The sequence below is a fragment of the Carex rostrata genome, chromosome 14 (assembly GCF_964058835.1).
Source record: "Carex rostrata chromosome 14, lpCarRost1.2, whole genome shotgun sequence".
NCBI classification, from domain to species: Eukaryota; Viridiplantae; Streptophyta; class Magnoliopsida; order Poales; family Cyperaceae; genus Carex; species Carex rostrata.
The window spans coordinates 306,754-425,876 of NC_135931.1; the positions used below are offsets into that span (position 1 = coordinate 306,754).

Here is a 119,123-nt window from a genome sequence, read left to right on the forward strand (position 1 = left end):
TTCACTCGATACGGTCCTCGAAACTATTCTTTATTAATTGTACAAAATTATATTTTGTCAAACTGTTAGAAAAAGAAAAGAAAAGAAAAAAAAAGTATATATATATATATACTTATAAGACTTTGACCTTTCACTTGCAACATAGGAAACAATTGTTGTCAATATCGCCAAGGCCAATTTGTGGTCCCTAGCTAAAAGGAAATCAAAGATCTATAAGTGCCTTGATTTTGACAGATTCAAAATAACAGTTCAAGTAAATTTATAATTGAAATATCTCATGTATATTTTAAATCTTTCCTCTTTTTACATAATCCCACAAGTTTCTGATCATGATTTGCTTATTCTCAGACCGAAGAGAAACAACAAATTAACAGAGCTATTTTGACTTCACACAACACATCATGCTTATATATATATATTTTTTTCTCTCTCTCTAATGAACGTGTACTACGTGAAGCTAAAATAGCGCTGTCAATCTGTTGAATAAGAAAAAAGTTAGATGAATAGAAAGGCAATAAAGAGAGAAGGAAAGCATATATTCATGTAGAGAGAGAGGAGGCATGCTTTAAAATTGCAAGGTCAACACTTGAAAGGTGGCTTAAAGTTGACGAGTAGATGAACTATCTCCATCAATTTATATGTAATTAGTTTCTGTTCCCTTTTCTTTTCTTTTTCTTTTCTTTTTTTCCCCGTGGAATCAGATGTTTTAAGAAAAGATAAACTTGGATTCTCTATATCTTTTCTGATGGAGAGAGACCGTAGAACCTAAAAGCTAATGCTAAAAAGCATCTCCCTCCTATTTTGTCCTTATTACCTTTATTTCTTTATTTTTTTTTTATGGATAATGAATTTAATTTTCAAGAATTTAGGATAGATTAAAGTGCATAAACGATAGATCTGACAGCAAATTTTGAGAGCTGATATTCAAAATTCAAACAATATTTTTTATTATTAACAAGATACTAATTAATTTTTAAGTTTGTCAATGATTATATTCATACTTAGTTTTTTTTAGAAATACAATCACTCTCTTTGTTAATTAATGTGTTGATTTAGTTTTTAATGTGATATCTCTATAAAATCGAAAAAGATTTTTTGTTCGAAATTAGTTTTTTTTTTTTTGTCAATGATTATCAGCCACCATTTAAAAAGGGAGAATTTCATGTGTACCCCTCAAAACATCAAAATTACGTATTTCCTCCTCTAAAATTCACAATATTATATTTACCCTTCTAAATTTCAAAAACTTACAAATTTACCTATTTTATTGTCTTTCATATTAAAACTCATTTAAAAATTAATTAAGGACCTATTTTACCATTTATTAAGAAAAATAAAAAATATGAAACATGTTTCAAAATATGATGCATTTTATTGGTCGGTTTTGTTAGTTTGTAATAATCTAGAAGTCAATAATACGATAAATTATTATATAAAACTTTGTTTATGAATTGGATGATTAATAAACTATCATTTTGTTGCCTTGAGTATTATTGCATTTATGAATCATTTCGAGTCAATGACTGAAATTGTGAAACTTCATAATATAGATGATATATATTCTTAAAAGTGTCTAACCGAGATAATTAGCAGGAACACTAATTAACCGCTACAAGGTTAGTATGTGGATTAAAAGATGGTTAAGTTTTACAAACCACTGACAAGAGATGTCATTTTAGTCACATAGATACATGTTCCAGGAACATGATATTTGACAGACCCCGAATGAAACATTAAATAGAATTGTGTTCGTGTCATTAATGATTTCATTCAGTGTTAAGTTCTACAGTATGAGGTATTCATCTTTCCTACTAAGATATGTGCATGTGTGATTGTTACCTAACGCTATCCGTAAAAAGTAGCTATAACGGTAGCTCTTCGGTATACATAGCTTATGCTGAGGAAGTAATGGTTTACCAAAAGTACTATTGTCCCTCGTATTTCTGTACGAGTTATAGTATCACTGGGCCCCTTGATAGAGTAAGATTATCTGCATACGGTATGATTACAAGAGTAATCATATTTAATAATCTGCTCAAGATTAATTAAGAAAATATTAAGTTTGCAAGGATGACATACACCTACCTTGAAACCGATCTGATAACTATGAGACAAATAATTAATACGAGTAAAATAGTTTACTGGATCGTGGTATTGTACAGTACAGCATCATATGTGTAATTGGATGGTCATAGTGCATTCTGCCAGGTGCCTCCTATGATTATAGAAGTTATAACAGTTTTAATTCTATTTACCAACATAACACATATCGGATAATCTTATTGATTAATTATTAATTGATTATGATTAATAATGAGATGGTTATAATTAATTATACGTGATATAATTAAATTATAAAGTCATGTAAAAATGGCAAAGAAAAAACAAAATGTTAATTTATAAACGTACACGTTACGTTGTATAAAAGTTACCGAATCAACAATCGAAAGAAATATAATTGTACATGACAATTATATATGTTTGATTTGGATTTTAAATGTTAATTATGGATTAATATTTTGATAAAGTAAGATTATCAGCTATGAGACTATGAGAGAGAACTAGCTAGCTAGAAGTGACAAGATTATTAGGTATTAATTACGCACTTCACCAAAGAGATCTAGAACCAAAGTCCACGGATGTTGCATAATCAAAGTTGAGCATCAACTCAAATATATCAACCTAAACACCACTTTCTTTCTATTTTTAATTTTTAATTTTAATCTTACCAGCGACTCCTGAAAATGTCTAATATATATTAATTAATTAATTATTATTACCCCAGTTGCGCGGCTGTACCCTTATAATTAGGCAGTTCAGTTGTCTCCTACTCTTTAACTAACACCATGCCTTTTAATTGTAAGCTTTAATTAGTAAATTAAGATCGATCGAGATATATAACCACACTTATGTCATGTGCTTTGTCTTACCCTAATTGGAATTTATTCACTTAATTCATTCATTATTTGTCAAACATGAAACAAACAAACAAACAACTAGCTAGAGCCCTAGCTAGCTACAATTAATTCTCTCGTTTCTAATTAATTTCAAATTAACTAGCTAGAGTTGGTAGCTTAATTAATTTACGAACATTTTTAATTAAAGAGCTAGCTTCTCCTCACACTTCCCTTCCATTTTAATTAAATAGCAATTTGTGCTGAGTTCATTTTAATTTGTTGTAAGAAAATAAATTATTTCTTCTATATATATTCTCATCAATCTCTCTCGATCTCTCTCTCACACACACACATGAAACAACTAGAGAGAGAATATTTTTTTTTTTTTTTTTTTTTGAAAATAAGATAGGGGTCAAGCCCCTAATCTTATATTTTATTGATAAATTAAATATAGATACAATCAAAAGAGTCAAAAAGCAAGAAATTGCTCAATGAGTATTGAGCAAAGATAAAATAAAAATTACATTTCTTGTACCACTTGACCAACCAACTGAAAAATAGAGCAAAATTTGTCTCTAAAAATTCGATTGCATCGCTCTCTCCATAATATAAAGATGGCAATCATGAAGACTCTTCTCAACTGCATAGGGTACTTATTTTGAAGAATAGCACACAATGGTGTTGCATTTATCATTTCACCATATCTGTGTGAGAGCAATGGTAAAATCACGGTTTGTAAGGATTGGTAGAGAGATAAGGAGAAGGGGCATTCATTAAATAAGTGTGACACCGTCTCTACACTTTGTTTGCAGAGGTAGCAGATGCTTGGAAGGGACCACCCTCGTTTCATCAAGTTGTCGGTTGTTAGAATTTTATTTTGAATTGCCAGCCAAGCAAAGATTTGCATCCTAGGTGGTATTCTCACCTTCCAAATATTTTTTATCTCTGTGCATGGGCAAACTCCTTCCTTAATGAAATTGTAAAGAGAATTAGAAGTAAATAATCCGTTGGAATTGAGGTTCCAAGTGATCATGTCAGCTAATGAGTTAAGAACAAAGGCCCCATGAGAAAAAAGATGTAACAGAGAATTTTGCTCTTGCTCGGCTTCAAGGGACAGATTCGGCCTTATATTAAGATACCAATTATCTTGAGAGAGAGCTTGTTGTAGGGTCGCATCTTGGCAGAGTGAGAAAGAGTAGAGATTAGGATATGAGTGTTTCAAAATACCATGTCCCCAATTGTGATGCCAGAACAAAATTACATGGCCATTTCCAGGATGAAATGTAACATTTGAAAGGAATACTGTTAGAATGCGCCTCAATCCTCTCATGAATGGTGTTGTTTGCAAAAGATTGCCATCAGTGAGGGAAGTACCAGTAGACAAAAATGCTTGCTTCCATAGGTAGACGGTTGGTTGGAACCATTGCCACAACCACTTAGCTTGCAACGAAAGATTTACGGTCTTTAAATCTCTAATGCCCAATCCTCCAACTTTCTTTGGTCTACATATGAGCTCCCAATTAGCTAGATTAAATTTCCCGGTTCTTTGAGTTGAGCCGTGCCAAAAGAAAGTTCTGCGTATTTTGTCCATCTCAACAATTACCCATGAAGGTAGCATGAATGTCGACATGAAGAAAATAATCATCCAACAATTACCCATGAAAGTTCTGCGTAGTTTGTCCATCTCAACAATAGGATATGAGAATATTTTATTTTTGTTGAGTCTTTCCTAAGCTTTAGCCCAATCATTTCATTTCTATTTGTTCATATATATATATATTTAAGTTTACTTTAGGTTCACTTATTCCACCACAAAAGGAATGTTAGAAGAAATAATAATGAACATCTCCAGCGAATTCATAATTGAGTTCCCAGCTATAAACGGACCACGTAGCGCTAGCTAGCTAGCTATAGCTAGCTAGGTTAAATTATTAATTATAATCTTAATTTCATGTCCTATCTCCTATATATATATATATATATATATGGATTGTAATTTTACTTTCATAATCATCCATCTCCTAGCTATAATTGTAATTACTGATCTCTTTTATAAATATGTTGTTATTCCAAAGGGATCACAGGACTCTCTTATTCCCATCCCAATCGATCATTCAAAGTTTTTCATGCGCGCATTTTAAGAAAAAAAAATTGGAGCCCAAATCTCAAAAAAGATCAACAGCCGAAATCGGAATAACAGGTTATCCCTTTGAATTTGAAATAATTAATAGGTGATTTGATTATTTCCCCATCCAAAGGCAGCAGTTGTTTTGAAGATATAAATGATGAAAGTCATTATTTTGTTTACGAGAGTGTGCGTGCGGTTCCATGGAAGATATTTTCTTAATTATATATTTTGTGGAGATAGCTATAGGTACGTACGTGTCAATGGAAGAGTCCTTTTGGCAGACAAAAACATTTGGGTGCTTTTATAATTAAGGTAAAGGTCAACAATTAATACAAGTAGACCTCTCAAAGACCTGCTCAAGATATATTAATAAAGAAACATGCATTTAGATCATGATCACTTCAATTAATTACTGTCAAGAACCAATTTTCAATCTGCTGAAAATATCAAATCCAGTCACTACCCAATTAGGATTACTGACACCTCTCAACATTACATAAATAATACAGCAAATTAGGAAATTATAGCTGGTGCAAACTAGATTGTAATCTAGCTAGTAACGGCTAGTAATTAGCCTATGTAAGCCTTCTGTAATCAGTGTAAACCATATACTCAATCAATACAAAATTTTCTTATTTTTTTTATAAAAAAAAAAAAACTTGTGTCGTTTTTGAATTTATGGATTAAATTTTGCATGGAAAAAAGAACAATTCAACTGAGTCGATCTTTAAGGGTACGTTTGGATGAGGCAAAGAATAGTGTTAATTCGGATTAACGACTATTTCAAATTACTATTCTAAGTTTGAATGTGTTTTTGGATTAGTAACTAGAGACTATTCTTTGTTTATCTTTTTGTGAGTTAGCATGTTGTTTAGTATTTAACCTAGATACTATTCTTCATTTTAAAACGAATTTCTTTTAATTGCCACTCAAGAGTGCAGCATAAGGGTTGTGATGCAGCTTAATGAAAAACATAAAATTTTAACATCTAAATTCCACTCAAGATAAATTAAAAACATTTGGATTATTTTTATTATTATTATAAAACATTTATGAAAATATATTTAGAGTGTGTGTATGTAATTTAAATTTGAAATTGGGGAAATAATGTAATATGAATTATAGATATTAAAAGTTTACTGAGTAAAATCAGATAAATTAAATTAAGTTCAGTGATTTGATTTGATTTGATTTGAAAAGACAGAGAATAAGTTCAGAAAGGGCAAATTAAAGGGAAGGGAATACAGGGAGGATGGGCCAAAATGAAATTGAAAAGTGATATTGTTCTCTTTAAATCTTACAAAATTTTCAAAATAAAAATGCATCATAGTCCTCTCATTAAAATTTTATACATAAGTGACGAGAGTCAAGTTCCATTTCGATAAAGACATTAATTAACAGCGTTGTTTAACTAATTAAGAATTATATGTTTGTTTTAAGTTTATTATATGTGCTGCTTAAAGCCAAATTAAATAACGTGGTTAATATTCACCCGTTCATCCCCATAAAATTAATTCCTCATCGATCTAATTCGGACCTAGATCGATCTCTTCATATTGATTTTCTAATTAATTACTTCACTTTTAAAAATTGAATGACGTCCCATTACATTTACTGAATATTATAAAGAACTAAATAATTAATTAATAAATATACTTTCACATGATGTAGTTAAACGCATAAACATCAATATCTTTTCTTTTTTTTTTCTTTTTTTTAATTAGCAGTCCATTGACTGAATGAAGGACCAAGTGCACATGAGATTATTTTAATTTTTTTGTCGTTCTATTGCCTTCTCTGCAGTAGAGGTCAAATAAACCACCAATTCCACTATTTTCCTAATAACTAATTAATTGTAATCTACTCCCATAAAGCATGCACCCATATAAATATAACAAGAGATGACTTCACCACAACCAAAGACGATGTTAATTAAGAAAAGATAGAGACTAGAGAGAACAAAAAGAAAAAGATATACAGAAAATAATAAAATCAGACGACAGTACGTGAAGATCGAGCTAGCGATGGCAGATAACTATCGCTCAGAGATATGTAGCACAGGAGGCCGGGGAAGCTGGTGGAACCCTAAACGAAGCAGTAGTAGTAGTGGAGGTGGAGGTGGAGGTACCAGGATTGAGGACACTACTGCTGTTTCATGCTCCACCGCCATCACTGATCTTCATTCATCTGCCTCCGATATCGCTTCCTCTATATCCGATTCCACCTTACAGTTGCCTCTTTTCGGACTCTCTGCATCACCAATTGATTGGTCTCAGACTCTGTTGTCAGTTTCTTTGTTTACTTTCTTTTCTTATTGCACCAAAATTCTAAATAAAATGAATTTGTTTTCCCTTTTGTATCATGCATGCTTGTTGAGTTACTTGTATAATTTCTTTATTTGATGTTGTAGGAGGGGTAGTGAAAAAGCCGTCCCAAATTTAAACCAGATGTCTTATTTTCGTAACGACCAACAAACCCTCGATTCAAATCAAGTTCACGGAGCCACCGAAGAATCCGGCATGAACCCGTTCAACCAAAGTTTCATTCTAGATCAGTCCCGAGTCAGCTCATGCCCTGACTTGACTCGTGAAGGTGTTGAAACAAATTATGACGGTTCTCTAGGCCCAGTTTCATACAACTACTCTTCATCCATGGTTCAGGGTTTGCTAGAAACAAATACAAAGACACAACAATCAATTTACAACGAACGATCTAATACTACAAGTTATTCACAGTTGCTTCAACCTTTCCCTCATGAATTTTTGCACTCTCCATCTTCAAAGCAAAACCAAAGCAACCAATTGCAGCTCTCCAACGACACGCCCTTTTGGAATGCCTCCATCCCATCTCAGTTTGTTGCACAAATTCATGAGTCAAAATCATCTAGTTCTAACCTAATAGAAAGGGTAAGGTTTCAACTTTGAAGATATATGCATACAGACAATTAATATTAATTCTTCTTTTTTTTCCTTTTGCTTCCTAGCTAGCTTATTCCTTTTTTCATTTCTTAATTTTATGACACAGTTGAGTCGTGATCATGGTGCTCAAGAATCATGCTCTTCTGTTTGCAATAAAAGTGACTACGAGACTGGATTTAAAAAACCCCGAATCGAGACACCATCTCCATTGCCGACCTTTAAAGTATATATGCTGTGATCTGTTTGGATTCATTTAATCCCATATATAACACACTTTCAAAACATTCAGTATTCAACTTTTTAATTCTTCAAGCTTTCTTGATTGCTTTAAGTTTACAAATTTTAATTGCAGGTGAGAAAAGAGAAGCTTGGAGACAGAATCACTGCTCTACAGCAGCTAGTCTCACCTTTTGGAAAGGTAAATTCATTTTATCAGGATTTAACGCTAGCTCTGAAAAGAGAAAAAAGTAATCACTTTAACTATTTTGTATTTCATTCTTTTCTTCTTCTTTTTCTTTCTTTTTTTTGTATCTGAAGACTGATACTGCATCAGTTCTACATGAGGCGATAGAATACATCAAATTCTTGCATGATCAAGTTGCTGTAAGTATTATCAAACATTATTATTATTAGTTTTTTTTTTCTTTTAATTAACTTGGTCTTTAATAACAGAATAAGTCTATTGTGCTAAAATAAAAGGTCTGAAATTCACAAGCAGTGTACAATACCGCATTTAGGCTAGTATCTATTGTAAAACAGCTGTCCATTTTTGAATGACTCAAATACTGAATCAAGTAAGTGTAACTACTAGGTTTTGAGCACACCATATTTGAAGAACGACAACCCCATCCAACAGCAGCAACAGGTACTGATCGATCACACTATCTCTGCATATATACATATTCGCATGCGTGTATAATTAATGATCCATATGAATTTTGATAACAAGGAAAATTGTTTTATTACAATGTATCAAGCAGTGCATCGATTTCTATTATACTTTTAAGTATGTATCTAACAGGCACCATATATCTGCACACACAAGTGATTTGTCCTTACGTATCCGTAATATTTTCTTTGATTTTTTTTTTTTAAGGGGTATGATCATATTATATATATTATTGCACCTAAGGATATTCTGCTTGAGTTAACAAACTATTAGATATATATATATGTGTGTGTGTTAAATAAGATATTGCATTTTTGGATTAATTTCCTTTTGTAGGTTTCCGGCATATCAAATGAAAGCAAGGGGCCAAAAAAAGACCTAAGAAATCGAGGCTTATGTCTCGTGCCAATTGCAAACACATATCCAGTTGCCAGTGAAACAACAACCGATTTTTGGCATCCAACATTTGGCGGTACCTTTAGGTAGATATATATATAGGAAATTAAGGCTTTATTTTGTGTTAAAAGAGGACAAGACTAATTAATCAATGGATTGTATTTTAAGAAATTAAAGAGAATGATGTATAACATGCAAATGCTTAATTTTATATATATATAATGTAACGAAATTAAATTGTAATTAAAACATATATATATATATATATATATATATATATGTGTGTGTGTGTAATGTTAATTTGGGACAGCTCCATGAAGAGTTATGTTAGGCTGGCCAAATTAATTAAGTATACAAATCTTTTGTGAGGAATAATCTAAAGTACTAATTCTTTAACTAATTATTTGAAGATGTGGGGACTGGGAATGGGAACAGGTGCCAAATTTGGCATGAAGTGCGGGATTAGTTTGGAGAGGTTACGTTGGTTCTTGTAAATTAATTATATATTTTAATTAATTGAATCATAGATCAATTATATTATATAATTTAAGATATGCTAGCTGGTTTAGGTTCTCAAAACCTAAATGTAATTAACGGTTAATTTATAATTCTCTGATCCTGCTTACAACACAAATGTTAACAAAATATATCATATTATATGATGGTATCGTGTTCTAGCCAGAATCGTTGCTTTTTAAAAATCAACTTGTGCAGTACAGTCTTTCCAACACACAAATTAATGATCATGTTAAAACAATTTTCCATTCCATTCTTTTTCGACTTAGAAACAAGAAAAAAAAAATTAATTATACGGTATAATAATGAAATTCCTTTTATGAAAAGAAAGTGAGGGGATGTAAAATATTAATGTAACAATGAATTAATTTTTAAATTTCATACGTACTAGTAGTACGAGCACAGCTAGCTGCAGCTAGCATGCGTAAAATATGTAGATTAATTATATTGGCATTAATTAGTCCATATTATATATTTCATGATCGATCGATCGAGTTGTTTAGAAGTGAATTAATTAAATTGGGAAAGTTTAAAGTGGAAAAGAAAGAAAGAATGAATGGTGGGGTTGGTTCCTGCATGATAGATGTGCGGTGCAATAGGGTTGGCATTTGGCACCACCACCTTCTTCCTTTTCAATTATATTATATTATATATATTATATATATGTTATTTCCTTCCCCTCTCTATAGTCTATACATATATACATTTTTCTTTGTTTCTTCAAGAAGCGTAATGATAAGTAATTATTGAAACACCAGTGCAGGATAGGACCAAGTTGGTGATCTTTTCGCGTCTGAGAGGATCTTTCTTTTTTCTGATTTCTTTTGCCATTTATATCACAATTCGTGGGTGTTAGTGGAGTCAGACCCGGCCCCACTACCATGGCCTCTCTCTCTCTCTCTCTCTCTCTCTCTCTCTCATCAAGCATGCATGCTTGCTCAAGTCAAAAGAAGTCTTCTGCTCTCGACTGCAGTTTTTCAGGGCAATTGCAAATTGTAAGTTATTGGGAAGGAAAAATAATGTACTGGTGTGGCGCCACGTCAGTAATATATCCTGATTTGATCATCTCGTGTTGATTGCAAATCAATGGCAACCCCCCATCTCCAATGTCTGGCGACGAGGAGGATGAGGACTTATTAGATTTGTAACTCTTAGTTTTATGCCTATTATATTGTTTTTGCGTTTTCTTATGATATTGTCTGCTTTTGTTTTGAACAGTTGTACAGACTTGCCTTATTTGATTTTGGTACCAATTTTAGATACTAGGTCAGATATGCATTAATTTCTGATTTCAAATGAAATCGGTGGTACATACCACTATTTTTCAAAAAAAAAAAATTATTATTAGCCCACGAAATCCCAAACTACATTTAAGCCTTGGATATATATATATATATATATAAAGGAATTAATATTAATTACTCGAGCAAAATAAGTAATATGTGACAAGTTATTTCTTTGTCCCTCGTTTGTATGTATATTAATTATTAAATCTGAATTTCTGAAACAGTGAGATATGGGTTGAAATTACAATCACCGGGTACATTGTTAGCAAATTAGTATCCATTTTGGGCCTCAATTGGGCTCATGAACTTTATATTGAAACTTATTTTGGGCTGGTGGCCTCCTGCTATTCTCCTCTTTTCCTTCTGCACCGCCAATCTCCTCCCTCACTGCTCACACAGCCGTCCATAATTCACAAATTTCAGCAACATTTCCCATGGAAACTATCTCTGCCAGTATTTCGCACTTCCACCTGCTACAAATAAATATAGACATTGCTTCCAACTGCACGTACCATCATCAGGCAGTACCAATGGGTCAAATATTGTGTTGTCAATATGGTACTCTTTAGTTGATTTCAAACAAAGTGAAAGAATACTGACATATCCGTCATTACTGTCATTTCCTTTTCCTCTCCCTCATTCATTCGAAGATGAACTCACCGCCGTCCTTTCCTTTTCCTCTCCCTCATTCATTCGAAGATGAACTCACCGCCGTCCTTTCCTTTTCCTCTCCCTCATTCATTCGAAGATGAACTCACCGCCGTCCTTTCCTTTTCCTCTCCCTCATTCATTCGAAGATGAACTCACCGCCGTCCTTTCCTTTTCCTCTCCCTCATTCAGTAAGTTCTCCTCAACTGTACCGCTGCATAGGTCCCACTCAACGGTGGCTGCTCATTTTGGATCAGTAATTTTCAAAGTGGCTTAATACATAGTAAAAAATTTCAAAAAAATGTAAAATTTGGTCTCCAAGCACATATTAATATGGAGAATAAGATGAACGGTTTAGATCGACGTTTTGGATTTTGAAATTTCAAATTTGGACCGTATACATATCGGATCGGACCATATGCATACGGATGCACATTAGTCACTCTCTCTCTCTCTCTAGATATATATATATAGGACGTGGCTACGGTGCTATGGGTAGCTAAGAGGCCTCCGTGCTACGGCTCGGATTTCGAGTTTTCAAAATTCTAACGGTCGATCCGAACCGTTCATCTTGTTCTCTATATTAATATGTGCTTGGAGACCAAATTTTACATTTTTCTGAATTTTTTTACTATTTATTAAGCCACTTTGAAAACCCCTGATCCAACGGTGGCTTAACCCAACAGTAAAATCAGAAACTACCGTTGGATCAGCGGTTTTCAAAGTGGCTTAATAAATAGTAAAAAAATTCAGAAAAATGTAAAATTTGGTCTCCAAGCACATATTAATATGGAGAACAAGATGAACGGTTCGGATCGACCGTTAGGATTTTGAAAACTCGAAATCCGAGCCGTAGCACGGAGGCCTCTTAGCTACCCGTAGCATATTAGCCAAAACCTATATATATATATATATATATATATATATATATATATATATATATATATTATATGTTTCAAATCAATGGTGTACCAGAATAATGCAATAAGAAAGTAAGACTTTAGCTTATATGTTAAGTGTATATTATTCACCTAACTCACTCTTGGCTTCATCTTTTTCAAGAAAAAAATTGAACTTCATTTATTTCAAATAATTATTAGGCATTTCACAGTTCTAAACTATATATCGAAGTTCTAGAATGCTGTCTAAAGGGCATGAGCCTGATGTCGTGACTTACAACACTCTTATAGATGGAGTATGCAAAAATAGTGAAATTGTGCAAGCTGTGGATTTTCCACATGACTGGATGTGTAAAGGGCATGAGCCTAATGTCATGACCTATAACACTCTTATAGATGGATTATGCAAGAACTGGTATGGCTCAATGATGAAATTCTGTAACCATTATTGCTCAGCTACCTTGAGGTATTGCTCTATGTGAGAGGGAATTAGGGCTCAAGGATAATTGAGGAACCAATTCCCTGTTGGATATTGTCAAATACTTGAGGAAGTTAGAGGTAGTCTGGTCAGGGGAGGCATTTACGATGTTCTTAGAGCATATACACCTTATTATGAGCAGCAAGAAAGTTTGCATACTATCAAATCCAAAAATATATGAATCTCAAGCTTAATAAAAAAAAAAAAAAAATATCCGGTTGCCAAGAGAAACAAATTGAATTTCCATAATATTACCACATAAGATCATCTTTCCTCCTTGCCAAATTAAAAGAATATGATTTAAGATGAGGTGGAAATTATTGAATATTGTACTCACTGTATTAGGTGCAGTTTCCTAGAATGCAAACATGAGTCTAAAATGGTTTCCTAGAATATGAACTCACCGCCGTCCTTTCCTTTTCCTCTCCCTCATTCATTCGAAGATGAACTCACCGCCGTCCTTTCCTTTTCCTCTCCTCAACGGTGACCGCTGCATAATAATATAAAAGTGAATTTGCAAATATTTTGACCTGAATTATGAGTAATTGATTTCCTAAACAATTTAAACTTTTCTTAATATCTTCAATTCTATTTTCATCTTCAGTAACACATCTCTTTATTTTCTTGCAGGATGAGATTCTTTCTAGAGCTGTCCATCATTTCTAGGGGTAGAACTGGGAGAAAAATAGGTATTTCACCGAGAGTTCACTGTGCTCAATATGTATATGCAGTGGTAATTGATCTATTAATACTATGATGGCTTTCGCTACCAAGAGCAACAAATAGTAAGTTCTCCATTTACCAACCAACACCTTTGTCTTGTCTATACCGCACAACTCCTATTGTTACCACACTTACAAAAAACCTCACTGTAACTACATAGGTTATGGGAGAGTATTTTGCATCTCAGCTAAAGAAGGCCTCAATTGGAGGTTCCACTGTTGATTCCACTGATGTTGATCATTTTATGCCATACGTGAGTCGCCATTGTTTTGAGGTGACATTGGTTTTTAGATTATACTGAAAATACTAATGGACTCGAGGAACTGGTCTTGATGTTGGTGGACTTGAAGGGGAAAAAATAAGCAACTGGATGCAATTGTACATGCTCAAGCTAGATCTGGTCATTGCGGGTATGCAATCTAAGACTGAGGTGAGTTGTGAATTTTTTATTTCCTTAAAAGGAGAACGAATATTTGTGGGTAATAATTAAAAAAAATTCCCGTTTCAAACATTGCCATATCTAATTTAGGTTCTACATATTTCCTTCAGCATATCCAATTTCATGGCAAACATTATGAAATTCTCCATATATACCTCCGTCATGAATAAATTATGGTAATTTGAGGGGTATGTATAAAATATTACTCTCTATTTTTTCCACGGTAAAATTCTTCATTCATACCTCGGATATGAATAATTCACACAGTAAGTACCAACTCAACCAATTAGACCTTGATGAACATGAATGGTAATTTAAGGGGTATATGTGAAATCAACTTCCTTTTTGTGTTTAGGTGGTAGTAGAAGGAGAGCCAGACAGTTGTATTACGCGTATATTAATTCGACGTGTGTCATTAGCCACACTACAAATCTTACACCATCAAATTGAATGCAGACCATCTACTCTAAATCCTAAAACAACTACAAATATAATTCCTCCAAACAATTGCTAAGCATTTCAACATGTTTATTCTCGACTTCCTCGTTCTTAAGTTTTTCTCAAAGACTGTCAGCACACACAGATCTGAGAAGGTTAAATGTTTTTCTTTCAGATTTGCCAAGGGTCAATGTCCTCTTCATCTTTTTACATTGTTCTTCCATTTGTTATTCTCGAGTTGATTACCCTTGGTACTCCTGTTATTCCGGTAAAGATAAGGTACAATCAGAGTACTTTGTAATGTTTTGCAATGTTTTATTTGAACTCAATATACCTGCACTAGAAAGGAGAGCAAGAAGAAGAATTTTGTTCAGCCCATTGAACCGTTTGCAACTCTGGAATTTTAGGTTTTGAAAATTGGAAATGTATGACGAAATTCAGTTCAGGATACCCAATCTGTGAACCTCGAAATATTTCACCTGTTAACCTATTCAATTAGGCAGTGGTCATAAATTTAGCACGTGTTTCATATTTCTTTATTTGAGGAAAAGTATATCAGCATTTTTGTTCTCCTAATTCAGTTTAGAAAGGACTAAGAAGAGGCAAGGAAATAGAAATGCATCTCCACAGTCTACACCCAATAGTTGCCATTTCAAAATGGTACAACTTTTGCTCTTTTATCTTTTTTTAATATTTATTGGAGAACTGAGCTGTCTTAGTTGAGTCTTTCTTGAATGATGTTCACGTATTTATTTTCTAGATTTGCAAGGTTTACTTGATTTTTATGTGTTAAACTAAAATTTTCACAATTACAAACTGAATTTTTCTGCAACTTTTCATGTGATACATGTGATACATGTGTACCCCATGTTCATTATGTTTTTTCTTATGTCTGTAGCACTGGTACTGGTTCAGACCTGAACTGGTCCAAGTGTCCATACCTAAATGATTGTAGTTATTCATCCATGTTTATCATGTAGCAGTAGAAATCTAATAATTAAATTTAAGTGCAAGAGCAATTTGTCACAACATGCTCAATATCTTGCTTCCTGCTGCTTTTCCCACATGCACTTGTACAGGTGTTGTTATATACCAATTGGTACAGTTCCAATATACTCAAGAGCTTCACATTTCATAAGATTAAATTTCAGCAAAATTTCCCAAAATAACAAATCTGGTAATACTTTCACACCTCTAATAGATAGAAATATCAAAAATTGAGATGGAAATCTTGATATTTTGGTCAAATGATGAACAAGTAGTTTTTCTTTAAATTAGTAAATTAGGTAGACCATAGTGGGTCCAAATCCCCTAAAGTAACCCAATTTTTTAGTTTAGATCCGGACCGTCCAATTCGAATTCGTGCCAATTCGGTCCAAGGTGGAGCGCACGAGGCTCCTTTAATCTGACGGCCCGATTCGAATTTGTTGGCCCAGATCTAAACTTAAAAATTGGGTTAATTTAGGAGATCTGAACTCCATAGTGGGTCAGTACTGAATAATAGGGAATTGAGTAGTATCTCATGGGTTCCAGTTGTGAATATTTTATGGATAGATTCGCATGAAAATTGCAGGAGTTCAAAAAGAAAGCTTAGAAACAAAGAGGAATACCTCAGTATGGATAGAAAGAGCAACACAGAAAACAAAATTGCAGGACCAATTGCAGGACCGCTGCTTATTTGCTATTGGGAAAAAGCTAGACTATCTTGCAAAATTAGACGGTTTTATGGATGTTGATTGATTATTGAATTAATTTGTACAATGGTATAAGGTACTTGGCTTCTTCAATTTAAATATTGTGTTTACCCAGATAGTTACATATTGTATTTATTCTGCAATCCCTTATGTATGCATTTGTTGAATGTTAGTTCATGAACCAATCAATATTATTTGGCTAAATCAGTTATATTTACCATAATCTCAAATACTTGCTAGTAGTTTTATATATTTACAACATTATATTTGAATTTGTATATAGACGTCCATGTTTTCTTTCAGAACCATCAAAAGAAACAATAAGATATTTCAGCCTCTATTGTCATATTGATTCTACGAGTACATTTATAATTATCGTACTATTCCGATTCCTATCAAGGAGAATATGTGCTACGGTACACACACACACACACACAAAAACAAAAACAAAAAAGAACATATTGTCCCCCTTTACACCAACATGCATTAAAAAAAAAGATTGCGGCGTTTTCTACAATAATAAAGCAAATTTTCAAGCAGCAAAAAGAGAGGAAAGAAGTATTTGCTCACAAAATTATATTCATTTTCACAAGTCACAAAACAATACTAAACATATCAAAACCACCATAAGAAACCAACAATTGTATAGCAAACCAATGCACAGAGGGAGACATCAGCATAAACTCAACATTTGCAAACAAACATTAGGACACTTATTACTAAGAAAATGCTAATGTCTCTAGCATGAACTCGTTACCAATCAAATCAGGCTGAAGAAACCTTGAGCTTTTTGGCAATACCAGCAAAATACTGCCCTTGGTGGAAGGCCTGCTCAAGCTCAACAGTGGTGGGCCACCTGGTGCCGTCACCAGCGAATGTGCCAGACCCGTACGGGCTTCCAGCCTTCACTTTATCCATCTCAAACATCTTTGCACCAAATGTGTACCCCACAGGTACGAAGAGCATACCGTGATGGGTCAGCTGAGTGATAGCTGTCAACCTGATTGATTAACAATAAACATTACATCAATTTAGAACGAAGATACCTTTTCAGGCTATGACCCATAACTTACAGTAATTATGAATTAATGGCTAATAGTTTTATAATTGTTTGCCAATAATACCCAATTGTTAAATTAAGATGCCTAGAAAAAAAATATAGTGAGTTAAATTCTGACAATTTTTTTCACTCAAAAAATGAATCACAATTATTGTAGAATTACCTCCTTATAAACGTACAAGAATGTCAGGGGCAGTTTGGTCAATAATGTTGCTTAACAGAACCTTGGTTCTATGATCTTATCTATAAGACGTGCATGTTGAAAATAAAGGAGAGTGTTAAGTGATTCTAATATGAGAGTTTAAGGAGTCATTTGCAACTATGGCAAAGATATTTGGGGGTGATTTGCTAAATTTGTAAATATAGACTCTCAGTAAAAGAAATAGAAATGAAAAAATGAAAAAGAGGCAGCAGTACTTACGGGGTGGTCTCCTGGCCGCCGCCTTGGGTGCCAGTGCTGTAAAAAATCCCAGCAGGCTTGCCAGCAAGTGTTTGCTCACGCCAAAGGCCACCAGTAGAGTCAAAGAAGGCCTTCATCTGTGCGCACATCATCCCAAAGCGGGTCGGGAACCCAAACAGAATCCCATCTGCCTCCGCTAGGTCATTGGGAGTGATAATCGGCACTTCCGTTTTTGGCGGTGCCCCCATCTTGCCTAGAACGTCCTCTGCCAGAGTCTCTGGTACCTGTTTCACATCCAAAAAATTGCTCAAGAAAAGATGGAAGTAATATGAAAACTTTATTTTCTGTCTTTTGCAGAGAAAACCATTTTATCCTTATTTGAATAACAAGTGAACATTTGCAATTGCCGAAAAGCACGTCAACGTCAGAATGGGATGTACTAAAGATAAGCAGGTTTTGTCTGTAGATTTCTTTTTCTTGCAGATATTTGTTCATATTATTATCTCTGAGATAACCATTCAAGGTGAAACTATGTTAAATGCATGAAAGACTGTAAATGGCCCTTCATGTTTTTTTCCCTGATGGGCTTACAGAGATAATGTAACTAAAAAAAATTTGGATGTTTTTGCAAATGCAGATATAAGTTTGGTTTTTTTTTTTCGAAATACTTTTGTTGTATATGTAGGAATAATGAAATTTTTAAGTAGTGGAAATCAGTTTTTGACCACAGTATGAGGTGTAAATATATGTCAAACCATTGAACACTGTAAATTTAAGCACAAGGTCCGTCATGCTCTTTTTCCTTAATTGACTTAAGGACATAATGCAACAATGAAAAATGTGTATCTTTTCTGCAAATCCAGATAAAAAGTTGATTTCATTTTTTCCAAAACACAGTTATTCTATATGTTGGTTGCTACTGACAAGTACAAGATTTTAGAAAATATCTTACTGGTGTTCCAAATAACAACTTTACTAGTTGGCATAACATATGGGGGAAGGGGGGGGTTGAAATGCAAGTATATTGGATGAAACAAAGGTAAAGAAGAGAGACCTGCCACAGTTTAACTTCAACTCCTTCAATTGACGAAGCACCTTTCTGAATCTCCTCTGCTAGCTTTCCAACATGTCCATACATGGAGTAGTACCTGTTTATAACCATTTATTAAGTAGTGTTACTACTAGTTTATGTTTTTCTACATTTTGTCCATTCATTTAATACGAGCTATTTTGCCCTATATGCCCATGTGAATTTCAGAAAAAACCTCCCTATTATTTTTTGGAAAAAGTTCCTAAGCTACCCTCCATCTTTGTTCACAAGAAGGGAAATAGGAATCAGGGTGTTTTGGCCATAGTTTGAATAAATATATTCAATTCAATAGTTGGTCAAATAAAAGTTAAAAGAGTTTTTCAGGGGTAAAACAGGAAATTGCCTTCAAAAGAATATAAACTATATGGAGTAGATGTGAAGCAAAATGATAGGTTATACAAGCCAACATAATTATGAGCCCTTTTTCCCTCTTTGATCAAACATGGATGTTCAACAAAGCACAAAAAAGAGGTGGTGGTGCATATGATCAGAACTTTGTGCAACCATCATTATTGTAGCATGCAGGAAGTAAATATGAAATAAATTGTTTTGCTACTTCTAATGAGCATATATATTTTATTTTTAGTTTGATAAAACTAAACAATAATACTTTACAAAAAATGAAGGCTGAAACGTAAAGCAAAGGAATAATGAATAAGCGGACATATGTTTGAAACAAGAAATGTACTCCATAATTGTCCTGCTTAGCTACTTTATTATATCGATTAAGCTCGTATATTAAGCTATACTACACAGAAATCAATAGCTTCACATTAATTTCCACCCTATTTTCAGAATAAGATGATTTTTAGCATTTTAGAATCAATCCTCACAAATTAGAATTTGGTGAGTCACAATTATAAATATAAGTAGATAATAAAGCTTCTTTGGTATGGTAATTAGGCCAAAATAAATTTCTTAAGTTAAAACAAATAACAGAAAGAAACTACATTTGATGATAAATCCCACTTTATCCTAATAAAAAAGGACTACAGATCAAAGTTAGAAAAGCACAATGCAGAGGCAACAGTGTCGGGTAACGAAAGCTATGCAAGAAAGGGACTTGTATGCTTGACCCACCCAACAAGTAACTCACTAAAATCATCTAGAAACCCTACAATGCACACCTAACATTGTGATGTAGACCTTCATGTCTAAGAATATTAAGTACAGATACTACTAATTTGTTTGGATAAATAATTCAGATCATAATAATTAGCTCACACCAGTTGTCCAGTTACATTGAACTTTTATTTTTTTTGTTGTTTCCTTTCAATTGTAGAGGATTTTGTAGCTTACGATGGATATTGCAACGGAAATAATTGAATCGTTGATATACAGAAGCAAACAGTATTCCTTTGTTTCCATTGTGGTTGTTTATTCTTTGGGGCGACTACAATTAGATCGTTTTGTAGAAAATTGATCGGAAATTCCAGCCAGTGCAGTCAGCCTAGTTTTTATAACAAGCGTAAGCGTGCGTGCGTGCGTGCGTGCGTTTCTAAAGATAAGAATGAGATCGAAGCCAGATTGTTTTTGTGAAAGGTAGCAGTAAAACATGGAATCATTTATAGTTTGTACGAAATTGGTGAAAATGGGAACAAAAAAGGGTGAAGTAAATGAGGATCAGAATCAGATCGAAGGAGAGGAGAGGAGAGGAGAGATTGATATAGACGATCGATCGATGTAATGAATTAATTAAAGAAATGGAGTAATGGAGATGCTTACACTATGTAGACCTTGGTCGCCATGGTAGCCTCAGTTGGAATCTTGGATTGGATTGCTTATGAGAAAGTGAAAATGTTTCCGAAACGGTTGCGCCAGAACCAGATTCGGTGAGGTTTGGTATTTATAGTCTTATAGACAAGGACAAGGTTTGAGTTTGAGTTTGACCCGCAGAACAGAGAAAGCTTCAACCAATCTATCTATGATTCTATCTATCACTTAAATTAATAGGAGGTTGATTTTTGTTATGTTATTATCTCCTCCGCTCCGCTGTATCGGCATCAGTATGACCACCTCTTCTAGTACCAATCACCAATGTTTCTGGTCGTTTTGCAAACTTGGACAAAATCTGTATGTTTAGATGCAAGTTAAGTTAAAATATATAGTTAGGATCGTCATATTTAAGATTAGTAAATGAGAATATGAAAAAAAATCTTTTCCATGTATTTATTTCAACGATTGACCACGTGATCTGACTAATTTTGGTTATCGGAGATTTTGTTTATTTGGGACAAATTGTGAAAGTCTCGTGCAATGTGTTGGTACAATTTTCATTATGACTTATGAGAAAGATAAACTATATAAATGTCAAGAGTAAATGTTTTACGTATTTTAAAGCAAAATAATTTGATTAACCGAATAATTCGGCAATCGGTTCAGTATCATCAAAAAAAACCAGAGGCAGATTTACATAAAAGATATGGGATCAATTGACCCCTATTTTTTCTTAACTTTTTTATATTTATATATAATTTACATGGTATTGTGTAATTGACTCTAATTTTTTGAAGGAAAATTTTGTATTTCACCTCCATTTTTTGAAGAAAATTCTTATATGATTGGCCCTCATATGTATTCAACCTCTAAGGAAAATCTTGTGACTATAATCTGATCAAGATCAAAGTCAATCCGGCCTGTCTATAACGCACGGGGTCCTTCAATATTAGTGCAGATCTCAATCACATAATCCAGATCTATTAACGCACGTTCGGTTAGTCCAGAGGATATGAATTCTAATTTTTGACGGAATGTTCTTTTTTTTCTTTTCTTTTTTGAAAGCCTAGCAGGGGCTGCTAGGAAAAATATTTGACGGAATGTTCGTTACCAGCCCTTTTTTTATTTCCATATATTATCCGCAACATGTTTGCACTCACAGTTTTCACTTCAGAAGATTCTTAACAGAAAAATCTTGGAAAATTCAATAAAAAATATAGGAGAAAAGAGAAGCTAGTCCAATTATGCTAATTATGCATTTATGCTACCTACAGAAGAATACTCAACTAATCCAATTATCCCATTCTACCTTAAAGTGATGGGAAATTTTCACTATTTATTAAAAAGTTAATGTACCTTCATTCAAAAAAAAAAAAAAAAGTTAATGTGCGGACGTCATCATCAACTATTCTAAATCCTACAAATAAAAAAAAAAAGATGGAGTTTATATTTTATAGCTAGGAATTTATTAACAAAAAAAAGTAGACTATGACTCTCATCTCATATTTGATTCTTTAAAGTGTAGATTTTCTCATCTTCTCCAGTATTCAGAGCAGCACTCGTCTTTTGTATTGCAGAATATTGTGTTAAATTTCAATTTCTTCTACAGACATGACTGGACACATGAATGGACACATGAGTGCTGACGGAACAAAGCAACCAGTGACCAGTCCAGCTGGTAACACGCATGTTACATGTAAATGTAATAGCACACGCATGCTACAGCAATGCATGACGATTGACGAATTAAGGTTAGGCACCTGCCCCTGCCCCTGAAATGGGAAGAAATGGGAAGAAATGGGAATATAGAACTATGGGCTATATATGGGCCCCCAAATAATAATGCATTCTTCTCAGTCCAACAACTTTGTAAAATTACGCTAATATCCCAACATAATCAATCTTCACACTACTCTCTTTTCTCTTCTGTTGCTCTTGAGTCTTGACTGCTTTATCTATGTTGTTGCTTCAACAACAAAATAACTGCTTGTTTGTTTTCTGTCTAAAAGATATGTCATATAATTCAACTACTCCTACAAATCAGGGAGTCTGTATCCTCTACGGTACCGCCCTCGCTCCAATAAGCTGAGATTAATTATCAGACGAACAATTACAAATTTAGAATTCCAATTCAATGCCTATTTAAACATAAGAGGTCCATTTTTGTGATTCGGGTCACAGTTATAGAATGATCAAGTAATTCTACGTACGATATGATATCGAGAGTGATCCATCTGAATTCAAAAAACAATATACTTATCACAGAGTATTGTCAATGACCTAAGAGAAATTTTATACATTTTAAGGGAGATAGTTCCATATAATGACGCCATAATCCAAGTTTGCATAGCATTGAAATGTCAATATTATCACAAAAATAAATAAAAGATTCCAAAAATATATTTCCAAAGAACAAAAAGGCCTTTCTTTCTAAACCTCTCTATGTGAACATCTTTGAATCGACCAACAACAAAGAAATTCAATTAACCAATATAACAAAATAAATAATTACAGCTATCTCAAAAAGAAAACATCTCACACCTATTTGGTTACCATCAGTAACCAAACTATCCGTAAGGTTGTCATGGCAATTTAAACCATGAACAAACTTCCAAAGAAAAAAAAATTAAAATTAAAAATGCAAAGTTAGTGATAAGACACCGTGTGCTACCTCCTGTAATCATCCTTTAAAAAGTTCTCATATGGGGTTCCTTCTAAGGCACGGAAGACGTCACCCCAATTTTCTACTTGGTGCGACAAAGGTTTTGTGTGGATTTTCACATGCCGGCTTGATAATTTTTTCTTGGGCAATTGTAGAAAATCAAGTACATCCATCAATTTCTGAACAAGATAAAAAAAAGGCGTCAATTTTTAGTCTCACATAACTTGCAACATGTCAGGTATAACCCTGCAATACATCAATAAATCATAAAGGCTGAAAAAATATCATCTATGCCATCTAGATATCACATTTTCATTTAAGTTCCCAAAATACCCCCTTTGATTGACAGATAAATGTTGGTTAATTGGAACATATAAACACACATGTACCAATACAAATGAGATAAACCACAGGGCCCACTAAACTATTAGAGGTATCACTTCTACTCATTTAGACCAACTTCCAAATTTACTTTTTAAGTAATCTCCAAATTAGCAATGTTTTTAGGCACCAGCTTCTAATCAAATTGGAACCTGATGGGAACAAATTTTATTTTCATGTTTTATAGGGTTGTAAGAGACTTATTGCTTTGCATGAGCACACATGGAATTATTTCAAACTAAAAGAACTCACAGTGCGGTTGCTGACAAGGTCCTCATAGTAGAGAAGTAAGTGGCGGGTTCTCTCAAAATGCTTCAATGCATCTTTTCCCATTTTATCAGCTCGCCTCAGCTCAGGCATCAGCAGTGTCGTATTTATTGTTGGCTTAAACTTAGCTAGTACATCAGCCTACATCAATTTAAGAATCTTCTGTTAGCAAAAACTAATTTCATAGGTACTATTTATTCTTCTGTTAGCCAATCTTATAAGCAATTGCACTACACCTTACATATCTCCAATGTCACTTTAAGATTATACCAAGCTAATTTGAAAAACTTTCCTCAAGTTTTTGACATAAATTCAACACAAGTATGCCTACAAAGAAAGAGGGCATTTTTACTACTTCCAGTTTAATTTGAAAAAACCAGAGTTCATATTTAGAACTGCTATTCACATTATTAAATTTCAAAACCTTTCATTGAATTTTGATCGCCGCATATTCTTATGGAAAAAGTAAAATTTATTTAGAGGGGGCAAATTTTTAAAAACTTAATATGAGTTGCCTTCTTCTATCGAACTGAACCAATACTTGCTACTGTTATAAAAAAAATGAGATTAGAAAATGTGTACTTTGGATGCAAATAAGTAAAGGGATTATTTGCAACAACCCCCAATTTTCACAAGACATGGCAAAAGGAAAAAAAAAAAAAAAAAACCTCAGCTCTTGAATGGACATGGGCCTTGTGGGTCCCATTTAATTGCTTGACTTCACGATCATGAGCATTAGAAAGAATTGAAACCAGTCGCCGCAAAAGATTTCTTCTGAAGAGAAAAATTACAGACACACCTCTCTGGTTAAAATAATCAGCTATCTGCAAGTGATTTTGTAACAAACCCTGTGGGGCCCAAAAAAAGAACAGAGTCAGCAAATTTTCAGCTCAGAGTAGTAATTTAATTTATCATGTGTTATCTACCTGATGTTTTTTACATGATCTGAGAGGGGAAAAAAGAGCAAAATTCCAGATAGACCTCTGAAGTATCGAATACAATTTGCAACTTTCCAGAAAAAAAATATATCATACATAGACATGAAATCGCAAAATCTAAAGATCTTCATTCTCGTTGCTTATTTCTGCATAAATTATGCATAAGAAAATTTGTCCACATTTTGTTATAATTTCTGTCATCTGTTCTCATTTCTCAAGGTTTTCATAGAATTTTCGATAATTTTCAACCTTCCAGAGGCACGATATAAAATAATATTGTTCGGAAAGTGAGAAAAGTACACCAATTATGTTTCACCTGATTAAGCATCCACTTTAGCCCAACAGCTGCAGTACACTCATTTTTTGCAGCACTACTGTACCAGTCGAGATTGTACAGCCGGTTGAGTGTCCTCGTGATAGAGGTCATGTTACTACGCCTAGGTTTTACCGAGAAGATCTCTCCATTTGAGCTTATGTTATTGTGGCTGTTTAATAAAGTCTCAAACCAGCCACTTCCTGACCGCTGCATCGATAAAATTGCAAAGAACCGCACTGGAGTGCATGCACATTCTTTCCTATCAAACAAAGAAGAAACATGTCATGTACCACAACCAAATTTTATCTAGTAACAACATTCCTGCCAGAACATACCAAATACTCGGTGATACGGTGCATGTGACCAGTTGCATCAGTTAGTCTAATTAAGCTCAACTAAACCTCAATAATAAGACATGACCAGTAGTAGTAGTATACCATGTATTTGGTATGTATGAACAGTCTGGTCAGGACTAGATTATAGGAAATAACATCTTAGCACTCTCCCATTATATAGAGTTAAACTTCTATCAAGAATACATTGAGCCGCAAATTAATCCAAGTGCTCAAATTCATATTAGGAGAATGTTAGGTCATATGAAGACAAGGTATCAATCAAGCAATGAGAACAAAGAAAAAAAAAACAAAAAGTTTATCATGGAGTTATCAGTCGAGTACAAGACACGTGACTGTTACAGTACCAGTTTCCCCGTACTTATAATTAAGCATAAACAAACCTAACTTACTGCGATGGCACCTATAAAATGCATATAATGCTCATTCTATGCAAACATTTGTATGCATAGTAATTTACCTGACCAATATAATATTATTTTCCCAAATTGGCTTGATTAATGTCAATTTAACCTCAACTGTGAACAGATGCATATAGGAGGGAGCTATTTATACATGAGATACGAATACGAATTAAATATCAAAAGAAAATGCAATACCTATCATAAGTGACAGGGTTAGGGAAGTGAAGGAAAGGGGCATCAGAGTGGGAGACAGCCGGCATATGACAGGTAGGTGCTTTTCTGGTAGTTATAAGGTTACCCGTAGAAATCACACCGTATTGCTGGAGGCATACATACATCATGTACACCGCGAAGAAGAGAATCAGTACCAACACAAATTTCCATGAAGAGAGCGGCATTTTCTTTGGAGGCTTTGTAGTAGATGCATCCTACATAAAGAAGGAAATGAATCAAGACCAAAATAGGCACATCAAATACCCCCAGCAAATCTTTTTTCTCTCATAATGCCTTCTTGGCAACAAATAGTCAAAATTGGCTCTGCATTGACTCTTTCTCACTATCCAAGAGATGATAATATTATAATAATAGTAGTAATAATAAGAGGAGGGTTCAAATGCACCCAAATGCACTATCTTTCAAATCCTTTTTCTCCGTTTTCAAAGTCCAAATAGTCAATCCGAACCGTTAGATGCGATCTATATATTAAGATGTGCTTGGAGACCAAATTTTACATTTTTTGGAATTTTTTTACTATTTATTAAACCACTTTGAAAATCGCTGATCCAATGGTCCAGAAAATGTAAAATCAGCGATTTTCAAAGTGGCTTAATAAATAGTAAAAAAATTCCAAAAAATGTAAAATTTGGTCTCCAAGCACATCTTAATATATAGATCACATCTAACGGTTCGGATTGACTATTCGGACTTTGAAAACGGAGAAAAAGGATTTGAAAGATAGGGTGCATTTGGGTGCACAAAAATTTGGGTGCATTTGAACCCTCCTCTAATAATAATAATATAATAATAATAATAATAATAATAATAATAATAATAATAATAGTAATAATAATAATTATAATAAATATGTTGTTTATGGAATTAATTTTGTCTGGCAAAGCCTTGTTTATACCAAGTATACTTTATTTCTAATTTCGGCAGTTCTTTATTTACCAGCAGATACATAGTGAGATGATAGATATGGGCAAGTTGCATGCATATCTTATGGAACTTCAACATTAGTGGGAAACTTTGGAACTCATTATCATGTTCCCTCCCTTCCGCCAATTTACGAAAATATACTGAAATATCCTGCTTACACTGTTTTTAGGCATAGCAAAATAATGTAGATGTGTGCACTTTGGTTGCTGTTATGATATGGATGCAATGGGCACTATAGCATATACATGACATTTAACATTTTGAGGGTTTTTTGAGTTCAAGCAACTTCATGTTGACAATTTCTAGATCAAATATTCTTTGAAAAGAAAAACCAACGGTAAGATTTTTTTTTTTAGGTATACATAAGGAAATGGTACCAACAATTTTTGACAGTTTCAAAGACAAATGAATGATAAAAAGCAACGATTACCACAAATTAAAAAGGAGGACCAAGTAAAATAATTAACGAGCTAAGTATAGTCCACCTGTAGCTCCAGTAGAGGTAAAAAGCTCAAAAAGGCTAATTTCTCTGAAGGAAGATAAAATTGGACTGCTCAAAAAGGCTAATTTCCTGTGCACCCTCTAATACTTAGTTTCTTATTTGTCCCTCAAGACCTCAATATATTATTTTTACCCTTCAACTCTTCCAAATTTTATTACTTATCCTTACAGCTAATTCACATGCTTTAAAATTTATGTTTCCTATTATATCCCTGTATTTCCTTTCTCGTTGTATTTGTGTATCTTTCTTGATTCTTTCTCATAGAGTAGCAAAGAATTCTATAACAAAAATTGAGAGAACAAGGGCTGCTACAACTCATTAAAGTTTGTGCGATTTATATCAATGATTTAAGCAATGACCAAAGTCAGAAAACATAGAGAAGCATACAGCTAGAAGAATTGCAATTGCTTTATGCTTACTGTATATTCATACAGTAAAGATATCACCAGCGCACTCCAAATTTCAGTGGGAACTGATCCTGGGATTAAAATCCATGAATCTGTAGAAGTCCAGCTTTATGTTATTTGAAATTGGAATATTGACCTTACAGATTACATAAATATTGGAAGAAACGAGGAGGGGTTTTCTTGGAGAGGATTGAGGGTTTTCTTGGAGAAAAGGATCGTGAGAAAGACCAGAAATTCGGTCAAGGAAAGGAAAGGGGCAGAGCTTTGAAATAAGAGACGGTGAGTAGCAATCCAAGCCGTTGATTGGATTAGAGGGGACGTTGGAGATTGAAGAAAAGTAGGACCAAAGAAAGAAAAAACGAAGGACAGCTTTTATCTTTTATTTATTTTCAAAGCACAAGTAAACTAAGAAGAAATTTGCATAATTTAACTAAAAGGCTAATTAAAAACTTGAGAGATAAATAAGAAATCGTAAAAAATTATCCCTTTTTATACTAACTTGATAGGTTTGAACCTTGCATTCTTTCATCCATGAACCAACAATGGCTTGATAGGTTAAAATCAGTAGCATGAACCAACAATGGCTGGCGCGAAGCACTTTCTTAATCTAATTTTGAAGTTATCCAACTTTTTCAACCCCGCCAACATTTTGAAATTAAGACAGTAAATTATACATTAATCGAATAGAATAAATCAGGTAACATTCATTTCATTACCTTATTGGAGGAGTTGTGCGCTTCTTTCATCCTCTCCTTGTCCTCTTTCCCTTTCCCTTCCATCAAATCACCATTCGTATAAAATTATTCCAACCCAAATTAGATTTGGGTCTTATCTTTGCCCAAAAGGCGCCTCCTTTTATTCTTCTTCCCCTTTGGTCCGATAAATAGCAAAACTTGAGAAATGGCAGAGCCAATGATCGAGCTTGTATCGTTAACCCTACCCAGGAGATCAATCTACCAGGGACGAAGCACGCCAAGAAGAAGAAGAAGAAGAAATGAATGCCCTTTTTACGCCTGGTCGAAGAAAATGAGAGAGAAGAACAAAAAATCGAATAGAATGCCCGCGAGAAATATGTGGAGAGAGTCAGAACCAGAACCAGAATAGCTACAAACACAGCTGTCGGATCGGATCGGGATATGGGAAATTATTGAATAATTTATTGTTTTTTCTCCAAGAAAAAGGGCATTTGCAATTTTGCATTATGCCGCTTTGCTTTGAGTTTGACTGTATTTAGATTAGTTATTAGCGTAATGAATCTCTCATCTTTTAGATTAGTAGCTTTAGTACGGATACTTTGTTCTTCTGTGCTATTTCCCTGTCGTCTTCTATGCGTCTCCCAAAGCTAAAGGCAGCTGAATGTCTCTTATAAAAATAGAATATACATCTCTATTTAAGAAGGTATCAAGTCAAATATCATCAATATGTTTCAATCAACAGTAGCACGCTATCATGTTGAATTTTTCGACTTCGTAACAAACTTCGTATATATGTATTTACGTAAATTCATTACTCTTGAAAATAAGAATAAATTTAACTGTTTACATTTCTTATTTTCAATTATAATTGAAAACGAGGTTATGGTAACAATGGGAGAATAGAGAAAATGAAAATGGCATATGCGCGTTATCTCTCTGTATATGTTGATTGATTGATTGGTACACTAACGAATTTGTTTTAAAAAGACGGTAATTAAACATTATACTCATTTGAAATTATGAATTATTACGATTGTCAGATTGACCTAGTTTGTTGTCTCTAACGCCACCTAGAGATGGTGAATATAGTGACTTTTAATATTTCAAAAACCTTTTCAATTTAATTGTTCAAAATTGAAAATTAAATTGTAGCGAAAAATAAAGTAAATAATAATAATGAGAGAGATGACACAAGAGAAGATTATAGAGTTCAGCACTAACACTTAAATCTCCGGGGCTTCGCAACCTCTTCTCTAGGGACGTCTTTCTTTTACCCAACGAGAAAGGAATACAAGGTATAACCGATGAGCCCTTACAAACTCAGGGAAGCTAACACGACCTAAGAAATGAGCACTAAAGGCTCTAATGTAAAAGGCGAGAACTCAAGGCTCTAGTGTCCAAATATTCAAGGGATCTCACATAGATCACTCCGATATAATCTAATGAGAGATTGACGAAGTAGATTTGAAGTTGTTGAATAAGTATTGAAGTTTTAAGAACAAACAACAATGACAACATTCCTCACCAGAGAGAACAAAATTTTGAAGTGTTTGGCAGCTGGGAACATCTGTAGAAACATATCTAATGTTTTTATTTATACCGAGGGAAACAAATATAGTTTTTTGGTGACAACGTATATAACCGTTGCAAAATTTACAATGGTTGAATGTAACGGTTGTTCTCTGACTCTTTCAGCCTCAAATTTACACCAAAAATTTATCAATTGTTGTGACAACCGTTATAATGTTTATAAACACTGTGGGATTTTTCATGACTTCAAATTGGTGTATCTCGGCACTCGAGTATCCGATTTCAATATATGACTACTTTTCGAAAAGCTTGCAAGGAGAAGATATTGATTTTGAACTTTTAGCATTCATCGGAACAACAATGCAGTCAAATATCTCAAAGACAAAGGAAGTCTCAACAACCTTGACAGTGAATGTTGCAATTATGAATCATATGAATATGCAAATATCCCAACTCAAGAAAATTGTTAAATTCAATAATTATATATTTTGCAAATTAGTCAAATAGAACATCAGAGTGTTGCTTACAACAAAACTATTGACCCGTGCTACAGACACATATTTATATATATGAAAATGTACTTAAAAAACCAAATTTATATATTTTTAGAATTTTTTTACTTTTTTTCTAGATAGGTAAAAATTCACTGCTTATGTTTTTGGATAATCCATAATTTTTAAATTAGATTACTTTCTAATTTATATCTACCATTCTATCTATAAAACAGTAAACTAAATAAAAATAAAATAAAATTTTCCTTGTAAGTATATTTTCATATAAAAATCATATTAAACAGTTCATATCGATAATTTGGACTTGAAAATATAAAGATACGAGTTATAGTACAAACCATGGTGTAATATGCATATTATCAAAATAATACGAATAATGCGAATTTGAAAATAAGAGAATAATAAATGATAATAACAAAAATAATAAACTATAAAAATTGATGAAATTGGTCAATAAAAGGAGCCGCTCAAGGTAGAAACAAATTAAATAGCTTTTTGTTTTTTGTTTTTTTGACCGACTAGCTAGTGTCAATCAAAGTTCCCCTTGAAGACAGACAGACAGACAGACACACCGGCAGCGATGTCCGCACCTGAAAACCTGAAAGCTGTCTCGTAAAATCCGATGGAAGAATTTGATAACCAGTTAACCACAATACAAAAGGGTATTTAATTTATGAGTTATAGTCAATTCATTTTTTTGCTCGGTTCATTGGTTGACAACAGCACGAGGGATACAAATGCAAATGGGCGGCAGCTGGACTGGACTGGACTGGACTGATCACTGCCATGCTGCCGCGGCCTGCTTTGTGGGTCCCAGTCTGACCCACACGACACGAGATTGTGCGTTGGTTTCTTCTCCAACAAAATTGTAATGTTTTGCTTTGTCATTTATTTATTGTGAACTTCGTTCTTTTAGCATAATAAAATTTGGACAATTAAATAAACTTGTACTGCGTATGAATTTCAGATCAATTGCAAATATGAATTCATATCAAGTGTCAATTTTTGTTGTTGTGAGTTTTGAGCTCCTCTCCTCTCTAATGACGGAAAACCAGCCTCTCCACTCTCTTCTCCTAGCTCACCCCCTCTAGCTCCTCTCCTCTCCAAAGCTAAAGAAACCCTAGAGGAATCCAGGGGGAGCTGGTGAACCTCTACGGTGGTCGACTGATCGATTACCCAGTGTTACGCATAGCTCCCCGGAAATTCATTGTCTGCCTTCCGCAATATCTACGTGTTGGTCAGCTGCTTGAAGACTTGCTCATTTTGACATCAAATTATACCTCACAACTATTTTGATACCCAGCATATTTATAAAGTTCGTAATATTATTTCCAATGCTGTTACTTACCTGCTTAGATGTGGTTTAGAGACATAAACAAATTCGGTAAATATATATTTTAACGGATATAAATATGACTTTTTAATTTTTATTGAAAAAAAAACATATAAATATTGTTAAGAATGATAATACAAATTCAAATTGTAATATTAAAATATTTATTTCAGAAATGCATGTAATTGTATTCGGCAACATTTTATCAGTGTTTGACTATTTGTATTTAATTGAGAAGAGAACCAAAAAAATCGGTCTGTCCTGCCATGAATTTTGTAGTTGTAGGCTTGTAGCAGACTACTAGTAGTACTACTACAAATTGTAGCACATCTGATTTGCAAGAAATTGCAAATCATGTGATGTTGTCAGGACATTAGCTAGACAAGGTGTGGCAGGATTCTTTTTATAAACCATGAAAATTAATGAATCAACTACAACTTGATTGTTTTAATTTTCATAAAAATTACAAGTACCGAGATATTAAATTAGTATGATTTTTTTTTTTTTGCACTGTACCGAGATGGCATCTCAGCTCAAGAATTTTCACAAATTTTTAATTAATATACAATAGAAATTTTTTTTTTCCTTGTACTAAGATGAAAATTCGACACCCAAAAAAACCTCCGCCGATATGAGAATTCGGCACTCTAAATAATTATATATTTATTTTAACCAAAAAAGTAAAAAAAAAAAAAAAACTCTGTGCCGATTTGGAAATTCTGCATAGAAAAAAAAGAATCATGAACGTCCACCAAATAATTTCGAAGGGTTGTTGTGTCAAAATTTAAAAACAAAAAACAAAAAAGCCTTTGTGCCGAATAGAGAATTCAGCACAGAGGACGAAAATTCCGGACTGAGTACCATTCTCGACACAACAAAAAAAAAAGAATTTCAGCGGCCATACATTTTGATTGAAAAATTATAAAAACACCCACCGGAGTGAGATGCCAATTCAGCACGGCTGAAAAAAAAAAATCGGATATTTGGCATATTAGTACTTATGATTTTTGTATAAACTAAAACCATCAAGTTGGTTTGTTAATTTTATTTATTTATTTATTTATGGTTTATAAAAAAAAAAACTGTAGTTGTAGTTGTTGTCCCTAACGGCACCTAGAGAGATAAATATGGTGACTTAAAGGAACCTTAGATGTTTTTCGTGATGGTAGATAAAATAAATAAACAACCGCAATCAATCAACAATGTAAAGCAAATAGATAGAGTAAAAGAGATTGGCACGCGGGATGTTAACGGTGTTCGGCTTAAAATATTTACGTTTCCGGGGCAATGCAACCTCGTCGGCACTCCTTTCCTATTACCCAATGAAGAAAATGATACAACTCGTGACACATGAGCCGAAACAAAGGTGAGAAGTCGTCAACAACTTATGTAAAAGATTGAGCCTAGAAGTTCGAGTTGGAGAGTCCTACGCAGAGGATCGTGACACAACTATGGATATACGTGAGCGGAAACGCTCAAGCCGGGAAGCCCTTAATGCCGTACAAGCGAGAAGTCACACAGCTATAAGAAGGGAGCACTAAAGTAGATCTTCACACTATAAAACAACAGATTATCACTCTAACTAAATATAGGAGTATATTAGTTAAGTTGATTTGAGATTATCAAAGGAGTATTAAAGTTTTAGCCCTCTCAAAGGTGGAAGCTCTCAAAAACACATAATAAGTATTTTTTGAAATTTAGAGATGGCTAGCTTAAATCTGAAGTAAGAGTATTAACTCTATTTATAGAGAGAGCTTCAGATCTAGGTATTTGAATTGATCTGTTCAGTACGGTAATCTTTCATTCAAACGGATAGTTCAACTATAATTGAAATTAGGATTTTTGCCTTTTTGAACTATATACTAATCGTTTAGTACGTTTATGTCCATATAGGACGGATAATATATTTCATCCCAACTATGTTTAACCTGAGTAGCGTACAGTATGGTTAGCATCCGTTAAGTACAGAGATAATCTAGGGAGTCCCTGGATGCTACAGAACATTCCATTATGAACAAATTGCTAACCAGAATAATTGTTCCGTACTGAGACGTTTCATTATCCGTCCGGTACAATTCAATACATTCCGTACTAAACAGTTTGCTTCCATACCGAACGCATAGTTCCAGAAATCAACAATATCAAATATACTTTACTTCTCTATTTGATATTACAATTTATAATCTTAATCTTTGTAGAATATTGTTAATTTGCTTAGTTCTTCAAGCTTAATCTTGCAATTATAATGTTCTTGAACCTACACACTCACTCATACAAAAAAAATCATTAAATATAAGTATTGTATGTTTTACAAATTAATCAAACAACGTAATTAGAATATTGCATAGAACAAAAGTAGCTGATGTGAATCACTGGAATTCAAAACAAAATTATTGCAATTATTATTAAACAGGATAAAATCAGAAACTAAACATTATATTCCTTCTGATTTTGACATTATCTACCTTTTCAAAAAAAAAAAAAATTGTAAAAAGTGTCAGTAGGCACTTTTCATTTCATAACACCCTGGAGTAGACTGGGAATGAAACTCTGCGGAGGTTTTACCTGCGGAGCTGTGCGGTGGTTTTGATCTGGTCCGTTCGTTTCGGATTGGACGGGTTGGATTAAGGGTTCACCAAATTTTGAGTTTTTTTAAAAATTCGGACAAGATCTGATCTGGTTCGTCCGATTCGAAACGAATGGATCAGATCAAAACAACCGCACAGCTCCGCAGGTAAAACCTACGCTTCCGACTGGGAATATGCACTTGAGTGGAATAAAGCTAATCAGGGATTCAGCATTATATATCTATATTGGTTTTGGTAGCGATAGTAGCCATTAATTAGTGTCATTTTGTTCCAACAACTAAACAACTGATTTCCTCTTAATTTTAAAAGGTTGTCCTTGTTAGCTTGCAATTATATCAGTGCCAACATTCTCAAAACATGCGACTATGCAATTTCTTCTAATTAGAACACAATATTCAAATAAAAGATAAATAGGGTAGTGCAGGACTTTATCCTCGTTTATTTTTTTATTTTTTCCAAATTAAATTAAATTAAAGTAAAGTAAAATAAAATGCGTCGCATAAAATAAAGATGTCATATTTTTTCTATTTTCTTAGAATTGGAAAACAGTAATAATTTTTTTTTTCTATTTGAAGTTGAAATTAAATAACTAGAATTCTAGAAATGAAATGATGCCATATCTTTTCCTTTTCCTTTTCCTTTTCCAAGTGCAGGAAAGCAAATGATATTCCAACTCCAACTTCGTCATTATTTAAGTAAACTTTGTAATGCTTGCTTATGCTTTACGTTGTTTAGTTATTAATTGCAACTGTAAAGCAGAGTTGGCACAAATCATTGACCTTTTCCTGCAAAGCTGATCACTTTCGTTCGGATAAAGTTTTAACCATGCAATTTTTTCTTTTTTAAAATGGCACTGTATGTGCACTACAAATTATTGACAATCATATAAAAAAAAATGCATTTTAAGACGGCTTGAAAGTAACAACTATTGATGCATCCTACAATGTACTTGGAATATTGGATCAAGATCAAAATTGAAAGGTTTATAATCTTAATGAAAATCTTTATGACTTGTTACAACAATTCTATCTCCTGCCATGCCATACTGCAGAAAATACGGACTTCTTAACAGGTGTCCCTAGTCCCTAGACAGCTCTGTTTGCACTGGAATCAAACAGTAGGGAAAATTTTATGTGGTTGGGTATCAGGATTCAGGTCTATATCAAACCAGCGCGTGCAAGACAGCAGTTAATACAATCACTCAATCAGAAGGAAACGAAACGAATTATTCATCAATCCGATAGTTGGGCTACACTAATTGCTTAACACATTATTAGTGTATCAGCCAACAGTTTATGTCACTGGACTTTACCAGAAGAACTAAGCTAAGCCCTTCCAAGTTCCAACTACTGCAACTGTAACTGCAACTGCAAGTCTATAATCTTTTCAAAATTTTAGAAGAATAAATTTCAGTTAATTCCATTGAGTGAGTCTATGGTAATATGCATATTACGATTTGTTACTGTGCTATGGTTTTATATTCGAGTTTTCAAATCTTAACGATCGATCCGAACCGTTTATCTTGTTCTCCATATTAATATGTGTTTAGAAACCAAATTTTACATTTTTTAAAATTATTTTACTATTTTTTTAGATTTATTGAAAATCACTGTTTTTGGATGGTCCAGAATTTTCAGATCAAGTGATTTTCTAAATATCTAAAAAAATAGTAAAAAATTTTCAAAAAATGTAAAATTTGGTCTCCAAATACATATTAATATGGAGAACAAGATGAACGGTTCGGATCGACCGTTAGGATTTGAAAACTCGAATATAGAGCCGTAGCACGATAACAACCCGTGATATGCATAGTACCATAGACTCACTCAATTCCATTTGTAATGCTTATAGAATTGGAGCCCGTTTAACTAATTAAGTGGGCTAACTAATTGGCATTAATTGAATCAAGGCCCGTTGAAGATAAAACAATATGGGCCTGGATTCAATATTTCAATTAATTCAAGGCATCAAAGTACCGATAAGACGTTATAAATTGACAAAGTTTGTAGGGTATGTTCCAAACATGTTGAGTGCTATTCGGAGCAGCGCTAGCTGTTCTTCCAACTCCATCAAAAGATGAAATAGCGATTAAGCAGCGCTAGCTGTCTTGGCTGATGGTAGGATCCCTTTTTCAAATCCACATATTCATTGTGCAAATTTGGAGCAGTACCCCTGTAACCAGTACATACAGAAGCTGATATAGATTGAGACAAAAATTTCACATTGGACCCAAATCAGAGTTTCTTTGATACAAATAGGATTTTGACCTGTTATTAAAATAAAAATGTTGAATGTCACCTATTACCTATTAGTCCAATATACTTGTAGAATAGAATAGGTAAAAACCAAAACAAGGAAAAATAAAATTCATACTTGGTTGTGACTCAGCCTGATATGTATGTGAGTTCATGTCAGTTTGGCTTGCTTTTCATCATCTAAATAGCATTAATTGGTGAAGGGCGATGACCCAAGTCATGAGGTTAGTGTAATTAATTCACAACTGATGATAGGTCGGGTTGGACCATGCCTTTTAATTATTTAAATAAAAATTGCAACCAAACTTGAACATGACTATTTAAATAAATACAAATTATCATTTGATCCTTGCTGCAAGTTTAGTCTCTTGTACTGCAAGTTTAACTGGTACCGATACCGTGCCTAAAATTGCAGAGTTGATATTTTATTTTATTTTATTTTCTTTTGGTCCATGCTGATTCTGCTTACGTGCTGTACAACTTGGAAACTTTTTGCTAATATGCTTTACTGTTTCTTGTACTGTATATGATGTCTATTCAATTAGGGTTCCTGAAAATGAATTCCGACATTTAGTAATTGTCTCCTCAGACCAACTTTATCTCCACAGTCAGTCCATTGATACACAACAACCCATCATTAAAATTGATATAAATAAATAAATAAATAAATAAATAAATGGTTCTCCATTTTCGTTTCTCTCCAAATCGATTCCAAATTGATCGTGCTTTGTCTCTCTTTTTGGTGTTTGTGTCAGTGTTACTCTCTCTCCGTTGGTGGTACTTCTCTCTATCACTGGTACTTCTGTTCTCTACCAACATATGTGAATCTGTTCAATTTTATTTTGAGTAGCCTATAGTTTTGATTATGAATTTTCATTTTTCTTTATTCGATTGGTTTAAGTAATAGCTATGGCATTGAATTTTATCTATGTGACACTAATAAGTAATAACTATGGCATTGAATTTTATCTATGTGACACTAATAAGTAATAACTATGGCATTGAATCACTCCACGAAATGAAATAAACTTATTGAAAAGTATCTACTTTCAATAATTGAGATTGAAATTGAAGTCAGTCATTCTGTCAATCACATTCAAATCGCAAGATACACATGAATTAATCGGGACCCATATATCCATAAATCTCAGACTACATGTGCCTGTATGCTCCTATGGTTCTTTCTTTTAGTTTTATTGCAAGGTTCTTTTTAGAATTTATTTATTTTTTGTTTTTAGGCTCGCTTATACTTAATTTTTAAGCCATGTACCATGCTAGTTAACTGGTATTTGTTAGGCTCGTGGTATTTATTTTGTTAGACATGTTGTATTGTTGGACTTGTTGTATTTCTTTTTTAGGCTTGTTAGGTTCTTTTCAACTTTTATTTGTTGAAGTCATATACCGTACCAGTTAATCAAAATACTTACATATTTTGAACCAAAAATAAAAAGAATCACTCCAGGAATAAATAAACTTATTGAAAAAATGTTTTGGTATATGATTAATGATTCAAGAAAAAAAGATGGAGCACCTAAGTATTTTATCAGAGAAGGTGGGTGAAATGTTTTAGAAAATTCACTCTAATGTGCACTGGTACCAATGCATTTCTATTTTTTTTTTTGTGTGTAATGTGTACTAGTACTAATGACTCGGTAATTTATTTTATTGTTCGCTTTCTATTTAATTACTTGATTATGGTTGTAATGCTTTGAATGAACCAATTAGTATTTGTGGATTAATATTGCTTTGGTATGTACAAGTCAGTGGAAATGTTTGGCATGTACCAGTTTTGGAAATATTGCTTTGGTATGTACAAGGTGAGCAAATGTTGGTCATACGTAAATGTTTGGTATGTACCAGTTTTTGTTTTAGCACTTGCACAAAAATATAATGGACAAGATTAATACACGGTTTTGGATTTGTGGTGCCAAGTGGAAATGTGGAGACATATCCTGTCACACCCCCGGACAACCCGCCGCGCATTTATGCGCTAGGCGTTAAGCACATCACATACATCATCAATAAAAACATTCAACCAGCCACTTTATTTAAAAATAAATGGAGTTCACAAACAAACAGAAAAGGGACAATATGTCAGACATGGCTAGTCAAACAGTCACTGCCATGTCCACACAATATATTGTTCATACAAATATAAAATAAACAGAGAATGGCTATCTTAACAACTTCCGCTAATTTCCTCACCCGCGGCCTTCCTCCATGCATTTTTCTTCGTTTCCTGGAACCCACATAACAGGTGGTACGGTGAGAGATCGAACTAACTCTCAGTGCGGGATTTAGTTCCAGCCCGGTGCTTTTACAAATCAATGCATTTAATTCCCCAAATAACATAAAAAGAAGGTTTTTGAATTTTTCCCCATGTCCCTATCAATTCGGATATGTAAATCACTTTAAAATAACCAGTTTTTATTCCCGCCCCTTTTTAACTCATTTCAAAAGGTTTTAAAATTCCACACTCTGGGAATCCATGCCCGTACATGAAAACCCGGCGAATCGCCACGCAAGGACGACCCGATTATCACACTCTAGATGGGCCATTTCGGGGACCCATCCGGCGAACCGCCGCGAATTTGGCGACCCGTTCTGTTCTGTTCTGTTCTGTCCTGTTCACACACTGGGCTGCCACACACGGACAGCCCGCTTTTCAAAAACACATGCAGAGCCGCCTTACACGGACGGCCCCAATTTAAAACGATTCATTCAAGTTCCCCATTCTCAAATTCACAATTCAATTCCTATCAATTCAATTTCATGCATCAAGAGTTCCTATCATGCAATTCTACACAAATTCAAACGATTGTTCGACATTCACAACATGCAGTTTATCCACCAGATTAAGAAAAATGACTACTTACCTCAATCCATGCATTTTTTTGTATTATTTGTAAAAAGACCAGGAACCCGCACCTGTATTTTCAGTGCCTTCGTTTGAGCGGTTGTCAGGATCTCGCTTATTCTCAGCGTCTCCTAAATTCACGCGGTTTGCTCCTAAGTTTTAAACGCTTAATTAACTTCTTATTTCTTTTTAAATCCAAAGAATTTATACATAATTAAAACCCTCAATTCAGTTTCCCCCACAATTCAATTTGGTATTATTAAATTGGTATTAACCTTGACCCTCGTACTAATTTGATTGACTTTAAAGAGGGAAGGGGTTCGGTTCGGATATTGGGTTATTGGGTTTAGGTTTTGGTTTCCTTACCCCGTATATTAAATTGGCGGTTCCGCTTGCCGGTAAGCGGGCCGGGGGTTAGAGGGGGGCGGCCCCCCTTACAGGGGTCTTAGGGGGCTTGCCCCCTGAAGAAAATTTTGGTTCATAGGATCACACTCTAGGGTTAATGGGTTTCGGGTCTAGGGTTAATGGGTTCGGGTCTAGGGTTAATGGGTTCGGGTCTAGGGTTTGGGTTCGGGTCTAGGGCTGTGGTTCGGCCAGCAGGGGTCCGGCTAGGGTAGTGGCCGGCGGCAGCGGCAAGGGGAAGAAGAGAGAGAGGGAGGGGTTCGGCCAGGGGGCTGTCGGCCTAGGGGGCTGGCGGCCTTGGGGTTGCTCGGGTCAGCGGCCAAGGGTGGGGCTCGGGTCAGCGGGTCAGCAGCCAAGGGAGAGAAGGGGGGCGGCGGCACAAGGGAGAACAAGAGAGAGGGAGGGCCGGCGGCATCCAAAAAGAGATGGGGGGGGGGCGGCCAAGAAGAGAGAAAGAGAAAGAGAAAGACTTACAGGAATAATTGAAAAGGAAACAATTGGGAATGAGAAGAGAGGAGAGACTTTGGTTGGTTATATTATTGGATGTGGGCTAAACTTAGGATTGCATATTTCTAATTTGGGCTTACTAATTGGGCTAAGAAATGCATAATTAAAATTTATATGCAGAATTTAGATATAACTTTCATGTAAATTAATAAAACGTTTTGCTATTTATTTTCTGAACTATATATATTATTCTTATTTTTATTTTGATTCAAATTGGATTCTAAATTTAAAATATACCCGAATTCAGAAGCGTTACATATCCAACTATGGACTGTGAGGAAGAGTCTTCTCAGAAGAGAGGAAGAGTCTTCTCAGAAGAGAGGAAGAGAGAGGCGCAGCTCATACATGAAGTCGATATTTAGATCAAGCAGTGGAATGCAATCATGTAAGGTGCATGCTTACCAGAAGTATCAGATCAGACAATGGAACAGAAGCAGCGATAATTTGCTTCTTTGTTTTCCTGTTTGATAGCAATTTTATTTTCACTATAGCCAAGTTGTAATAATTCCCTTATTTCATTTTTTAGAAACTGAGGTGATGTACAGAATATTTTTTTCTAATGAAAATAGTTGTTGAGCAAAGAGTTCGCTAACTTTAAAATATAAAGAATCTCCATTTAATTCAAATCATAGTAATCCGTATTGTCCATTTAATTCATATCATAAGAATCTCTATTCTTCTTGATATCTATATGGCTTTGTGCAATTTTTTTTTGTAATCTGTACCAGTCTAAGAAAATTAAAAAAAAAGTGTTTGAAGGGGTAAATTGGTCTAACTGTGATCAGTATTGAGTTGCAAAAGTGGTTTGTACCGGCCCGAACTGGTATGAGTGTTGAGTTGAAACATGTGATTTTGGAGATATAGCTAGTCTGCTAGTGTCACTTTTGGTACATGAAAATGATCTCTTGACTATTGAACAGGGCTGGACCGCTGGTGCCGATTCATCAAATTGAAGAATTAAAAATGTTAATTATTGAAAATATTATATAGTGTTTGGATTGATGGCATAAAATAAAATGAAAATACATACAAGTGAGGGCAAAGTAGTCATATTTAAGATAATATTACAGGTTAGTAGGTTACAAACTTCCTTGCTTTACATCGGTGTTAACTTATGGAGCAGGTGAATGCCTTTAAATTCTTCTCTTCCTTCCCATGCCCTTCCCTCCCCTCCCCTCCCGTCCCCTACCCCCCCCCCCCCCCCCCCCCCCCCCCCCCCCCCCCCCCCTCTTATTTATTTTGTGGAGCACAGCCTTAGGCTCCTCTCTCTGCGATCTCTCTGTCCTCACTCCGCCACCAGTCGCCGCCTCCTCCACCAGATCGCCGCCTCCGCTCTCTCCTTCACTCCATCTCTCTCCGCCACCAGATCGCTCTCTCTCCGTCTCTTTCACTTCTCCGCCACCAGTCCTCCGCCAGGACCGCCACTACTCCTCCAGTCACGGTATCTGGTTAGTTTGCTCTCTCTTCCACTTCGGTTCTTATAGGCTTATAGCAATATCCAATTTGGCCGCTGATGAGATGAACGATTACTTGCTATTTGAGCATAATCTTCAGATTCAACTTGTACCACATGAGAAAGTCCATCCCAAGCTGCAAGTATTATGAAAATAACTCCTGTTTTTGTTGAATGTCATAAACAATTTGTCAATTCTATTTCGACTTTTTGTTTGTTTGAATATTTTGTAGATGGAATAGGACTTTGAAGCCAGTGAATTTTGCTGAAGTCGCAAGGAGGCGGCATAACAAGGTATATCTTTTCATGTGATATGCTAATTCCTTTAGTTCTCTCTTTTATTTTTTCTGATGTTGTGGTTGTCTTGGTTGAACACTTGGATCTGTGTCATTATATGGACCGGCGATTCTTCTGTAAAGCATTTTGATTTTCTGCTTAGTATATTTCTGTGGGTGATGTTTTGAAAATTTAGTTTTGCGCAATTGAAGGATTTTGCATTATGTACTACCTTTCTAAATCCAAGTTTACCTAGGGCTTGGTTTAGTTTGAGATAAGGAATCAAACTAAACCAAGCCCTTATCTCAAACTAAACCAAGTCCTGTACCAGTGTTAAACTTAAATTGACTATAGGGAAGGACATTATAAGTTCTGATTTAGTTTGTTCTTCTGTTTTTTTTTATTCTCAACAAAAGCACAGTACTTTTTCTGATTGGCCTTGTGAAATATATTTTTTTTAAACGTTTCGCTTATATATACTCAAAATCTTTTGTGGTATTTATCCTTTTTTCTCAGAGCCTAAATTTAGATCTTGTGAATGCTCTGATTATTATTTTTTTACTCTTTTCTACAGGGTCTAGGAGACTAGGACCATACTCTACAAGCATAAAACAAACTGAGAAGGACATTAAGGATAAGGTCAAGAAAATTAACGACCTATGTGGTGAGTGTTGCTTATTTTTTTCAATATTTGTAAAGTTTGAAAGTTAGCAGACTATTTTAGTGACGAGGGAGTCATTTTTCATTTAGCAGTGATAAAATGGTCGATACATCACAACACCGGTATATGTTTTGAATCATTTTCTTTCATGGTTTAATCACCACACATTTCCAAACATGATACTAACTTGTTAAATAACATAAATATAACTATGGATTGTTCTACCATTGTAATTCCATAGTGCCACTGTTTTATTTATAACATAAGTATAACTTGTTAAATACCACTGTTTTATTTATAAATTATTAGTATTGAAGTTGCACATATGTTGACAGGTGAACATAAATTGTTAGTTGCAAATAAGAAGTGGGCCAAGAAGGTTTCTCAAGGTCTGATTTTAATTTTCTGATATAGTAGCTTACTAGCAATTGTCAATATTTAATTTTTGCAAAAATTTCAAATCTGATTTTTGGAAAATTTTGTGATTTTTGTGAAGAAGGTCGGAGCAAGAGTAGTTTTAGGCGAAGAGTGGTTGTTGCTTAAGTGCTAAATGTTGTTTGGGTCACTAACGAACTACAACTACAACAAGAGTCGGCGTAACTTGGACGGTGAGTCTCTTCTCATTCAACCCTTTTATGTTCCAATATCGATTGCCCATAGATTTTCCAAACCACTGTACGAAAGCAGCAATGGATTTTTGCTCCTAAGTTTAAGGTGAGATACTTCACAAACAAACAATAGGGATTAGGGAGGCGGCCTACCCCTCATTCCGTATCTGGATCTAATTATTGTTAGTTCGATGCAGAAATTTATGTTGTTTGTAGATCAAAACATTTTTTTTTCCTAACCTGATTTAATTTCTGATGACAGTTATATATATTTATGAATTGTGTAGGTTCCCTGATGGACGGTTAATTTATAAAAAAGATCGAGATTTGATTTGATTCAGTGGAAAAATGAATGGTAACACTTATAAACAAGAAGAAGAAATCAATGGGAAGCATCCCCTCACTGAAGGAGGTCCCACCATCAGTATGAATGAGCTGCCGCATCACCGGCCCTTGACACCACTGAGACGAATAAGAGGCATTGTCTGCCTATTCATCATACTGTCAACTGCATTCCTCTTGTTAGTATATTGTGCCCCTGCCACTGCTCTATTCTTACGCTTGTTTAGCATAAGGTACAGCCGTAACGCAACATCTTTTTTCTTTGGCACATGGCTCTCTCTCTGGCCTTGCCTTTTCGAGAAAATCAACAAGACCAAGGTGATCTTCTCGGGTCAAACTGTACCCAAAAAGGAACGGGTTTTGCTTTTCGCCAACCACAGAACTGAGGTTGATTGGATGTACATGTGGAATCTGGCAATGAGAAAGGGGCGTTTGGGGCAATTGAAGTATATTTTGAAGAGTAGTTTGATGAAATTGCCTGTGTTCGGCTGGGCTTTTCATATCATGGAGTTTGTGCCAGTGGAGAGGAAATGGGAGATTGATGAGGAAATTATGAGGAACCATCTTCAAAGGTTCAAAGATCGAAGGGATCCTTTGTGGCTTGCCCTTTTTCCTGAAGGCACTGATTACACGTAATTTGTTGTTTCATTTGTTACTTCTGTTATTTCTTTTATAAAGTAATCACGTCAATATAAATTGAGCTGAAATTTTCTTGGAACCACAAAAACCATAAACCAGCACGAATTAGTTTTATAATTGCTGCTGTTTGCTCCTTTATTGCTCATGTTCTTATGTAGTGGCACTGGTGTTACTAACTGCGCATTGTTGTAGAGAACAGGATGCAATATGGATTATAGAAACTACCAGATTGTACCTTTTACTTTTATTTTGAGCTTTTGTTGAAGTTCATGAACACTGCATTTAATAGCTTAATCCTTTTACATGTTACTAAATAATACTTTATTATTTGTGCCTTATTTCAGTGAACAGAAGTGCATTAAAAGCCAAGAGTATGCAGTTGAAAACGGTTTGCCCATTTTGAAATACGTACTCCTTCCAAAGACAAGGGGTTTCAGCTTTTGTGTAGAGGAGTTAAGGAGCTCCTTGGATGCAGGTTAGTTTGCTGTCTTTTATTCACCAATTTAATTCATTGAATTTTGTTGAGGGGATTTGAAAGAGTTAGAGTGTGCTTTCTTCAAACCTTTTACATGTTGATATTTAGCTTTCATATAAACTGTACTCAACCTTTTTCTTCTTAAAAAGTATATTTCTTTTCAAGTTCTTAGAAGAGATGGACAAGGTTAGAAAATTCCCTACTTTGTGAAACTCACATGTTTGTACGTATTTTGTTTGGAAATATATTGTTGTCCACTTTCCTTAAGCGCATTAAGTCACAAACTTTGAATCGTCCTGTTGAGTTACTCCTTTAAAATGAGAAACGCTATTAGCTGAGTACGTGGTTTGAGACACTATACTGGAATTAAGATTCCACCTTTTTGTCCAATAAATTAGAACCTTAACTCTTGACTCTTCAAAATCTAAATCCCTATTCTCTCCATTTTTTATGGGGACGTTCACTCTTTTCCCAGTATACTGGAATTAACCCCACTAAATGTAAGTTTATGCAGTACACTTTTGTTAATTGCAAAACTTTTCTTTTCGTATGTGGTTTCATACACTTTAGATTGATCTAGTATTGGAAATATGTTTGGTGGGGGGTGGGGAGGTGGCTGGTGGTATTTGGGGTGAGTTTGTAACAGTTGTTACCAGTCAGTATTTGGTACAACATCTAGCCCGCGGTCCACACCAAGCTGAGTAAAGACATAGGGGCTGTACAATTTTTGGCAAATTTTAAATTGTTTCTGCAATAAGAAACGGTGGTGTAAATTCCTTTTTTTATTTTTAAAAAATAAAATAAATAATAACGACTAAATAAGTTATGGAAAGTAAGTTGTATGTTCAGTGAGGATTTGAGCTAAAGTGAAGTTAGGAATTTTTGATTGATCATCATTTTATTGATTGTATTTAACAAGTATATTATTCTTCGGTGGGAATTTGGAAGAAAATGTAGAGTGAGAGCTGCAGATAATTTTGTATAGACAAAATTATTAGGAAAAGAAGTGTGTTGTGGAGACTGAAAGGTACAATGGGGATAAACAAGTTAGTCAAACTAGTTAAATGAACACAATGGCATTTTGAAGGAGAATGGGATCCATGCTCAAAGTTTGGGTGCCAGATGGGTTCGGTGCTAATAAAATTAATACTCAAATAAAGAGTTTCAAAGAACAAAAATTAAGTGGTAGATTTGTTATACAAATAATACAAAATGTAAGCACTGAAAAGCAAAAGAAATATAATGTGTCATTTCAACTTCATTTTGGAATGCATCAAGAGCTTTATAAGTCCATCATTGATGCCTTCTGAGAAGTCCAAAACCTATAATTGTTCGCATGCATGTTATTTTGATGATAACACATCTGTTGTTTCAAGCATGAATAAAAAGTTGGCACTGTTTGTCACAAAATAATCATTTGTATTAGATATCTCCTTTTTTTAAGGATTTGAATTTCTGGGGGCATGTAAAATATCTTGAGCTTTGAAATGGTATAAATGATATTTTACTCTTTTGGATGCTGCACCAAAAAGGCAGAAACTTTTACTTTAAAAATAATAAATGACCTTAGTGTTCAAAACTCTACACACTGAATATCCAATCAAACTTTATTCACCAAAACCATTTAACCATATTGCTTATTAAAATATTATAATAAATATTTTCCATTGTATTTTGCAGTTTATGATGTCACTATCGCGTACAAGCACCACTTGCCTGTCTTTCTTGACAACGTCTTTGGGACCGACCCAGCAGAAGTACACATGCACATAGAACGCATTCAATTAGATGAAATTCCTAGTTCTGAAGCTGAATCAGCTGATTGGGTGATTGAGAGATTCAGGTTGAAAGATGAACTCCTCGCTAACTTCATGTCTACGGGACATTTCCCTAATGAAGGCACCGAAGGGGACCTTCCTACCTTGATATGTCTCTTGAAGTTATTTTTTGTGATTGGGATTACAGGTGTGATTATTTATCTCACTTTCTTTTGCTCAATCTTCTTCAAAATTTATGTAGGATTGAGTTGTGTTTTCCTTTCGTTTGTTACCTACTATGGTATACAAATGCCCCAATTACTGGGGCACAGCGCTGATTTACATAAGAAGAAAAGTTCGTAGTTAATATCAACTATGATGTATCTATAGACTTATTTTTTTTTGGATAGAAAATGTCAATGACCAGTTCATTTTTCCCTTTCTATATTTGAAAATGTCAATGAGTATACAAACTTGTGACTTACGGTGAATTGTTCCCAAGAAAGAAACCATATTTTATCTGGCACCGTTGGAGACTTGGAGTATGAATTCAGATCAACTCCAAATATCTTAACGTATACAATAACATATATGGGTAGTTCGTTTTATTTTGCCATGAATCTTAAAAGTGGATTTTTATATTTTAAATAGGTATCAAATTAATTTTGATCTGATTGTGAGTATTTTATGCAGACAGGTACTTTAGGCTATACTTAGGAACAGATATTTTTTTTTTTTTTAAGTAAAGATTGTAAATCAAGTCATCCAATTATTTATTATTCATAAGAAATTTTCTGATTCGAATTTTGAATATGTAACTTTCCACGCGGAGAGTATTACATTTGCGACTATATCAAAGTCAAAGACTGGTTTTCAATTATTGTTTTTAAATAAAGATTGTTATAAACTTCGACATTTATTTTCTTCGAATGTTTTTAGCAAAACTGAATACACACCTTTTCATAAATATGCGAGAGTTATCATTATCTATATTAGACGTATGAGTCACAATTAACTTAATTTCAACATCAAATTATACCTGACAACTATTTTGATAGCCAGCATATTTATAAAGTTCGTAATATTATTTCCAATGCTGTTAGCTACCTGCTTAGATGTGGTTTAGAGATGTAAACAAATACGCTGATATTTACAAATCCAGATAATTAAATATATATTTTAACGGATATAAATATTATTTTGAAGCGTATATAAATATTACTTTTAATTGAAAAAAATATAAATATTGTTAGGAATGATTATACAAATTCAAATTGTAATATTAAAATATTTATTTCAGATATGCATGCAAAAAATATCACATGTATTTGTATTCGGTAACATTCTATCAGTGTTTGACTATTTGTATTTAATTGAGAAGAGAACCAAAACATCTGTCCTGCCATGAATTTTGTTGTTGTAGCAGACTACTACTAGTAGTAGTAGTACAAATTGTAGCACATCTGATTTTACAAGAAATTGCAAATCATGTGATGTTGTCAGGACATTAGCTGGACAAGGTGTGGTTGTAGGATTCTTTTTAGAGAAAAGGTTTTTGTCCATTGAGTTTTGTCCACCATCTGTCCACTACACTATCCATTCCGATTTAATTGTCTTCAACCGTCTCTCCTCTATCCACTTTATAACGGCCTATTTAAACACCGACGGACGACGGAACCTTCCTTTTTTTTGAATTTCATTTCCGATATTTTCAAATCCGATCTGATTTTCTCCGCATTTGGTGATTGCCTTCCTCTTTCGCGCGATGCCAGATTCATTCCATTCTCCATTCGCGATTGACTTCCTCTTTGCTCTTTCATTCAAACGATTGGCGAGCTCTCTTCCGTAGTTCGAAGCTAATTTCATTCAAAGGATTGGCTTCGTTCTGACTCAGTACGTCACTTATTTTTCGTTTTGGCTTCGCTCAATTTACTGACTTCGTAATCTATATGATTTTTTTTTGGCTTCGTTCAATTTACTGACCATTTCTGGCTTCGTTCTGGCTTCGTAATCTATATGATTTTTTTTTTGTATTTTTCTTTTGTCATTTATTTTTCGTTCAATTTACGATTTCGTTTTTAAGATTACTGACTCGATCTCGTTGTTTGAACATGATCGCCATGGAAGAGTGTTATTCAAATTTGTCTGCTCAGGTTTAATTAGATCGATCGTGCAGATCTGAATGGCCTCCTCTCCTACAATCTATTTTATACATGATCACAATGGAACCTTCAATCGTGGAGCGCAATCGAATAGAAGTTATTTTTGTTGAAGAGCACGGCAAAATTCAAATCTAGTAAGTTATTTATGTTGAATTTGTTGTTTTCGTTGTATACAGTAACAGATCTAGCATTTCAAATGAAATATGGAGGAAAGAGATAATAGAGAGGCGATATGGAGTATTGATCTGTTCATTTTACTGTATTGCCCCGTTAATTTTACAGTATTCATCTTGTCATTTTACAGTATTCATCTTGTGAAAATCTGGAGGAAATAGATGATAGAGAGGCGATATGGAGTATTAATATGTTAATTTTACAGTATTGTCTTGTTAATTTTACAGTATTCATCTTATCATTTTACAGTATTCATCTTGTGAAAATCTGAAAGAAAGAGATGATAGAGAGGCGATATGGAGTATTAATCTTTTAATTTTATAGTATTGCCCTGTTAATTTTACAGTATTCATCTTGTCATTTTACAATATTTCATCTTGTCATTTTACAGTATTTATCTTGTGGAAATCTGGAGGAAAGAGATGATAGAAAGGCGATATGGAGTATTGATTTGTTAATTTTACAGTATTTATCTTGTAATTTCACAGTATTCATCTTGTAATTTTACAGTATTCATCTTGTGAAAATCTGAAAGAAAGAAATGATAGAGAGGCTTCTTATTCATCCGAACAATATTCAATTGAAAATTATACTGTATACAAGATTCAATTTTACAGTTCTGCTGATTCAATTTTACAGTATACAAGATTCAATTGTAAATTTTATTGTGTTGAAGATTCAATTTTACAGTATACAAGATTCAATTTTACAGTATACAAGATTCAATTGAAAATTTTACTGTATACAAGATTCAATTTTACAGTATACAAGATTCAATTTTACAGTATACAAGATTCAACCCAGTGTGGACGCTAATAACTAACTCTAACTGCCAATAACTTCCTATAACTGTAATTTTCGAAAGTACAGTTTGAAAGTACATTTATTTTGTCCTGTTATACAAGTTGCTATATTTTTCTAACTATCATGGGACCACTTCAAATAGTTGCTGGATGTTTTGTGATTAACTGATATATTTTATGTGATATATTGTATAATTATACAGCATGTAGAAGTAATTTTACAGTATTCGCACAAGTCAAAGCTGTGGACAAATGGTGGACAAAAGACTGTGGACAATTAGACGCTTCCTTCTTTTTATAAACCATAAATAAAATGAAAAAAATTGACAAATCAACTTGATGGTTTTAATTTTCATAAAAATGATAAGTACCGAGATGTTAAATTAGTATGAATTTTTTTTTTTTTTTTTGTGTTGTACCAAGATAGCATCTCAGTCCAAAAAAATTTCACAAATTTTTAATTAATATACAATAGAATTTTTTTTCCTTGTACTAAGATGGAAATCCGCCTCCAAAAAAAACTGAAAAAAGCTCCGTGCTGATATGAGAATTCGGCACTCTAAATAATTATATATTTATTTTAACAAAAAAAAAAGAAAGCTGATATGAGTACCCGCACCTAAACTGTCATAACTGTTTGTGGGGACCAAACTGCACTTCAGATTTGTAACTTTTTTGTTAATATTAATAGTCAAATCTTGAAGTATGTAGTCCAAAAAACACAAGTATTTATATCTATATAGTAAACAATGTAAATGATAAATTAATTATTTTTAAATAATCGCACCCGCACTTTTTTTTTGAAATTTTTGATGTCGTACCCGCACCTAATCTGCCATAATTGCTTGTGGGGACCGCAATTGTTCCAGATCTGTAATTTTATTTTAAAATATTAATAGTCAAATCTTGAAGTATATAGTTTAAAAAACACAAGTATTTATATCTATATAGTAAACAATGTAAATGATAAATTAATTATTTTTAAATAATCATACCCGCACCTTTTTTTTAAAATTTCTGACGTCGTACCCGCACCTAAACTGCCATAATTGCTTGTGGGGACCGCAATCGTTCCAGATATATAAATTTTTTTTTTAATATTAATAATCAAATCTTGAAGTATATAGTTCATAGAATACAAATATTTTTATATATATAGTAAACAATGTTGTAATTTTTATATAACTGCTTGTGGGCACCTAAACTGTCATAATGTTGTAATTGAATCCCTCCTCTTTTTACATATGATACTGAAAGTATTAATATCTAAGTTTTGAAAGTATTTATATCTATGCACTGAAATATTTATTTTTATGAGGTCAACTATTTTTGTTAGAGAAATATTGACGCATAATTAGTGCCGAGGCTTTGAAAGGGTGTTGCTGGGATTTTAGAATAATAATTACTTGATACTGTATAATATCTTTTTAGAATAATAAGATCAAGCACATTTCAATATGGAGATCACATCTAACGGTTCGGATCGGTTGTTTGGATTTTCAAAATGAAAATACGGCGTGGAATACAAACGCGTTTTACTCCATGGAGTAGCGTAGCCCATCCCATTAGTGGACACAATATAATTAGTGAGGACCATAATACATTATTCCTCTAAATGTAGTTACTGTAGCGCCTCTAAATGTAGTTAAAAATAACAAAAAAAAATGCCGAGGTGAAAATTACTAAAAATCAACCGGACCGAGTAACCATCTCGGCACAACAAAAAAAAAATTATAGAAGATTGTGAAAAATAATATACAACAGAAACTTATGGTGTTTCGGGTCAATTTAACATATCGATACTTATGGTTTTTGTACAAAAATCATCTTGGTTTGTTAATTTTTTATTTATTTATGGTTTATAAAAAAATTGTGGTTGTAGTTGTTGTCCCTAACAGTACTTGGAGAAGTGAATTTGGTGACTTAAAGAATCTTAGTTCGTGATGGTAGATAAAAGAAACAAATAACTCCAGTCAATCAACAATGTAAAGTAAATAGATAGAGTAAAAGAGATTGATACGCGGGATGTTGACAGTGTTAAGCTTAAAATGCTCAAATCTCTAGGGCAACGCAACCTCTCATCGACACACCTTTCCTATTACCCAATGAAGAAAATGATACAACTCGTGACACGTGAGCCCAAACAAAAGTGGAAAGTCACGGACAACTCGTGTAAAAGATTGAGCCTAGAAACTCGAGTTGGAGAGTCCTACACAGGAGATCATCACACAACTATGGATATACGTGAGCGGAAACGCTTGAGCTGGTGAGCCCTTAATGTCCTATAAGCGGGGAGTCACAAGACTATAAGAAGGGAGCACTAAAGTAGATCTTCACATTATAGAGCAACAGACCAACAGACCAACACTCTAACTAGATCTAGGAGTATATTAGTTAAGTTGATTTGAGATTATCAAAGGAGTATTGAAGTTTTAGCCCTCTCAAAGATGAAAGCTGTTCAGAACACAAAATAAGTGTTTTGTGATATTTAGAGGCGGCTAGCTTAAATCTGAAGTAAGAGTATTAACTCTGTTTATAGAGAGAGCTTAATTTAGATTTAGGTATTCGAATTGATCCGTTAAGTACAGTAATATTCCATTCAAATGGATAGTTCAAATATAATTGAAATTAGGGTTTTTGCCTTTTTGAACTATATACTAATCGTTCAGTACGTTTATGTCCATACATGACAGATAGTATATTTCATCCCAACTATGTATAACCTGAGTAGCGTACAGTACGGTTAGCATCAGTTAAGCACAGAGATAATCTGGGGAGTCCTTGGATGCTACATAACATTCCGTTTTGAACGATTGCCAACTAGAATAATTGTTCCGTACTAAGACGTTTCATTATTCGTCCGGTACTATTCAATACATTCTGTACTAAACAGTTTGCTTCCCTACCGAACGGATAATTCCATAAATCAACAATTTCAAATATGCTTTACTTTTCTATTTGATATTACAATTTATAATCTTAATCTTTGTAGAATTTTGTTGATTTCCTTGGTTCTTCAAACTTAATCTTGCAATTATAATGTTCTTGAACCTACAAACTCACTCATACAAAAAAATCATTAAATACAATTATTGTATGTTTTACAAATTAGCTAGTCAAACAATATAATTAGAAGATTGCATAGAACAAAATTATTGCAATTATTATCAAACATGATAAAATCGGAAACTAAACATTATATTCCTTCTGATTTTGACATTATCTACCTTTGCAATTTTTTTTTTTTATTTTTAAAAAGTGTCGGTACTCGGTAGGCACTTTTCATTTCATAACATTCTGGAGTAGACTGGGACTGGGAGTAGATATGCATTTCAGTTATTTTTGGAATAAAGCTAATCAGGGATTCCGGATTCAGCACTATATATATAGAGAGAGGAGGATAGGCTAATGTGTTTTTGGTAGCATATGGGCTGAAATACACACGGTTAAAATTTGAAATTTTAAAATCCAAAAAGTTGATCTGAATCGTTCATCTTGTTCTCCATATTAATATGTGCTTGGAGACCAAATTTTACATTTTTCTGAATTTTTTTACTATTTATTAAGCCACTTTGAAAATCGTTGATTCAATGGTTTTACTGTTTTGTTAAGCCACCGTTGGATCAGCAATTTTCAAAGTGACTTAATAAATAGTAAAAAAAAATTCAGAAAAATGTAAAATTTGGTCTCCAAGCACATATTAATATGGAGAACAAGATGAACGGTTCATATCGACTTTTTGAATTTTGAAATTTTAAATTTGGACCGTGTGTATTTCGGCCCATATGCTACCGAAAGCATATTAACATATTTATATATATATATATATATATAGAGTTAGGCTGGGGTGCTATGGATAGCATAGTGGCCTCTATGCTACGGCTCAATATTCGAGTTTTCAAAATCCAAACGGTCGATCCGAACCGTTCATCTTATTCTCCATATTAATATCTGCTTGGAGACCAAATTTTACATTTTTCTGAATTTTTTTACTATTTATTAAGTATTTTACAAAATTGTTGATCCAACGGTGGCTGCACAAAACAGTAAAACCGTTGGATTAGCGATTTTCAAAGTGGCTTAATAAATAGTAAAAAAATTCAGAAAATTATAAAATTTGGTCTCCAAGCAGATATTAATATGGAGAATAAGATGAACGGTTCGGATCGACCGTTTGGATTTTGAAAACTCGAATATTGAGCCGTAGCATAGAGGCCACTATGCTATCCATAGCACCATAGCCTAACTCATATATATATATATATATATATTATATGAGGAGGGTTCAAATGCCTCCATCATGCCTCCATTTTTAAAAACTTAAATAACTCAAAAATTTAAAACTTAAACGTCAAAATAAAACCGTTAGATGTAATCTATGTTATTTTCTCTATGTGCCCATAAAAAATTATCACATTTTAATTTTGCTTTTATATGAATCAATAAGTTGAAAAATCAACGTCTAGAAATTATCCACATTTGTATACATTTTTACAAGCTCAAGATGGCAATCAAAACAAATTTGAAATGCCATAATTTTTTACATGTGCATAAATAAAATGATATAGTTCATATCCAATGGTTTTATTTTGAATTTTAAGATTTAAATTTTGAGTTATTAAAGTTTTTAAAAATGGAGGCATTTGAACCCTCCTCATATTATATATATATATATATATATATATATATATAGAGAGAGAGAGAGAGAGAGAGAGAGAGAGAGTTGGGCTATGGTGCATTGCAATGTATAGCTTCTTTTGTACATTGAACTATAAATCACCGGATTCAAAGTCCAAATAACTGATCCAAACCGTTCATCTTATTCTCCATATTAATATGTGTTTGGAGACCAAATTTTACATTTTTTGGAAATTTTTTACTATTTTTTTAGATTTAGTAAAAATCGCTGTTTTTTTATGGTCCACATTTGTCTGAAAACAGTGATTTTCAATAAATCTAAAAAAATAGTAAAATTTTTTCAAAAAATGTAAAATTTGGTCTCCAAACACATATTAATATGGAGAACAAGATGAACGGTTTGGATCAGTTATTTGGACTTTGAATCCGGTGATTTATAATCCAATGTACAAAAGAGACTATACATTGCAATGCACCGTAGCCCAACTCTCTCTCTATATATATAGGTTTTGGTAGCGATAGTAGCCATTAATTAGTGTCATTTGCCTCTTAATTTTAAAAGGTTGTCCTTGTTAGCTTGCAATTATATCAGTTCCAAAATTCTCAAAACCTGCCGCATTACATTTTTTTTTTCTTTCAACCATGCGACTATGCAATTTCTTCTAATTAGAACACAATATTCAAATAAAAGATAAATAGGGTAGTGCAGGACTTTATCCTCGTTTATTTTTTTATTTTTTCCAAATTAAATTAAATTAAAGTAAAGTAAAATAAAATGCGTTGCATAAAATAAAGATGTCATATTTTTTCTATTTTCTTAGAATTGGAAAACAGTAATAATTTTTTTTTCTATTTGAAGTTGAAATTAAATAACTAGAATTCTAGAAATGATGCCATATCTTTTCCTTTTCCTTTTCCTTTTCCTTTTCCAAGTGCAGGAAAGCAAATGATATTCCAACTCCAACTTCGTCATTATTTAACTAAACTTTGTAATGCTTGCTTATGCTGTTTCAATTAATTCCATTTGTAATGCTTATAGAATTGGAGCCCGTTTAACTAATTAAGTGGGCTAACTAATTGGCATTAATTGAATCAAGGCCCGTTGACGATAAAACAATATGGGCCTGGATTCAATATTTCAATTAATTCAAGGCATCAAAGTACCGATAAGACGTTATAAATTGAATTGAATGCTTTTGCTGTTTCGCACAGCGGATCACAAAATTTTGGGGTAAATATTTTAACAGAGTGGTTTTAGCTTCATGCAGCGCATTAACTACATGCAGAGATGTTTTAATTCTATAGTATGTGCGCTGTATGAAGCTAATACTAATCTGTTAAAATCATTACCCCAAAGTTTGTAATATCTTGTGAAACTCGACGAAATTAAAAAAAGCTGTTGAAGTGAGAGAGGTAGATAAAGTATAAAAGTAGATTTCACTTTCATTAACAGGCTATCAATTCTCACAATGTATCTGATTTAAAAAAAAAAAAAACTCTCACAATGTTTATTTTTTTTACTATATATACAGATCAACACAAGAAAACTTGGAAACAATCATCAGAATCAGTTCTCAGAATAGAATGAAATTTTAATTGTATTCTCCAGTTGAAGCAGTTCAGTGATTCAGTCTACTCTGATTATTTCTCCCAACTTACAACATTTCAAAAAGTCAAAACTAACGTATTTATCCTTCCAGCATCCATCTTTGATCCACTAGACGCAATTCAGGGAATTGGTTGGACCCAATTTTTTTTTTTTTTTTTTTTTTTAATAGAAGTCGATGAAAAAGGTCAAAACTAAATAATTAATTTTACTATTGTACTACCTATAAAAAAATAATATAATGATCATATAAAAAAATAAATTCTGAAGGGGGAGTTTTATCATGTATGCACTTCAATATCATTTTAATGCGACATTCCTTAGAGAACCGTGCATTTGTCTAAATATCATTTTAAGTACACGGAATGTGGTGACTTTGTTTTAAAAGTAGACGATGCCTTTAGTTCGGCCATTTTTATTAATACCCTTAACAAAAAATTTAATTTTAAAAATGCTATTTTGTACTGTTTTTTTTCAAAACTACCCCGACCGCCAGGCCCAAAAATCAAACCAAACCGCCCGCGGGCGGTCCGCTTTTTTTTTTTTTTTTTTTTTAGAGAGATCTTAGTATTTTGATTTAAATAATTTTGTGAAGAAAATTTTTTATTGTTTAGAGTGTATGCCAAAAAATAAAACATTTGATGTATTTATGAAGTGATGTCGTAACTCTTTATAACTATGATTTTTTATTTTTTATTTTTTTGGTGAACTTTGATTTTATTTGTCAGTTGGATATCACAAGTCTAAATATAACACTAATTAAGGACTTGGCCTTTATTCAAAAAATTTCAAGCTCTGACAGCTTGTTGATCTTCTTCTCTTTATTTATGGTACTAAAATAGTAGTTTAGAGCTACTAAAATATGTTCAAACATCAAATTAGATCTCTGTCCATGCACAAAGTATCATAGACTGACCTCTGGTATGGTATCAGTCCAAACTCAGCAGCCAAGCACTAGGCAAAGGCCACTGGTATAGTGCAATGCACTAAAAAAATATCAAATTTGACCTTTGCTGGTAAATCAACAAGTATGGATTGATACAGGGACTAAAATGCAAAATTTGACCTTTTCGTTCGACGGTAGGCATTAAAAAATAACGATTTTCAAACCATCTTAATAAATAGTAAAAAAATTCAAAAAAAAATGTAAAATTTGGTCTCCAAGTACATTTTAATATAGATTAAACATCTAACGGTTTAGATCGGCTATTTGGACTTCGAGTATGTATATATGTATATGTGTATGTGTATATGTGTATATGTATATATGTATATATGTATATATGTACATATATGTATGTATGTATGTATGTATGTATGGAGTTAGGCTGGGGTGCTATGGATAGCATAGTGGCCTCTATGCTATGGCTCAATATTCGAGTTTTCAAAATCCAAACGGTCGATCCGAACCGTTCATCTTATTCTCCATATTAATATATGCTTGGAGACCAAATTTTATAATTTTCTGAATTTTTTTACTATTTATTAAGCCACTTTGAAAATCGCTAATCCAACGGTTTTACTGTTTTGTGCAGCCACCGTTGGATCAATAATTTTGTAAAATACGTAATAAATAGTAAAAAAATTCAGAAAAATGTAAAATTTGGTCTCCAAGCAGATATTAATATGGAGAATAAGATGAACGGTTCGGATCGACCGTTTGGATTTTGAAAACTCAAATATTGAGCCGTAGCACGGGAGGCCACTATGCTATCCATAGCACCCCAGCCTAACTCTGTATGTATGTATGTATAAGTATATGTATATATGTATGTATGTATATATGTATGTATATGTATATATATATACGTGTGTGTATATGTATATGTATATATGTTACATATATTATAAAAATTGGAAAAAGAGAAGATCAACAAGCTGTCAGAACTTGAAATTTTTTGAATAAAGGCCAAATTCTTAATTAGTGTTATATTTAGACTTGTGATATCGAACTGATAAATAAAATCAAAGTTCACCAAAAAAAATAAAAAATCATAGTTATAAAGAGTTACGACATCACTTCATAAATATATCAAATGTTTTATTTTTTGGCATACACTCTAAACAATAAAACTTTTTGTTCACAAAATTATTTAAATCAAAATACTAAGATCTAAAAAAAAAAAAAAAAAAAGCGGGACGGGCGATCCGCTAGTGGTATGGAGCGCCCCAGCCACGGGCTGTTTGGTTGGATTTTTGGGCCGCCCGTGGGCCTGGCGGTCGGAGTAGTTTTGAAAAAAAAACGGTACAAAATGACATTTTTAAAATTAAGTTTTTTGTTAAGGATATTAATAAAAATGGCCGCCTTTAGTTGCTTTAGGTTAGCACTTTCACACGAGAAATGAATGCTTTCCTTAGTTATATATATTTTTATGAATTAAGATTCTGTGACATTTATTATTTAAAGTATTTTTGACGGATTATTAGACTAGAAGGGCATTTTGGCACCTCCCTCCAATGTCAAACTGCGATGCGAATACACAATTTTAAATAAAAAGGCGGCGACCTGCAACAGCTCCTTATTCACACTGTTTTTGTGTTATCCGTTTCCGTTTTAAATTCCCCGACAAGCAACCCTTTTTCTTTAATAATTCCGTGTTAATTTCGCCAGTCAAAGCCTAGAAACTTTATCCCAAATTTCCTTCTGCCTTCGTGCAGGAAAGAAGATTAGCAAAGGTATTTTGTGCTAATGCTTCTGGGGTATTGTGTGTAGCGTGCGATCTTCAACTGAGTTATTATCCTCTACAGCAAAATATGCATACATGCATGCAGATCAAAGAGAAATATAGTTAGGGGCGGAACTAAAAAAAAAAAAAAAATAGATTGGGGGCTGAAACATAAAATACATGGTGCTGACTGCTGACTGCTGAGCTCTTCATGTTTGACTTTAGTTTCTTCCTTGAATTTCAGAAGCTAAAACCAAGATGGTGTAACCAGTAAATTTAAACCTAAACGAAACAGAATTATATATGTTTCCTAGGAGGTGAGGTCAATAACCCAAGCAGTTCACAGATTAGTCACCTAACTAACAGCCTAACAGGCAGGTCAAATTAATGTATACACAAAGTGCATTCTTGAAATTAGTTAAGGACTAACGTGCAAAATGTACCGCAACCGAGACCGAGTCAAAAAGGAAAAAAAAAATAAAGTTTAATTGCTCCGTCAAGACTAATCATATAAATCCACAAAGTACCATGCAACTTCTTAGAAACCAAACTGGAATATCTAAAATGCTTCTTTATTCAGCCAGCTGCCAGCCTGATCTCATCGTTGAATCCACAGGCGAAAATTATCTGTTTATACTCTGTCAATTTAAGATCATCTCTAATAATTTCCGAGAAACCTTCAACAATACATATCTATATAAGAAAGAACAATATCCATTAACATCACAACAGACCAATTCAATTCAATTCAATCAAACTTGCTCTCAACTCAAAACTATACAAATGGCTCCCACTAATGATTCATTAAGTTTCGAAGACTTTCTCCCTTCTATGGCCGAAAAGCTGGGTCCCGATGGCCTGATCCGAGAGCTATGCAAAGGGTTCGAATTGCTAATGGACAGCAAGAGAGGCCTGATTACACTGGATAGCTTGAAAAGGAATGCACAGAGATTAGGAATGGAGAGGTTGGGAGATGATGAGCTTGTAGAAATGGTCAGGAAGGGGGACTTGGATGGAGATGGTGCACTGGACCAAACCGAGTTTTGTATACTAATGGTTCGGATGAGCCCCGAGCTGATGGAGAGCTCTGCGAGATTATTAGATTTTCTTGGGGCGTAATTATGTGAAACAGTATGTTTTGCTCTTACATAGATGTACACATTCTTTTTTTTATTCCCTGAATTGGTTTCAGTTGGAAACAATACACCACTTATTGGACATTCCTGCTCTTGTTTTACATCTCATGTACTTTGCCTCCATTGATTCTGTGTGTGTGTGTGTTTGTGTGTTACTACATTTCCAGCACCAGTTCAAGAATAAAAACTAGCCAAGTACAGTGATACTTTAATCCAAAGCTCTAAACCAGCACACCAGGTAAATCGACCAACTAATAAATAACCAACTTTGAATGCAAAACAGTGATAATTTAAGTACTACAAGAAGTCAAGAACCAAGGCCAATATATATTGAACTGCGGAAACTACTGATTCTAGTAAGAGCACACCAAATGGAAATAAAAATTGTATAATTGAATAATCACATCATGCTCCATAAACAGGCAAAATTTTATGTTGTATTATCCTCATTACAAAGTCTTTCAACCAAAACTTATAATTTATTGAATGACAATTTTAAAACAAGTTGTTTGATTATAATTGAAACTGCCTTATCCTAATCTACAAGTAAGGATCCATTTCTTACAATCATGAAAGATCAATGGGCTCACCACAGAGCTCCTGCAATTCCTCTTCAAGAAGTTTTGTTAGATTTGATTTAGTTCTTCTATATACCCATGCACTTATACTGGCATCCCAATCAAACCTAGAAGGCCCACTGCACGCAATTGATGAACATATCATCGTTAAATAAGAGAATAACCAAACTTCTACAAAAATGAATGAATTCAGGTAGATCACATGAGGCTGGTACATGCTGATAAAACACCTGACTTTTAATTGGTATGCCTAGCGAGAGAGCAGCAGTCGTTTAAGTAAAGTTTTAATGATTCTAGGTCAAACAGAGAGCACAAATAAGAAATGGCTAAACCAACAAAATCAAGAAAGCATAAATTGATGAATAAATAAAACTACAGTAAAAATGCTCAAGTTAGTTGTGCTGCTAAGAGAAAGGCACAAATTACTGTAGGAGTAACTAATAAACCTGACAGGAGAAGAGAGCCAGATCTGTCGATTTGGTGTCTGCTTGTTTACCACATACGTGCCTAGATCCCCGAGCTTCAATGTCAGGACTTGATTCTGAAATAATTATACTCTCCGGTCACAGCAACAGAGAAAACATCATAACAATAATAATAAAAAAGATGGATGTACTTGCCCCATAGTCTACGTCAAACCCATCCAGCTGTAGGGAGTCGCCATATTCCTATATAAAAAGATCTTACAAGTCAAATGTATGGATAAGTTTTACTCAAAATCAATTTTGGAACAGTAAGCAGTAAAGCTGATAACTTAAGAGGTATACTTCAAAAAAAGTACCTCCAGCTTTTCTTGCAAATTATGAATGGTCTCATCCGCCATCTGATGAAACTCCTCCTCTGTCAATGTCGACCTATTATTAATTAAATAAGATAAACAGAAGCAATTTTATGATTTATATGCTATTAAAGCTTGCATTGGATGAAAGTTATATGATTTTTTTTCAAACAATCTAATAAAAATGGTATAGCAGGATTTAGGTACATTATTTCTGTAGATACCTAAAAGGCCTAGACAGTTTAGGACCTAATAAAAGCAGTGCATAGGACTCAAATTATCTCTACAGATAAAAGTTCATCTGCTAACCAAGTTATCCATAAAGAAGGATACAACTGCAAACATAGAAAAATGAAAATGAAAGAGAAAGAGAAAGAGAAAGAATACAATACCTATGATCGACTGCAGCGGGGCCCGGAACCTCTTCTGCATGTGAAGGGCGGGAGGAGAAGAAGGGTCTGGAGATGAGAGACGGAGAAAATAGAGGTTCTAGAAGGGACAGCGGCGGTACGATGGAAGATTCTAGAAGGAACGAAGATGATGGAAGGAGAGGAGCGCAAGGGTAAAGGCAAGGGATGGGTGTTTTGGATTTGAAGAAGCGTTTGAGGAAGAGCTTGGATGCCATCGCTTTTTGGAGAGACTTCAGAGTTCAGACTAGGCTGCGGACTGCGGTGGCCGGTGGAATTGGAATTTCGATCGAGCAGCTCGCCAGCTCCACCCCGTCCCCGTTCCCGTTCAATCTCATCAGACGGGACTCGCTCCAGGAGCTACTTCGGTTGAGTCTAACTCTAATCAGTTCGAATGGGCCTCAATTGGGCCTCAAATGAATGCCTATTCGGCTAAACAAATGGGCTCGGATCACGCTATACTTGTAGACCGTCTTGGCAATCTTACAATAGAATAGGGGGGACAAAATGTTATTTTTGCTCAAAATTTATTATTAAATAACACAATAAGAGTTTCTGTTAGAATTAGTTTTCTAAATAGCTAGTTATAACGAAGCTACAGTACTATAGCGGTTTTGAACCTAAAAAACTAAGCTACAGAGTAAAACTGTAATAGCGATCCGCTATAGCGCATAACGGCAATAGTGGTCCGCTATGCTACATAGGTTTATTATTATTATTTTGCAATTTAAATGGACTTTAAAGTCCAAACTGAAATTAAATTATATGGATTTTTTTTTATTAAATTTAAGAAGCTATATCAATAAATTTGAACATTGTGCGTTGGGCTATATCAATTAAATTATTTGTATTATACATTATGCATCGGGCTCTCCAGAAATTAAAAACAAAATCTAATCCCTGAGATAATATTAGAACTTCTTAATTAATTTTGTGTTTTTTTTCCTATGAGACTTAAGATAATGTTTATTATTAGTACAAATATAAAATATAATTTTTGAAAAGAAAAAAAAAACGCAATGTGATAGGTTTTGCTATAACTATGCTATTCGCTAAAACTTTTTTTTTGTCTCCTCGCAATGCCGCTATAAACGCTATTTAGAACCTTGATTAGAATCGATGAATTTATTATTGTAATAAATAGATCAACAATGTACGAAATAACAATTATTATTTTATACATTACTTTATAATAATAACAATAATATAAATATGATAACAATGATTTGTTATGATCATTATTTATGTTAATAGACCCTTTCAGTATGAACCTGACCTTAATCTGTTTATCATCTATAGATCCATTCAGTATGAACCATGGCCATACTAGTGGAGAACTTCGAATTAGTGTTAGTTGTTTATGGGTATTAGTGTCAAACATTGGGCGACATTAATCGGGCTGATACTAATACTTTTAAATAGCCGACACTAGAAGTAAGGTATTAGTGTCGTCTGTTTATTAAAAAACCGACACTAATACTTATTAGTTATTAGTGTCGGTTATTTATTAAATAGCCGACACTAGATATATATTTTTTTAATAAATTTTATTATTTGACCAACTACCATATATTTTTGATGACCTATATACAAAAATATCAAATAACACTAAATTAAACATCTAAATTAAGCACGTTTAAATTTCAAAGTTGTTCAAATATCACAATTAAAATATCCAATTGACCTGTTTCCATATGAACGATCTTGATTTCTATGTGCTTTATCGGATGTCCCACTGTGCCTAGAACCTTCAAAGATTAACAAAGTGTCATACTAATTTGGTCAAGTTGAACTGGAGCTACTTTCAAAAAAAAAAAAAAAAAAAATCCATTTTTAATAATCTTGAAGAGTAAAAAAGGAAGTTTTAGATATTTTACATTACAATCAGGCCTTCTAGCTAGCAGCGACAACAGGGGAGGTCTCTGTCAAACCATACCCATTTTGTACTTTAAACCCAATTGCCTAAAGCAACAAATGCAAGTTCAACATCAAATTTGATTCTAGAAATAAACAAAATCAAAGAAAAAAAAAGATAATGAATGAAAAGCTAATCTAGAGTTTCAACCTCAAAAAATTTATCAATATGCATTGGTAGACTTCCACCTCCACTAATACTAGCCTGCATGTTTAATAGAGAAGTTGCACATATATTATCATTTAGCAAATGCTACATTTCAAGTACAGTATTTTAGGTATCTAGCTTTTTTAAAAGATATATGAATAATGTCTCTTTTAAAAAGATATACATAAACGTAGCTCTGTGATATGCAACAATTATGATGAAGGAGCACACCTTTGATATACCGATTGAAGAGTGAATTTTAGAGTAGAGCAGCTTTTTTGCGAGAATATGCAAAGGAAATTAATACAATGGCAGACACAAATGGTGCCCACAACCAATCAAGGATACAAATAAATAACGAAGGTTGCCTTGGATTCTTAGAAAGTGCTTTTCTCTTATGTAATTATTTCCATAAAGAAAAGAAAATGAGAGAGAAGAAAAGATCAGAATTTATAAGGTCATGCATGATATAAAGAACTCGAAAAAGAAAAAAAAATTCAAACCTCATAAATTCTCCTAGCCTCTGTATAAAGCATTCTAATGTTAGTTAGCATAACTGCAACTAACTTCCTAGCGGTTGAACTAGCTGAGATCTGCTTTTGGATTGAACTGCACATAATGGCATACACAACTCAGAGCTTCATTCAAGAGAAATAAATAAAATAGAAGTAACATTTGATGGACTTTAATACCTACTTGTAAAGTGTTTCATATACTAGCGGGGTACTAAAAAATCTATCTCCTACTTGACATGGTACCATGTCCCACAAATTATTTATCTGAAATTATTAACACAATGCCACTAAAAAATGGGAAAATTTCTATCTTCTGCAAATAACACATATTATATGAATATATTTTTTAGTTATTAGTAAAATAGTCAGCGTACCACTCATACCACTAGTATACATCAGAATTGCTACATCATCAGGTTTTATGGCCTCAAATTCTATCTTTTCACCTAGGACATTATGTAAGTATACGTTATCGTGTTCAACTACTTATCAGGTTTTGGGCCACATTATTTTTCTTACACATTATATATATTAAATTAAAAATGGTCCAATAGTTAATAAGAAAAGAAAAACAAACAATGCTAAAGATGATAAAAATGGCGTTTCTTTTTTCCTAGTTTATTGATTTCATTGTACATATACAAAGGTATATTCGCCATGGGAACATTTTTGTTTGGGTCCAGTTTGTCGCCCCAAAGCAAAATTACAAATCTAACCTTTACTCTTGGAACAAGTGAATCGACTAGCCTTTTAAGAAATTTTGGATCGTCCACTACAAGACCTACACTGTAATTATAGGCAAAAACAATAAATAGGCAACATAATACAAAAAATAAGTATCCTTCTCTCTTGACAAATACAACTAAATTAACATAAACAAAATGAATGGATACAGAATTGACCTAGTTTCTATGTAGCAATATCTTACAATAAAAAAATGTGTACCTTTCTGAATGGGTATAGATTTGAAATAACTCTTCATCAGTCGATCTCGTGCCTCGTATAACATTTATAGCACATGTGGCCATGATACCTGCAATACTATCACCCATGTAATTTTACAACTCCAATCCTAAAAGAAAAAGGTAATACTTAATTCAGGAAAAGAACACACACCTTGATCAGCAATTAGCCACCTAGATGAGTTGTCAGCAAAGACATATCTTTTCCTCTGGGACTGATCCTATCTGCCTCAATCCTTCAGCAAAATTCAAAATTTCTTGCTCAAGCTGAAATTGACTGGAATCTCTTAAAAAATAATGTAAATTAATTCAGTTGCTCAAGCTGAAATTAACAACTGAAGCAGCCACAACCCAAATCCTGAGCTGAGGTAAAATAGAACGTCTTTCTCCTGAGCGGCGGGAGAGATAGAGAGCGATGCGCGGTTTTGAAAAACCCTAGAGAGCGTTTTGATGAATGAAAAAGCGGGAGAGAGAGAATCAACGGGACTGAAAATGAAAATGTTGCGCGGGTTTATTCGCGAAAATTTTCAGTTTTAGTATCGGCTGAAAATCAACCGATACAAATCGGCTTCAGCGTCGACTGATTATAAACAGTTGACACTAATTGTATTAGTGTCGGCTTTTTGTAATCGACCGATACTAAAGTATTAGTGTCGGCTTTTTGAGGCGATACTAATTGTACATTCTCCATTAGCCATGGGGGTGCCAGAGTGCTATGAATTAATGACTTTACCAAGTTAATTTTTTCTTCATGGATGCACTTTAACTATCCAGATGATTCACAACACAATTAATGACTGGCAAGTGGGAACTATTTATCCGACAATCTTCATAATGTTTAAAATAAGTTTTTCCAATTTAATTATAATTATTTTAAAGGACCTGGAATTAGTGAAGAAGATATATAATTGTTAGAAATGTACTATAGGCCAGAATATTTATGGGTCATATTAATAATTAATATGGATCAACTCTTTATTGGGCTAGGCCCAAATTTCTGATATTCTGATCTGATATGAAATTGATAAGTCTTCTGAAAGGGTTCAACGAATTGATGCCATGAATAGAATCAAACGAACTGGTGCATATATTTTATAAATATGCAGTGATCTGTTCAGAATAGAGTTGGCCATTATCATTCAGATTTTCAGAAAAACAGAAAGAGAGACAAAAAGAAAGAGGGGCTGTTAATTCGGTACTAGCATATCGAATTACAGAAGTTTATCAACCTGTTCGTATGGATACTGATAGAGACGTGACTGCTGGGCTGTTACGTGAATCTGACACGGAACGAAAGGAGAAGAAGGCTACCGCTAGACTAGACTTGAAGTTTCCGCTGCGCGTCTAGTGGTAAAATCTGTTTTAATCATAGAATTAGTTTTATACTTGGATTCTGGTTTTTCGGGTAGTGAACAAATCTTGAACTGTTTCGAATTGTTACACTATAACTTACCCGAAATTCTCAACAATAATTACCATCTTATTATTCGAAATCTAGTTAGAAAATAAATAATAAAATACACACTAGAATAGCTCTATAAAGCAACAAAATAGTATTTCAACGAGACTTTAATAATATATATATATAGAGAGAGAGAGAGTTAGGCTGGGGTGCTATGGATAGCATAGTGGCCTCTATGCTACGGCTCAATATTCGAGTTTTCAAAATCCAAACGGTCGATCCGAACCGTTCATCTTATTCTCCATATTAATATCTGCTTGGAGACCAAATTTTACATTTTTCTGAATTTTTTTACTATTTATTAAGTATTTTACAAAATTGTTGATCCAACGATGGCTGCACAAAACAGTAAAACCGTTGGATTAGCGATTTTCAAAGTGGCTTAATAAATAGTAAAAAAATTCAGAAAATTATAAAATTTGGTCTCCAAGCAGATATTAATATGGAGAATAAGATGAACGGTTCGAATCGACCGTTTGAATTTTGAAAACTCGAATATTGAGCCGTAGCATAGAGGCCACTATGCTATCCATAGCAACCCAGCCTAACTCTATATATATATATATATAGAAAAAAAGAAAAAAAAGAAAAAAAAAGGTTTATAAAAACGAAATAAAGTGTGATCTGCATTAAATTGTAGACCGAGTGTAGAAACAGTATAATATATGAACATCAAATGGGTGCCCTCGGCGGTGCAGGTGCTGCATCGATCTCTCCCCAGTCCCCAGTCCCCAGTCCCCACCACCCTTGACCCTTCCCTATATGCCTATATGCCTATATGCCTATATATCACCTCCCTCCCGACTCCCGACTCCCGAGTCCCGAGTCCCGACCACTCTTTTCTTTTCTCCTTCTCTCATTTCAACACGCTAACTTCCATCTTTTTTCCTCCACAACCACAAACACCTCTACAAATTCGCCTCTTCTCAAATACGTGCAAATCAAGAATAGGCTAACCTAATTTTAACCACAAAGGTTCGTTTTCATCCCTTCTTTTTCCCCCTTTTCTGTTTGTTCGTCAAAATCATCTAATTCCTTTGTTTTTTATTGGATTCCGGACCATGAAATTATATCTCTCCCGTACAAATTTGTTCGTGAAAATCATCTATTAATGCTTGCAAAAAAGAATTAAAATGAGGGAAACTGGTCACCAATTTGTTTAAAATTATCCAAAAGTTACGGTCTTGCTAGGTGTTTTACTTTGTTGAAGAGAGGATTTCTTTTTTAGTAGGCAACAGCCTAGAATCTAGATAGATATTTGTTGAAGGAAGTTATGTGGATAATTAATGGTAGCGTCATTTTTAGTTTAGGTTTTAATGGTTCCGTCTATCGTTGTGCCATTAAAGAATTTCTCATCTCTGATAAAATTGGGTTCTACGTGAATACAAAGCACGAATTGGGATTTGTTTTGCCAACCTTTACCTTTATTATCTGACCATCTCCTGGAGATTCCTTTTTTTCTTTTTTCTTTAAAGTAATAACAATTTCATAGTTATTTAATTTTGATTTAGAGTAATGTCATTATGGGCTGCCAAATTGAGCAATTAACAAAGATTGCTGTCTAATACAAATAAAGCAAACAAATGCTGCATGCTTTTGCGACCTTAGCGGGATTTAAGTATGGTATTACCATTTGGAGTGAACTATACCATGAATTTACATCCTGGTTCAAGTTAGTAAGTTACCTAAAGTTAAAGAGGAGTTGTAGACTTGTAGGTGTTTAATTGTAAACGCCAAATGCATTCAAAAATCTTGAAATAACCAGTCCAAAGAGCTGGAATAATTAATTCTTAGAAATACTATGTTTATTGTGACTTTGTCCTAGATTTCTTTTAATACCCATTGAAAAGCCAAGTAATTGCGTCATGTATTTAGAAAATAGAGACAAAAGAAAGATGCTTTTTGTCTTTTATTTAAATGTGTTTGACTTTTTCTGGTGAAGTAGTCTGTGGTTAGGTAGAGTGCATTTCATCTTGTTGCCTTATAAAAATAGTTGCAAATGTCTGTAATTTTTTTTTTCCCCATTGTACTTGATTTTCTTTCCAATGTTTGATTCATGTGTGTTCTCTGTTATTATTTAGGTTTGGATCCCCTCTGTGCTACTTGGTTTGGGTTATTATTGACTAGTCAACAAAGCTTCCATTCACTCTGGCAGCTGAAAACGGGTTGAACCCGTCTCGCTCTTCTAAGCGGGTTGGGGTCTTCACCGAGGGTGCCAATCTGACCTACATTTGGCGACTCTGCCGAGCATCAGAGGGCCGTCCCCTTGATAACGGCTAACGATCCTTTTTCGCATACAGTCATAGTTCACATGATTGACTAATTTAAATTGGTCATTTCTCCAAGTTCATTTGCAAAATTTATACAACGTTAGCCATGTGAACTCCTGCTTTTCTTTATCTTCAATTTCTGAAATTTATTGGACATTCTTTGCTTTCAAGATAGAAGTGACTTGATCAAAGGTATTCAACTTTCTTTTTGGCTATTTCTTTTTAGTTCTTTTCTCTTTGGTGAATAGTGATTGACAATTTTTGTGTGCTTAGGTTGTAGAAATTCGTCAAACAATGGAAAAGACAGAAAAAGTTATCGGAGATGACAACAAAGGCCTCATGGGTGTTGGAACCGAGCAAAATAATACGAGACTGTCTTCTGACGAAGAACATTTGAAATCTGAAAATGAATTCATATTTGAAAGCGGTAACTCGAACAAAGCCGATCTCGGTTCTGATTCTCCAACTGAAAACTTGACCTCTGAGTTTTCAATTCAAAGGTCTCAGTCATTGCATTCCATTACTTCTTCAATTGAGATAGTGGATAATCGATCGAGATCCTATGTTGATTTGCACTGCATGGGTGATGGTGCTGTTGATTTCTCGGTCAAACAACATGGTTCAGATTCAGAGGGAAAGGTCTCTTCTGGACACAGGTCAGGTTCATCTGAGAAGGGTTCTCCTGAATACAGGTCAGGTTTGTACGAAGAGCAATTTCCTGAATATGGGTCGGGTTTGTACGGACAAGGTTCACCTGAACATGGGTCGGGTTCATATGGAATACGCTCTCCTGAACACAGGTCAAGTTTATATGGAGAACGTTCTCCTGAACGTGGGTCAGGCTCATGTGGTATACTTTCTCCTGAGCATGGTTCAGGGTCAGACGGAAGAATCTCTCCGAAGCACAGAAATGATGAAAATATAATTGAAAACTCTCCAACGTACAATGTGGACTCAAGAGAAGAGTTGGATCGAGAAATAATTGAAGAAGAGGATGATAATATAAAGAGAATCAAGGATTGGATTAATCAGATTGACATCAATTCTGACATGATTGTTGAGGATCCGGGGGAAAGTTCTGGATCAGGGGTTGGGTCTGGACCTGTTTCTGATAACATGACTCCAATCCATGCTGCATGTGGCCCATCTGATCCAAAAACTAGTGTTGGAATGGCAATGGCATATAATTATATTTCAGCAATGAATCCTGTTACTGCATCAGCACAATTGTCTAATCTTGGCCTTGTCGCAGTACCAATTCTGAGTGCATTTGCTGGTCTAAGGGAGCTGAATTTATCCGGAAACAACATATGTATGTTTTTGGAATTTTCTTATAATTCAAATTTGGGTCATTGTACATCCTGTACCAGTATGTTTTCAAGACCCAGTGGACAAGTGGACATATAATAATGAACTTCATTAGAATCTGTTGAGTTACATAGCTCAGGGACCTCAACTAACCTAAATTGACGAGGCAATCATAAATAAGATGTAACAAAATAGGAATGATTTGGTAGCATACAGGATAGTAAATTTCATGCCAATGTGACTAAGACTACATCCTTTGTTTTAATCTGTACCTCTCTAACTTTGTCTTGCTTGTTATTTTCTCAGTTCAAATAACAGCTGGAGCCATACCAAAGGGACTCCATGTGTTGAATCTGTCGAAGAACTACATCTCTGTGATTGAAGGTCTCAAAGATCTCACCAAGCTTCGTATTCTTGATCTGAGCCACAACCGCATCTCTCGGATTGGCCATGGTATTTATCAATTAATTCTTTAATCTTCCTTATACGATTTTATTGTTTTATGAATGTAATATTCTTTTGGAGGAGAGTTAGTAATGGATTATGAGTGAGGTTATGGTACTACACATAGCACGGATTGATCCGTAGTACGGATCAATATCTTAATCTTCAAAGTTCAAATAGTTGATATGAACTGTTCATCATGGTCTCCATATGAAAATGTACCTGCGAACTAAATTTTACATTTTTAGAATTTTATACTGTTCTTTTAGATAGGTAGCAGAACACTACTTTTGAATGGTCTAGAATATTTAGTTCAAGTGATTTTCATATGGAGATCATGTTGAACGGTGATCGATTGTTTGGACTTTGAAACAGAGATATTGATCCATAGTATGGACCAATCATTGCTATGCATAGTACCATAGCCTCTCTCATGGATTATTATAAATTTATAATATTATTTTTAAATTTCAAGGCCTAGCAGCATGTTCTTCTATAAGGGAGCTATACCTAGCTGCAAACAAGATAAGCGAGGTAGAAGGTCTACACCGACTGCTGAAACTAAAGATCCTTGATTTGCGCAACAATAAGTTATCATCTGCAAAGGGGCTCGAACAATTGGCCGCAAATTATACCAGTTTAGAGGCCATAAGTCTAGATGGCAACCCTGCACAAAGGCACGTAGGGGACGACCACCTTAAGAAATACCTCCTTACTCTTATACCGAACCTTGTTTACTACAATCGGCACTCCGTCAAATCAAGGGGGAAGAAGGATGCAATTATTATGCCGTCTCATAAGCCATCTCGTAGGATAGCTGGGGCCAGTGGGTCTGGTCTAAAGTCCCGTACCAGTAGCCGTAGTGGTACAAGTTATCTGATGATGGCTCCGAGAAACAGGAATATGCAGTTGCCCATTTCTAGTTCAAGGTTTGCTGAGCTTGTTGGGGGTAATATGGGAAGGCAGGTTTCGGGCATGAATCCATTAAGGCGGATTCAGAGCGAAGGTGCAATGGGAGACTAAGGTGTATTTTTTTTTTATTTCTATTTTTAAGAAATTTCATGGTTGGTGAAAGTGTGCGGTTGAGTTATTAGACCAAAATTTGTTTTGGGGGCTTAAATAAGAAAAACTTAGTTTCTTGACGAAATGGGGTATTAATTTGGCTTATAATATGTGCTTTTTGAATAAGAGGTGGGAGGACAAGAATTTTCTGAATTTTCCCATTCCCTATTTTGTATTGTCGAATGCTAGCTGCATTAAAGCTTTTTATTATATTCGTTCTATCAGAGAATATATTCTGACATGCATGTCCTGTATTTGTCTACTGGGTTTGAATTTGATAGTTTATAGATGTTTATTGGTGTTTAACCATATTCTTCATTGGAGTAATTACAGGAGTTTGGTCTTTACTCATTAGTGTTGTGCACAAAATCCTACTAGGTACATGTTAAAATTGCAAACATCAAACATTTCACTAAGAAGACTTGTGTGGGGATTCAATCATATAAGGTAAGGTTTGAAGATTCAATCCATTTGGAATGAGTCTGTAACTAGTAAAAAAGACATCTACGTTATATTTGGAGTATAGTTGCCAGTTTTTGTCTTTTAAATGAGTACGAAATTAGTAGGCAAAAGCAAAACATCTAGGACTAGGATACAAATAGCTACACATGTATTAGATTAAATTTGCAGTATAAGTGACAGTTTTTGTGATTATATTTATTGAGATGAGTCCAGAATTAATAAAATAAAATTTCTGAGATGCATATAACAACTTGTGAACGTATTATAAAAAGGTTATGTTCTCCAAAAATAGGCTTAAACATTTCAAATCAATTTAATAAATATTTTTAAATGTTCGGCTCCTCTAGAACTTTAACAATATCCTTCCAACTTTCACAACCTATTAAATCGGCTTAAATGACAAATTTAAATCGTTCAAACCGATCCCCTTAATGAGAGTATCGTTTTTATATACAATTTTAAAATTTTCGAACTTATTTATTATTGAGTTAAGCGGTAAAAAAAAATGAAGGGTTTTAATAAAATAGTGCATTAAAATGTACACAAAATCCTTTATATTTTGACCGCATGATTTGATAGTAAAGATAAAATTAAAATTTTTAAAATTTTATATGGAAACGAAACTCTCATCAAGAAGATTGGTTTGAACGGTTTGAAACCGATTCAACAGGTTTTGAAGGCCGAAAGCATATTGTTGAAGTTCTAGAGGAAGCATGTTAGCCGGACTCTCTGACATTTTTATTTTTACCCAATTATTAAAATATTTTAATAAACATAATCAGGGTCAGATGAAAATTTTAAAAATTCCCAAAACGTGGAAAAAATCCACGGCTCCGAATTTTTATTCGGAACTGCGGAATTTTTCCACGGCCCCGAATAAAAATCCGGAACCGCAGAATTTTTCCACGGCCCGGCCTTTTTTTTTTTTTTTGCCTATAAATAGGGGGTTTTTTTGCCATTATAAATAAGTTTTTTTTTGCCATATTAATTGCAATGCATTTAGTTTTTTTTTTATTCTATTTACTTTTCTTGTTTTTGTTATTTTTAAAGCATGTCGTATTATTATTCCGGAATGAACTAGTTTTATAAATTCCATAATTTATTTATACGAATAACTTCGTATAATTATACTCTTTTTTATAATTTAATTATTTATTTATTTACAGGGACATAAAAAATGATTCATATCTTTGCAAAATTCATAATCAGAATTGTTTGGCAAATTAGCTTCATGAGAAAAAAAAAATCCAAAGTAACATTTTTCAATATATTATTTATTTAATTATTTACATAATTATTTCTTATTTACATAATTCAGTACAAAATCATCGCATGTGAGAAAAATCTAATATATATATGCCTTCAATATAGTAGTGCCAGTTTGTAATGGTTAATAATAAGAAAAAATATTGTTCAACAAATACAAGTTCCATTTTAAATCAATTTATTTGTTTGTTGGATTTTGATTTTGACGAATTTAGAAGTGCCGGTTTGATTTATTTGTTTGTCGTATTATTGTTCTTAATTTTATTTTGTTGTTTATAACATAGCTCAACCCAAAGCATAATAAAACATAACGAAACTAAACTATACTAAAACAAAAAAACTATAAAACTAAACTGAAGCAAAATAAAACATAACGAAACTAAACGACACTAAAACAAAAACTATAAAACTAAACTCAAACATAATAAAACATAACATAGCTAAACCGAAATAAAACTATAAAAAAACTCTCTATCCTTGATACTCCGAAGGGAGGGATCCTCGGTCGTGTGAGTAGCTAGCGGTGGCGGGGGGGGGGGGGGGGGGGGGGGGGGGGGGGGGGGGAATGGAATAAGGAATCCCCAAGCTGGGACACATAGTCAGGCTGAGTCCTACTACCATAGGTCTCCCAATCGTGAGCCCTCGCTAGATACGGCTGACGCAGGGAGGCAAATGTGGACCCAAATGGATACACCGATGGATCAACGCTGATCTGGAAATCCGGAGACTCATGCATAAGCTGGGGGTCCGGAAACTCATGCTGCTCAGGCGGTGGCGGCATGTAGACAGGACCCTGCAAGGATACCAATTATTCGATCTTAGTTTACTGAAAGAGAAAATTTTAACTAACTTAATTTAACTAACTTGACATAAAATAAAAAAATGACATACCTGGGGAAGAACTGGATGTCCATGCTCGTCAAGGAAGGCATGCCAACCGGATATGCTCAGTACATAACGATGGTAGTCCCACTCTGGCTGGTCTGAGGGCTCCAGTGGCATCTCAGAAGCCATAACAGGTGGCGCATCGGGCTCGTCCGGTTGTATTCTACGCCAATCAATTTCCTCTCTGGCATCTCGTAGCATGGTGATTAGCTTTTCCTCGTGGCCGTGACTCTCAATGCATGGGCAACCAAGTTCAACATTGCATGCCCAAAAACTTTGTAGCCACGTTTTCCAAGACAAACGATTGATCGCCTAGCACCTTTAATCGCTACTAGCAGCTAAAAAAAACCAAAGTTAGATAAAAAAAAAGTTAGTGTTCCAAAGAGTTAAAGGTGATAAAAAATGTTGTTTTAGGTGCATTACTTACATCGCGAGCACCTTTTCGGTCAATGGGGGTATAACCATCATCGACGAAGATTTTCGAGCGCAGAAATGTCGTAATCTTCTTCTAGATACACCGATGCCATGCAGATCCGCAGGTACCAAGCCTGATATCTCAATAGGGGAGGTCCTTGGAACCTAAACCCTAAATTTCGAATCGAATAAATGATCTAAGTATAGAATAAGAACATAAACTCTAACCCTAAATTTTTAACCATAAACTCTAACCCTAAATTTAATCACGTAATTCTCGCAATTCCCATAATTCACACAATTATAATTCTGTAATTTTTACAATTCCAACAATTTAATAGCATTTATAAATAACCCGCAATTCTCACAATTCATGAATTCGACCAATTCGAGCAATTCAACCAATTCAACTAATTAATCACATTTAACCCTAAACTCTAATCAAATTCAACAATTTAATCGAATAAAAAAAAACTCACTTGTTCAAGAGAGGGAGAAGCGAGGCAGAGGCAGAAAGAGCGGAGATGGAAGCGGCGGTGAAGGAGCAAAGAGAGAGAGGCAGTGAAGGGGCAGAGAGAGAGAGGCGGAGATGGTAGCAGCAGGGTGAAGGGGCGGAAGCGGCGGTGAAGGAGCAGTGGCCGGATTTTTTTTTCTGTCGGAGTTGAAGCAGAGAGAGAGAGGGAGATGAAGCACAGAGAGAGGGAGACGGGGTTCATGGGTCGGGTTTATGGGATCGCACCCGGGTCATGGAAAAATTCCGCGGTTTTGAATAAAACATCGGGTCCATTGCCAGTTGAACTGATTTTTACTGTTCACGTGGAAAAAAAAATTTAATTTGAGTGAATTTTTTTGTTTTTACGTAAACAGTAAAATTCAAACAGGTCTGAAGTTTCGTGTGAGAAACTGTGATAGGAAACCCAGGAAATCCAATTGCCAGTTGGCAGCTTCCAAGTTTTTCCAGAAAATGCATGGCGTGTGCCAACAATTTTTTTTTTGGCTGAAATAAAAATTGATGGCAGACACCTAAGGCTGACAAAAAAATTCGTAGTTCATGATTCAATTCGAGTTTGATCAGATTTGATTCAAGTTAATTCGATTCAAAATTAGTTTGAACTAAAACGAACCAAACCAGGTTCGATTCGAAATTAATTCAAACCAAATTCAAACTAGGTCTGATTCGATCGAAATGGGTTCGCGAACTTTTATGGTTCGAATCTCATAATAACATCGACCGTTCATTTACCTGATGAAATTAGAACCCAAGATAGAGAGTCATAATTTAACCTAGACGACGCTCCCTGGCTCTCAAAACACTCAGTTCTTGTACTCTCAAAACACTTAGTTTTTGTACGATTACTTGTTTTACTGCATATTTTAGTTGTTGTACTTAATCATTTTTTTACTATTATTTGTTGTGATGTATTTTTTCATGAACAATTTTTCAACTTAAAAAAACTTATTTTATAATTTGATGTCACACTGAAGCTTTTTTTTTAGTATCGTAGTGGCAATTATGAGAGGTAATATGACAGCTATCAGTCTTGCACTTGTCTATGCTCAGTTGACAGGGTTATAGCAACTAAGAACTAATAAACTAGCCCATAATTCATTAGTGTGAATTCGTGAAAGGTAAAATAAAGTTGTGTGAATTGTCTTGCGAGAAGAAAATTAATGTATAAACTATTGGTATAATTAGAATTGCTTAAAAAAAATTTAGTTCATAATTTGATTCGACTTCGATTCGAAAAATATGTAGTTTGCAATTAATTCGATTCGAAACAAATCAAATCCAATTTAGTTCGAATTTTATTCAAATCAAGCTCAAACTAGAGTAGACTCGATTCGGCTTGATTCGTTGCCACCCCTACCGACACCGTTCTTGATTTTTTTAATTTTTTAAAGTATTCTGTGCAACTTGTTGTGTGTAGAAGGCTAGTAGCACCAATTAATGCAGAGAGGAAGGAGAAGGGAGAGAGAGGAAAGAGCAACGCAAATAAAACATACACCGCGTGTTCCTTACTTCCCTCCCTCTCTCATCATTTTCATCTGAAGCAAGTGAACAGCGTGAGCAAACGGTGCACATGCTTCGTTTCCATTCCTTTAATGAGGGGGGGGGGGGGGGGGGGGGGGGGGGGGGGTGTTCTCCCCCTCTTTGGAGCACGCTCGTATGGACAAACCAACCAGGCCATACACATCTTTACCATCCAAGATAATACCAGCAAGATGCATATATTATCCAATACAATGCGGTTTATGCAAAATTATTTAAATACTTGAAAACACAAATCAAGTCAGCCTACAGGTTTTTACAAAGCAACATTACTAAAAAAAAATGTGAGTTTCCTGTCACAAGGATAAACAGAATAAAAACAGTTACATCAATCACACATAAAACAAGGTTTACAAATACAACAAGAAATCCATACAGCTGAAGACAACAAGCTGTTGGAAGAGTAAAGCTAACAAACTCAAAAAAGCAGAGAATCTTCAAGGAAAAAAAGGAGAGGCAACTAACAAAGTACACATGCATAACAAGTCTACGCCACATAATACAAAGTGGAATTGCCTCAACTTATTTTCTTATAATTCAGTTGCTTTGTTGTGTTGCATATCCTGAAATGAGAACTAAATCAGTGCAATAAAACATAATAAATCAACACTTACAGATTTCTAGAAAGAAAAAAAATTATTGTCAAATCTTGTATTCTTGCTTACCTGAATTGAAACTAGTGTATGATAAACCAGAGTGCCTCAAACATCTGCAAAACATACATATTCTATTAAATAAATATGAGAAACAAATATCCAAATGAAGCTGATAAAAATATGAGGAAAAAAAGATAAAATTTCTAAAGTTGTCAAACAAAGAAAAAGTGCAACGCCTAAACCAAAAAATATTATATTCAAGACTATTGCTGAAACTAGAGGGAAAAGGGCCTCTAGGCCACTGACCCTTGAAATCATCCAGAATATCAATCTGATAGAAAAAGCAAAGTATAAAATGATCTTATTACATGCCTACAATCCATACTACCGATACTCCTGACCCATCAGTAATAAGATAGGAGTATCTCACATAACCCTAAATGCATTTAAAAAAGGCTTTTGTGTGACCCAATCATGCATTTAGGGTTATGTGAGATACTCCTATCTTTAGTTTGCACCAATATTCTGACTTGCAATGTTATCCTAAGCAATCTAATATGTTTTTACAAAAAAGCGTCATTTGAAAGTATCTGTACAAATTCTCTGCTACTGTACAGTTCAAGTGATAATATCATGCAAAACCTTTCAGAACATAGTATGTATTGCCCTTGTGAAACATGAAATACATCCCCTAAACCTATCCCTTCCACAATCAATACAAAAAAAATCCAAATAGCCCCTCCCAACATAATTTGACCATAATATGGAAATGGCACATACATTATGTTCCATTGTTCTCCATGTTTTTGCAGGGTTCTGAGATATTTTCATCCTAAGCATAAATAACATCCAAAAAGGATATAACAGAAAGGGGCACACATAATATAGTCTCATTTTACATGGATATCATAACTTCATAAGTACTAGACAAACCTTTATGCTCCTCTGCCGCATCATGATACTCGGGTTCTTCGGGCACAGGGTGCAGCTCTGGTTCCTTCTCCTTTGCATGCGTTATCTCTATTGAACCAGCAGAGCCATCCTCAGGGAATCTGACGACCACAACAGGACACACACAATGGTGTACACAGTAGTCGCTCACACTCCCTAGCCGTCCTTTACTTGCCCGCCGTGACGCTCCAAAACCGCGGCTACCCATTATCATAGTACTCAAGCCCAGCCTCTCGACCTGCCACACAGCACAGAAAATTTAATTTATTCATTTATTTACTCGTTAGAAGGAAAATTACCCAAATAAGTACCATGTTATGTAAGTGCCATACTTGGAATTTACCAGACCATACAACAATGAATTAATAATCCAAATGCAATTCGAGACTGCGTGGCTTTTTTCCCCAATCAAAGTTCTTATTTATGTTGATCCAGTTTGAATTGTTAGTTAGAACTTGATCCGAGTTTACTAGGTTTACAATATGTTATGTTACAATTAAATAAAAAGACAAAGCAAGGTGGTCATGTTTAAAAAGAGGCACAATTTGATTTGATAGCGGGGTTTATTGATGTAGATTCATGAAGGGTCTTCCACGATGTTGTATCTGAGAACAACAAAATTTTGGAAAAAAAAAAAGTTACTTTAGTCAATTCCCTCTGTAAATAGAAAAGACATAGTCATAAAAAACAAAACTTAATCTCTACTGAGAGCTATACTGGTTTAATGTACAGTAGTTGGGATATGGTAACATTGTTAAATCATAGAATTGGTGAGCTGAAAAAACTATTTGGATTAATAAATGTGATACAGAATGTGATATATTGTTAAATCATAGAATTTGTGGTAATTTTTGTTAATAGGAGAAATTTGCATGAATTGATTTTTGGTACCTCAAGGCAAAGCCTCTCTTTCATGTCGTGATCCTTGACGATATGGATCTTAAATGGGATATTGGCATCCACCAGTGGCTGTGCTAGATCTTGCGCTTTAATGGTCGTAAACGCATTGAAGTCATCTTCAAGCTTCTGTTGTGACTCCTCAGTCGCATCATCCGTTGCGGAAAGAGACATATCTATCGAGCCCCAGTCGGCGCCGTACAAGACTGAGGTCGGGCGAACGTGAAGGAGCACCACCGCATCGCCTGGACGAAGGTAGTTCTGTACAGCCCAGCGCACGGCGTGGGCGCTTTCGTCGGACAGATCGACGGCGATTGCGACTCGGCGGGGAGAGGAATCGGAGAGGGAGGAGAAGAAGACACGAGGCGACTGGGCAAGGTGACCAATCGTGGGCGTGGGAGCTGGCGCCTTGACGGATGGAGGCGCCGCGGGGAGGTCTGGGGTGGTTTTGTTGTTCTCCATGGCGGAGAGGAGAGAGAGAGGTAGCTAGGTTTTGGAAGGGTTTTTGTGGGTTGATCTTCTTTTCTTTATTTGGTCTTGATTTTGAGAAATGGGAATGGGAACTTGAGCTTCAGCCTTCAACAACTGATGAGAATTGAGATGAGAGATAGATAGAGACTAGAGAGAGGAAAGATACTAAGATAGAGAGAGAGAGAGAGACCTAATAAGAAGTTAAGAACGGACGGAGAGGTTTCTCCACGGACCGGGGGACGAATTCATGTCACCTCAGTTAACTTAAATTTTAAGTTTAGACCAAGACCGTATGATCACTTTGAACACGAATATAAAAGGTCACTTGCATTCCATCTCAGGATCGAACGGTCCGGATATGTACCTAAAATTCGAGTTACTTCAGAGGATGCAGACGGGGGACGAATTCATCATTCATGTGATGCGAGAAAATGGAGGGGAAAGGGCTTTCAACAAATGTGTTGATCCGAAAAATGTTGATGTCGTTTCAATACAATTTGAATATATTTTTCTCCGGAGTAATATTCTCTTATAACCTTCCCCTTATTTAATCTATTTTTAACTCTTTTATAAAAATAAAAATAAAATGATCAACGCAGGCGCACGATCAGAAAATTAATATTGGAGGGTTCCATGAATAAGTATTGTGTAATTTTATTTTTTAAAAGAGACTATTAGTAATCAATTTTGTAAAAATATACAACTAAATAAAACTAAAAACACACAGGGGTGTGTGCATCATGTGGATGCAAATTTGATCATTCTTGCTTGACTAGAGTGAATTCATATCACAGTCGAGAAGGCACTGAATCCAAATTAGATCGGGAACTGAATTGACTAGAGCAGGACAATCACCAATCACCTGAGAAGGCACTACATCAAATCAGACTAAGAACTAAATCAATTAGTCTAGGACATTCACCTCTAAATAGAAAGAAAAGAAGAAAGACAGAGGGAGAGGCAGAAAACAACACACAAATATCAAACTAAAAACGGAAGGTATACCTACTGTACACAGACGGGAGACCACTCACCCTCCCGTTATCGAAGAAGAGAAGGCACCCACAACTTATCCGTTACTTCTGTCCGACACCTATCAAGAAAAGATAGGAGCGAAAGAGATGTCCATGACTTTTATCCTTTTTCGATTGTCTAGGTACTTGAGCATTGCTTCACTACTACATTACTTCTTAATTATTATTTTTTTTGGCTGAAAACCCGTAGGCAGTTCCATTGATATAAAGTAGCTGTTATATAGAATTAGACAACAAGTGTCTGTGAAAAACACAGCTAAACAAAATAAAACAAAACATTACTCCTTAATTTAGTGGATCGGTTTTTTTATCTCACTGCTTGAGTACCGCTTTATTCTTAGGGGAGTAAGCCTTCAGCTGATTTAAATTTTCTCTTGATATATGCAAGTATAGTTGAGATTATATTTAATAAAAAAATTTTGGAATTAAAAAAATTTATAGGCATTTGAGGCCCAAGGACTATGGAGTTTAGATCTAATGAAGTAACTCAAAGATTGGGGTTTTAAATCTGGACTGTCTAATTTGAATCAGTGATAATCTATCCAAAGTAGAGCGCACGTATTCGGAGAGATGACTTCGAATCTCGAAGCAATCCCGAACGAAAGATTCAAATCGGACGGTCTCGATACAAAACTCAAAAATTGGGTTACTTTAGGGGATCCGGACCCAGGACTATGTGGGCTATAAAACCGGCTTCCAATTTAACTGTTTTTTAAATAGATAGAAAATCAGCTGATTTAAAGATTATATATGAATTATCTGACAATAGTGATTTTTTTCTATCTATAAAAAATGTTGAAAATTCTAACAAAAATAAAATAAAATTTGATAATTTGACCTTCAAAGTTACTTTTAATATGAAATATTAAAAATCATATTGAATAATTGAGATTCACTATTTAAACTTTATAAATTAAAATATAAATTTATTGTACGAACCAATATGTAATATACACATAACCTAGCCTCACACAGGTATCAATCAAGTTGCTTTGAATAAGAAGCTCAAAACCTTTTAATACATGCATACAATGTTATAAAATACAGTTTCATTACACACTGCTATGTAGTATATATGTATATGTTGTCAATACTCATAGTCAATTTTCATATATATATTCACTCACGAGTCACGAGTCACGAGTCACAACAAGTCAACAAGGTAATGCCTATATATGTTAAAACTAGACTATGACACGTTGTAATATTTAGAATCTACAAAAGAAAAAAAGCCGAAATATAGAAGGAGATTATATCTTAGTGGTGCGCAAATATGGCAGCAGGCAGCAGGATTTATATTTGTGGTAATTATAGCAGACGCAAATATGGCAATTATGGTAGAAGGAAATATATTTGGTGGTGCGCAATTAAGGCAAAAGGCTGCAGGGGCAATATTTGTTTCCTTATATTCTTTATATTTGTTTCCTTATATTATTTATATTTGATGTAAAATATAGAAATGAATAGGCTAGAAAGGAAAGGAAATAAAAGACATATTTTGGCTGATTACTAATCCCATTATCTATATAAGGCTCATGCCTTTTCATGTAATAATATACAAAAAAATATTGGATGAAATAAAAACAAAGGGAGAGAAGGGAGATTCATGGGATTGCTTGTGTTTGTGTTATTGTTATGTAATTCTAATAATTTTAACATATATGTAGTATTATGCATCCGCATAGAGTATTATATGTCTATATGATATGATCGCATATAATATATTATATATGCGGTCAACATTTTCAAATTATATGTGACTGATGACATTTTAAACACGTACGGCAACAAACGGCATTCGCATACGCGAATAATTTTTTTAAAATTAACCATAATCAGTAGTTACAGAGATTCTATGTACAGGGGCATACGCGGATAAATTAAAAAACAATTAATGTATACATAAACCAACTATATATATATATATATATATATATATGAGTTAGGCTGGGTGCTATGGATAGCATAGTGGCCTCTATGCTACGGCTCAATATTCGAGTTTTCAAAATCCAAACGGTCGATCCGAACCGTTTATATTATTCTCCATATTAATATCTGCTTGGAGACCAAATTTTATAATTTTCTGAATTTTTTTACTATTTATTAAGCCACTTTGAAAATCGCTAATCCAACGGTTTTACTGTTTTGTGCAGCCACCGTTGGATCAACAATTTTGTAAAATACTTAATAAATAGTAAAAAAATTCAGAAAAATGTAAAATTTGGTCTCCAAACAGATATTAATATGGAGAATAAGATGAACGGTTCGGATCGACCGTTTGGATTTTGAAAACTCGAATATTGAGCCGTAGCATAGAGGCCACTATGCTATCCATAGCACCCCAGCCTAACTCTATATATATATATATATATATATATATATATAGAGGTTGGCTAAGATCAAAGTGGTAGTTCCTGAGCTTTGGTGCTACCAATTCGTTTTTCAATTTTCAAAGTTCAAAACGTCGATCCGAACCGTTCAAGTTGTTCTCCATATTAAATTGTGCTTGGAGACCAAATTTTACATTTTTCTGAATTTTTTTACTATTTATTAAGCCACTTTGAAAATCGCTGATCCAACGGTGGCTTAACAAAACAGTAAAATCAGAAGCCACCGTTGGATCAGCTGTTTTCAAAGTGGCTTAATAAATAGCAAAAAAAAAAAAAATCAGAAAAATGTAAAATTTGGTCTCCAAGCACAATTTAATATGGAGAACAACTTGAACAGTTCGGATCGACGTTTTGAACTTTGAAAATTGAAAAACGAATTAATAGCACCAAAGCTCAGGAACTACCACTTTGATCTTAGCCAACCTCTATATATATATATGAGGAGGGTTCAAATGCCTCCATGTTTTTGTGCCTCCATCATGCCTCCATCTCTCTCCATCATTTTCGAAGTTCAAACAGTCGATCCGAACCGCTCAATCTAACCTCCATACTAAAATATGTTTGGAGACCAAATTTTATATTTTTAGGAATTTTTTTACTATTTTTTTAGATAGGTACAAAAATACTGTTTTTAGATGGTTCAGATTTACTGATTTTGTACCTATCTAAAAAAATAGTAAAAAAATTCCTAAAAATATAAAATTTGGTCTCCAAACATATTTTAGTATGGAGGTTAGGTTGAGCGGTTCGGATCGACTGTTTGAACTTTGAAAATGATGGAGAGAGATGGAGGCATGATGGAGGCACAAAAACATGGAGGCATTTGAACCCTCCTCTATATATATATAGAGGAGAGATCAAGTTACAACAATTTTCAAAGTTACAACAAGCATTTTATACATTTTCAAAGTCCAAATCGTCGATTCAAACCGTTAGATGTGTCGAAATTTTTAAAAATACCATTTTTTTAAATTATTAAACCAAAACACCAATTTCGGCTGGAAATTATATTTTTCGCATGGCCGCTTCCCGGGGAAGCGGGCACTTATTTGGGCCGCTTCTGGGCCCAGAGAGCTGGGCCGCTTTGGGGGCTAGCGGCCACATTGATTTTGCTTCTTTTTTTTTTTTTGGAAAACAAAATTTTTTTTTGTATTAAAATATTAGAAATGTTGAATATATTTCTTTGAAAATAGATGAAATACAATATAATTTGATTTATTAGAAAAACTGCAACAAATAACCCGGATCAATATTTTTCAGGCCGGATTTTTCGCGGCTGTAAGAAAAATTAATATATTTCTTTATGTGTTATTGAAAAATAATAAAAATACTTAGATTCTGAGTTATTGATCCCGGTTCAAAAGTCATTTCTAGGTAATCTAGAAAATATTGTGAACCTTTTAGTACATTTAATTTATAAAAAATTGTATCTATTTTTGAAAAAAATCAAAATCTTTATTTTATTTAATTATTGTTTTTCAAAAAGAATTATCAAAATAGATACAACTTTTTATAAATTAAATGTACTAGAAAGGTCACAATATTTTCTGGATTACCTAGAAGTGACTTTTGAACCGGGATCAATAACTGAGAATCTAATTATTTTTATTTTTTTCCAATAACACATAAAGAAATATATTAATTTTTCTTACAGCCGCGAAAAATCCGGCCTGAAAAATATTGATCCGGGTTATTTGTTGCAGTCTTTCTAATAAATCAAATTATATTGTATTTCATCTATTTTCAAAGAAATATATTCAACATTTCTAATATTTTAATACAAAAAAAAATTCTGTTTTCCAAAAAAGTAAAAAGAAAAAAAAGAAAAAAAAAAGGCAAAATCAATGTGGCCGCTGGCCCCCAAAGCGGCCCTGCCAGCTGGGCCCAGAAGCGGCCCAAATAAGTGCCCGCTTCCCCTCGCAGCGGCCATACGAAATTTAATAATTCCAGTCCAATTTGGTGTTTTGGTTTATTAATTTTAATAAAATAGTATTTTTAAAAATTTTAGTTAGCTGTGATATCTACAATAAAATGTGCTTGGAGACCAAATGTTACATTTTTTGGAATTTTTTTATTATTTATTAAGATGAGTACAAAACCTAGTCAAATTCAGACCATTGAATTTTTTTCTCATCTTAATAATAGTAAAAAAATTTCAAAAAATGTAAAATTTGGTCTCCAAGCACATTTTATTGTAGAGATCACATCTAACGGTTTGGATCGACGATTTGGACTTTAAAAATGTAAAAAAAAATGCATGTTGTAACTTGTTGTAACTCAAAAATTGTTGTAACTTGATCCCTCCTCATATATATATATATCCCTAATTCTCATATCATCCACTAATTAACACCAAAAATGTAATATATATGCACATAAGCATAGTCTGAATTTTATTCTCAATTAATTAAGTTGGTTCAAATGAGAAGCTCAAACTTTAAACTTTATATATATATATTCATAAGCCAACTATCCCTTCACGTACATCTCATTCACTACCACAAAATATGGAACTCACCCTCTCTTCTCTTCCCTCCTCACTGATTGTTATTTTCCTTCTCTTCTCCTTCTTGTTCCGTCAAAGAAACAAACCCAAGTCCGAAAGCAAAGTCCCTCCTGGTCCATCGACAATCCCATTCTTTGGCAACCTGCACCATATAGTCATTTCCAGTCGTCCGCACCAAACCCTGCGTGACCTTGCCCGGTCACTTGGACCTGTTATGCTCCTACGCACCGGCCATGTTAAACTCCTCGTTCTTTCTTCCCCTGATGCCGCAAAAGAGGTTTCCTTCACTTCTATATATTAACTATTAAGTTCATGCATGCAATGCAATGACACTTTTTTTTTTGTGGTGTTATTTTTATATATATATATACACATGCATACAGGTGATGAAAGTACAAGATTCAAGATTTATCGATCGGCCTACATTGACAGCAACAAAAGCAATCTTGTATGGATGCACAGACATCGCTTTTTCAGCTGGCCCATATTGGCGCCAGCTTCGTAAAATTTGTGTCACTGAGCTCCTCTCTGCAAAGCGGGTGAAATCTTTCTCCTGGATCCGGCAAGCAGAGATCCATCGCATGCTGAAAATGCTATCCACATTTTCTAACGACAACACACCAGTCAATTTCGGTGAACTTGTAAGCGAGCTATCAAACAGTGTTGTTCTTGAGGCAGCATTTGGTGGCAAGTGTAAAAAGCAGAGCATGTTTTTGAAAATTATGAAGGAAGCCGTGGATACATCCGCCTGGTTTTGTCCATCTGATGTATTCTCTTCTTTGGGCTGGTTGGATGTCAAGACCAAAAGAAAATTAGCCAGGATTCACAGGTAATTATTAATTAATATCACATAATTAATTAATTAATTCGATCAGGATATGTATGTATGCATGTATGTTTTGTTTGCTCACATGCATAGAGCACATGATCGATGTTGCCTCCTGAGAATGAAAATGAACTCCGTAATACTGTAATGAAGCAAGCAACTAATTAATAGAATCATGCTTATTTGCACACAAGACCCTATTGTTTATTCTGTTACGCTCCTCTTTCTATTTCTTTCAAGAAATGCTAACCCACTTATTCTTGGAACTAATTAATTTATCCAAATTTCAACTACGTACGTAACTACGATTTATTAATTTATCCAAATTTCAACTACGTACGTAACAAAGATTTATTTAAATGAAAATCAGATTTCGAATTTTAGAAGCATCTTTTTAACTTTCCTGGTATTTCTTTTCAGAAAAAAAGAAGAAGAACAAATTGATAATTAATGCATATATTATATATATATAGGGAGTTGGATACAATACTGGATGAGATACTACAGGAACATTTGAAACATCCAAAGGAAGAAACACATGGAGGAGATGAAGAGAATGAATATGATTTGGTTGATATTCTGATAAAGGAAAAACAACATGGTGACCTAGAGGTGCCTATCACATGGGACAATATTAAAGCTGTCATCATGGTAAGCCATATAAGTTTAAGTTTTACCACAAACAAATACAGAATTTAATGTACAAATAGGTGGAAAGCAGTCCATTAATCCATTAATTAGTATCACTTAAAATGAATATTTGAGCAGATGATATATATATATATATGTGTGTGTGTGTTGTTCTTTGTTCAGGATGTATTCACTGGAGGAACAGACACTGTATCAAATGCAATAGAATGGGCGATGTCTGAACTAATTAAGAACCCGGATATAATGGCGAAAGCACAGGCAGAAGTACGACAGGCTGCAAGTATAAACAAAAGGTTTGACGAAAATACCCCCGTCGAACTCAATTACTTGAAATTAGTACTCAAAGAAACCCTGAGGATGCACCCACCTGCACCGCTGTTATTGCCACGCCATTGCAAGGAAACATGTCAGCTACTGGGCTATACAATTCCATCTGATACAATTATAGTAGTAAATGCATATGCACTAGGAAGAGACGATCAGTACTGGCATGATGCAGAGGAGTTCAAACCAGAGAGATTTGAAAACTGTACTGTTGATTTCAAGGGTAATAATTTTGAGCTCTTGCCGTTCGGAGCAGGAAGACGGAGTTGTCCGGGAATTGGTTTTGGTATTGCGGTGGTAGAGGCAGCGTTAGCTAAACTTTTGTTGCATTTTGATTGGAACCTGCCGGATGGGATGAGGCCAGAGGAGTTAGACATGACAGAGGAATTTGGTGCTGTTACAGCTAGGAAGAAGCCTCTGTATGTCTTACCAGTACAACGCATTGATCCATTGCTGGATGCTTAGTTGTTGAAGCAACTCACTCTTCTTCATCCGATGAAATGAAAAATACCAAATTAATTATCTTCAATAGGTATAGTATAAATAGTTCAAATTTGTACTAATTAAGACATGCAATTAAGGTTATAATTAATGCTTTTTAATTAATTAGGATCGGTCAATGTATTTTATTACTAACCTTAAAAAATAAAATAAAAGAAGATGATATTTTTATTAGATTATGCTAAAAATTAGATGGTATGAATTCATTTGCGATATGTAGGTCTCAATGCAATATAATTGATGGTGGACTAAATAAATGCCAAAATTACTTATAAAGAAAATTGACTAGTTAATTAAACGAGTTGTGAGTCAACTCGAGTTGGTAATGAACTGAATTCAAATAGACTTTATAGCTCGTTATTGTCATTCCAACTCAAGTTGATTCATTTAGTTAACATTAACTAAATGAGGTGAGCATAAGTTGGAAGTAACTCACTCAAACTCGGCTCATTTATAGCCCAATTCTTGAGCATGCTAATTAAGGCTAAATCTAAATTAATTGAACAATAAGTCTAGGCCCATATTGATATAGTAAGCCCAGTAAGGTCCAGCTTGATTCAACATACAGGCTGTGAGCCTATGAGCCTATGAGGCTATGAGCAGTAGGATGACTTTGTGTAATTTGCCCTGGGGAAGCAACTTCAAGTAAAAAATCACTTGCTATATTATTTTTCCAGGGCATGCATGCGATATGTTTTATTATTTTTCCTCTTTCTTCTTTAATTTGTTGACTGTTGAATATAATAATCTCGAAAATCCTATAATTAATATATATACGGTTTTAATTAATTAATTGTATTGGCAGTTGGCTATTGCTATATAAGTTTGAAACTTCTATTTTGTTAAATTATATATAGTTGGATCCTCCATTGTCCAAGTTAATTATGTAATGTTAGCTATTTCCTAATGCCATTAATTTCCAAAATTTTATATTTTAATATTTAAATTGAAATACTCTGTTTCCAATTACACACATTTCCAAACTCTATCTTTATCATATTATTACAATAGAAGTAAACTACACCCTTAATTAATTAATTAATTATTTCCAAATTTTTCTTTGAAGCATGGGGCGAATGTAGAAATTTTTTTGATGGGGTCAACTATTTGCTAATTCAGAATTGTATAGTAATTAAATTAATACTACTAATTATTTTATAAATACAATAATAAAAAAAGAAGAACTTTAATTAATTAACACAATTTATGGGGGTCAAATCTTATTTATAGCAATAATTTCTCAAATTACAATAAACAAATAAATACAAATCACTTGTAATTTTTTGATAGAAAAATATATTGGATTAATATTGACACTCAATTTAAATTTAATCTGCTGCCATATTGAATTGAAGGTTTTACTAATTAGCTAACTAGACCATTAATTAAATTGCATTTTGAAGTCGATCGGATCGGACAATTCAGATCTGACTCTTTTGATCTAAATGCCTGGACTCCAATTTAATTTAGCCTTGAGAGGATTGTCAGAAGAATACCTAATACAGTTAAAATTAATTACCTTACAACTCGCTACATGGAATAGCACACGTAATGACGCACGTAAAATCTCTAATAACCTAGAGAGAGAGAGAGAGAGAGAGAGTACGTAGCCGTAGCCGTAGGTGAAGTGGCGTTTGTAGTCCAGTCTTTATTTCATAAAAGAAGCTCCTGATTCCCTTCGTAAGAACTGCTACTCACAGTTCGGTGGGCCCCCCATGCCTTCTTCAGTCCCCCCTCTCTCCTCTCTCCTCTCTCCTCTCTCCTCTCTCCTCTCTCCTCTCTCTTACGTAGTGGCGTAGTGCAAAAAAACAAAGAGGTAGGAGAGAGAGAGAGAAACGCCTTTCTCGTTTCTCATATCCAAACCCTAGATTTAGATATATAGGATATAGCCTCCGATACACTGCATGCTTCAACCAACTAATTAGATTCTTCTCTTCTCCTCTTCTCTTTTGCTACTTATTATTTCCCAGCTAACATTCTTTTTGGAGCATATATATATATATATATATATATATATATATATATATATATATATATTCAATTTTTTTAACAACTATATATATTCATTGGAGAATATATATATATATATATATATCCAGATATATGAATGAATAATTAAAGCCGATTTTTAATTAAATTGCATAGTTTCTGGAGATCCTTAATTATATTGTGAACATTTAATGACGTACTCAAAACAATTAATATTAATTTTTTTTTATATTGACGTAGCAAGTATATATATATTATATTTGTGCACTACTATTTTTACAATTGAGCTTAACACACAGCTAGCATAAGGTTCAATATATAAGATCATCGTAAAAAGAGGGGAAAAAAAACAGAAGTGTACTCTATTCGTCAGAACTCAGCTATCAATTAAGAATGACTTCAAAAAATATTACAAAAATGACAAAAACTTAAGTATACTTCATTTAACAGGAGAGAGTTTTTGACAGCTTTTCAACTAAAACTCGTCAAGAGGGACATTTCTATAAAAATCTCACAGACTTTTTACTTTCCATTTCCATAACTGCAACGCTTTTTGAGTTTTACATTTAAAAAAAAAAAAAGGCCGAATAAATCACTTTCAGCCTTTGTCACAAACAACAAAATTACTTTCAATTGGCCTTTTAATTAAATGACCAATTTGAAACTAAAACTGGAAAACATAATTAATAAATTAAGAGGGAGTGAGGGACATCACAACAACATGCACCGAAAGAAAAGAACGCCATACACTCGATGAACACCTTAATTTTGTTTAGTTTTAGTAAGAGAGTTTAAGAGAAAGATCAATTGTCTGAGAAGGATATGCAGATCTGGACGGTGCTGACGTGGATGCATCACTCATTGTTGGAAACGCCAGCTCAGCTAGACTACTGCCACCGTATGTTGGAAAAAACTGGTATTCTCTTGTTTCCTTCCTTCTCTCCATACATCTCATCATTCCTCCCTCCTATAGAATTAACATGCATGGAATTATGGAAATTGGAAAACACCTACATTTCATTAAAAATCACCCCAAACATATATATTACATTAATTAATGTATATATGAGGTAGGTACAAGGTACAAACAAAACTCACCAGATCACCAGATGGAGTGATAGTGGCCGTTAGATCCATTTCCATCTGATTACCACCGTCCACATATTCATACACTGAGCTCTCTCCAAAGAGGCGCTTCTTCTATTTAGAAATTAAGAAAAAGACAAGAAAAACGAAATTAAGTAAATAACAATAAATCATAGATGATATATAGATCATAGGTCGTCTCTCGTATAGTCGTATTGAAAGCAACAAATTAATTAAAACACTTACACGGACACAAAACTCGCACTGATCAGCATAGCACTGCACTGGGTCCACGGGTGGAGGCATGAGAGGCCTCGGCACCATTTGGGTTGAAGGGGGCTCTGGTGCCGGCGCCGCCAGATACCTCCCCATATATCCTGGGGGTCCCATTGACCCCACCGGGTAAGTACCCGTTAAAAGACCTCCACCTGAACCTACCGGAGATGGGTACGACCCGACAAGCATGTGAGGGAGCACGACCCGACGAGGCTGGTGCATGAGGAGGTCGGTTTCACCTGCCTGCTCCATCCTGAGGCGTTCCAGCTGGGCAACACCAAGGCCTCGCTGCGGGGCCCGCTTTGGTGTTACTTGCTTGGCAGACTTCCTGGACCTGGTTCGAGGTGGAGGTGGAGGTAGCGGTGGCGGTGGTAGATGCACAGAGTTTAAACTGATGTGGTCAGGTTTTGGCGAGTTAGGGTTTTCGTCGGGGAAGGTAATAGGCCAGTAAATAAATTGGGAAGGCATTTTTTAAATAATGGAACAGGGAAATTAAGAGAAAAAGGAGCAACAGTTGGTTTTGGGAGGGGGGGGTTTATATAACCAATTCAAGAGGAAGCTAGCGAAAGCGAGGGGTTCCTGAGTGGTGGTCCCGGAAGGAGAGAGTGACACGTGGCAGATAGTTGCATGTACGGCATGCCCGGTGTGAGGGGCAGGGGAGGGGAGGTATATAATATATATTGTTTGTCTGGTAGTGCTGACGTGGCGTTTGAGTTGATATATATATATATATATATATAGTCCGTTGGTTTGTAGGAAAGGAAAACTTTGCTTGTGCTGATAATTAATGATATACAACGTACGTAACTCTATAGAAACTGAAAGTAGATCATCAGGCGATTTGTGCGGATCGATAAAACATGTTTCTCTCTCTCTCTCTCTTATATATGTTTTCTTTTTGTTACCAAACTTGTAAAAATGATGAGCTTTTACTTTCTCTCTCTCTCATAATCATTGTCGTTTTAGTCTTTGTCATTAAGTACTTTTTTTTTAAAAACTAACTTAATTCTGTTAATTCAGGATATATATATTCAGGAGCGGAGTCAAATCATAATGGGGTTCAATCATATCAAAATTTTATATTAAGAATGGGGTCAATATACAGTATTTATGATATTAATTTTATACTAAGTTATATAAAAAATCATAAGTAAATAAAAAAAATGGAGATCAATTGACCCATTCATCTAAGCTCCATCCGGCTCTGTATATATATCTTCAATTTTATCGGTCTAACCTGATGCAAATAGCAAATTAAAAAAAAACATTTTTCTTAATTAATTTATATGCAGTGTATAATTCTATCCATGCATGTGGCGTTGTATTTTAAAACGTTGGTACCAGCATGACCAGAGTGCATGTCTACACTTTTTATTTTATTTTATTATATGTTACAAGTAATAACAATTAGAATATAAAATTGAAATTACGTCCAACTTTTTAAGATTTAGAATAATTAGTCAGATATCATGATAATTGATTAATTGGTTAACATTTTCATACTTCATGTCTCATCTATTCTCACAACTCAGTGTTATATATAGTATATACTTTATTGGTAAACACTAAATTATAATCTGTTTAATTAAGATCTTAGTTTAAATTAACTACGTACGATGAGAAAGTGAAGCTTTAATTGGACAAAGTCTCATTCAAAGTCAACCTTAAACGTCTGATTTGCATTGAGAATCGTGCAAACATATTTAATACTTAATAATTTAAATAGCTTTTTGAATCTAAATATTTGTACGAATTTTGATGCAGATCAGACGATTTAGATGCGACTGTGGATGAGATTTTGTCGAAAGACGTTTGGACAAAACCCCCACCCTTATTTAATGGTCATGTGTGTCCAACTCGATCTCCATATCTTTTTTAGTAATTAACCGATATATCTGACTATGATATTTAATGTGGAAACTTAAATTTAATTCATGACCTTAAAAAAAATAAAAAATTACCCTAGTTAAAAGTTGTTGGTATGGCTAATTAACATTTTGGACAAATAATTTAGGGCAACAATAATATAAAGTTACCCATTTAATTAAATTTGATTTTAGTTTCGTTTATATATATATAATATTTATTTTGACAAATATATATATATATATATCCTGTGCACATGATGCATGCAACAGTCTTAATTTTGAGCTAGAGAGGGTGACAACAAATTAAAAAAGGCAGCCAATTAAGTTAAAAATAAATAAAGTAGGTATATTGATTGTAGAGGCAAAGGAAAAGGCAATGCATGATGAGGTTCTAACTTGTAAAATGATAAAAATGGGCCATGCAAGACCTGGATCTTGTATGGTTAGAGTGGGTCTCCTTTTGGAATATATATATGTGGAAAGTGGAAACGCAGATCTTAGACCGTTTCTTTTTCTCTCAATTCATTTATATTGATTACATGCATGGTTGGAGTGTCATAATGCTTGTTTCTCTTTATTTAAAAGTACTATATATGTAATATTTAATATACCTAAAAGTGCAATGTAAACGTTAAAGGAATTAATATATATAATTCTCATTTGATCAATTGATCCTCTACATAAATTATCGTATATTGTTATTATTATTATTATTATAAACATATATATTCAGAATTTCGGAATAATATTTATTTGTACCCAAAATTTATTTTATAATGTCATCTTCTTTTATAAATATCATATCATGTGTTTTTCCAGGATGAAGTCTGGCGATCGAGTAACTCAATTGAATATATATAAATTTGGAAGATTATTCTCTAATTAATGGACTGTATGAGGTAGGGTTTTTTTATTTTATTTTTTTAATAACTGATCAGCCACAAATAACGACGAATAGCTTTAATTGATAATCATCAAGTTTTAAGTCGAATTATGAAATTTGATATACTTAGTACGTGTTATTAATTCTTTGTTATATATATTGAATTATGAGATTTGGTACTTATACATACTATTTAACAAATTAATATCCTATTAATTGGTCACATGCATGGTACTTAATTGAATGACAAAATTTTGTTGTACAATAATTAATTCACATAATTAATTAAGTCTTCTTAATTTCATGAAACATTTGATCTTAACTGTAACAATTAATTCATATAACAGTACGTTTATGGCAGTCTCAGATAGATATGCATGCTCAGCTCATGCATGTTTCTTAGTTCTTACAAGGAAATAGTTAATAGTATATCTAACTTACTATATATATATATATATCAGTTTCCAAAGAATATATTATATATACATTAGAAAGCATGCATCTCATCAGTTCCATGAAGCTAGCTAGCTAGGACTAGGAGAGAGAGGATAATTAATTAATGATTAGCATTTGGGACAACATGCAGCGCCTAGCTAGCTAGCTTTGGGGCGGCAGCATATATATATATATATATATATATATATATATATATATATATATATATATAGACAACACAACAAATCATAATTAGAAAACACACAAAACATATATATTATTTTTATACCATGCATCACGTACTCCATTGATGAAGACAGTAGTAAGTACGTACGTATATTATTACAGTGAATATATATATATAAGTATCATTGGTTAATGTTTACGCAGAAGCATGCAGCTAGCTAGGCTAGAACAACAATTTAAGAGGGGAGGGGAGGAGAGGGGAGGGGGTGTTGAGAAAAAGAGCAGTGAGTGGTTTTGAATTTTTTATTTTTATTTTATTTTGTTTGTTTGTTTGGAAATAAAATGACCAGATTTAGGCCGGCATGCAGTAAGCTGCAAGGGCTGCGAGAGGAGATATTGTCCCTCCACAGAATGATTGGGTTGGGGCGTTGCCTTGGGCCTCTAATCTCTCTCTATTCACTATTAAGAGATGTTATAGAGAGCTAGGTAGCTAGGTAGCTAGGGACAGAAAAGGTTGTGCCAACAGGGGCGGGCCCACTCCTTTGAACGGGGTCCACTACTGGTTACTACCAGTGCCACTCCTTTGAGAGTACGCCAGTACGTATGTATACGGGGACGGGCTACTCTCTCTCTCTCTCTCTCTCGGATCAGATCATCAGAGCAAGGTGAGATTTGTTTTGTGTGATCTGCCGTCCTTTTGTCTCTCTAGGTGCCACGTACTACTACTGGCGCTTTCTTCCCCTGCTACATCTCTCATCTCTCCCTAGCTTTCTTTGTCTTTTTTTTAGGAAGTTTTGCATACTAAACCCCCTTCGTGGCTTTGATATTATATTGTGATTAATTAGTAGATTAACAAATTTACTCATGATCAGATCAGCTAAGCACGCACACGCACTTGGTAATTAAAGAGAAAAATATGTTAGCTAGATTACAATTGGACTTGCACAGAAATTGATCAGCTAGCTAGAATTAATGTTATTACCTTAATAATTGAATTCATCTTGATTTTAATAATATATCTTGGTTATAATTAAATGCATAAATTAATTTATGACAAATGCATGCGTTTAAAATTTAAATTGAAACAAACTGTTAGACTTAGATGCCTTTTTGTACCTTATATAACATGCATATGGTTTGGTGGCAATCATGTAAATATGCTGACATCTGGGCTTGGCAGGAGAACTGGATGTGGGCCCGGGCCTTTTTGTCGGCCTGATTTGCAGCGTGGATCCAAATCATCCAATCCCTATTCCCTACGAAAAGTTCCTACAATTAAAGCGAACCATAATTAAGTAGCTTTTGCTGTGTATGGACATTTAAATAATTAGCTCTTAAACAGGGAATTAAAACCGTAAATACTATATATCATGGTACAATTAAGAGCTCTGACAACATTTTCATGGTACGTACGTATGTGCCCTTCATAAATTGTTCAATCAATCATTTAACGAGATGTTTGGTTGGGGGCCTAATTCCTAAATGATGCATGCAAATGCAATTAAGGGGTAGTTGTTGCCTTGGTGGCTTGGTTCCATAGGAAAAAGATGATGGGCATAAAAAACAATAAAGGAGACAAAACAAAAGAAAGGGGAGCACGGGGGCATACATTCCAGGCAGCGCCTAGAGTAGACTATACTGGAAAAAGAGAGGAGGCTGGTAGCATGCCTCAGGGACCAGCAACACCTGATTTGGAAGCTGGCCCGTACTGTCAGAGAGACACACAGAGAAAACAGAGAGAGAGAGAGAAGATTTGGATGTATCTTCGACTGGGATTCTCAACCGCTCTACCATTATTTATATCCAAATGGTCCCCGCTTCCATACAACCAATTAAGAAGCAATACATCAAATAATGTGTTGCCCAGTATACATCAATTGACCTATAACAATCAAGGTGATTTAGTGTATGACAAACTCAATAATATGATAGGATAATTAATATGGTCGAGCTGAGCTAGCTGCAACTTGAGACAACTCCATGCAGTCAAAAAGAAGAACAGAGAAGAGATGCACTTAACAGGAACTGCCAGTTAGTTCTATTCTATATTTCTATGCAAGCATAGACTAATAAAGTTTGCTAATAATAAGATAGCACGAGATAAAAGCCTCTCTGCAGCTTTTACAGTGTTAGTTTTACTACGGTGTCAATACATAGGCTACCTAATAGCCCCCTGTAAAAGGTAGTTTCTAGGCCCAGAATGGGGCAGAGCACCGGCTCAAACAAATAAACAAGATGCATTTCTCCACAATCTACACCAATGAATTACTGACAATAAAGATGAATTGTTATTTTGCTTTAAAAAATAAAAAACAGAGCGCACACACTTACATTTAAGAAGGATTATAGCAATTTACATATTAAAGCAGGAAAATGTTACAATATTTATTAGCCTAACTTATGCCACCACCATACTGTTACATTTTAAATGCTAAAACTACTAACAAAATATAAAATATCCTTATTTAAAATGATGTCGTTGGTCCAATTAATTTGTTTGAGCAGTTTCTGCTAACAAAAGTCTGTTAAGACAAATTAAAGTGGTCATTGAAAAAACCAATAACAAACAAAAGCGAGAGATACCACTTATGTGGCAACTAATGTAGACAGTAAAAAAAAAAAATTCTATACAACTTTAATTAAAAGCTTCCCAAATGCAACGACTTGTGGTAGGTTAAATGATGCACATAACATCCATTTACCCGGAGCAACCAGTCGAACTCTGTGCATTTCAACTTCTTCAATGGTCTCACACAATGCCACGTTTATCCTCTGTTCAAGCATATAATTCAACCCATCACATATTTGAATAAGTGAATAAACACTGGATGTAAGAACATGTAAAACTAAGAAATCAGACCTCATGAAAATCAAACTCTGGATTTTGGGACTTTGAGAAACCATACACATGTATTTTAGGCAAAATAACAGAATCATCATCTTTTGACCTTTTTCTGAAGATGCCTTTAAACACATCTGAAAAAGAAAAATAACACAATCACTAACCTTCCCTAATATATAAATCACAATAATGTGATGATTCAGAGCTTACCTAGAAACTCAGTAGCATCATTAGGCAAATTCATAACAACTTGAGTTGGAGATAATCTCTGTTGACATGTAAGTATGGCGTTGACAAACCTTCTTCCATCCATGTTAGATACCTGCTCCATGCAAATAGTGAAAAAAAAAAATAGATGTTTTAAAAAAGAAAACAACTCTCATAAAGCCAACACATAAATTTTGGTCAAAGTAAACTCCAAATTTAATAGTAGAAAAAGGATCTCATACCTCGATTTTTTTATCAAGCTTGTTAAGCACGATATTTCTATTAAGGTATTCTACAGCATTGGGATTAAGGTCATTTGCATACACATGCCTCACCTTCCTAGCAGCAGAAATGGCAATAGGACCCACACCAGCGAACACATCACCTGTTCAATTGAATAAGCAATAAATATACAAATAATCAAATAAATAAATAAGGAAACACAAAAATAAAAATGAAAAGTTGAAACTTAAAGCTAATACATAAATGATTGTTTGCTTCTAAAAGTACCAGCATTACCAAATTGCAACTAATTAACATGCATATCACTTTTGGACTGTATGCCAGATTAGAGGCAACACTAAATCGGTAATGTTAAACGAAAATGCCTTATTCCATTACCCCAATCAAAGTTTCTAACAATGAACATTCAAAGAATGCTGGATATTAAATCCAAAGAGAAGAGATATAGGTTTATATGCAAGTATTATAACACATCGGACGTACTTAAAGAAAAAGATAATACAAAAAAATATCAGAATGAACTCACAAACAATATCAGAGTTTGTGAAAGTACTGATGAGCCTTTGTCTTTCAGTTCCTAGTCGAGAATTCCAGTAACTGGAGATAATGGAGAGATATATGATGGTCACCTTCCAACTATTCACATAATAATATATATAATTAATAGAGGGAAAGAGACTTACACAGAAGCAAGATCAAGTTGGAACCGGATGCCATTTTCAATTACTGTGGTAACAAGAGAATGGTTACCAGCCAACACCTCGAGTTGCATTGTCCTATAGTCATTTTCGATGGCATCAATTTTGTTAACAACCGTTTGAATCTTTGGCTTGTTCTTATCTAACACTACCTGAAAATTAGAAGGCAGGTTACCAGAAGTTTAGTTTATTTGGCTTATCACGATGAAAACCTTTTAGCAAGAGAAAGAGAAAAACACCTTAGCTATGAGCTTTTTATAAGGCAAGTGCTCCTCTCTCAGGTTTAGGTGGGCAATGTGTCCAATGGTTTCGAATCCTGATGGGATGATTATGTCATCTGGAAGTATTGCTTCAAGGAGCTACAAGAAATATCGGAAATATTAAAAACTTGCATACAGACAAGCCTCGAGTAAAATATAAGAAAGTTCAGTTTTATTGTAAATCAAGTTTTTTTTTTTTTCAGAGTCGTCTTAATATATGATTCCAAGCATACCTGAGTCATATGCCAGTAGCTGTAAAATATAGTGAGCCGACAGTGCACAAGTTCGTACAAGGAATTGTTTCCTTCCTCAGCTTCACAGTACAACACTGCCTGTATGAGATGAGAAAATAGCTAATTTAAATAAACAGCATAATTAAAATTAACAATAAGTATTCACTGATTGATACAACTAAATTGTTAAGCAAATCTCTGGGTATTTGTTCGCTTTTTATTTTCCTTAAGTTCCTTATTACTGTTATATGGGTTTCTGTAACTTCATTATTAAGGCCACCTTGATAACAAAAAAATAATTAAAGTTTGTTAACAGAAATATCCTTTTTTATCAAAGTTCATTATTAAAGTTTGTTATTTGTGCGATTTTATTTCCTATAGTTTGTTAACAGAAATCTGCCAAATTTTCACAAAAAAAGTTGTGCCAAGCTCTTTTACAATATTAACTCGGCAATAAAACCTTCATTTATCAAATAAAACATGCATTTACAATTCACTCAACTCACAAGAGTAATTAAGCCACCTTGACAGCTTCTGGAAGCATGTGGGCCTCAATCTTCGCGTACCTCTCATCCAGCAGCAAGAGACGTGTGGGCCCCCTCCAACTGGACCCTATAATCTCCTCTCCCATTAAATCGCTCCAATCCTCAGCGTTATCCTCTTCATTCACCAGCTCAACCTTATAAGCACTAACCTTTTCATCTTTCTCCATTACAGTATCATCCCTCTCATTATATCTCTTCTTTTTCTTCTTGGGCCTTGAGATCTTTGCGAGGTTGCGAAATTTGATGAAGCCTCGTTGGTTGAATTGTTTAATTAATTTTTCTCTGAATAAGACAGGACTTAGTTGGGGTTCTTCTTCATCTGTGGTGTAAGACTGTGGGTTCCTGAATGGATGCCTCAAATTTAGACAATTGATGAACAACAACAAGTTTACTAAAGGTATTAGTATGTACAATAGGTACCAGTACTTTTAATAATTAAAAGCTCCAGTACAGTCAATTGCACAGTTACTGAGACTTAAATTAACACCAAATTGGCTAATAGTGTCGAGACCAACTACAAATGGGTTAAAGGAAGACCAAATTGAATGAACTGAGGGTTATAATGAAAAACTTAATTTCTGCATTTGATTAAATTAATTTTTTTTGCATCCCTACAGAAAATTTGAGCATGCCAGTATGATGGTGTAAAGATGGATCAGTGAAACTGGTATTAGCAAGTCTAATTCAGCCCACACAAAATGAGAAGCCTTAATTTATATACCTTAAGAGAAGCTTATAAATGGAAGGATCGACGTCATCTCCAGTGACCCGTGCCACATTTCGAACCCTTGGCCAATTGAGAAGGTGTCCCCGTAGGCGCCTCTCGAGCTCTGAGCACTCAGCAGCTGGAACACGCAAAGCAGCGAGATAAAACACACGCGTAAAGCTATCTCGATCAATTAAAGTTCCTTCCGTCCGATTGGAAGCCGGTTCTGATACAATTCCTTGGCCATGGCGGAGCGAGGGGCCATGGTGGAGGAAGGTTGAACTAGAAACTAGGGTTAGAAATTTAGTGGAGGAGAAATGAAAGGGTTTAGAGAGAAGGCGACGAGGTGAGAAAGCGAGTTGGGTTTGCAGAGTGAAGGCAGAGGTCATTTCGTCGAACAGTTTGTAAAGACTTGAGAGGAGGAGGTGGTGTTCTCAAGACTCTTTCCCTCAGAGAGAGGAATCAACAAAAACGAGGATAGGATCATAGGCATAACCGCATCAGGCATTGCATTTTCGGGCTGGGTAATTCACAACCGAGCATAAATCTAATCTTTTCTTTCTGTTCAAGTTGGGCTTTAAGAGTGTATGTATGGGTTTTGGTTTTCATAGTATATGGGCTCTAACGTGGAGCAAGCTAGTACACAAGGACCTTGCTCGTCATCTCATTCTCATCATAGATTTCTCCAATTCAATCCTTGCTATTAGGTATTTAGGTCCCTTCTTTTACATTCTCCACTATTCAGTCCGATTTTAAGTTAGTCCCAACATATGCAATAAGAAGTGCAAATACTAAACTGGTACCATGGACCCTAATATCTATATATCTTCCTGCCAAATATAACAAAACAGACATCCAAAGAGTAAACTAGCAAGCTAAATAGATATGTAATTAGTCAGTCCATAGCATTGGTCTCCGCAGAAGCAGCATCCTCTGTGGGAAACTGGTACAACACCATCTGTGTGTCTTCCAGATCCCAAATCCTGAGTGGTATGTCTTTAATCACAGTAGGCAGCCATGCTGGTATCACATTCCGTGCTTGCCTCTTGACTAAATCTGCCCAATAATTAGCCAAGGCCACAATCATTAGTACAATAGATCTAAAAGTTGTATTATTTCTATGATTAAAGCACATATCATTATGTAGAATAGATCATTACGTAATTTCCACATATCATTGTTGCTTCAAATATAATAAAATACACAATTAATTGTGCATGCTCTTCTATCTTTTAAAAAATGCAGGATATTCCCGTAAACATACTGTACAACGCTTGGTCGACTTTCGAAAAATGTGAGTTCAAATTTTCCTAAATGAAGTAAAGCCGAGAAGAAGTACAACAATTTTGGATGTGATGTGTAAACTTAATTTGCATGAACATGAATTTTTTGTAATAATTTAGAATTTGTCTATGATATTTAATTTAGGATGTGTATGTGATTTGTATGCATATATATTTCAATATTTGTATGTGATTTGTATCTGTAGCATATTGGGCCAGCATATATATATATGGAAGCTGGCCAAATAAATAAAATTTTATTTTTTAGAGTCAACCAAACATCAGGATCGGTTGTACAACAAAACCGATTCAGATACTACACTATCAGGATCGGTTGTACATAACAACCGATCTTGATAGTTTAGTATCTGGATCGGTTATTATGTACAACCGATCTTGATAGTGTAGCATCTGAATCGGATTTAATTAAAATCGATACTAATTGTTTTTTTAATGGGTATTAAAAAACATGGGAAAAAACTATTAGGATCGGTTCTCAGGTATAACCGATCCAGATAAGTGCCTATTAAGATCGGTTGATTAAAAAATAAAAAACCGATCATAATAGTATCAGTATCGCCTTCATCAGAATCAGTTATATTCCGATACTAATATGTATATATAACTGATCATGATTCCTTATTTTTCATTAGTGGCACTTATTTCCAAGTGGCTCCTTGCATGATAAACACCTTCATCTAATGCTTTTGACCACCGTTAAAATTTCCTAACTCCTTTATATTGGGTTATTTTGTTTTACATTAGAAAGAAAAAAAAAAGTAGAGAAATACCAAAGAAAAAGATAGATAAAAGAAGAAGAAATGGAAGAAAAAAAAACGAAGGAGAAATTTTGATAAATTGTGATATTGAGTCATGTTTGATTGAAATTTTGACTTGCGTTGTTTCTAAACAATCGTTGCAGTTCGATTTGAATTTCTAGTGTGATCACTATCAGGTAACTGAACTTCTCTATAATCTGTGTTTTTGTTTTGTTTGGTTGAATTGAATTTTGAATTGGATGATTGAATTGGGTATTGGATTATGATTCATATTTAACGGGATAGTAGGTCTGTAGTTTGAATTTGATTTGTGAAATGATATGATCGTGTGTTATGAGAATTTGAGAAATGATATGATCGTGTGTTATGAGAATTTGAGAAATGATATGATTTTGTGAAATGAAATGATATGAATATTATGTGACTTGTTTTATTGATAACCTGAACCCATGTGCTATTGCTAGTTAAATATGTATTCATAATTTAATTTGAATTTGTGTGGATTAATCCAGTCTGTTTGAATAGTTGTTTAATTAAGCCAGTTATAGAGAAACACATCATTAAATAACTGGTTACTGAGTTTTGTAGCTGACTCCGTATTGTTTCTATTTGTTATTTTGATTGTGACGTAGGTTGATGGGATGAAGGATGGATGCGAGGGTGCCTCTTTTGTCGCGACTTCCGGTCCAACAGCAAAGTCATGACAGTTGGATTCTTTCAACTTATTCGATCCCAACTTCGAGTATTATTAATGAAGAAGATCCGACCCAATAAGAAGATCAAGATCAAATCCAATAAGAATAGAAAGATCTCTGTAGATTCTCTAATTTAGGAATACACTGATGAAATTTAGGATTTCATATATGTGATTAGATTATAGCTAAATTAGCTCATACAGCTGTAGATCTTGTAACTATTAGGAAAGTTTGCTGTTAGGAATGTATAACGGCTAATTGGCCAAGTAGTCTATATATATATTCACCTGTAACTATTATACAAAAGATTCAATACAGTACATATAATTTCATCTCTTTCTGTCTCTAAAAATAATAACAATCAAACAAGTTAAGCAGCAAATAAAGATACAGATGCGCGCATTGCGTTATAACCTAATTAAATTAAGTAAGTTTCTACATATCACGAAGGAAATTAAAAGGCACACAAATTCGATGGAAACAAATTAAGTTTTGTAAATTTGGTCATTTAGATATGATCGCAAGAATTGAAATTAATATCCTCAAGCAATATATATATCATTTGCTTTGGCCTGGATGAGCTTCCATGTCATCTCAACATGCCGCATCTCCGTCAAAGTTGTACCTATTGCAAATCTGAGCACAAACATCCCATCCACCTTTGCATGCGTCATGAATGCCTGGCCGCTATTGTTCACGGCATCGAGAAGCCTCTGGTTAATACTCAATGCATTATCTCCTTCAAATCTCGGTTTGAGACGGAAACATACCAAGGCGAACTTTCTTGGCACCACCACCTCAAACCGCTTGTCCATTGAAACCATTTTCTCAAATTGTTTAGCCATTGCCACATCGCTTCGTATATGCTCCACAAGGTTAATAATTCCATACCTGCAATCAATATCGTTTCTTGGTTATTCGCTCGATCGCATTCTTACACAGTAGAATAGCAACATCGATCCTCATAATTTATATATGTACTCACTAAAGAATAAAGATTATGGAATATTAATTGTTCTAGCTAGCTAGCTAGGAGTTAGAGACTTAGAGTTATATATATGTATTTAATTACCTTCTAATTACCACCCAAAGCTTTATGGCTCGGAAGCGCCTGCTCAGTGCAATCTGCCAATCCTTGTAGTCCACCACCTCATTTGTTTCGCTGGCTTTGTTCCTTAGGTACTCGGGATTAGTGGAGAGTGAATCGACTAATGCACTTGGCGTCTGGACCCACAAACAACAGCAATCCATGTTGGTCAAGAACCACTTGTGCGGATTCATGCTGATTGAGTCGGCCAGTTCAACCCCATCAAAGTAATGCCTGAATTCTGGGCATACTGCAGCACTACCAGCATAAGCTGCATCTACATGGTACCAAGCACCAAACTTATTTGCCACCTTACCGATTTCTCTTATAGGATCCACTGCTCCCACGGCGGTGGTCCCCACTGTCGCACAGACATAGATCGGCAACAAGCCCTTTGCCACATCAGCCTCCATAGCAGCTTGCAGGCTATGTGGTGTCAGTGAGTAGCATGACGCAGCTGATGTTGGGATTGTGCGGAAGTTTTTTGGTGGAATTCCGACAATCCTTACTGCCTTTTGAACTGTCGAGTGTGTTTGATCAGAAGCATAGACAACAAGCTTACTAATTGCATCATGTCCGACCTTGCTCAGTGCACCATCCCGTGCAGCGACCAAGGTACAAACCACGGCCTCGCATGTGCTGCCGTGCAAGACACCACCACCCCCTTTGCCACCTGAGAAAAGAAAGCAAGGTGGCAGCTTAAGCAATTTTGCCATCCAGTCCATCACGATGTTCTCGAGTTCGGTTGCTGCTGGAGATGATATCCAATTGAACCCGACAACATTAAGACCCGAGCATAGCATCTCGCCTAAGAAGCCTGCTGTGCTTGCATTAGCCTGGAAGTATGCATAAAAGTTGGGGCTTTGCCAATGAGTGAGTCCTGGTAAGATATTATGGTGAATATCTTCCAAGATAGTTTCGATCGGCTCAGAAAATAGAGGAGCTTGTTTTGGTAGTAGCTTGGAAAGATAGCCTGGTTTAACTTGACTTTGCACCGGGCGATTCTCGACAGTACGATAGTAGTCGGCTATGAAATCAATGACTGCATGTGATTCATCAGAGAATTCAGTTGGGTCTAATGGGTGGAAGATGTTAAGTGGTAGGCTACCCATTATTAGAAGCTAGCTAGCTAGCTAGGTTTTAATATATATCAGAAGAAGACGAAGATGAACGAAGAGATTAAGGAGAATAACAAGTAGAGTATAAGAGGTTATTTAATTTGTGGCCTGGAACTGCAGCTCAGAAAACTTGTATTTATAGTATGAAGCAGCGTGATTTTCATTTTCTCCTGTTTCCATGGTACTGGAGCGCCTATTAATTATTCTCCCAGCAGGACAGTTGAAAAGTTGAAAAGTTGAAAGTAGAATTAAACTTCCTCGAATTTCAGCATTTTGAGTGGTAATAATGGATGACTCCAGTTCCACTAACTGAAGATGAAATAAGTCAATAAGGTTGTTAATTATATGATAGAAGGTGGTGGGTATGAGGCGACTGATGTGGGAGAAGACCTTGAATTAATTGCACACAACGCAAGTGTTCATGTGCACTTGCAAGAATAGTTGTGGACCAATATTTCCGCATTGACGAGTGGGGATTGCCTACTGCTACTGGTCATCTTTCGAAACGAAATTAACAAGTGTGGAAATTTTAGTCGACAGCCTCGAATTTTGAGTTTATATCTGCACCGTTGGATCTACTTTGCAATTGACACGAATATTAAGAAAATCTCATATATTTCATCCCAGATTAATTAGATAATTGGATTGGATTAATTCTGATCAGACGGTTCATATCAAAACTCAAAATTAGAGTTACTTAAGATCAGAGGATTCGAACTCCTCCTACGTACCCATGCATTATTCTATTTCATTTTTATTAGAAGTAGAAGTTTAGCGGTAAAAATGTACACCAACTCAATTTCATTTTTTTTTATTTTATTTTGACAATTCAATTCAACTCAAATTAATTTCTTATTCGTTTGGTTGGAATGGAATATCTAGTCCATTCTATTCTTTCCAACCAAACGTGTTCTACAAGATCGATCCAGGATATATAACATGCATGTTATAATTAGTATATAAGTTTGCATCATGGGTTATTACTGGTAACGGATTTGTTCACTAGTGGAGAATGTACAATTAGTGTCGTCTTAAAAAGCCGACACTAATACTTTAGTATCAGTCGTTTACAAAAAGCCAACACTAATAATATTAGTGCCGGTTGTTTATAAATAGTCGACACTAATAGTTAAGTATTAGTGTCGGTTGTTTATAAATAGTCGACACTAATAGTTAAGTATTAGTGTCGGTTGTTTATAAATAGGCGACACTAATGTATTAGTGTCAGTTGTTTATAAATAGCCGACACTAATAGTTAAGTATTAGTGTCGGTTGTTTATAAAGAGGCGACACTAATGTATTAGTGTCAGTTGTTTATAAATAGCCGGCACTAATAGTTAAGTATTAGTGTCGGTTGTTTATAAAGAGGCGACACTAATGTATTAGTGTCGGTTGTTTATAAATAGCCGACACTAATAGTTAAGTATTAGTGTCGGCTATTTATAAACAACCGACACTAATACATTAGTGTCGCCTATTTATAAATAGCCGATACTAATAGTTAAGTATTAGTGTTGATTGTTTATAAATAGCCTACACTAATACATTAGTGTCGCCTATTTATAAATAGCCGACACTAAAGCTGAAAAAATTTCATTTTAAGTCCCACGCACCTCTTTCACAACACACGCTTAGGGTTTAAAACACAGCCTCCTTTCTCTCTCCGCACATCTCTCCCGCTCGAAAAAACCTAGCTGCCCCTCTCTCTTGAGCGTTCACTTCACTTCACGCTTCTCTCCGATCTGATCTTCTCAAACCTAGCCGCTTCTTCTAAGCGAATACTAGAAGATGGCGCTGTTTCATTTCGTCAACTGTGCTCTCTCGCTACACCACCTCTCTCTCGCAACAATGCCTTTTCTTGCATAATCCATCTATAAGAGTGTTAAAGGTCACGACATCAGGTTCATACCCTTTACACATCATGTCATGTAAAAAATCCACTGTTGTCTCAATTTCACCATTCTTGTGTAATCCATCTATAAGAATGTAATAGGTTACGACATCAGGCTGATGCCCTTTAGAAATCATGTCATGTAGATAATCCATTGCCTTCTCAATTTCAACTTTCTTGCACAACCCATTTATAAGAATAACGATAAATGAGCAATTTGGATGATATTTTATTTAGTGAGTGTTATTTGTAAATTATGATGAATTATTTGATATATCTTTGTTTTATATATAGTTCAGCAAAAATATATGAGCATCCCAGAACAAAAAATTTCATTTTTGAAATTTTCTATGATTTATAGTGAATTTTTGAATTTTTTTTTTTTAAAAAAGCATTAGTGTAGGCTATTTATTAAAAAGCCGACACTAATAAATATTAGTGTTGGCTATTTATTAAAAAGTCGACACTAATAAGTTATTAGTGTCGGCTATTTATTAAATGGCCGACACTAATACTTATTAGTGTCGGCTTTTTAATAAATAGCCAATACTAAAAGTTAGTATTAGTGTCAGCTATTTAATAAATAGCCAACACTAATGCCTTACTTTTAGTGTCGGCTATTTACAAAGTATTAGTATCAGTCCGATTAGTGTCGCCTAATATCCGACACTAATACTCATAAATAGCCGACACTAATTCCAAGTTCTTCACTAGTGGTTTGATTCGTATATATTAAAACAAAGAAAGAATATATATCTATGTTTTTTTTTAATTTGAAAATAAATTTACCGGAACATATATATATGCCTAATCCCTAGGGAATATTAATTGTTGCCAGTCAAATACGCGACATGTCGTGAAAATGGTTGTCAATAATTAATTGTTCGAATCATTAAAGTTTCTTGCATTGAATTAATTTAATAGATAGTAAAACCCGTTGAAGCTTTCTAGCTAATATAATTCTCAACTTTTGAAAGAGTAAACAATTGCGGACAGCAAATTACATACATGCATGCAATGCATGATGCATGATAGAAGCTAATTAATTAGCAGAAAGAAAGTAAGTAAGACTAGTCAACGCGCTAGCAGCAGGACTTGTGTGGCACGAGTCAAGACTCAAGAGAATATACCCTATATAGGCCTATGCCTATGACTATGAGGGCCCACTCCAGCTTGAATAGAACTCCAGAGTCATTGTCGTCAGTTACTTTGTGAATCAAGTTGGCACAAGGAATCTTCAATTCTTTTCTGGCTAAAGAAATAAAGCCATGCAGACCAGACCAGAGAGCTTTTTTACCAAAGTTGAGTAGTCAAGTGCTGCCTGAATTTTATTATTCACAATTTTCTCTCATAGTTTAATTATTTATTATCATTATTCACTATGTGCGGTCCCCAGTCATTTGTTTAGAAATTAAGCCTATTTTATCAGTTTTTGTTAGAATATATCATGAGGGACATTAATTAATTAATTGTGGCATTTTTATATATATATAATTTTAGATACTTTTAACTGAGTCAAGTATCTCCAAATATTTGGATGAAGTTCTATATATTTAATTTACTTCAAAAAAAAAGAAAAGAAAAAGAAAAAGAAAAAGAAAAAGTGAAGTCGTTGTACTAGGGACATCCATTAGCAACCGTGTAATTCACTTGGTATTAATTTGGTCATGATTTTTTCGTTATGTTTCTTCTTTGAACATGTGTTAATTAACACGTTGCAACTTTATATATATTTCTAAGGAAATGGAATTTAATTTGTTGAGAAATCTTATCTTAGTTCTGTAGTTCTCACAAAAGAAAAGGAAAATTGGTTAATTAAGTTCGTTTAAGAAAAGAATACCTCTAATTTAAGTTGTTTATAAACATGTATAATTAATGGAAATAAGTCTGCAGTTATTCCTTGGAAATAACATAAACCTGTTATTCCGATTCCTAATTAATTGTTAGTCTTTGTTGAAATTCGTACATAAAAACTTATTTCGTTGAGACTATATTTGTGCATTAAAAAATGAATAATTATATGAACCCCCACTCCCATCCTCTCATCATCTCCCCATCTCTTAAATAGATTTTAGAGGTGGATTTTTTTTTCAATGTTGTCCACATTTTTCACGATCTATGAGAAATTTTGCGAATCTAAAACCACGAACGTATTCTACTCAATTTTATCTTTCAAATGATGACATACTTTTGGGCTCATCGTCACACAAGTATTTATACATCATCGTGTAAATATTTATCTCCAATCGTGGACCCCGCATCTCCTCATCAATATCCCCCTATCTTTTAATTATATTTTAACTTCCATAAACTAACTTAACTAACTAGTTTAATTAAATTTATTCAAAACACTGTTGTCTACCAAGTTTAATTAAATTCATAAGTATAAATACTTGGAATATAATAAACTAATACCTGCAAATTAAGATATTAATACTTGCATGTCTAACTTGATATGACTATATGAGGGACCACTCAAACGACATAGGGAGAAAAATCATACACGTTTTTAGAGGTGAATTTTTTTTTTCAATGTCATCCAAATTTCTCACAATTTATGAGGAATTTTGCGAATCTAAAATCACAAACGTATTCTACGCAATTTTATCTTTCAAATGAGATCCATGATGACATACTTTCGAGCTCATCGTCACACAAGTATTTATACCTCATCGTGCAAGTATTTATACCTATACTTGTAAGTATTTATCCCCAATCGTGGACCCCGCATCTCCGCATCAACCTTCTCCAATCGTCCCTACGTCAACTTTTCTCTAACAAAAGTAGTTGATCACATAGGTATAAATACTTCAGTGCATATGTATAAATACTTGTAATACTTGACATTAATACTTTTAAATGTCAGCAGTATCATATGTGGAAAGTACTAGGTATAAATACTTAAATGACGAGATATAAATACTTGTGTGACGACGAGCTTGAAAGTATGTTATCATGGATCTCATTTGAAAGATAAAATTGCATAGAATATGTTCGTGGTTTTATATTCGCAACATTCCTTTTAAATCGTGAGAAATGTGGACGAGATTAAATAAATAAAATTGGCAGGATAATGGGGGGATGAGAGTGGGGGGACAATTATTATGACCCTTAAAAAATTGGGTAATTATAATGAATAATTATATGAATCTCCCCACTCCCATCTCCTCATCACCCCCCTCCCCCCAATCTCTTAAACATATTTTAGAGGTGTGTTTTTTCTCCTTTTTTCAATGTCATCCACATTTCTCACGATATATTAGGAATTTTGCGAATCTAAAACAACGAACGTATTCTACGCAATTTTATCTTTCAAATGAGATCCATGATGACATACTTTCGGGCTTATCATCACACAAGTATTTATGTCTCATCGTCCAAGTATTTATACCTATACTTGTAAGTATTTATCCCCAATCGTGAATTCCGCATTTCCCCATCATCCCCCCATCTCTTAAACATATTTTAACTTCCATAAACTAACTTAACTAACTAGTTTAATTAAATTTATTCAAAACACTCTGGTCTTCTAAATTTAATTAAATTCATAGGTATAAATACTTGGAAGATAATAAATCAATACTTGTAAACTAAGATATTAATATTTGCATGTTTAACTTGATATGACTATATGGGGGGACCACTCAAACTACATGGAAAGAAGAATCATACATGTTTTTAGAGGTTTTTTTTTTCTTTTTTCAACGTCGTCCACATTTCTCACTATCTATGAGGAATTTTGCGAAACTAAAACTATGAATGTATTCTACGCAATTTTATCTTTAAAATGAGATCTATGATGACATACTTTCGGGCTCACCGTCACACAAGTATTTGTACCTCATCGTACAAGTATTTATACATATACTTGTAAGTATTTATCCCCAATCGTCCAGATCAACCTTCCCCAATCGTCTCTGCGTCAACATTTCTCTAACAAAAATAGTTGACCACATAGGTATAAATACTTAAGTGCATAGGTATAAATACTTGTAATACTTGATATTAATATTTTTAAATGTCAACAGTGTCATATGTGAAAAATACTAGGTATAAATATGAAGGGAGGGAATGGAAAGGAACAAAAAAATTTCGTTGAATCGTGTTTGGTTGATAAAATTATGTCGGAGGTGAAGGGTTTAACCTTGTATTATTATAATTAATAGAATTGATTCCCCTTTTAAATTGGAGTGTAACGGATGGAAAGAAATTTTGTTACAAATATTTTTAGAAAAAAAATGACACAAATGTCTAACCCTATATCTTTCTCATACAAGATTTTTTCCTCAAATCTACAACAGTCACCGAATTCTTATTAACCTTCTAAATTTTAATCAACCGAACAAGAAATAAGACAGAAAGTTAAATTTATTTTCTCTCATTAATCATCCAAACACGAAAAGGTTAAATATGTTAATCTTTCTTTTTATTCCATTCCATTCCCTTTTATTATTTACCTCTCATTTCTTCCTCTACTCTCCATCCAAACAAGGTGTAAAGGGGGATAGCTAGGCAGTCCCTAAAAAATTTAAACGGTTAGAATCGGAATAATTATTTCTAAAGAATAAACATCAGATTTATTTCCATAATTAATACGTGTGCGGCCCAAGAAATTACTGCTAGAGCTTCACTTACGAATATACCCTCCGTCACTTTCCATCTCCAAATAAACATTTATTTTAGTCAAAATGAATATATACTTGGGTCCGCAAAGTCAAAAAGGAAAAAAAATAAAAAATAAAAAGTTGAAAAGGACCCGTAATAGTTATTATGTGTTTTGACGAATGTAAAAAAAATATAGTAAAAAATAATTTTTAATTTGAAACTAATTTGTTGAATATTTAAGAATGCCAAATAATCTCAGCAAAAAATAAACATTTGTTTCGACTGAAATCATATTTATTTATTCTTTTTTGTGATGATTTTTTTTTAGTTTATTTTTCAGTAAAGATTAATTAGATATCAAGCCATCTAATTATTTAATGTCTAAAAGAGAGACTCTTATTTGGGTTTCGAACCTGTGACCTCTCCACACGAAGAATATTGTTTTTGCCACTAGATCAAAGGCTAGTTCGAACTCTTTATTTATTTATTTATTTATTTCTATTTTGTTTATTTCTTTAGCTTTTCATTCCTTTATTTAGGCTTATGCTTTGCAATTCTAAATAAAATGTGACATAGACACATCTTGTGTCACCGTAAATAAAATTTGAGGACTTGACCTCACTTTTTCTTAAAAAAAGGCACACAATTACTTTATAAATACATTTCAACAGAATTTTGTACGTAGTAGTATTTGACAATATATAGAGTTTTATATGTGAATTTGGTGATAATAGAAACTGAAATGAGGCCCTAATTCATAAATGCACATGATTTCATGTAGCTAGGCTCAATTTATCAAAAGCGAAGAGATTCTAAATATTTTCCAACATACTATTGCACACGTAAATATTGAATTTATCATTTAGTTTTATTATAAAATTTTGAAGAGATTAATTTTAAATTATAATTTAGAGTAGATATGTCCATATTTGTTATTTAATGCTATATAAAGCTCGTGACTATGTATTTTGATCACATAATTATAAAGTATAAAAAGCTTAATTGTGATCTATTAGTTTTGATTATCATATAATAATCAATCATAAATGAGTCTCCATTTTATTAATTAGCCAGTTGAATAGAATTAACACTGAACTTGCTGTAAAGGTATTGTCTTTTTTTTTGTTTTGCATAAAATTTAAGTACGTGTTTATTTGTGAGTGAAGCTATGTACTATACATAGCGTATGTTGGCCCGTGCTATAGACTTAAATTTTCAGTTTGAAAATTTTAACAGTCAATCCGAATCGTTCAATATGAATATGTACTTGTAAACTAAATTTTACATTTTTTGAATTAGTTTACTATATTTTTAGATGAGTAGATTACCACTTAATCTGAAAATTTTGGACCATTTAAAAACAATAATTTTACAAAAATTAATAAATAAACAGTACAAAAAAATATAAAATTTAGTTTACAAGTACATATTCACATGAATTTCATATTAAACTGTTGAAATCAATCGTTATAATTTTGAAAACAATTATATTGATTAGTACGGATACCATAACATGACTCTTTTATTTTACAGCGGCTGCAAAGAAATTTTATTATTAAAAAAGTGGTATAGCCTCACTCTTTATTTGCTGTATTGCAACCAACTTTGAAGACCATTTATTTAACTATATCTAGAGTATTAATTATGAGTTTGATTAATATAACATCAGTGTCATTTTAACTTATAACACACCAACTCTAAAATGAATGTATTAAAATTAACTTAAAAACTCACACATTTGACCGCTTGACTTAATACTAAATAAATTCAAAAAGTTATAAATTTTGCATGTAAATGCACAACTAATGAAGTAGATCAGTTTAAACGGTTTGGATTCACTGTTTGAAGTCGATTTGATAGGTTTTAGAGTTGGTGTTATATAGGCTAAAATGACACTGATGTTATATTAGCCAAACTCATTAATTATACCTCTCGATATTGGTGATTATACATGACCATTAATGAGTCACTAATTTTGCTAAAATCACGTGGTAAATGTATTTCAACATAATTTTGTTCCTAATATTTAATATATCTATTCTTTTAGCGCAAACAAAGTTATGACCGTGATGTTAATGATATATATCTAAAAAATATATATTAATTTTCGTTATTATACCACGAAAAATAAGACCACTATTCATTAAAATTATAATAAGAAGCACAAAATGTGTTGTAAATAAATTTAACACATATCTGTGCGTAATAGTTGAGGTTTGTATATATTTTAGCACAAAAATATTTTATAACCATATGTTTTTAAAATATTTAAAGTTTATCTTTCGGTTTGAATTATTATATGTGAACTGGGAATCAGATCATAGTTGACGTATTAACGCACATAACACGTTGTACGAAAGTTGTTATGATTGTTGATTTAACTTTTAACGGCTAGTTTTTACCGCGATAGATTAAAGCATACCACGATATATATATATATATATATATATAATCATTTCGGGCTTGAATATATTTTATATTTTATTTATATATTAAAAAAAATAAAAAAAATTTGAGATATCTCTGTTGGTAAAAAAACTGATAGGCTAAAATATATTAATTCTGGATCGTTTGAGAAAAGATTTGGTATGATCGCACAATCTCATTGAATTCTGATAAGACCATCACTAGATCTATATATATATACTAGTATCGTACCCGTGCGTTGCGACGGGGACATATTATAAAATTGAATAAAATATGAAAAGATTTTCTTATTGATATTCATATAGAATTAAGAAAAAAAAATAAGGCAAATAATAAATAACAGTAAAACAAACAATGAAACAACAATAAATGAAAAAAAAGGGTCAAATATAACATGAAAAACATTGTCATTGATCCAATTTGATGTAGTCCAACATTTCTGAAAATGAACAAATAAAATATGAAAAATAGATTATAATTGTTCAAATTGAAAAACTATATTTTTTGCTGCTAGAAATGTAATTGTTTAAATCTTAGAAATGTCAAATTGTTCAAATATAATTGTTTAAATCTTAGAAATGTTAAATTAATATGGTTCATATCTTATTCCTCGCTCAAGACCTGATAAACTATATTTTTTGCTGCTTGATAGGTATAATTATGTATGCTTAGCCTACAAAATAGTATCTTAATCCTAATTATTGAAAGCATACAAAAGACTTCGATTTTAAAATGCCACAGTAAAAGCATGATTCAAAAGATTTACTGCACCAATGTAGTGCGGTGCCTGCTGGTACTGAGAGTTTGATCTTGCTGCTGATCATGTGGTCCATTATACCTGTATGCAGGCCTGCCATGAACTGGATTCGGGTTCCATACCCAAACTGGTTATAACCACCACTGAATCCATAATCAGCACCTGGAAACCCGTTAACTTGAAAACTCAACATAGGAAACAACTCGAATGTCCCAAACCCAAAACTGTAACCCCCTCCCCAATTCACATTGTGGAACAGATTTAGGTTCGGGTTCTGGTTCGGTTCAAGTTGTGCTACAGTTGGCAGTCTCTGACCAGTTGACCTATGTGGGATCTCGACTCCAGGTATGGGTTTCGACCATGGATCAGTAGGGTTCTTACCACGCCCATATAGAGGAACAAGCTTTTCTTCTTCCACCAAAGCCTTGCAAACTGGGCATTCAGGATATCGGGTATGGACCTGTAACCACTTGATTTATTAGAAAGACTAATCTCAAAATTTATCAGTTCTCTAATCTCAAAATTTGAAGAAGAATTATCCTTTCTATCCCACCTATATTACCTACCTTGATTTGCCAAACTATGCACAGTTTGAAGAGTGACATCTAATCTTGGACAAGTCTGAGTTGAACTGAATACCAATTTGAATGCAATTTGCATGAGCTCAAAGGTTTGCAGAGACAAAGAAACCTTGGCTTTATCAACTACAATTCCACAATTAGGACATAGATAATCTAGGATAATCTGATGTAACTCAATAAAAATCTAACCATCAATTGATACTAACATTTTATGACCCAAGATACATATCCAACTGGATTGACTTGAACTTCAAAAGACTTAAAACAACCTAAAAACACACAGACACACAAGAGCATACCAAGAGAGAAGGACCTGAGCAGTAGCCTCTTCATAGCCGGTGGTCCCGTTGATCTGGCCAGAGAAGAACAAGCCCTCAATTTTCTTGGTCATGAGAGATCTGGAGGATTGGTATGCTGGTAAATAATCATATTCCACGGCATATGCCGGTCGCAGCATCCACCAGAAATAATGCAGGGTGATTGTAATCATCTGAAATTTAATGACCGGGGGGGGGGGGGGGGGGGGGGAGGGGACACTGAGATTTGGGGGTGTAATTCAACACAATGTAAATATTTTTTTATTTTTTTTATTTTTTGAACTTCTGAACTTTTGTAAATAATTTTCTTATATCAATGAATAGTCGGGAACACTGATTCCTGACCTTCAAAAAAAAACATCTAAATTGATCGGAATACACCCAGCAGGCCAAGTGCCCGGTACCACAATAGCAGTTGCAATTTCATTTTAAATTAATTTTAATTAGTAATTATGTTGATTTATTTTAAAAGAAAGGGTAAAATTGCCATGTTGTGCATGATCCGCTTGTGAAACTTGGTTTCTGCTTGCCTGAAGAACTAAGGATATTTCAAGGTCAAATGCAATATATTGGAAAATGGATGCATAATCACACAACCAAGTATTCATTTAGGCAAAATTGGGTTAATTGAAGCCTACATGCATTTCCAGCAGTGGGATTAATTGCAAAAGGACAATGTTTTAGCAGCAAAATTACACCAAAAAACTACTCTATTAACTCCAAATATCTCCCTTAGGTACAACTTTTTTATAGTTTCTTTAAATATGGTCATTAGCAGTCCTTGTAGCAAACTAAATCATGTGGAACTCTACCATACTAATGAAAAACCAGCGGCAATTGTACTCCCATGGCAGTACAACTGAAATCCCCCGACATATATGGCCCCGGTAAAAGGTGAGAATAGTAAAGAGAGAGATAGAGAGAGAGGGTACCTTCTTTGCGGCTTCAATCATAGCATCCTTATTCATCAAGCGCTGAGCCTTCAAACCAGTGTCATACCGAGACGACTACGGGCAGTATGAACAATCTTCGCTACATCCACCTGTTTTTATCGAAAGAAGTGTACATTGTTGTACTTCCCTGAAATTCTGAGCAGCCCTGTGCACTTGTGCCTGAGACAACACATTTATACAGATCTCAAACTTGACATTGAAATTAAGGCTAATCATTTTGGTCCCTGAACTTGACAATTATAGCATTTTTCATCCTAAATTTAACAAATTATTATTCCATCCTTGTGTCAACTTTTCTTAAGAAAGAGCTTGTAAAACTGGTACATTAGCTTTGTGTAATCCACTGCTTGGAGCAAAGACGCTTCAACACAAGTGACTTCCTTTTTTCTAATTATAGATCAAATTGAAGAGACTTTCCTAGTAAATTACTCCAGAAAATGGATATTTATTACACAAATGCAACTAAATTACTTCAAGGTACAGTGAATAAAGATAAAGTAGCTCGATACTTCAAGGATCAGTGGTGAACTACATCATTCGATCATCACTGAAGAGAGTAAAAGGAGAGATTTTTCAAAAAAAAAAAAAAAATGCAAATTGATAGCTAGTAAATATACCTCGTGGAAAAGGAGATCTAAAACAGGGGAGTCGTAGATGGCCTTGATCTCATCTTTGGTCCAATCGTTCCTCGGCCCCTTATTGATCGTCCGCTCCGCCTCCACGGCTGCGGCAGAAGTCGAGAACGCCGAAACCGCTGCTCCAGCGCCAGCGGATGGCGACCGTAGCCGAGAGCGGAGCGACCTTAGGAGAATCATTTTCTTCTCTGTTGCGAGACGAAAGCTAGGGTTGGGAGAGAGAGATATAGTTGGGCGGCGCGGGTCTGAGGCGATGAGGGCTTTTTTCTTTTCTTTGAGAAGAAGGGATCGGGGAGGAAGACGAGCAACAAAAATAATTCGCTGGGAGAAGCGCCTCCAGCGAATTTTTTTTTGCATCTTAGATTCAATTTGCACGATTTTTGATTCAGATCCAACGGTGCATAACAAAAATATTTGTGACAAGATGTGTGGCTGTACATGTAGCGGGTCCAATTTGAACTAAAGTTGGACTTCTACGCAGAGAAATGGTGTATTTAATTAAAAGAAGGCAGATTATTTGTTTAGATGACTCAGATTCAATTCAAATTTAGATCAATAAATCCCAACCACACAATTTTCTGTCATTCAATTCAATTTAAGGTGCATAATATAGAGGAGATATATATATATAGAGGTAGACTAATATACAATCGATTGTTCCTGAGGTCCCGTACAACCAAGTCATTTTCTAATTTTTAAAGTCGAAATGATCGATCCAAACCGTTCATCTTGTTCTCCATATTAATATGTGCTTGGAGACCAAATTTTACATTTTTTTTGAATTTTTTTACTATTTATTAAGCCACTTTGAAAATCGCTGATCCAACGGTAGCTTCTGGTTTTACTGTTTTGTTAAGCCACCGTTGGATCAGCGGTTTTCAAAGTGGCTTAATAAATAGTAAAAAAATTCAGAAAAATGTAAAATTTGGTCTCCAAACACATATTAATATGGAGAACAAGATGAACGGTTTGGATCGATCATTTCGACTTTAAAAATCAGAAAATGACTTGGTTGTACGGGACCTCAGAACAATCGATTGTATATTAGCCTACCTCTATATATATATATATATATATATATATATAGATTTGGTATGATGTTCATGTTTGGTAGAGGCAACGGCATATAATTAATGTCCTATTTGGCAAAACCCCCATGTTTTAATTGGACTTGGCATATCACATCATCACATATTCACATCCCACTTTAATTTCTTTCTTTTGTTCGCCCAATTGTACAAAGCACTTTTTTTTTAATAATCTGCTTTGAGATTTGTGTCAGACTGAAATTGACGATTCAGATCTCATTCTCCTCAAACGTGGCTGGATGTACATTATTATTAACTAATAAATTATCATTACTTAACGTAACGACTAACGAGGGGACC

At 34.2% G+C, this 119,123-nt stretch overlaps 13 protein-coding genes and 2 long non-coding RNA genes across 26 annotated transcripts; 6 read left to right on the top strand and 9 right to left on the bottom strand.

Annotated features, from left to right (window-relative positions):
* Nucleotides 1-6,910: 6,910 nt before the first annotated feature.
* Nucleotides 6,911-9,477, top strand: LOC144565312 (transcription factor bHLH112-like). Its single transcript, XM_078315034.1, has 7 exons — nucleotides 6,911-7,309; nucleotides 7,436-7,931; nucleotides 8,050-8,166; nucleotides 8,296-8,361; nucleotides 8,481-8,546; nucleotides 8,755-8,808; nucleotides 9,169-9,477. Exons 1-7 carry the CDS (start codon nucleotides 7,050-7,052, stop codon nucleotides 9,316-9,318), a joined length of 1,209 nt encoding a protein of 402 aa, XP_078171160.1. The 5' UTR covers nucleotides 6,911-7,049; the 3' UTR covers nucleotides 9,319-9,477.
* Nucleotides 9,478-13,534: 4,057 nt separating this feature from the next.
* On the top strand, nucleotides 13,535-16,579 carry LOC144565375 (uncharacterized). Of its 5 annotated transcripts, XM_078315112.1 has the most exons (5): nucleotides 13,535-13,840; nucleotides 13,939-14,208; nucleotides 14,831-14,934; nucleotides 15,237-15,315; nucleotides 16,210-16,579. In XM_078315112.1, the coding sequence occupies exons 2-5, from the start codon at nucleotides 14,149-14,151 to the stop codon at nucleotides 16,393-16,395; spliced, it is 429 nt and encodes a 142-aa protein (XP_078171238.1). In that variant the 5' UTR covers nucleotides 13,535-13,840; nucleotides 13,939-14,148; the 3' UTR covers nucleotides 16,396-16,579. The 5 variants fall into 5 exon arrangements, 2 of the variants coding, with proteins under 2 accessions (XP_078171238.1, XP_078171239.1); XM_078315113.1 differs by having other exon boundaries at nucleotides 13,535-14,208; nucleotides 16,229-16,579; XR_013514883.1 differs by lacking the exon at nucleotides 14,831-14,934 and having other exon boundaries at nucleotides 13,535-14,208; nucleotides 16,229-16,579.
* Nucleotides 16,580-16,910: 331 nt separating this feature from the next.
* On the bottom strand, nucleotides 16,911-20,818 carry LOC144565260 (NAD(P)H dehydrogenase (quinone) FQR1-like). Its single transcript, XM_078314969.1, has 4 exons — nucleotides 20,625-20,818; nucleotides 18,864-18,957; nucleotides 17,831-18,093; nucleotides 16,911-17,349 (listed from the first exon to the last, which is right to left on the bottom strand). Exons 1-4 carry the CDS (start codon nucleotides 20,645-20,647, stop codon nucleotides 17,115-17,117), a joined length of 615 nt encoding a protein of 204 aa, XP_078171095.1. The 5' UTR covers nucleotides 20,648-20,818; the 3' UTR covers nucleotides 16,911-17,114.
* Nucleotides 20,819-23,038: 2,220 nt separating this feature from the next.
* LOC144565447 (uncharacterized) lies at nucleotides 23,039-29,093 on the bottom strand. 3 transcript variants are annotated; one of them, XM_078315207.1, is made up of 6 exons: nucleotides 28,720-29,093; nucleotides 26,132-26,364; nucleotides 25,180-25,438; nucleotides 24,594-24,773; nucleotides 23,911-24,066; nucleotides 23,039-23,456 (listed from the first exon to the last, which is right to left on the bottom strand). In XM_078315207.1, the coding sequence occupies exons 1-6, from the start codon at nucleotides 28,780-28,782 to the stop codon at nucleotides 23,283-23,285; spliced, it is 1,065 nt and encodes a 354-aa protein (XP_078171333.1). In that variant the 5' UTR covers nucleotides 28,783-29,093; the 3' UTR covers nucleotides 23,039-23,282. The 3 variants fall into 3 exon arrangements, with proteins under 3 accessions (XP_078171333.1, XP_078171334.1, XP_078171332.1); XM_078315208.1 differs by lacking the exon at nucleotides 28,720-29,093 and adding an exon at nucleotides 27,984-28,125; XM_078315206.1 differs by lacking the exon at nucleotides 28,720-29,093 and adding an exon at nucleotides 27,107-27,454.
* Nucleotides 29,094-41,924: 12,831 nt separating this feature from the next.
* Nucleotides 41,925-47,338, top strand: LOC144565317 (putative 1-acyl-sn-glycerol-3-phosphate acyltransferase 5). Of its 4 annotated transcripts, none has more exons than XM_078315039.1 (8): nucleotides 41,925-42,130; nucleotides 42,369-42,429; nucleotides 42,986-43,075; nucleotides 43,408-43,461; nucleotides 43,569-43,786; nucleotides 43,968-44,654; nucleotides 45,006-45,136; nucleotides 46,817-47,338. In XM_078315039.1, exons 6-8 carry the CDS (start codon nucleotides 44,029-44,031, stop codon nucleotides 47,254-47,256), a joined length of 1,197 nt encoding a protein of 398 aa, XP_078171165.1. In that variant the 5' UTR covers nucleotides 41,925-42,130; nucleotides 42,369-42,429; nucleotides 42,986-43,075; nucleotides 43,408-43,461; nucleotides 43,569-43,786; nucleotides 43,968-44,028; the 3' UTR covers nucleotides 47,257-47,338. The 4 variants fall into 4 exon arrangements, with proteins under 4 accessions (XP_078171165.1, XP_078171167.1, XP_078171164.1 ...); XM_078315041.1 differs by having other exon boundaries at nucleotides 43,569-43,680; XM_078315038.1 differs by having other exon boundaries at nucleotides 43,572-43,786.
* Nucleotides 47,339-59,522: 12,184 nt separating this feature from the next.
* LOC144565668 (calcium-binding protein PBP1-like) lies at nucleotides 59,523-60,162 on the top strand. The gene has a single exon (XM_078315482.1). The coding sequence runs from the start codon at nucleotides 59,726-59,728 to the stop codon at nucleotides 60,059-60,061; it is 336 nt and encodes a 111-aa protein (XP_078171608.1). The 5' UTR covers nucleotides 59,523-59,725; the 3' UTR covers nucleotides 60,062-60,162.
* Nucleotides 60,163-60,450: 288 nt separating this feature from the next.
* FH (frataxin-like protein) lies at nucleotides 60,451-62,199 on the bottom strand. Its single transcript, XM_078315481.1, has 5 exons — nucleotides 61,827-62,199; nucleotides 61,438-61,510; nucleotides 61,277-61,324; nucleotides 61,103-61,197; nucleotides 60,451-60,775 (listed from the first exon to the last, which is right to left on the bottom strand). Exons 1-5 carry the CDS (start codon nucleotides 62,057-62,059, stop codon nucleotides 60,646-60,648), a joined length of 579 nt encoding a protein of 192 aa, XP_078171607.1. The 5' UTR covers nucleotides 62,060-62,199; the 3' UTR covers nucleotides 60,451-60,645.
* A 1,317-nt stretch (nucleotides 62,200-63,516) lies between these two features.
* On the bottom strand, nucleotides 63,517-64,625 carry LOC144565709 (uncharacterized). The gene is made up of 6 exons (XR_013514942.1): nucleotides 64,600-64,625; nucleotides 64,407-64,512; nucleotides 64,135-64,297; nucleotides 63,907-63,960; nucleotides 63,719-63,803; nucleotides 63,517-63,589 (listed from the first exon to the last, which is right to left on the bottom strand). It is a non-coding gene; the product is annotated as an uncharacterized LOC144565709 (long non-coding RNA).
* Nucleotides 64,626-64,633: 8 nt separating this feature from the next.
* Nucleotides 64,634-65,777, bottom strand: LOC144565710 (uncharacterized). Of its 2 annotated transcripts, none has more exons than XR_013514944.1 (3): nucleotides 65,535-65,777; nucleotides 65,135-65,451; nucleotides 64,634-64,682 (listed from the first exon to the last, which is right to left on the bottom strand). It is a non-coding gene; the product is annotated as an uncharacterized LOC144565710 (long non-coding RNA). The 2 variants fall into 2 exon arrangements; XR_013514943.1 differs by lacking the exon at nucleotides 64,634-64,682 and having other exon boundaries at nucleotides 65,037-65,204; nucleotides 65,364-65,451.
* A 1,900-nt stretch (nucleotides 65,778-67,677) lies between these two features.
* On the top strand, nucleotides 67,678-72,152 carry LOC144565063 (Outer arm dynein light chain 1 protein). Its single transcript, XM_078314692.1, has 5 exons — nucleotides 67,678-67,817; nucleotides 68,924-69,304; nucleotides 69,386-70,424; nucleotides 70,727-70,873; nucleotides 71,340-72,152. Exons 3-5 carry the CDS (start codon nucleotides 69,407-69,409, stop codon nucleotides 71,885-71,887), a joined length of 1,713 nt encoding a protein of 570 aa, XP_078170818.1. The 5' UTR covers nucleotides 67,678-67,817; nucleotides 68,924-69,304; nucleotides 69,386-69,406; the 3' UTR covers nucleotides 71,888-72,152.
* A 5,051-nt stretch (nucleotides 72,153-77,203) lies between these two features.
* LOC144565192 (universal stress protein PHOS32-like) lies at nucleotides 77,204-80,059 on the bottom strand. The gene is made up of 4 exons (XM_078314871.1): nucleotides 79,442-80,059; nucleotides 78,533-78,788; nucleotides 77,669-77,712; nucleotides 77,204-77,566 (listed from the first exon to the last, which is right to left on the bottom strand). The coding sequence occupies exons 1-3, from the start codon at nucleotides 79,907-79,909 to the stop codon at nucleotides 77,705-77,707; spliced, it is 732 nt and encodes a 243-aa protein (XP_078170997.1). The 5' UTR covers nucleotides 79,910-80,059; the 3' UTR covers nucleotides 77,204-77,566; nucleotides 77,669-77,704.
* A 5,790-nt stretch (nucleotides 80,060-85,849) lies between these two features.
* On the top strand, nucleotides 85,850-88,148 carry LOC144565485 (desmethyl-deoxy-podophyllotoxin synthase-like). Its single transcript, XM_078315252.1, has 4 exons — nucleotides 85,850-86,125; nucleotides 86,232-86,677; nucleotides 87,148-87,325; nucleotides 87,488-88,148. Exons 1-4 carry the CDS (start codon nucleotides 85,850-85,852, stop codon nucleotides 88,112-88,114), a joined length of 1,527 nt encoding a protein of 508 aa, XP_078171378.1. The 3' UTR covers nucleotides 88,115-88,148.
* A 9,186-nt stretch (nucleotides 88,149-97,334) lies between these two features.
* LOC144565343 (Met-10+ like family protein) lies at nucleotides 97,335-101,058 on the bottom strand. 2 transcript variants are annotated; one of them, XM_078315071.1, is made up of 10 exons: nucleotides 100,623-101,058; nucleotides 99,880-100,243; nucleotides 99,357-99,455; nucleotides 99,103-99,222; nucleotides 98,849-99,015; nucleotides 98,692-98,762; nucleotides 98,165-98,307; nucleotides 97,926-98,040; nucleotides 97,734-97,849; nucleotides 97,335-97,645 (listed from the first exon to the last, which is right to left on the bottom strand). In XM_078315071.1, the coding sequence occupies exons 1-10, from the start codon at nucleotides 100,994-100,996 to the stop codon at nucleotides 97,499-97,501; spliced, it is 1,716 nt and encodes a 571-aa protein (XP_078171197.1). In that variant the 5' UTR covers nucleotides 100,997-101,058; the 3' UTR covers nucleotides 97,335-97,498. The 2 variants fall into 2 exon arrangements, with proteins under 2 accessions (XP_078171197.1, XP_078171198.1); XM_078315072.1 differs by having other exon boundaries at nucleotides 97,926-98,037; nucleotides 100,623-101,057.
* Nucleotides 101,059-103,682: 2,624 nt separating this feature from the next.
* On the bottom strand, nucleotides 103,683-105,630 carry LOC144565764 (tyrosine decarboxylase 1-like). The gene is made up of 2 exons (XM_078315589.1): nucleotides 104,437-105,630; nucleotides 103,683-104,255 (listed from the first exon to the last, which is right to left on the bottom strand). The coding sequence occupies exons 1-2, from the start codon at nucleotides 105,561-105,563 to the stop codon at nucleotides 103,907-103,909; spliced, it is 1,476 nt and encodes a 491-aa protein (XP_078171715.1). The 5' UTR covers nucleotides 105,564-105,630; the 3' UTR covers nucleotides 103,683-103,906.
* A 35-nt stretch (nucleotides 105,631-105,665) lies between these two features.
* LOC144565487 (uncharacterized) lies at nucleotides 105,666-116,322 on the bottom strand. The gene is made up of 4 exons (XM_078315255.1): nucleotides 116,144-116,322; nucleotides 115,331-115,709; nucleotides 108,591-108,712; nucleotides 105,666-105,878 (listed from the first exon to the last, which is right to left on the bottom strand). Exons 1-4 carry the CDS (start codon nucleotides 116,318-116,320, stop codon nucleotides 105,666-105,668), a joined length of 891 nt encoding a protein of 296 aa, XP_078171381.1. The 5' UTR covers nucleotides 116,321-116,322.
* Between the last annotated feature and the right edge of the window lie 2,801 nt (nucleotides 116,323-119,123).

Bases quoted from the DNA above. Each gene is read 5' to 3' on its own strand.
- LOC144565312 (XM_078315034.1), top strand. From the start codon at position 7,050: ATGGCAGATAACTATCGCTCAGAGATATGTAGCACAGGAGGCCGGGGA. The intron at 7,310-7,435 runs GTCAGTTTCTTT...TTGATGTTGTAG, and splicing joins GATTGGTCTCAGACTCTGTT to GAGGGGTAGTGAAAAAGCCG. The intron at 7,932-8,049 runs GTAAGGTTTCAA...TTTATGACACAG, and splicing joins GTTCTAACCTAATAGAAAGG to TTGAGTCGTGATCATGGTGC.
- LOC144565375 (XM_078315112.1), top strand. From the start codon at position 14,149: ATGCAATTGTACATGCTCAAGCTAGATCTGGTCATTGCGGGTATGCAA. The intron at 14,935-15,236 runs GTACAATCAGAG...CTCCTAATTCAG, and splicing joins GTTATTCCGGTAAAGATAAG to TTTAGAAAGGACTAAGAAGA. The intron at 15,316-16,209 runs GTACAACTTTTG...TTTTATGGATAG, and splicing joins ATAGTTGCCATTTCAAAATG to ATTCGCATGAAAATTGCAGG.
- LOC144565260 (XM_078314969.1), bottom strand. From the start codon at position 20,647: ATGGCGACCAAGGTCTACATAGT. The intron at 18,958-20,624 runs GTAAGCATCTCC...GGTTATAAACAG, and splicing joins GCGACCAAGGTCTACATAGT to GTACTACTCCATGTATGGAC. The intron at 17,350-17,830 runs GTAAGTACTGCT...TTAATCAATCAG, and splicing joins GGCGGCCAGGAGACCACCCC to GTTGACAGCTATCACTCAGC.
- LOC144565447 (XM_078315206.1), bottom strand. From the start codon at position 27,172: ATGTTGAAGTTCCATAAGATATGCATGCAACTTGCCCATATCTATCAT. The intron at 24,067-24,593 runs GTTTTTTTTTTT...AAATTGATGTAG, and splicing joins ATGTCCATTCAAGAGCTGAG to GCTGATGTACTAGCTAAGTT. The intron at 23,457-23,910 runs GTGAGTTCTTTT...TATCTTGTTCAG, and splicing joins ACCTTGTCAGCAACCGCACT to AAATTGATGGATGTACTTGA.
- LOC144565317 (XM_078315039.1), top strand. From the start codon at position 44,029: ATGAATGGTAACACTTATAAACAAGAAGAAGAAATCAATGGGAAGCAT. The intron at 44,655-45,005 runs GTAATTTGTTGT...GCCTTATTTCAG, and splicing joins CCTGAAGGCACTGATTACAC to TGAACAGAAGTGCATTAAAA. The intron at 45,137-46,816 runs GTTAGTTTGCTG...TGTATTTTGCAG, and splicing joins AAGGAGCTCCTTGGATGCAG to TTTATGATGTCACTATCGCG.
- LOC144565668 (XM_078315482.1), top strand. From the start codon at position 59,726: ATGGCTCCCACTAATGATTCATTAAGTTTCGAAGACTTTCTCCCTTCT.
- FH (XM_078315481.1), bottom strand. From the start codon at position 62,059: ATGGCATCCAAGCTCTTCCTCAAACGCTTCTTCAAATCCAAAACACCC. The intron at 61,511-61,826 runs GTATTGTATTCT...AATTAATAATAG, and splicing joins CCCGCTGCAGTCGATCATAG to GTCGACATTGACAGAGGAGG. The intron at 61,198-61,276 runs GCAAGTACATCC...TAATTATTTCAG, and splicing joins GGTTTGACGTAGACTATGGG to AATCAAGTCCTGACATTGAA.
- LOC144565063 (XM_078314692.1), top strand. From the start codon at position 69,407: ATGGAAAAGACAGAAAAAGTTATCGGAGATGACAACAAAGGCCTCATG. The intron at 70,425-70,726 runs GTATGTTTTTGG...TTATTTTCTCAG, and splicing joins TTTATCCGGAAACAACATAT to TTCAAATAACAGCTGGAGCC. The intron at 70,874-71,339 runs GTATTTATCAAT...TTAAATTTCAAG, and splicing joins CATCTCTCGGATTGGCCATG to GCCTAGCAGCATGTTCTTCT.
- LOC144565192 (XM_078314871.1), bottom strand. From the start codon at position 79,909: ATGGAGAACAACAAAACCACCCCAGACCTCCCCGCGGCGCCTCCATCC. The intron at 78,789-79,441 runs GTACCAAAAATC...GCTGTGTGGCAG, and splicing joins AAGAGAGGCTTTGCCTTGAG to GTCGAGAGGCTGGGCTTGAG.
- LOC144565485 (XM_078315252.1), top strand. From the start codon at position 85,850: ATGGAACTCACCCTCTCTTCTCTTCCCTCCTCACTGATTGTTATTTTC. The intron at 86,678-87,147 runs GTAATTATTAAT...ATATATATATAG, and splicing joins AAATTAGCCAGGATTCACAG to GGAGTTGGATACAATACTGG. The intron at 87,326-87,487 runs GTAAGCCATATA...TTCTTTGTTCAG, and splicing joins ATATTAAAGCTGTCATCATG to GATGTATTCACTGGAGGAAC.
- LOC144565343 (XM_078315071.1), bottom strand. From the start codon at position 100,996: ATGACCTCTGCCTTCACTCTGCAAACCCAACTCGCTTTCTCACCTCGT. The intron at 100,244-100,622 runs GTATATAAATTA...GCATCCATTCAG, and splicing joins ATTTATAAGCTTCTCTTAAG to GAACCCACAGTCTTACACCA. The intron at 98,763-98,848 runs GTAAGTCTCTTT...CATTATCTCCAG, and splicing joins CAACTTGATCTTGCTTCTGT to TTACTGGAATTCTCGACTAG.
- LOC144565764 (XM_078315589.1), bottom strand. From the start codon at position 105,563: ATGGGTAGCCTACCACTTAACATCTTCCACCCATTAGACCCAACTGAA. The intron at 104,256-104,436 runs GTAATTAAATAC...TATTGATTGCAG, and splicing joins CTTTGGGTGGTAATTAGAAG to GTATGGAATTATTAACCTTG.
- LOC144565487 (XM_078315255.1), bottom strand. From the start codon at position 116,320: ATGATTACAATCACCCTGCATTATTTCTGGTGGATGCTGCGACCGGCA. The intron at 115,710-116,143 runs GTCCTTCTCTCT...AAGTGGTTACAG, and splicing joins ATGAAGAGGCTACTGCTCAG to GTCCATACCCGATATCCTGA. The intron at 105,879-108,590 runs GTATATTCTCTT...TTTCATCTTCAG, and splicing joins TAGGCATAGGCCTATATAGG to TTAGTGGAACTGGAGTCATC.